Genomic DNA, 141,646 nt, shown 5'->3' with positions numbered 1-141,646 from the left:
TTCTTCAAATATATTTTTTCTGCCTCCACTCTTTGGGCTCCAGTGGTGTGTATGTTACACAGCTTGACGCTGTTCTAATGTCAGGGAACTTGTTTATTCTTTCAACTTTCCCCTCTCCACTCTCAGGTGTGAATACTTTTTAATGCTATGTGTTCAAGTTTACCAATATTTTTCTGCGGTTTCTGCTGTTAAGCTCATCCTGTGCATTTTTTCATTTCAGATGTTATATTTTTCAATTCCAGGCATTCCATTGAGATTTTTCTTCTTTTCTTTTTTTCTATATCCTGGAGAAAGGGCCATATGGTAGAGACATTCCTTATATCTTTGTACAGCTGCACATTTCTGTTTTGCAGACGTAGCACAGTTTATCCAACTATCTCCATATAGTAGACATTTAGGTTGTCTCCAGCCTTTAGCAATTAAAACTAGGGGTCTGAAGGATCGTAATTTTTTTCTTTTTCATATTTTTAAACAGTGTGTCTGTGAGATAGTTTCTTAGCAGTGGTATCGTTGATCCGAATGATAAGTGCATATGTACTTTTATCAGACGTCACCAATTCCTCCCTTTAGGGGGCGTACAGCCTGTCTCCCACCAGCCAAGTCAGAATGCCGGTTTCCAACCTTCAGGGCGGCCATCAGAGTGCAGCGTCCAAGTTTGAGGGTTTTGCCGATTTGATAGGTGGAATATTGTAACTCTTCGTAGTTTTCGTTTATGTTTCTCTGGTTATGAAAAGTACGTGGCCTTGTGGAGCAGGGCTGTGGTTCTTTGCACCTCCTTGCACTGCACCGAGGAATAACCACCATAATTCATCATCTCGGTGCCTCCGTCCTACGCAAGCTCAGCTGGGTTCGCTCAGCGAAATGAAATCCTGTTAAGTGCTTTTGCAGGTTTGGGAAACTGTGAAAAATGCAGTTCAGGCTCCACCTAGTGACAAATATTAGAAAAACAAGAATTTCCAGAGACATTTGGGGTGAGCACCCCACCTGAGCACCTTCTCTGGTACCAAGTCGGCTTTGTGTTTCTGCATGTTGTCACAGAACAGCAAAGGGGGCCATGATGGTTGGTCGCGGACACCAAAGTCCATTTTCAGAGGGATGCGTGACCTCTCCTGCTGTCATCTTCTTTCTGAAATCAGGGTAACTCACCTATGCGTTGAGTGGTCAGGAAAAATAATGAGTAGTGACCACAGAGGAACAGCCACGTCATGTGAGCTGTCACATCCCACCTGTTAGGATGGCGGTGTGTCTGAGGAGGTGTGTGTGTGGGGGGCCTCAGGGTGGACAGTAAGGAAGGGCTGGCACTTGGCCCTGCATGAGTTTCCCGTGGTGGATGTAAGGCAATCCCGCAGACTGGGGGCTGAAACAGCAGTGACATGCTGTGTGTCCCCTGGAGCTGGAGTCCAAGTCATGGTGTGGGCAGGGCTGGTTCCTCCCGAGGGCCATCTACGCCCCATGTCCCCACATGGTCGTCTTCTGTCCACATCTGTGTCCTGCTCTTTTCTTAGAAGGACACCAGTCAGATGAGATTAGAGCCCACCCCAGTGACCTCATTCAGCTTCATTACCTCTTTAAGACAGTATGTCTGAGGTCCTGGGGCTTAGGACTTCACATATATCTTTGGAGGGACATAGTTCATCCCATCACAGCACCTTCATTCCATTGCAAATCCTCCCCAAAGTGACACTGTAATCACGGTTGTTTTGACGATTAGATGGAGGAGAGCAGGGGTGTGAGGCCGTGGTGAGGGAGGTGAGGACCCAGCCAGATGCTCCTCTGCCTCTCCCACTGCTGGCTCCGTGCTGGGCCCAGGAGGTGTTCCCCAGGGGGCGGGGGTCAGCTCGCACCATCTTTGTCTGAACCGGGGGCTGACATGGGGTGGTGGGCACTAGGAGAGGCTGTCATGAGGGGGCTCAGGAAGTGGCTTCTCCAGGTGCCAGAGCAGCCGAGCTGATGGTCCACCAGTCCCGACCCCAATGGACCTCTGAGTTCCCAGAGGAGAATCAATGAGATTCCAAGTTCCAGCCTTAGAACACACGAGCCCTACTATTAGCTTACAAAAAGCCAGCCTGGGAAGATTGGGGTTTGAAGTTTCCTCAGGAAATCTGTTTTTGAACAAATAATAGATTCTATTCTCTAGGACACATGGGAAACCAAACTAGGTTTGAAAGCCAACAAGCTTATGGGAACAGCTCTTTTTGTGGTAGGTAGATGTCACTCTGAGGTGTCTGTCCTGTGCTGACACTTCCCCTGAGTTCCAGCTCTGAGCGCTCTAATTGTTGATATAATTGTATCCTTGACCGAATGCAATCACGACAGCTCTGCATCGACCACCTGGAAACCCACGTGCAAGGGCACAGAGCCCCCCCAGGAGTGTGGACATGGGCCACTGGGGGAACCATGGGATCCTCAGACGTGCTGAGGTGCGGACAACACCCACCACAGGTGCACACAGGCAGCAGGAGACTGAGTCAGAGATTCTGCCCCAGGTCGAGGTGCAGCCCAGGGCCACGCTGCCAGGTTGTGTCAGGTGACTTAAAAGAAGAAACACCTATGATGGCTGTCCTCAGATCTTCCACCCTCTTTTCGTTTCCATCTCAGTGTCACAAGTCAAAGTCGGATCTGCAAGTAGGGATTCTGTGGAAAGTGATGACGAACTTTGGCTCAGATAATGGAATGAGGCGTGAAAAGAAGCAGCCTGGGAATTGCACAGAGACTCCCTGAGACAGCCAGTTAAATCCACCGTGCCTGTCACTTCTTCCCTCCTGCTGTCACCTACAGCCTAGGGTGGGACCAGGTGGAAGGGCTGCTTTGGACATTGGTGGGCCTTTGACAGGTCATCCTGTTGACGTGCAGGGCTGTTGGGGCGTGTGGATGCTGGACACCCTGAAATCAAACAAAGGACTGCCCCTCACCTGAGCACCATGGGGCAGTTCTCTCTCTTTCTCTCTCTCTCTCTCTCTCTCTCTCTCTCTCTCTCTCTCTCTCTCTCTCTCTCTCTCTCTCTCTCTCTCTCTCTCTCTCTCTCTCTCTCTCTCTCTCTCTCTCTCTCTCTCACGGTGAAAACCTTGAGCCTAGACTCCAACTTGTTTAAATGTAAACCCACGTAATTTTTGCATGATTTTAACATACTCTGATTTTTCTAGGCATTTGCAATAAGGTAATTGGGGGTGGTTTGTACTTGCTCTTGCTGAGAACATCCGGTAGTGGGTCATCATTCTGGATGGCAGTTATGCACGTGTCACCTGTGCTCACCCATGTCTCCCGCACAGGTGTGCTGTGCATTCAGACACAAGGTCCACGGTGTGTACCAGCCACCTAACACCCATTACTTCTCCTTTTATGGCAGGTCATCACATTGACTGTTATGAAATGATATGTAGGCAATATTGTCCCTGCATTTCATTCTAGCAGAGCGAGAGGGCATTCTAAAATGTTTGTCATACAGAGAAAGACAAATACCATAGGATTGCACTTGTATGTGGAATCTAGAAAATCAAAACAAATGAATAAACAAAGAAAAACAGGAGTAGACCCATAGATACAGAGAACAAGCTGATAGTTGCCAGATGGATAAAAAGAAAAAAAGTTTGTTATAAAAGGTGGAACATAGAGTTTGATGAGGCCGAGAATCACTGACACCAGTAAATAGTCTCTGGTGACCAGACCCGCTGGAAGAAAGAGTGGAATTACTCTACTGATGACAAGCACGGGCCACCTGGGAAGTGGCGGCAGGCCCGGGAGGCCCCAAAGGCGACTCTGCTTCCTTCTCACCAAATTCTTTAACTCAAGGAAACTGGAAAGAAGAGATGTCTGTCAGAAGCCAGGCAATGAATTGAATCCTTGTCTCCTGCAGGGAGCAGGTGTTGCATCTCCCCTGGAATTAAGGGGTGTGTGTGCTAGTCCTAAGCTTCTGTCAGAGGGCCAATAAATCCTGGTGGCATGGGGTTGTCGGTTACACGGACCGTCTACTTGGAGAAGATAAGTGTTGGCCTTGTCACACTTTGCCGACATCACAAATCTGAAATAATGACTTGGAAGAAAGACTGGGCCCTGGTTAATGTCAATTCCGTGTAAAATACGCACCCCTCGATTCATTGATGAGATTTGCAGGGTGGGCTTAGGAAGGGATGGGCTTCCTATTTGCTAAATGGTTTGCATGATGAGGGACATATCCATCCCAGTGGGAGGACGTGACTGTGCCTATTTCTGCGTTTGTTGTTCCCTGGAGGAAAATGGTGACCTGGTGACCCGGTGACACAGTCGGCATCACAGGGCATTTAACTCCGAACTGAGTGAAATAAGAAGATAGAAAGTTTTCTCCATTAGTTCTTTTGAAAGTTCATCTATTGGTCTAAATTTCAGTGCTGAAACAGTCAGACCAATGGACACAGAACAGAAAATCCAGAAATAGAATAGAATACATGTAGAGCTTTAACAATAGATGGACTTCTGACAATAATATTCTTGGGACAATTGGCTGGCCATCTAGAAAAGGATGAAACTGAATCCTTAGCTCACACTTGATGCCAGAATAACCCGCAAAGTGCAGTCATGGTCACATAACCGGAGCCTGCAGCTGGGAGAGCAGCCTTGCCCCCGAGCCCAGCCAACAAGCACCAAGCAGTGGACAGAACCGGAACGGCAGGAGAGAAGTGGCTGGGAGAGTCCCTAAAGTCGCACATTCGCATTAGCTAGAAAAGTGGTCCTCTTGATACCTTTTCCTCATTATGATAGTAAAAACATTCCCCTAGGTGGAGAATTAAGGTGCTAATGAGACGTATAGAGTAGCACCGTAGGCACAGGGAAAGACCCTTCTCCATGTACTTTGGGGGGAGAAGCGAAAGGGGAAAGGGTGCCCCCAACCCCAAGAGCCCAGAAAACTGCAGTGTCTGAAGCCTTGGGGAGCTGCATCCATTCTCCTCCAGGGTGTGTCCCTTGGTGCATCAAGCTCCTGCTTTAATAAACCTTTCCCTCTGCAAACTAGCTCCCATTCTCTTGATTTCTATCCTGAGAGGGGCAAGGACGCCTGCACCGGGAACAAAAGGACCCGAGAGCTAGATGTACCAATGAAACGTGAACTTGCGAAGAGAGCAAGGTGAAGGCCTGGGGGTTCCAGGAGAGTAAAAGCCTTTCTTTTCCGCCCCCCTTTCTTCCGCCTCCCCGGCCCTCTCCGGTTCAAGCCATTGTTTCTCAGCCTAGTTGTGTAGGACGCAGCTCCCTGGCCCCCGCTGGTGTTATGAGCCTTGTGCTCCCCCGGCTGAGGCAGTTGGTCGGCCGCTCACAGCAGCTCTCGCTGGCTGCCGGCCACTCATGGTGGCGGCACACAGTAGCCTGTGGCAGCTCGCGCCAACCTCCAGCTGTTCACAGCAGCCCAGCTCCAGGGAGAGCTGTTGTTCACAATCTTAGCTGCAGAGGGCACATCCCACTGGCCCAGGTGGGAATCGAACTGGCCACTTTGGCATTAGGAGCACGGCGCTCCAACCACCTGAGCCACCGGCCCGGCCCAGAAAAAGCCTTTCTAAATGCAATTTATAATTCAGAACAACAAGGAGAAGATCAATACATTCAACCATTTGAAAACCCCAGCAGGTTATTTTGTGGATACGGACTAACTGATTCTAAGCTCCTGTGGAGGCAAGAGACCCCAACAGCCAGCACAACACTAAAGGAGAAAACACAGTTGGAGGCGACACCACCTGACTTCAAGACTTGCTATAAAGACATAGGAATGAGGCCACTATGGTGTCATTGAGGGAGGGATCCTGTCATCTCACAGAGTGTCCTCAGAATAGACAAAGGGAGGAAGAGACACACAGAGCAATGGGACAGAACAGAGTCCTGAATGGACCCCCATAAATATCATCACTGGAGCAAAGACAACCCTGGAGCACAGACAGTCTCGTTCACCAACGGTGCTGGAACAAACGGAGTCCAGGTGCCAAAGAGTGAACATAGACACACCCCTCACAACCTTCATAGAATTCACTCAAAATGGATCAAGGGCCTAGACATAAAACACGAAACTATAAAACTCCCACAAGATAGCACAGGAGAAACCCTAGGTGACCGTGGGTATGCAGGTGGCTCTTTGATACAATGCTAAAGGCACAATCCATGAAAGAAATCATTGTAAAGTGAGCTTCATTAAAATGACAAACGTCTGCTCTGTGAAAGACAATGTCAGGAGAGTGAGAAGACACCCCCTACAGCAGGAGACACACAGGCATGTGTGCCCTTGTCCGTGGGGATATATTCCGAGACCCCCAGTGGATGCCTGAGCCCACATGTAGTACTGAGCCCCGTAAGTTTTTCCTGTATTTACCCACCTTTTCACTTACAGAAGTGCTTTACGGCTTCTCTGAGGTAGTGGAACTACCAGCACGCTCTCAAGCTTGGGGCCATCACTCAGGACAGGGAGGGTGACGTGAGACACCACTGCCACACCATAGCAGTTGGTCTGATAACCAGATGGCCACTAAGTGACTAATGGGCAGACACACAGTGTGGACAAATGGACAGCTCACCTGCCAGGTAGGATGGAGTAGGGCGGTGTGAGATTTCATCATGCTACTCAGAACAGCTCACAGTTTACACTTATGAATTGTTTCTGCAATTTTCCAGTGAATATTTTCAGACCATGGTTGACTGCAGGTAACTGGAACTGCATAAAGTGAAACCACAGATAAGAGGGGATCACTTTATTTGCAGAAGACACATCTGATAAAGACAGTTATCCAAAATATACAGCGAAGCCTTAAAACTCAACAATAAAACACACAATAAACAAAAATGGGCCAAAGACCTTGACAAACACCTCACCAACGAGGATGTACCGATGTCACATAAGCAGATAGAGATGCCCCACATCACGTGTCACCAGAGAAATGTGAATTCAAACCACGAGACACCACCACACACCTGTCAGAAAGGCCTGAATCCAGGACCCTGACATCACCAAATGCTGGCAGGGACAGGGGGCAGCAGGAGGTCTCAGTCACTGCTGGTGGGGACACACAGTGTGACAGCCACTTTGGGAGACAGTGTGGCGGTTTCTTACAAAACCAAACACTGCCACCACAGGATCCAGTAATCACACACCTTGGAATTTACCCAAATGACTTAAAAACTTACACCCACAGAAACACCTGCCCGTGGCTGTTTAAAGCAGCTTCATTCGTGTTATGAATTGCCAAAACTTGGAAGTGACCACAGTGTCCCTCAGTGGGTGATGGATAAACAAACTGTACATCCAGACAATGGATATTATTCAGCGTTAAAAAGAAATGAGCCGTCAAGCCATGAAGAGACACGGAGGAAACTTAGATGCATATGCCTGAGTGAGAGAAGCCAGTCTGAAAATGCTACACGCTGTATGATTGCAACTGTGACATTCCAGAAAAGACAAAACTGCGAGGCAAAAAGCTCAGGGGCTGACAGGGCAGGGGAGGCGGAACACAGAGACCTTTCAGAGCAGTAAAACTGCTCTGTGTGACACCGTCATGCTGGCCACGGTCACTACCCACCTGCCCAGACACACAGCATGTATGACACCAAGGCTGTCAACTGTGGACTCTGAGAGGTGCCGTGTCTATGTAACAAATGCACCGCCTGGTGGGGGTGTTGGCCACGAGGGGCTGACCGTGTGGGGGGCACGGTGTGTGGTGGGCGGGCTCTCTGTACCTTGTGAGCAATTTTGCTGTGAACCTAAATCGGCTCCAAAAAGTAAAGTTTATTAAAAATGAAACATAAACTCTTGTGTGAACAAAACCAGAGACAACTAGTACACAGTGTGTGGGGGAGTGTTTGCCTCCGTGAATTATGATAAACTAAAATGTGCTTCTGCAACGAAGACGACAAAGCCCAGGCGTCTAAGGCGAGTGCGTGGCAGTGAGCACTCCTGGGGGAGAGGGGCCGCGGGCTCCTGCAGTCGGCCGCGGGCAAGGGCCAGCCTCACCTGCCAACGGAGAGATGCGTCCTGGCTGCACCCGCCTCTGTGGGCTGGGCGGCAGTGCAGAGCCCTGACCACATGCCACTGGGGCATCTTGTGAGGAAGCGGGTGGGTCATGTGACAAGCTGCCACCCTGGGGCGGGGACCGTGGCTGCAGCCACAACACCATGTCCACATGTACCCGTGGCTGGCAGTGCGGGAACATGTCCTGGAAACAGACGCAAAGACACATGCCGCGGCTGCTGCCTGTGCCGGTGCTCACAGGAGCATATGCCTACAATGGCCCCACAGCGAAGCACGGGATTCACTGGGTAAACTGAGGCACATCTGTACAAGGCAGCCCCATAGCGAGTAAAAAGTCATGTCTGGGCTGACCTGCAGCTGTCTCCCTGATGTGTCTGTATGTGAAACCAGAAAAGGGGGTAAAGCATCTAACCGTTGATCAGTTCAGGGGCAGCAAAGATGACCCAGGAGGAAGTAGGATGTTACTGCGTCTGGAGGACAGGGGCCAGGGGGCAGCCCTGCCAGTGAATCCCGCTGTGTCTGCTCACTTTGGTGCAGGATGATGTGATCCCAGCAGGAAGAAAGTGGCAGGGGCCACTCAGGCAGAGCCTGTTCCCTGGGGCTGCACAGAAAATGCACAAACTGGCTTAAACACAGAAATCAGTTCCCTTTCTGGAGGTAGAGGTCAACGATGATTTCGATCAATCCACAGAAATCAGTGATTTCAGTTAAGGTGTTGGCAGGGCTGTGCCTTCCAGGCTCATGGAGGATCCTGCCCACGCCTCTGCCGCTCGGTGGTTCTGGTGGTTCTGGTGGTTCTTGGTGGCCCTGGGCTTGTGACCACATCACTCCACTCTCTGCGTCATCTTCACGTGGCTGCTCCTCTGTGTCCGTCTCCTCGTCTTACGAGGATACTAGTCATTTGATTTACCTTCCCCAGTATGTCCTCATCTTAGCTAATTACATCTACAGAGGTTTATTTCCACGTAAGGCCACATTCTGAGGTTCTAAGTGAATGTGAGCTTGGGGGGAGGCACTGTTCACCCCAGTACAAGTGTGTGTCAAAGTGGCAGTGACACCACACAGATGCAAGAATGACTCCAAATGACTTGAACACAGCATGCATGGTGTGTATCCTTAGTGGGCTGTACTCAAAGGACAAAAGAAAACCTTGTTTTCTAATTTTTGTTGGGGAATATTGGGGAACAGTGTGTTTTTCCAGGACCCATCAATCATTGTCTTCAATCTAGTTGTGGAGGGCGCAGCTCACTGGCCCACGTGGGAATTGAACCGGCAACCCTGTTGTTCAGAGCTCACGCTCTAACCAACTGAACCATCCAGCCGTCCCCCAAAGAAAACCTTTTGTGTTAATATTTTTATGTTCTAACTTTTCATTTTGAAATGATTTCAGACTTATAAAAAAAGTTACCAAAACCATACAGAGAATTCCCAGCCTGTCCTGCAGCAGCTTTCCCCAAAGTCCTGCTCATGTGACCATGACATGCTGTGCACACTAGGGACAGACTCCAGCAATATGACGGACCCACTTCTCCTGGGCCAGGGCCCACATTACGTGTGGTTGTCATGTATCCTGTGCCTCCTCCAAGGGGAAGTCCCTCAGTCTTGACACGTTTGGGGGGCACTGGCCATTGCTAAGTACAGTCTCCCAGCATCGGCTCGTCTGCTGTTTCGTCATGGCCACAATGAGACGTGCCCTTGGGCAGGAGGCCGCAGACGATGCCGGGCTTCTTGGGGTCCCCCCTCGGTGTGTCCACTCTGGCTGTGGCACCCAGGAGTGCTTGGTGACAGGTGTCAGCCAACCTTCTCCACTGCAAAGGCACCACTCTCTCTGTAATTGTCTTGTGGGGGACCAAGTAAACACCCTACTTCTCTTCCCGGTTCCGTCTTCTGATGTTAACAGCCCTTGACGACTCTTGCCGAATCGGCCGTTCTGTCTCTGTTATTCCTTCTGCATTTTTTGTGTTCCTACCAGCGATATATGAGTTCCGGTTTCCTGCAATATTGTCAGCACTTTATATTATCGACGCCTCAAATTTTATTATTTAGTTTAAGTTTGAGTGGCTTTATTTTCCTCCTTTCAGTTTTATTGGCATAACTGACATCAAGTTCCAGGTGTGCAGCATAATGACGTGACTGGCCCAACCTGCGAAATGACCACAGTGTTTAGTTAACGTCCGTCACCTCACGCAGACACACGGAATGTGGGTTTCCTTCCGCTGAGAGCTCTTAGGACCTACTGTTAGCGACTTTCCCGTGTGCCCCACAGCAGGTCCCTGAGGTCACTTGCCATACATGACGCCCCAGGGCTCATCTACCTTGTAACTAGAAGTTGGTGCCTTTTGACCTCCTTCCTCCAAGTCCCTCTGCTTCGCCCCCACCTCTGGTACCCACCAATCTCTCTTATTCTATGAGTTGAGGTTGTTTTAGATCAGGTGGTATGTGCGATCATACGGCATTTGTCGTTCTGCGTCTGACCAGGACTCTCCCAGGGATGAGCATTTGCCGTCTCCAGCGGTGTTGCCCATCACCCACAGGGCCTCAGGCTCAGAGAGGCTGAACGCCCTGCTGTCGCCACCCTGAGACACCTAATGAGTTCTGAATGAGGGCCCTGCTTTCTCATTTTGTACAGGGCCCGGAAATTATGTAAAATTACGTACCCAGTTCTGATTACCCACGATATGTGTGCTCGCTCGCTTGGTCCTACAAAGCACACAGAGTAATTCCAGGATTGCTAACACACAGCTTTGTGCAAAACAAACTTCCTAACTGGGGCACAGCACCTGCACAGAGTTCTATTTGTCTTACCGTATATGGTCAAAATACTGTTGTCAGGATAATGGGGTGGGTAGATAGATGGAAGTGAACAGCAGGAGGAGAGACCTGGCCCCGGTTAGAAAGCCCCTCCTACATGGGTCAAGACCCCTGGCAGCTGCCCAGCAGAATTCCAGGCTCACACATCCCTCTAAGTCAAAGACATGCGTTGCTAAGAGCCAGGGAAAGGAGGAAGGCATCCTGCTTGTCAGGACCACTAATACCTTACTGGCCAGGACTCCAGGTTTACACAGGCCCCTAAGAGATGGGTTTACATAGCCCCCTAAATCAGAGAAATGCATTGCTAAATGCCAGAGTGGGGAGGACCAGGCACCTCAGGGGGAGAAAGAGAGATAAGAGAAGGGAGGGGGGAGGCAATTCTACCCATAGAAATAACAACGTTCATACAATGTGAGGCGAGGCTGCTTCCCTCCCTTGAGTCAGCCCGTCAGTGTCTCGGAGAGCACTCGCTTTCACTGCCAGACTTCTGGCTGTCCTGTGCTGCACAAACTGTCCCTTGACTGAATTCTTTCCTTCAAGAAGACAAAGAGCTGAGGTACAACGTTATTCCCAGGAACACAGAGACCCGGCCGGACTGGGTTCCGGTGTCCCTCCGTCTCACGCCTGGCCCAGTGGACGCCACCGGCCAGCCTGGTGGGAAGGGACAATGCAGGGCTGGGGGGGAGGGGCACACTGGGGGCTTGGCAAGGGGTTAGGCGCCCAGGTGCCAAGGAGATGGCAGTGCTGGTCCCTGTGGGGATCTGCCGGGATGGGAGCAGGGGCCAGCGCTGGGCAGGGGGCTAGGCCTGGCGTGCGCATTGTGCTTTATCAGCACCTGGCCACCCAGGTCATCTGGCCTTAACTCAATTAACCTCACAGAGGTCAGTGGACTGGCATCACTGCCTAGAAGCCAGATGGAAGATGGTGGGGAAGGCGTGGGTACAGGCTCCCCCGTACTAGTGGCAGAGAGCACGCGCACACACACACGTACAACAGTCACTTGGCTGTGTGACAGGGTCTCCCAACCACAACAGTAGTGACCGCAGTTGATGCTTGTCTTTGCAGTGGCCATCCTGTGGGCTCCAAGATGCAAACTCAGGAGGTAGAGGCCAGTCTGAGGGTCCCGTGGGGATGTGGTCTGGACGCCAGCAGAGGACATGCACAGAGTAGGCCTTCCATCAGTGTGAGCGTCTGGAAGCTGGCCCTCCCCGTCGGGGGGGGTCACAGGTGGCGACTGCTCAGGCAGCAACTGAGGGCACTGGCTCTGAACCCTGGATGAACACGGCAGCTGGGCAGAAGCCCTGGGAACGTCCGAGGGCACAGGCGCAGCCATCGTCCTAGGAATGGGGAGTTGGCCATGCAGATCAGTCACTTCCATCTGGTTCCTGCGGACACTTGCCTCCCCTCCTCTGCCCGGAGCCTCAGACAGGAAGCCCAGTCTACTTCTCAGCCCAGCACACCTGTAACTTGCATGGAATGCGTTAACAGAACTTAACGTCTCCTGAAGCACGTCTTACCCTGCTGCGTGCAGCCCACGGTGGTGCTTTCTGATTTATTTAAAGACTCAGTTGCTGCTCACCATTGATTTCCACCCCACTTCTTCCACCCCCCCCCCACACTCCAGTTCAAGCATTGTTTTCTCAGTCTAGTTGTAGGACGCAGCTCCCCGGCCCACGCTGGTATTAAGAGCCTTGTGTTCCCCGCCGGCTGAGGCAGTCGGTTGCCAGTCGTCGGTTGGCCGCTCACAGCAGCTCATGGTAGCTCTTGCCAGCTGCCGGCCACTCACAGCAGCCCACGGCAGCCCACAGCAGCTCACGCCAACCTCCGGCCGCTCATGGCAGCCCAGCTCCAGGGAGAGCTGTTGTTCACAATCTTAGCTGTAGAGGGCGCAGCTCACTGGCCCATGTGGGAATTGAACTGGCGACCTCGGTGTTAGGAGCACGGTGCTCCAACCACCTGAGCCACCAGGCTGACTGATTTTTTTTCTTTTAATTTTATTGGGGAATATTGGGGGACAGTGTGTTTCTCCAGGGCCCATCAGCTCCAAGTCATTGTCCTTCAATCTAGTTGTGCAGGGCACAGCTCAGCTCCAAGTCCAGTCGCTGTTTTCAATCTTAGTTGCAGGGGGCACAGCCCACTATCCCATGTGGGAATTGAACCTTGTTGTTGAGAGCTTGCGCTCTAACCAACTGGGCCATCCGGCTGCCCCACTGGCAGCTCAGCGGCAGCTAGTTGTCTTAGTCTAGTTGTGGCGGGCACAGCTCACTGACCCATGTGGGACTCGAACCAGCAATTCTGTTGTTCAGAGCTTGCACTCTAACCAACTGAGCCATCTGGATGCCCCTCACCATTGATTCTTGATGCATGGCTGGCATGGCCTGCCCTTGGGGGAACAGTGCCTTCGCTGCTGCTGGTTGCAGGAAGGCTGTGGTCAGCACATTCAGGCAGGGCCCCGCGCAGGGCAGTGAGGTGCTACTCCTGCACACCGGCCGCACTGCCCAGTCCGGTGGTGGGTTGCCAGGCCTTGGCACATGCTGGCCCTTTCGCCCTTCTTGACCATGTCTCCCATGAGCTGCTCCACCGTTATAACCTCAGCTGAAGCATCTCGCCTACACCCCACCTGCTGTGCTCAGATGGGGCCGTGGGAGCTTCACACAGTGGCACCTGTGTGTTTGCTGGGGCAGTACTCGAGTTGGAGTCTCCTTGGATAAGCTGCAAGCCCCCTAGGGCATGGCCAGGTGCGTCTGGGGCCTGTTGTCTCCACACAGGTGCCTGGAAGCTCGTAGGATGTCATGTGTGTTCACTGAATGGAAAAGATGGGGAGAGGTATATGAGTATCCGGGGGCTTCCGTCTCCACAGGCTGGAGCAGAAGTCTGAGATCGGGGTGCCTCAGGGCTGGTTCCTCCTGAGGCCGCGAGGGAATCCCAGCTTCTGGTGTTGCAGCCGTCGGCCGTCAGTGCTGCTCTGTGGCTTATAGCGTCCTTCCCGTCTCTGCCTTGGTGTTTACACGGAGTGTCCTTGTGAGTCTCTGTCCGAACTTCCTGTTTTCCTGAGGACACCAGTCCTATTGGCCCACCTCCCAGCATGACCTCATCTTCACTAGTTATATTTACAACGACTCCATCTCCAAATCAGATCACACTCACAAGCACTGGGGTCAGGACTGCAGCACATGAATTTGGGGCAAATGCATCCCTGACAGGAGTGAAGAAGGGGGTGGGGGCGTGGAAACTGCGAGGTGCTGCCCAGGGTGCCTGTGCCTCCTGCCCCTCGGGCCTCTTGGCCGAGCTCCGTCGTGCCTCAACCCCAGCTCCACGCACCCACACTGATACCTGCCGATGAAGGACTCAGTGCACGTGGGCCCAGCCAGCTCCCGGACCTGAACACAGAAGGGCAGCATCACCCCAGGGCCCTTTGAACCCTCGGACCTCCGGCCAGGGGGCTGCTCCTCTGGGGGACATGGAACACTCTGGCCTGTGGGGCGTATGCGTCACTCCCGCCCTCTTGCTCCGGCCTGCTCAGCTGTGGTCCCCAGTTTGTGCACCACCATTGTGATGGTCACTGGGACCCACAGTGCTGCAACCCGCTAGGAAGTCTGGGGGGACAAGGGCGGGAGAGGCCTGGAATCCGAGGAGTGGCCGGTCAATTGGCCCCCCCAGCTAAGGAGGGTTGGGGAGCATTTTGACACCAGTCTGAACAGCCAAAAGGAAACCAGTCTGCGCTGGGATCAGGCATTGGGTGTGGGGCTCAGGGCAAATCACCTTCTGCTGGGGGTGTCAGCACTAATGTGTGCCCCTGGGCCCAGCCGGTCACCCTGCTGAGATGCCCACAGCTGTGGCCGGTCCAGCTTCCAATCTCCCCCCGCCCCCTCCCCCACTGGGCAATCCGCTTTAACAGGCGTCTGATGGATGCTGACCAGTGGAAGGTAGTCTTGGTTCACACTGAAGGAGTCCTGGTCACTGCTGTGGACAATTATATGACAGGACAGAACTGTCCCCAGCAAAGCCCCGGCCCAAAGGTCCATTTCTCAGTGCCCACGATGCCTGTGGGAACACGGCACTCAGCCAGGACAGAAGGAAACGAGTCGGAAGCACCGTCGTCGTGGGACACTGACCACAAAGCAACGACGGTGCTGTGGTCAGAAACGCAAACACCGGCCAACTCACCCTTTCAGATAACTCTGCATTTCTAGTTAGAAATCAGAGAGAAGCTGTAAAGAAACGATTAGCTGGGTTAAAAATGCCCTCCCTCCACTAGCAGCTACCAGTAAGCGTGGTGGAGAACGTGGTCCCACGAGTCAACACACAGCAGCATGCCAACTGTCCCATAACCCTCGGTACCGGACACACTTGAATTTGTTTCAAAACCTGGAGCTGCGCCTGGTGGGCCCATGTTCACAGATGAGGCACAGACAATCGGGACGCTGGGGTGGGGGTAGAGCCACAGGGCAGCTTCCCCTCCACCCCTGGGAGGACAGAGCACAGGGTAGAACATGGGGGCCCAACCCTCACACTGAGACAAAACCCAGAGGACCGACTGGCACAGGGGCATATTCCCATTGCCAACATTCTGTTTGCCACCGTGGGGAATGGACCTATAGGTGACTTTTCCCCTTTTCCTCCTAAGCTTGGAAAGTGATCGTTTTGTGGCAAAGTAGAACATTTTAGAGTTTTAGATTTAGTTTCTCTGTGTGAAAAAGGCTTAAAGGATATTAGAACATTTAATAGCCGATGGGTGGTAATACCATCTTCGAATATGTTTAAGGCAAAGCTACTCAAATATGAACCTTTGATCCAGACGTCCCGTGAGGACCGCAGGGCTTGGCGCTGGGACGCAGGGCTGCGGCTGGGCGCACCGTTTAAAAGTGGATACGTTTACCATTCAAATTTTAACCCAATAAATATTCCGTCTGACACAACACTTCATCTACACAACAAATAACTTTAAGGCAAGACGATCTTGGCTCCCGGAATAAGTAAAATTATTTAAATTCTAGATAAATATGATCAGTGCGCTAGCGGCTTGACTTTTAAAGTTCAGTTATATAAACGGAAGCTTTTTACATTCAATTTGGGAGAGCAACTTTTCCAAGCAAATAGGGTCTGCAGTACTTTCTCCCTGCCACCTGTTTGCTCTGGATGCTTGAGGACCCCCCAGCCCCTAGGCTGCTGTCCCCAATGGGCAGTCCCCCCAGAGAACGAATGCCATCTCTGCTGAGGGAGGGATGGGGGGCTACTGCTTGGGGCAGAATTTCCCAGTGGCTGCACTGCTGCCTGGGACCTGGGACCCTGGCCTCCCTGGAGCCCCGGGTCCCCACCACAGACAGTGGTACACGTTAGCGTACTAGGGGTTGTGAGGCATCCTGCACAGGGAAATGGGCATCACTCAGCACCCCCAGTTCACTGGACACCATTGCCCTGTGTCACATGTCAGCTGCCACCTTCTGTAGCTGCCCCAGGACCGACTGGGACAAGCGAGGTCCCCCTCTGCCACCTTGCCCTTGGGGACACAGTGGCTCCTTTTCAAACTTACCTGTCCTGGGCCTCACTCTTCCCGAACTCAGGGCTCCACCCACAGGCCTGTGCAGAGGGCCGAGTGGGGGCCCGTGGGGCTGTGGACTGGGGTGACCACCCATCCCAGGCAGGGCTAGGAAGGTTGGCGCGGAGCTCACCACACCCAGGGCAGGGCGGCCCAGTCTGACCCGGCCTGCAAGGGCCGCTCTCTCTTTCTCCCCCTCACACACACACAGCTGAAACACGTTTCACAAAACAGAACTTGCCCTTCTCAGGTGAACTGACTGGTATTTTCTATTTTGTTAAGTTTTTAAAATTGTCGAGCCGGACTCACTCAATTGAAGTGCTCTGGCATTTTCCATTCCAGGTGCTGACACCAAAACTGCGGCCCTGCTTGGCTCCTGCATCACCTGGGGAGCTGCTGCCATTACCTGAGGGGCTGGTGGCGGGAGGTGAGCAGGTGACCTGCCTGCTCTCGTTGGTTCTCCCAGCCCCAGCCCCGCGCTGGGTTGGTTTGTGGCCCCTGGTCTGTGATTTGTGAGGAGGGTGCGATGCCTGAGCCTCCTCCATTGGGAATCTGTGGGTCCTGGCATGGAGGTGGCGTTGGTGACCTCAGGGTTCTCGGGAGGAGGAGGGAGCAGTGAAACCCTAGCCCCAGGTGTGGCGTCATCTTCCATAGACCATGGAGCATGGGACTGGCTAATTGTCTTAAAAAGGTGACCTTTTCTGCGCTGCCAGTAATCAAGTTCAGGTACAGAAACCATGAACATGGGCTGGTCAGACGCCTCTACAGAGATTAAAGGAGGATAGTGGAGTAAACAGCAAAAAAGCCAAAATGCAGGAATCTGTTTACCCTTTAAATCACCGATTTCACTGTTGCTGAACCTTTATGAAAATGCTTTTCTCAAAGGAAACACCGCACGGCTTTCCTGGGCTTTAACTCGCAGACTTTGTCTAAAGGTCACTCGGTAAACAGCGTGAATGTGATGGTGCAGTGCGGTAGACCGCGGGCTGAGACCTCCTACTCGACAGACGGGCACAGGCGGGCTTGCCCGCCCAGGAGCGTGGTCTCTGCTCGGGTTCGCGTGAGAAGAAAACACCTGGTCAGGAATTCTGAGATTGTATTAAAGAGCCTGACCGCTCCTTGGAGAAGAAACAGCAGATACGGCTTTCGTACATCTAGCCCCACCGGGGCTCTGACGTTGGACCCGAATGACTGACTTTTAGAGGCAATACAGGACCGTCCACCTATCCACCATCTATGCTTCCATCCATCTGCTACCTGTGCATCCATCCACATACCCCTCTATCTACCCATCCACCACCCACCCCTCCATTATCCCTCCATCCATCCCTCCATCCATCCCTCCATCCATCCCTCCATCCATCCCTCCATCCATCCTCCATCCATCCTCCATCCCTCCCTCCATAATCTATCCATTAATCACCCACCCACCATTCTTCTACTCCTACCCTCCCTCCCTTCTTTCCGCTTCCTTATATCCACTCGCTTATCCATTTATCTACCCATCAACCCCCCACCAAACATCCACCTCCCCATTCACCTACTCTATGTAAATACCCTGCCATTAACTCATCCATCTGTAAATATATGTGACACTGTCTACCAGGTGCCAGGACTATTATTTAAGTCACTGGCAGAATGGGACCGATGCAGTCCCTGCTCCCAGCCAACTGTGATGAGAGCCGAGAAGCACCTTCTGGGAGACCTGGGAAGAGGCTGCTCAGGGATCATTGACCAGGGCCAGATCCCAAGAGCAGAGGTGGGAGCGGGCTTCCAGAGGGGACGTCCAAGAGAAGGTGGGATGGTGTGAGGAGTCAGTGATTGGAAAGTGGTTGATGAGAGTTGAAAGGAGATTGTTCCAAACGGAACAAGTGGGAGGCACAGGAATTTGGAGACGTGTCCGATACCGCTCTCGCGCACCCTCTCACACTGCACCCCAACACTCTCGTGTACCCTCCAATCCTCTCCTCCAACGCTCTTGTACACCCTCCAATACTACACTCCAACGCTCTCGTGTACCCTGTGATACTTGGCTAACATAACAGTAACAATGCATTTCCAACGAGGTACTGGGGCTTAGGGTTCACCATCTTTTTCTGGGGAACACAAGCTTTAGTGCCCCCCTGTAAGTCAATGCCGTCTGCTGAAAGGTCCTTCCTTATTGGCTGAAATATACTCACCTGGGTTCACCAGCGATCCTGGTGTTTCCTGTGTTTCATTCAAGAACTCGCGCACATGTTGCGACACACACACGTATGTGTGTTCTGCTGGGCACATAGTTGGAGGCGGAATTGTTTGGGGACATACTGCTCCTTAGGCTGGTACTCCTAAGCAGAGCCTGAAAGGGGGGTTCCCTTGATTCCCTAGTGGGGGCTCTCAGGAGAAAATGGGAAGGAGACGGAGTAAAGGGCAGGGCTAAGAGCAGGCGTGGTTCCAGGAGCAGTGGGACACCTTCCCCCAGGAGCTCTGGAACACAGACCTATGTCAGACCCAGGTGGCCTTTCGCACACTCAGGCAGTGCTGGGCCATCGATGTCCGAGGGCCTAGGCCCCGGGCATCTTCGTGAGGGGCCCAGTCCCCAGGCTGCTTCAGGTGTGAGCTGTTTGCACCTATAGCAGGTGGGGAATGGCCACATCTGATGGCAAAAGGAATCTGTATGCCGGGCAGGGAGCCTGAAGCCTCTTCAACCTCAGCACCTTCTAAACCTGCTCCCCAGAATCCTGGGGCATCTGTCCCACTCCAAGGCCTCTCTACCCTAGAACGGGACACCTGGAAGTCTCTGTGTGGGGGCTGTGGCCACAATTAGGACTTTTCCCAGGGGCCTGCAGGCGCTCATGCTGCACCTGGAACAGAACAAGCCAGGTTCCTGCCCACACTGGGGAGGCCACGAACGGTGGACCACGCCTACTCCCGAGGCACCTCGGTGACCAGGAAGAAGAGGGGATCTGAAGGCACTGAGGTCAGCTTGCTTTGTCCCCTTGGAGCAGGTTCTATGTCCAGCCCTGGGTCTGTTGTAACGGCTGACAGAAGTGGAGACACCCCGAGGGGGAGGGAGTGGGCCATAGCCACGGGGCAGCCAGGACCCCAGGGAAGTAGTAGCCAGAAGTGCTGGACATTTGAGGCGTGGCTTGCCGGCTTGTTGGAGACGGCAGGAGGACTCTGTGTCCCATGGTCCCTGGGAAAGCGAGACCCAAGGAAGTGAGGGTGTTCTCTGGGGGACCTGGGACGAGAATGATCACCTGGGGGTGGGGTACGAAGGCCCCAATGTGGGTCCCCTGGCTGGGCAGGGCTGAGGGGTCTGGCGAGAGTGACCAGTGTCCTATCATGTGGCCACAGGCTGGTGGGAGTGACCAGTGTCCCATCACGTGGCCACAGGCTGGTGGGAGTGACCAATGTCCCATCACATGGCCACAGGCTGGTGGGAGTGACCAGTGTCCCATCACGTGGCCACAGGCTGGTGGGAGTGACCAGTGTCCCATCACGTGGCCACAGGCTGGTGGGCATGACCAGCTGCCTGACCACACAGATCACAGCATTGCTGTTTATTCCAAGTATTGTGATAAAGCACAGAGGTCTCCTCTGGGCTGTGGCCTGAGCTGACCAGTGTCTAGAAGGACCCCTTCAGCTGCAGAGGGGACGGCAGACCCTCTGGGACCAAGGGCAGGGAGCCACTCAGGACTCTGGTGGCACGTTCCCAGGAGAAGTGCTTGGCCAGCGCAACGGTGGTGGTCAGACTGTAGGGCTGGAGTCTGGCTACACAGGGAGCCCACAGGGGAGCTCACAGGGCAAATGAAGGCTCGAGAGAGGCAGGGAGGACGGTGCCAGGTTGGCCTGGGCTGGCAGCCACCAAGGGGGTGTGGCTGGGGCCCAGGTTAAGCCCAGCAGGCCTGGGGGCCCCGCGGTGCTCCCTCTGGGCTGGGGAAGGGGTATTCCAGAGGGCGTGGAGCTGCGAGCGGAGCCAGTGGCCAGAACAACAACAGTGTCGAGCAAAATGTGGGCGGGTCCTTTCCCACATAGATTTTTATTGTTGGTGATGCTGAGCATGGACAGACAGACACTGAGAACACTGTGTTCTATGAGGAGCAGCGACGCTCCTCGGGGCCACACTGCAGACCGCCTCCAGCCTCCCCTGGGGCCACGGTCCACAGCGGGCTGGCCCACAGCCCCGTGCATTCCAGCGGCGACCGAGGCCAGCTGCGGGACGGCCACGCTTTGACTTAGTTTCTCGTAACAGCAACGGGGACAGCAGCAGACAGGTTTTCAGAACCAGCCCTGCATTCTGACAATTAGTTCTGATTCACTGTTAAATACGGTTTTAAAAAGCCATTCCCTAACATAGAAAGTGTGGTTATGGATGTGATGTGTGCCTGAGAGAAAGAAAATTCTGGCTGGTCTTGCTCCCAGGATCACAGCCAGGCTGAGCCTGGCAGGGTCTCCTGGATGCCTGCCTGCCTTGGGGTGCTGCCTGGTCAGGGCCCAGGGTGGGGATGCACTCCTGCTCACGAGAAGCACTTTCTCCCGTGGCCGTGGGTCAACGTCCAGGTGACAATGAGCTGACCGGGACCCACATCGGGCAGGAGTAGTGGCAGTCACACGGGTCCCATGGAGTCTGTTTCTCTCAGCTACAAGGAAATCGACAGCGTCCCCATCACACTCACCAGACCCCCACCCTGGGGGCTCTGAACAGACTGCTTGGGGGACGTGGCGACACAAGGCCCCCCACTCCATCGCCTTTTGCACGGTTTCTTCCATTTTGCCTTCTGTACAATTAGGCAAAATGTGACATTTAGCTTTTGTAATGAGAGCAAACTAATGACCCAGGAAGTGACTGAGCATGAGGCTCACAGTCACCTACAATCACGGTGCTTCTCGGCACACGGAGGGAGTGTGACCCGAGCCCTGGGCGGGGGCGGGGGCTGGGGCTGTACACAAACAGAACACGACGTTTTCTACTACGTTATACAGGACACAGGACAATGGCAGGTGCTGTCCCCACAGCGCATCACTGGTGTAAACATGGGAAGGCAGAGCCCCCGTGGGTCCCAGCAGTACAGGCACCGGGAGCAGCCGCCTCTCTCAGGCTCAGGTTTTTCATCGTGGTTGGCGTCTCTCCCTCGGCGAGCATGACGGCCGCCCAGGGCCTTCCTCCTCTGCTCCCCTCTACACCATGAGCCAGTGGCGCAGCTGCAAAGAAAAAGGGTTTTCAGAACTCAGAAGCCACCCCGGCTGGTAGCTGAGAGGGGCCTCAGCTGAGAGGACAGTGAGGTCGTGGCCGGGACGCTTAGGGGAATGGCCAGTGCCACGCCGGGGACCACAGACCTGGTGCCTGTGTAACCTCAGCTAAATGAGTCACCGCTTGACTAAGAGAAGTCGGGGACATGCGTGCAGTGAGGGGCCAGCACACAGTGGCATGACATCCGCTGCTGGCCTGACATACCCAGGGCTGGTCTCAGATCGCACTCCTGCCAGCACGCATGTCACCTGAGGCCCCCACCCCAGGCCCCGAAGGCCACTTTCCTGGGTCCTCTGATTTGTCCCAGTCACACACTGTGCCCTATAGTTCCCTCTCGCTTACGAGACCCAATGTGTGGGGAGCAGCCCTCATTCACCACTCAGGATGAACGAGACCGACAGGACGCCATTCAGTCTTTGGCAAATGTCACCACCTGTTATTATGCAGCTGGGAGCTCAGCCTATTTTTTATCACAAACCCTTTGTGACACTGAATGGCAAGAACTGTATTCTTTAAACATTTTCAGAACTAGAGCGGCAGGGCTGACTTCTGATCCAGCCACAGTGGGCTGGGGTCGCTCAGTGTACGGCTGCCTGGCACGGCTCAGACTCCCACCGACTAAAACCAGCTCAGCAGCAAGGAGCCCAGGAACACGGCACAACCTGCCCCAGTGATGCTGCGACTGGCAGGTTATGAGCCACTATGGCAGAAGTGTTAAAAGTGACAGACACAATGTACAATGATGCACATTTCACAAGAAACAGGCAGAGCAAATGCAACTTCCAGGGACAGAGCAAACGTGTAGCTGTCAGCCGAGTGGGGTGCAGTCAGGGAGCCACGCGATGGGGGTGGACGACAGCCTGTGGGAGGTTTACAGTCAGTGTCCTGCAGCCGTCAGAGCCCATGAGCCTCACAGGCTTCTGGTCAAGATGGAGGGTAAGGACCAAATCTGTTTTGCCGTCTGAAATAGCCCCAATGAACACACCTGCTCGTACATAGTAATGGGCTTTAAGACCCAGAACATCGGACGACACAGGAGAGTGACCCAGAGAGAGACAAACACAGGAGCCACCCCTGGCGGCCTCCAGGGAATCTCTAGGCTGCAGCGTTGGGGAGGGGAGCCGACTGGGGCCATGAACCCCAGGGCGGAGGGGATAAGTGCTGGGGAGACCAGGCACTGGAGTTTGCAAAGTGTCTGAGAGGACAGAACTGCATAGGGAGCCCAGGGGCCCCCGAGGTTCAGCTGAGGACACAGTGTGCACAAGACTATCAGGTGGGAGACAGAACCACCTGACAGGATTGGCGGGGACAGCCCTTGAAACGCACATGGTGGGCACCAAGCCTGTTCCCGACAGCCCGACTGGAGACTCCCTGGTTCGTGGGTGCAGGACTCACGAAGGTGTCGCTTCAGTAGTGGGAAATAGTAAGCTCGACACTAAATGCTGCTCTGCTGCAACCTAATGAATCTTAAAAAGCAAGTCCCCCAAAGGTCACACTGTCCCCAAGGAACTTAACAACGTCCCAGGAACAGAGCTCTAGAGTATTTTAAGGGATGCAAAGGTACCAGCGTCTAACAAGGCAAAACTCACAATGTGTGGAACCCAGTTAAACATCACCAGACATGCAAAAGAGCAGCAAAATTCAGCCCTAAAGAGAAGAGTCATCCAATGGAAACTGATCCAGAGCTGCCATCAATGAGCCAGTAAGGACGTTAAAACCATGATTATAACTGCACGCTATACACTCATGAAGTGGAGACAGGACAGCTTTAAAAAGACCCAAATTGAACTTCCAGAAATGAAAACTGCAATGTGTGAGACGATAAATATGCTGGATTATCAGATCGCACAATGTGGAGGAAAAAAATTAGTGAATGAAAATACAAAGCAACAGAAAGCACTCGAAATAGAACAAACACACAGAGGAAAGAATTAAAGTGGCCTAATAATACATGTGTAATCGGAGTCCTTGAAGGAGGTGGAGCAGAAAAACACTGAAGAAATGATAGCCCAGGGTGGCCAGATGGCTCAGTTGGTTGTAGCACGAGCTCTGAACAACACGGGTGCCGGTTCGATTCCCACATGGGCCAGTGAGCTGTGATCTCTGCAACTAGATTGAAGACAAAGAGCTGCCGCTGAGTTGCCAGAGGGGCAGTCAGATTGTTCAGCTGGTGAGAGTGTGAGCTCTCAACAAGGTTACTGGTTCAATTCCCGCATGGGATGGTGGGCTGCGTCCCCTGGACAATGACTTGGAGCTGATGGGCCCTGGAGAAACACTGTTCCCCAGTATTCCCCAATTAAAAACTATATATATATATATATATAATCATTAAATTTGAGGAATGTGAGGAACGGTTGCAATATAATTCTGAGGTTACCACTGTAGTTAAAAAAAAAAAAGAAATGACAGCCCACATTTGCTGAAAACGATACACTCGGAGCTCCAAGAGGCTTGATGAATGGTGGGTGTGAGAAGCAGGAAGAGGGGGAGGCGCACCAATTACACACGTGGAAAAGCACCCCCCAAGGATCTAGTCGCCAGTTTTTGTGCTGACAATGCCCTTTACAGAGCTAAACACAACTGAAACCAATGAGATGCAACAGAAATGACACTAAACAGGACAGGGACAGCTCCGACTGCTCACGACAGCGCTTACTTCAGGGGGCAGACAGGTGGGTGCATGCGAGTTACTGTCAAGGTGTGGTTTTCCCGAGGGAGTTCACAAGGCTTCATTTTGTTAGGTAAACAAACAACTAAGAAGTCGCTGTACCAAGGACGACAGTGTCGTCGTACAGCCGTGCGCCTCTCGTCTCCTGCCCTGTCCTTCCGTGACCGGCCTGAACTGCTCCAGGTCCCCCCGCCCACACTCGTCCCCCAGGGAGGTGTGCCAGCCCACCCATCAGGGCCTGTCCAGGTGCGGTGGCCCCGCCCACCGGCCCCGCCCTCACAGGGGCTCCGCCCACATGTCCCGCCCTCACAGGCCCCGCCCCGGTCCCGCCCTCACAGGGGCTCCGCCCACCTGTCCCGCCCCCGCACAGGGCCGCGCCCACAGGCCCCCCCCGCCCACCGGTCCCGCCCCCGCACAGGGCCCCGCCCAGAGGTCCCGTCCTCACACAGGGTCTGCTCACATGTCGTCGTCATACCCCCCCACCCCCCCCCAGGGCCCAGCAGGGCGGTCCGGCCCCCCCGCCTTGTCCTTCTCTCCGACTGGCTGCACCTGACACAGGTCGTCTGCTGCCCACCCTGCTCAGGACAGGGGTTCCCAGAAGGTGGTCCCAGGGAGTGTTTGCTGAATTAATAAAGGAGCCCCCCAGCTTTCCGAGGGCTGTGGTGCTCGCTCATTCTCCAGATCCGGCTGCATCCGCGCAGAGGGGCGGCGGGGACAGTGGCACATACTCACCGTGAACTGGCGCACCTCCCCACTGTCCACCAGCTCGCGCTCCTTCTCGGGCGTGATGGCGTAGGCCACTTTCTAGGAAAGGAGGAGAGTGTGGGCACCAGTGACCAGCCCCAAATCAGCACATGGTCCGCTGGGGGAGCTGACAGCCGGGTCCTCTGAGACCCTGGAGCAGAGTCCACGCAGGCTGAAAAGGCAGATGCTGGAGGGTCGTCTCCACATCAGCTTGCCGTGGACTCCAAGTGAAGGTGGGCAGCATGCAGGACCCCACCAGGCCCAGCCGGGCCGAGGGCCCCTGGAGCTCACACACCACGTGGGAGAGGAGGCCCTGGCTTTGTCACATTGAGTGCTGCAAGCCAGCCTTCCATCCACCACCTGCCTGAATGGCCCACGCCCCGGAGCCTGGACAAAGGGTGCTGCTGCCCTTGCTTGTCCCCCAGGCCCATCTCTCAGCAGCTGTTTGTCTGACTCTGAAGCCAGGTTTCCTTTCCAGTGTCACAGCCGAGGGGACCATCCCACAGCCCCACCTGTCTCAGCCACTGCGAGTTTATGTGGTTTCTGTACAGAGTTTGGGTGGCGGAGGTGAAAGGCCACTGGACCTGGCTGGTGGCCTGACGATTGGGCAGTGGGGCAGGGTGAGGGGCCCGTCTACACACGTACCTCCCGCAGGGACCCGGGCAAGCTGCAGAACTTGTAGGCTGCGTAGATAGGCACCATGGACATGGAGGACATGGCGATGGCCCAGCCCAGCGCGTTGGCCCACTCAGGGAAGACGTAGTCTCCGTAGTGCGGGGGCCTGAAGGTCACGACACTGACCACCACCACAAACTAAAACCGAGGGCACAGGTCAGGCGCGTGTAGAGAGGATGGAGTGGGCGTGTTAGGCTGGAGGGTCTGGAACTACAGCTCCAGACCCCCGGGGCCCACAAACGAGGGAACCGGGCAGCTGTCACGGGCGGCACTGGACAGGTGCACGTCCTCTCGGTTCTCAGTTTGACTAGCGGGAACTCCCTGAGCTGTCCTCGTCCCATCTGGGACACCTCACCTGTCTAGAGGTCACACACCCACAGCTGCAACATCTAGATGTAGTGAGATGGACATGTTGGGGACAGGCCTCAGGCTGCCAGATGGGGTGACACAAGTAGCCTCTGAGTGTTTGGGGGGCTCCGTGTGAAGCACCGTTTACGCAGGCGCCCACTCCTGCCCCCTCTGTCTCACTAGCCACCGGGCTGGCCCATGGCGTGGTCTGTGTGGCTGCCTGCCTGTCCCAGGCTGGCCCCACATGACCTCTGGGCCGACTGGGCAGGAAGAGGGCCGGGCATCAGGGGTCTGGTTCCTGCACAGCTCATGGGCTCTCTGCTTGGACCTGGACTTGGCCTTGATCAGCCACCTGGGCCACCTGTCCAGAGCCATGGGGTGTCAGGTACAGCCACCCAGCCCTGCTGCTGCAGCGTGGAGGAGACATGCACAGCCTGCAAATAGGCTGCGTGTCTATGTTCTAACAAAGCTGGAGCTGGTGGGCTTGGCCCGGATGGTAAAAGCCAGGCAGCTACTGGACATGCCTGGGGAGGACCCCCAAGGGCAGAGAGGTGACAGAATCCAGGTCACTCTGCCCTCGAGATTGAGTACTTGTCGCCCCTGAAAGTCCTCATAGCAGAAAGTCCACAATCTCCCTCCCTTGCTACCCCTCCTCCCAGGATGCACAGGGGCCTCAGGCTGAGGAGGGCACCTGGGATCCCAGGTGAGGTTTCTCAGTGGGGTTGGGGATGTCCCCAGGAGACTAGAGAGCACAGCAGGGACCAGCTTGCCCTCCCGGAGTCCTGCCGCCTGCCGACTCCACCTTGGAGACCCTGGTGCTAGGCAGCATGGAGCCCCCTCCCCCACCTCAAGCACCTTCACTCGCTTAAGTGGAAACCTGGCCACTGCTGGACCAGAGTGGGCGTGAGCGCTGGGGCACAGCAGGGACATGTGGCCAGCAGCCTTACCAGGAGGAAGCAGGGGCTGACAAACTTCCAGCACAGCCGCCAGTAGAGGCTGGGCCGCTGCCCGGTCATCTGCTTGATGTCGTCACTGAACTGCCGCACACCTGGGTGGGGGCAGCCGGGCAGGATGGTCAGCACAGCGCATTCCCGTACGAGCAGCAGCGAGGTCCTCTTGACACCCATGGCTGCCCAGGGGACCTCACGCTTGGCTGCCTCCTGCAGGGGGCAGCCCCACTCCAGACCACCCAGTGGTCTTATGACCAGGGGGTCCCCACACGTCCCCTGTGGTGACAGTGGGTGACGTTTGCTCCTACCCTGTTGATCGCTCAGGGAGATGTGTGGGGTCCCAGAAACTCTGCCTGACCGCCCTCCACCCTCCTCCCGCCTCAGCCCTCCTCCCCGTGTCCCACAGCTGCCCCTGCTTCCCCTCTGCAATCATTTTTTTCCAGTTAAAAAAACTGTGACAAAATGTATATAACATAAAATTTACCATCTTACCCATTGTAAGTGTCCAGTTCAGCAGCCTTAGGTGCATTCATACTGTTGTACACCATCACCTCCATCATCTCCAGAACTTTCTCATTTTCCCCGCTGTCCCCATTAGATACTGAGTCCCAACTCCGCCCCCAGTCCCTGGCACCCATCCTTCTATTTCCTGTCGTTATGAATTTGACAGCTCTAGGGACCTCACATAAGTGAACTCATACAGGATTGATCCTTTTGTGACTGGCTTATCTCACTGAGCACATGTTCTCAAGGTTCATCCATGTTGTAGAGGTGTCAGAATTTCTTCTTTTAAATACTCCATTATGCATACAATCATGATACTTGAAGGATGTGCAGAGTGACGTCCAGAGCTTCCACGGCCAGCCCTGAAGGACACCTGGCCCAGCGAGCTGAGTCAGCACCGTGACCCATTTCACAGAAGAGAAAACTGAGGAAGCAAGGTGGGTGGCTTGCCCTGCCAGTACGTGGGAAGGGATAAGGCTTCCTCCAGCTTTTTCTGTTGCTGACAAACGATACTCAGTCACTAGCCCAGGATGGGCAGGGGCTGTAGCTGCAGTTCAGTGCCAAGCCCCGTCTGGGGGCTGCCTGCTGACCAGCAGGTCCCCAGCCTCATGGGGCTCACAGCACTAACTTATGAACAAGCAGCTGGACGTGGGTGGGTCTGGGGCAGATCAGCAGTGACGTCCTTGAGGGCTCAGTTCTGTACCATTAGGAGCCTGACACATGAACCGGGTCACGTTGAAACATGATGGTTGGAGACAGCATTTGCTGGTCACACTCCCAAGGAGGGACAGGCTCAGCTCATTTCTCTGGTGTCTCGGTGCGGTGCTGGTCACCTGTTAGCTGGACCTCATGTCCACCAGCGTTCGTGTCCCCACATCCCATGATCCCATGAAACCATTCTTTCTCAAGAACCAATTAGGATATATGCACAGCATAACTGTGGCCACACTGGACGCCTCCAACCACAGTAAGGATCTGGGGTGCCATCCAGGCCAAATGTCTTCATTGGTCCAATGGAGTGATGGTTGCCAACCCCCCATCCTCTGTGATGCTGTGGTCATCACAATTTAAGCTTCCTGGAGCTCACGTGTCCCTTTTCAAGCCAGTGTTACCCAAATAAAGCCGCACAGCCATAAAGCGACAGGCTGCCAGCCCCGCTGGTCGCAGCCTCCCGCCTGCCAAAGCACACCAGCCCCCAGGGAGGTTTTGTTCTTACCGTAGAACCAGGCCACCCCGATGGCCTCGATGAGCACTCCAAAGAGGATGGACGTGCCGGCCGCGAAATGGTCCAGCAGCGTGAAGACATAGATGCCACCCTGGAATAGGAGGGGCCTGCTGAACTCAGGGTGCGCAGTGTGGCACGCCTGGCCCACGAAACCTGGCCCATGAAAGTGCTTCTCCCAAAACATAAACCTGGCCTGTGGATTCACTTTACAGACAGATACTGTTTCACTCCCTATAAAGTTCAGTTTGAGTCACTAAAATTCAGTCCACACACAGCTTCTTAGGGAGACGTCTAGTAAATGAAAATGACTTCTCTTCTCCTTTCCCAGGGCTCCTGATGTTATCAGAAATGAAAGCCACCAAATGGCAAGCTTGGCAGAGCCTCTGTGGGGAGGGGAGGTGACCCGGGCCCCCTGCACAGACCGGCCTCGCTCCAGCCCCACAAGTCCAGCAGGCAGGTGGCTGAGCCAAGGGCACGTCCCAGGGAGCTGTCCAGGTGCTGAAGTAACTGGAGGCAAAGTTCCATATGTGCCAAGGCCAGTACATGTGACCACAGCTTCCCTGAGTGTGACCACGGCTACCCTGAGTATGACCACAGCTACCCTAAGTGTGACCACAGCTTCCCTGAGTGTGACCACAGCTACTCTGTGTGACAGTGGCTACCCCGAGTGGGACTACAGTTTTGCTCGTATGGTCACAAGTCGAGGGTTGTTTGGGGGGTACCACCAACCCTCTTAGAAAGGCTGTGGCTGTGCAGCCTGACAGCACCGGCCACGCTGCCCAGCGCCGAGGACGCAGGACAGCCTCTGGCAAAGCTGAGCCTGTACGTACGTTGGTGACGCAGAAGAGGGAGAGCAGGAAGGTGGCCAGGACGATGAAGAGGGTGAAGAGCTCCCGGTGTCTGTGCAGCAGCTGGAACTCGTCGATGAGCCCGGTGATCACAGACTCCATGCCGCCCATCTGCAGCCAACACAGCAGGGGACACGCTGCAGGGAGCGCGGCGCACGCCCGACTGCCGCCTACACGTAAGTCCATGGATGTACACCCGGAAAATGGGCACGGAGTGAGAACCACATGGTGCCGAGGGTGCGAACGCCCTAAAGACAGGGCCGCCCTGGCGAGGGCTCCTCTCGTGACATGTCCATCGCTGAGAGACGACTGGGGTGGATGCTCTGTCCACCGGTGGTGATTTGCTCAGTCACCTTGAAGTCCTGGGTGGGCAGAAGTGCTATATGGCCAACACAATGCCATGTACTGCGTTGCCACAAAGGGCAGGTCTGCTGGACTTTTCTAAGCAAATCTCTCCCACAAGCACAGCTTAAGTCTATTCCCAGGGCGGACAGGCCTGGCCACTGGCTATGTCCTCACTGATGAAGGCTACCTGACTGGGTCTCGTCATGATGGGGTGTCGCCCACACAGCCCTGATTGCTTGGGGACCCTCTTAGTCCTGCTCTGTCGAGACCACCTCCCCCAGGAAGTGCTGTCATGGCTCCATCTACCCCAGACTGCCAGCCGAGGGCGTGACCTGGCTGGTGGGAGATGGAGGTGGAGGGTTATGGAGCATGGCCAGAGTTACGGGGAGGGACTCGTGGTTCTCTGCACTTCCCAGGAAACTCAGGTGAACAAGATGCCCATGGACAGTCATGGGACCCTGAGGTCTCAGCTGATGGTCACCAGCAGGCAAAGGGGAAGGAGGCTGAGGAAGGCCAGCAGGCCCAGGGCCTACCCTTCACCCCCAGAGCATAGCACACACATGTACACACCCACGCACAAGCACACACCCACATATACACACGCACACACCATGTACACACACACACCCACGCACATGCATGCACACCCACACCCACATATACATATGCACAGATCCAAGCACACACACACACGTACACACACCCACACATATATGCACGCACACACCCATGTACACACATGCCCACGCACATGCACGCACACACATGCACACACACCCACATATACGCACACACACACGTACACACACCCACGCACATGCATGCACACCCGCATATACACATGCACAATCCATGTACACACACACCCACATATACACACACACACACCCATGTACACACATGCATGCACACACAAACAGGCACACATGCATGTGCATGCACACACACACACATATGCACACCCATGCACATGTTGCAGGGTTGCACAAGACATTCAGTGGGCCCGGCCCGGGCTGCACTGGAGCTGTCTGTCACCTCACCCTGCATATGCATCCATTCCTCCCGGGGGCTAAGGGTCAGGGACAGTGACAAGTCATGAAGGGCCTGCCTTGATTCTGCATGGTCATATGGCCCGGTTTTCCTGTGCTGCTCTCTTGCTGTGTGTGTGTTTAGGGTCCATGGTGGCTCGGGCAGAGGGTGCAGCTGGTGCCCCCAAGTAAAAGAAGGGGTGAGCTGGTAGAAACACCCCATCCAGGAAGGGTCTCATGTAATCGTGGGGTCCCTCCCTGCCACCCACGTGGGGCTCTGTGCAAGTACAGACTTTGGGGGAGGACCCCACTGTCCGGCGGGGCCCCGGCACATGACGTGCTGTGGTCACTCACGGCGCTGTCGATCCCCAGGGCAAGCAGCATGGTGAAGAAAACCACGGCCCAGACCGAGGACAGTGGGAGTGTGGCGAGCGCCTCGGGGTAGATGATGAAAATCAGCCCAGGCCCTGAAAGCAGACCCCGGGTTGGCACCGAGCAGCTACTTCTTGCACCCTCACCGCACCCCCCAAGGCCAACTCAGCCCCTCAAGTGCCTCCAGACAGTGACAAAGCCTTTCCATAGCCAACTCATCTGTCCCCCTCCTGTGAATTCAGGGGACACCTGGCCCGGGACTCTAAAGAATGGGAACCCAGCATCAATGGGACACGGATTTGCCTGTACAATCCCCAGTGGTGCCACAGCCGTGCTCTTCCAATCGCTCCTGTCCCTGGCTGTGGGGATGCTGGGATAGGAGTGGGGAGGGGCTCTGGGGTCCTGCCTGGTCCCTAGACACACCTCAAGCCTCCGGGTTTGTTATTCCTGAGCAGGTTGCATACACGGTTCACGAGCAAGACATTGTAAATGTTTCTCTGTGCTGTGAATTATTCTAAGTACAACCTTTAAAAGCACATTTGCGAATGTTCTCTGGTGTGCGGCTAGAAAGAGTGTTACCTGCTCACAGGTGAGCACTCGTTGATCAGCCCCTTGCAACACCCGCAGGATGGGACTGCTGGGTCAGCACAGGCGCACGTGGGCAGCTGCACCTGCTCCTTATGCCCCCCAGGTGGGATCTAGGGGCACGCAACGGCTGGGGCTGGACCACGGGGCCCAACCAAGATGAGATGCAGTTGGGCCTCGAATAATCTCAAAGTAAAAATATTCCCACAGGATATTGGTAACTGACCATTTTCACGGTCAGCTTTAGTAGATGGGCACCTGTCGCTGACCGCAGAGCCTCTGCTTCCGGACAGAGAGGTGACTTACAGCTCTTCTGCTTCTGCTTGTCCGGGGCCGATGGGAAGGGGCAGTTACAATGTTTCTAGAGGATCAAAGCCAGAGCCTGGCCACCTCCCAGAGGCCACCTTCCGGCTCGCTGGCCCTGAGGCAGGCTGGGCTCTCTGAGTCCCGCCCTAAGGCAAGGGGCACCATGTCCGGTGTGGGGAGAGGGGCGGACCTTTGAGACACTGAAGTCTAAATGCTGTAAGCTAAGCCATTAACCTGGGGAGCGGTTCGTCAGATGGGTGGAACATAATGTCAACACCCTCACCTTCCGTTTCTGTACCTGAGTTAATATCTCACCCTGTTTCCTTGAGAATCAGAGTCATGAGTGACATTTACTTGGCTTGTCAGGCGAAGCACAGCAGACGCAGTGTTACTCTCAGGGGTTAACAACCTACTGGCGTTTATCACAAGAAGGACAGAAGGACGGGCTGCACAAATGCACGGGGCCGGCTGCACTGTGCCCCCCGCGCTTCACCTTTATTAGTCTTTCTCCGTGAGGAAAGGATATGGACTCGGAAACAGACGGAGGTTTTGCCCCGGCCCCTGCTGTGTCATCTCAGAGGGGTCCTTCGGGGCCTGTGGGCCTCTGCTTCCTACTTTCAAAGTGGGGGTCTGATGGGATGATGACGGCTGCCCCTGGCTGAGAGCTCAGGGCCCAGAAGGAGTTGGTCCTCTGCTCCCTCCTGACCCTCCCTGAAGAACCTCTCTGACTCAAGAGTAAAACACCCAGGAAAACTGGTCCGTAGACCCACGGGGCTCAGCAGCCTCCAGCAGAGCAGGCACTTCCAGCCACAGGAGAAGAGGAGTGAGGTCTGTGAACTGAGCCAGGGGACCTCCGGGGGAACCCTCACCGCTCAGGGGAGGGGTGCAGCCATCTTGGGAGACCCTGGAGCCTGGACTGACCCCATTCAGGGCTGCTTGGGCCCCGGTTTCCACCATGAACTAGAACCGAATAGACCCCCAAGTGCCCAGGGGCCTCAGCGATCAGATTCCCCCAAGGCACCCGCATCTGTGCCCAGCCACCGACTTCCCCTGCCTGGCACACTTCCTGCTGGGGACGAACCTGCTCCCGTCACCTGTGCCCACCCATCAACCCGCCAGCTCCCAGTGGGGGAGGGGCTGATGCAGATGTCACCTGGGCTGCAGCGGGCTCCCACGGGGACGCCTGCAGCCACTCAGGCCAGCCACTCACAGCAGCACAGATGCCTGCATCCTCCCATTTTACAGGAAACATGTCTTGAGAACTGGCCCGGGATAGGCAGAAGTGTGGGCCCACAGGCCTGCTGCAGACTCACCGTCCTTGGCCACGTCCCCGATGGGCACGCTGTGCTTCTGGGCCATGTACCCCAGGAAGGAGAAGACCACGAAGCCGGAGGAGAAGCTTGTCAGGGAGTTGACCGAGGTGGTGATAATGGCGTCTCTGTGACAACAAGACACCCGTCCCCACACTGGTGCAGCTGCAGTTCCCGTCATTATCCTCAATTAGTGCATCTGGGGGTGCCTTCCTGAGGATCAGGCCAGTCCCCCCCGCGGCCGCAGAACCTGTCCTCCGACTGCCCTGCCTGTGGGGATGGGACTTCCACCTGGGACCTCCCGGCTGCAGGGTCCAGGCTCTGGGCATGTCCCCACAGTGACCAACTGTCCATGTCTGCCCGGGACCCAGTGGCTCGAGACACACACCCAGTGCTGAAGCTGAGACAGACCCACTAGCAATGCAGGGGTTCTGGGGGGACAGAACAGACAGCCACGGGGTCCCCACATACGCTGGGGGTGGCTGTCAGGCAGGCAGCCCTTGTTCTGACAGGGTGGGTCTAGTGGGCCCCAGACGACACATTTCCCAGCTACTCCCAGGGGTCTGGTGCTGCTGGTCTGGGGTGGAGGAGGGGGCAGGGGAGGAGGGACGGGGTAGGGGAGGGAGGAGGGCGGTAGGGGTGGAGGCGGGAGGGAAGCAGGGGTGGAGGCGGGCATGGGCGGGGCCTCAAAGGAGTCTTGCCCTGCAGTCTAGAAGGCTTCCTTGCAGGGAGGTGATACACATCTTCATGAGTTTTAATACCTTCCTTAAAGCAACGCTCAACATTTGCCTGTCGCTTCCCCATTTTATTTTCCACTAAAAGGCCATTTGGCTCAGAGGTCTGGCACACACAGCTGATTTCTCCTGCCTTCATCCAGGACACATCATGACGCCCTTGACCCTATAGACCCTCATCTGGACAGGGGCTCAGGACTTACCTGTAGCAGTTGTTGGTGAATTGATTGTAACTGGAGAAGGCTATCAGCACCCCAAACCCAACGCCCAGGGAGAAGCATATCTGCGTCGCAGCGTCTATCCAAACCTGCGGCCAGAGGGGACAGACAGGGCTGTGAGCGACAACTGCGGGAAGCCACAGCCCAGCTGTCACAAGGCAATTGTGCGAAGACTGTGACCTCAGCTCCCTGTGCTCCCTGATGGTGTCTCCAGCTGAAATGCCACCTGCTCCGTGGAACGGAGTCGAACCTAAACTCAGCATCGTTACCGATGAGCACCTGGCACCCGGACGTGATCAGAGGAAATGCCGTCTGGGGAAAAACCTCCCCATGTCGCTTGCCCGAAGGAGCATGGTGAGAAGGGGGCCACGTCTTTGCGTGGTCTTCATTCTTCGATTCTCCGTGGACCATCAGTACGTTACCCCACATGACCAGAGTTGACTGGTTATTAATTAACGCTGGCATCTGCTCTGCTTCCTCTTTGTGCTGCGCGGAGCTGAGGACTAGGACCTCAGCTGCACTTCCTGCACGTTTACACCTGGCTCGCTCCTTCGTGCTCCCGGAACACAAGTCTGCTCTCGCGGCCTCACCGCCAGTCTTCCCGCGGGCTCCCAGTCAGTGTCCCACCGAGGTCGCTCACCGCTGCCTGGCCTTGTGGGCTTGAAGGTGTCCTGTGGGAGGCACCTTCCCACCGGGCTTCTCCCCTCCCGGGGTTTCCTGGGGGCCTGGAGCCATGCCTGCCCTACCTGCTACCCCATTCCATCCTTTTCTGCCTCAGCGCTGCTCCTTCCCGAGTCTCTAACGAGCCCCACACCTGCTGTTCATTGTGACCTAGCAGCATGGGTGGCCACCTTCCAACGGCCCCCTGACTCCAGCTGGCCTCCCACCCAGCTGAGGCCTGCCCTTCCCGTCTTGCCAGTGGACTCCCCTTGGGTAGCTGTTGAGGCCCCACCACCTGCCCCAACCTAGTCCTTCTGAATTTCTGACCATTTCCTTTCAAAAGCTGCTATGCCTTCACCCCCACCCCACCCACAAACCACCCCGAGGCCACTGCCATTTCTGGATGGTTTCCCTCAATGCTGCCCCTGTCTTTAGAGACCCCTCTCCCACGGCCTGGCCATGCCTCCTCTCTCCAGGAGTGGGTGGTGGCCATGGTCGGTGATGGAGTGGATGGGGGCTCCAGTGGGTTGGGGAGAGGACAGGTGACGGTGGTGGTTGGAGAGCTGATTGGGGACTGCGGTTGGATTTTTAACCCGGAACAATCTCTTCCTTTGCTGAAGAAATCTATGGCTGGCTCTGGCCTTCATTTCTGATACGATTTAGGTCACTGTCTTGCACTGTGGGGCACCAAGAGTGTCCACCATCGAGGTACAGCTTCCTGAGGAGCGTGTTCTGGTTCCTGCAATGCGGACCATTCGCAGCCTTGCTGGGCCAATTCACAGGGGGCTGGAGCTCAGGACCGCGTCCTGGGTGAGACGCAAAGCTCTCTGGCACAGACTGGGCAGCCCACAGTGCTCTTCCAGGAAGCCCAGATCATTCCTCCAGGAAGTAATGGACCAGGGGGAGAGGTTGTTCCTCCAGGAAGCAGATGGGCCAGGGGAAGAGGTCGATGGGCAGCAATGGTCCATTCTATTCCTAGGGTCCCAGCACATAGACTGTTCCCCTAACTCCCTCATTCTGGTCATCAGCTCCCCACCGTGCCCACACATCCCTGTCACTTGGCCCGTGAGCTGCTGCAGGTGAGGGTGCTGTTTAGCAGAGCCCGGCCTGCAGCAGGATTTACAGGGTGAGTGAGACATTCTGGCCAAACTGCTAAGTTTGGGGTCGCCTGTGCCCAACACGGAGCCCTGCACAGCACCTGCCCACCCATGCAGGCTGCAGGACATGAGTGGTGGCCGTACTCACGGACGCCTCGCAGAGCCGACGGAAGTCCACGCTCAGGTACGCTTTGATGCCGTCAAGGGCTCCGGGGAGGGTGATCCCTCGTAGAAGCAGGGCAAAGAGGACCACATAGGGCATGGTGGCTGTGATCCACACGACCTGGGGAGAGCACAGCGTCACCAGGCTTCACAGGCCACCCACTGTGGGGAGAGGGCACAGAGAGAGGTGGCCCAACATCCCCAACATCCCCAGGACGCCAGCTCAGCAGATGCTCACTGGGGTGAGGCTGCCCATGCCTTCTGTCCTGTGCATCTTTCCCAAGGATTAAAATAGGACAAACAACTTGGCAAGGAAGGGACATTCCTGCTCGTGTTTGGTCTGTCACAGTAGGAGTGGGCAGGAGTGGCTGAATTTTTGATGAGTGAGATGTGAGCGGATTTCACCTGGCTTACATGTAAAAGATGGATTCTGGGCTGCGGGGGGTGGGGGTGGGGGAAGGCACCATCATTGAAAAGTTCCCATGTGTCAGCATTTCACTACATGTATTATCACAAGTGACAGGCACATTTTGATCAAAATTGCTTTGGGTGTCCATAATAACCAAAATATTTTCATCAGCAAAAAGCTATTTATGCTGTGCTTGTCTTTATGCTGAAAACACTCTGCTGTGGGTGCTTTCCCCTGGAGGCCACGCCAACCACAGCCATGTGCCGACTTCCCAGCCAGGCCTTGGCCCCCTGTCCACACTCCAAGCCAACCATGGCCACGTGTCCACTCCCCAGCAGTGGCCATGTGTCCACTCCCATTGGTGGCACTGCAGCCTCACCTTCCCAGAAGTCTTCACTCCCTTCCACAAGCTGAAGTAAAGCAGGACAATGACCAGCAGCAGGCAGGACGTGAGCTGCCACCGGGGGGGGCCCAGGTCGTCGATGCCACGGCTCTCGTGGAGGTGCAGCACCCCACGCCTGCACGGGGGGGGGGGGGAGAAGGGGTGCTGGAGGGATATGCGTACCCCAGGGCTGTAACTGCACAGCTGTGCTCGCCCAGGGACCCACCTCCCAACCCAGCCTGGTCGGGCCAGAGACCGCCGAAGGGCCAGGCCCACCAGCCCCAACCGAGATGCAGGTGTTCCTCGAGTAGAGCGGAGAGGTCAGCTGTGGCAGCTGGGAGCCCATGGCACCTGCGTTTGGAGCTGGGGACAAGAGGGGCACCTGGGTCTGTGAAGGAAGGGACCACAGAAAGCAGAGGAAGGCCCGGGCGCTGCAGGGGTCACTGATGCCCACAGAAGGTCAGGGCCCCTTTGCAGGCGAGTCTGAGAGGACTCAGAACAACATGGTAGGACACACAGGCACCTGCACTTAGGGTTTCCAGGCAGGAATTCCAGCCCATTCTCAGGAATTTTTTTCTCTTCCCTGTTCCCAAATCTCGAGATATAAACTGTTTTCTGTTCTCCACAATGAATCGTTTCCACAAAGTGATGGCCGATACTACCAACCACCTGGGTTCAAGGAGCCAATTTTCCCGATTTCCTGACCAACTTTTCTCAGGATTTGGGACCGGGAAAGTGAAAAAAATGGAAACCCTCCCTGCGCTGTTCCCTGAGGTGACCGCTGAACAGTCTGCCTCGAGGAGGAGCCTCAGGTTTGTTCAAGAATCCCTCATAAGGGCAGAGCATGAGGCTGCGGAAACGGGACGGAAGGCATGGCCGGGAGCTCTCCCTGTGGGCAGGTGGGGTCAGGCACTTTCCACAGTGTCCTTAGACCCTCGTTCGAACCTGCCTCGCTGTCCCAGGTGGAAGCTGGCCTGTGGCTGTGTGGCTGCTGGGCAGTGGGGAGGCCACATTGTGAAAGGGGACAGTCCTGACCCCCTTGGGAGAATGCCACATGCCCAGCTTCCAGAGCTTTCCACCAGCTGCAGGCTCACGGTGCCATGTGGGATTTTGGGTCTTCCAACTCCAGGACCACAGTCTAATGACAGGACAGGCCCTGAGGGCACACAGAGCCCAGCACAGCACTCCTGGCCCACCCAGCACCCAGGCACAGCCAGGTTGGCTTAGGGACAGATACTGCACTGTCTTAACTGTCAGCACGATCTTTACGGAGCCCAAACCACTCACTGAAGTGAAAGGATCCTCCCACGCTGTCCGCTGAACACACAGCGCGAGGTCTGGGAGCCGGAGCTCCAGTGGGCGGGAGGAGGAGGCCATTGCTGGCACAGTGCTCACCTGCTGTGCCCACCTGCCCTCACAGGGCGGCCTCACCTGGGCAGAATTCCCAGCGTCTCCCTCTCCTGTTCTCCCCACCGCAGCCCTGGCTTTATGGCTGCTGTCCATGCCCCCAGCTAGGCCTTATCACCTGGAATCTCTTTTCACCACCCAGAGACATCTACTTGGGCCAATACCACTGCGGAGTGGTATTCAAAAGACGATGCGATTCGGTGAGGCCCTGCCCAACTCTGTGCAGTGCAGCCACACCTCAGCAGCCTCACACACACACACGGGTCACACATCCCAACCAGGTGGCAGGTGGCCGTTGACCCCCACCTGGAAAGGAGCACAGTGACCCACAGGAGTCTGCAGCCTCTGGGGCCTCAGAGGAAGTGGCTCTGGAGAAAGCATGTCACTCTACTCATAAAGCTGTTTCTAGGACACGCCACACTCTGTTTCACCTTAAACATGTCAAGTCACTTGTGGAACAGCACCTCGTCTGTACCAGTCAATTCCTTTCCCAAAGATTAAAATGTCCTCTTGTTTGAAATTCCACAGACAATTCAGAGGGCAGGACACTGCCTGCTGGGGAGAAGAGACGGCACGCACCAGCGCTGTGTGGGACAGTCACACAGTCACGACAGGATGCTGTGGGGCACGGGGAGGGCTGTGCTTCCTGAGAGCAGGCGCAGGCCCATAGAAATAGAGTATCTGGGGAAGGTGGTTGGAGACTGAAATGCAGAGATTTCCAGAGCCGTCAGTGGTCTGGAAGACCAAACAGTGATGGCCTGGGATGTCACCAGCCTTGGCAAAGGTAACACTTTCACTTGACCTCTGCAGGTCCCAGAGCTCATGCAGGGCTGATGACCGCTGAGCTCCTACCAGCAGGGCAGGGGACTTGATCACATGGGGAGTCCAGTGGATCCTGGAAGGGCCACTGCAGTCAAGCGACAACCATTCCTGAAGCAAAAGCTTCTCCAGAAGCATTTTAACAAAAAGCTGCAAAAGGTAGAACTGTACCAAAAGCAAATTAACTTCCTATCAGCGTAAATCCAATACCTCTTAAAGAAGGACCTCAAAATCTAAATACCCACGAATGTAAAACTCACCAAGTTTAGCATGTGAAAAAAATTACTAGACACAAGAAGCAAAAAAATGTGACCTACCACCAGGAGAGAACTCATCAATAGTTTCCTCACACTAAATACAAAAATTCACTCAAATGGGTAAAACACTAAATGTAAGAACTGAAATTACAAAACTCTTGGAAGAAAACAGGAATAAATGTTCAAGATCTTGGGTTTGGCAACAGATTTTTTAATAAAAATATTCAATTTATTTAAACAAACAAAAAACCAGTTCACCCATTTCTCCCAACCCCCACCTCCCGCCTCTGGCAACCACCAGTAAGTTCTTTGTATCTATGAGCTTAGTGTTTTTTCTTTCTTTTTCTTTTTGTTTTTTCTTTTTAGCAATGGATTTTTTGATATGACACCAAAAGCAAAAGCAATGAAAGAAAAAATAGATAAACTGACTTAAGCAAAATTAAAAACTTTTGAGCATCACAGGACACTATCAACAGAGTAAAAAGGCAACCCACAGAATGGGAGACAATATTTTCAAATCACATATCTGATAAGGGATTAATATCCAGAATATATGAAGAACTCCTAAAAGTCAACAACAAAAAAGCCCCAAACAACTCGATTCAAAAATGGGCAAAGGACTTGAATAAATATTTCTCCAAAGAAACACTACAGATGACCAATAAACTCATGAAATCACGCTCAACTGATCATTAGAGAAATGCCAATCAAACCACAGTGAGAGTCCACCTCACACCCGTTAGCGTGGCTGCTATAAAAAAAACAAACAAAAAACAAAACAAAATGAAAAACCTAGAAAACAAGTGTTGTCCAAGATACAATCAAACAGGAAGCCTGTGCACTGCTGATGGGAACTTCAAACAGTGCAGACACGGGAAAACTGTGGCGGCTCCTCAAAAATTAAACAGAATTCTCACATGATCCTGCAATTCTGCATCTGGGTATATACCCAAAATACTGAAAGCAGGGACCCAAACAGATATCTGTACACCACTTTTCACAGCAGCATTATTTCCAGCAGCCAAAAGGTGGAAGCCACCCAGGGGTCCCCTGACAAACACAAGTGGTCCATCCGTCCAATGGAATGTGATTCTGACACTTTGACACTGGCCACAGCATGGATGGACCTTGAGGAAACTGCTGAGAGAGATAAACCAGACACAAAGGACAAATACTGCGTGATTCCTCTTACATGAGTCCCTGGAGTGGTCAGACTCAGACAGGAAGTGGACGGTGGTGCCAGGGGCTGGGGGAGGGGACGGGAGTGAGGGTCTAATGGGGACAGAGGTTCGGTCTGAGACGATGAGCAAGGTCTGCAGATGGTGGTGGGGGTGGTTACACAGCAGCATGAATGTGCCTAATGCTGTGGAACTAGGTGCTTACGATGGGTCAAGTGGTGTATTTTATGTTATGTATAGTTAGTTTACCACATAGAAAAAAGTCCCCCCTCCCCACAAAAAGAAAAAAAAAGTCCTCCCACAAGAAGGCAAAATTATTTTGGGAAAGGCTGATGCTGTGGGAACTCAATGCCAGTAGGTCTGCACAATAACAAATGCTCAGTGAAGTTCTTCAGGTGGCAGAAGGGCACCTGAAATGGTGAGTATGCAGATAAATAGAAAAGGTATTTTCTGTTTTAAGCTTAAACATTTCATAATGAAAAGGGGGTCAATTCAAAGAGTTGATATTCACAAACATACGTGCACTTCATTACAGAGCTTCAAAATACATGAATGAAGCAAAACCTGACAGAACTGTGAAGAGAGATAGGCATATCCACAATCGTGGTTGAGATTCAACACCCTTCTCAGTAACTGACAGAACAAGTAGACAGAATGATCAGTGAGGGTGTGGGAGACCTGCACAGGACCTTGAGCTGGCACACAACTGTCTACCCAACAACTGCAGGACACATGTTCTTTTTAGGTGTACACAGAACACTCATTGGGGTCAACCATATCCTGAGCCATAGAACAAATCTCAGTATATTTTGAAATAATGCAGCTTTATAAGTATGTTAGCTTGCCAAATCATAATTAAACTGGAAATCAATGACAGAAACATATCTAGAAAGCCTCTAAATATTTCAAAATTAAACAACAAACCTCCAAAAACCTCCCATGAATCAAAGAAATCACAAGGCAGCTCAGGGAATACTTTGGACTGAATGAAAATGAAAACAACATATGGAACTTACAAGAGGCAGCTAAAGCAGTCTCTTAGAGGCAAACTTATAGCTTTAAACTTGAAGCTTCTGAATTTATATTAGAAAGGTAACAGTGGTACTGATGAGTGTTTATGGAACTGGGGGACACGTTAAACTGGTTGGAACTGCATGGGCCTATTTTGGGGCTTCCAAAGCCCACATGCCTTTTCCTGGTCCAGACTCCATGTCTGTCAAGTGTGTTCACTGCATCATTTCACAGCCATAAACTCCTGGTTTGTCTGAGCCCATTTCTCATGTGCACCCACCAGGTGCTGCAGCTGGAGGAGGGTCAGCAAGTATGGGGCTGATGAGGAAAGAAGTTCTGCGTGAGAACTGGGACTGTGAAAGGGAGGATGGAAACTACAGGGTTTCTTTCTCTCAGGGAAGACGAGCAAAAGCAAAAGGGACTTCAAGGGCTGGCCATTTTTCACCATCCAGTCTCCAGGCTGAGTCGTCACATCAGTGGAGTCAACCCCCCACCCTCATGACTGCTTCCTTTCCTTTGTCTGCAGAAGCCACTTCCGGCGCCCCATCCCATGGGTTGCCGCCCAGAGGAAGCTGCAGCAGCAGGAAGGAGTCTGGAGCCACTGGGACCTGGGGGACTTTCTCCTCTGTCCAGAGCCTGCACAGCTCAGCCCAGGAAGCCGTGAGCACTCCTCATGGACCAGCCCAGCCTGAGAGTTATCTGAGGTCCTTTCAGATCTTCCCTGCCAGCAGGCCAGCTGTCAAGCTCACGATATGTCATACCTGCACCTATTATGCTGGCATTGGAGTCCCCTGACAGCTAGTGAGAGAGCTGCACGTGGCTCCGTTGCTGGACATAGAGCTTCACGAGTCTAATGGTACAGTTATCTCCACCCTTACGGCCTTTCACGGTGGGCCACGAGCTCCCTAAGAATGTGTGCCTGTCGGAACATGCCATCCTTTCTACAATGATGTACTTCCTAGAGTGGGTTCAAGTTCCAGAAAATACCTGACCTGCAGGCCTGGCAGTCACAGCCTCTGCCGCAGGGAAACCCTGTCGGCACCACTGGGAAAGTCACCTGCAGAGTGCCTGGGGCTTCAGTGTCACCAGTAACCTGTGACATCCTCGTAAAACTTCCAACACCCCCATGTCCCCACGTCCCATCCAGCTGTTGTGGTTTCTGCTCCTGCTAATGGGCCCTTCAAGAAGAAGGCATCTGGGCACCCTCCCCTGGCCTCTCTCCTCCAGACTGCGGATTCTTAGATTTCACTAGCCTGATTTTTAAAAATCACATATCATGTGTATTCTTCCCTTCTAGTATCCTTAGTCATAAATCACTAGAGTAATCCATTTTTTCCCTCTCATTTTCTTATCTGAAAATCCCTTAGATAAATCAACTCTTTCCACACCTGCCAAAGATAAGCGGTCCCAAAATGGTGTCACTCAGCACCTTCCTGCACCTCTGCTACTGTTCCAAATGTCCTAAGTTGCACCGAAATCCATCTTGAAATTGTAAAACACATGCTGGCCTGAAAACTTAGTTGCCATTTTGTTGGCAAAATGATCAGTGACACCCACGTGCAGCACAAGCTGTCCCTAACTGCTCTTTTGCGTGGTGGGACTTGTCCATGGTGCTCCCAGGCCCTTGCCACAGCCATCTCCACATGGCTGCTTTCTGTGCAGAGGGGAGGCCACCGGGTGAGAGCACACACACCCAGCCTCGGCCTCGAAATGAGACAGCACTGCATTTGGGAAATGTAGGGATAACCAGGCCAGGGACAAGCGCTGTTTTTTCGTTTTTCTGTTTGTCCCTAAGAACAGCAAATCAGCTTTGTCCAATGCTCGGCTTATCTGTGTTTGGACACTTCTATCATTCTTGGTTGCCTGTCACTCTGAGTTCTGGGCACATACACACCCTTGCCTGTGTCTCCATTTCTCGGCCACATGCCCACCCCAGCACCATTCAAGCAACTCAAATGGGACAGGTCCCAGGCAGATTCTCTTGTCAGCCCCATCCTCTGAAACCAGCTGTGCATCCCCACCTCCCACGAGGTCTGTGAGCCAAAGGCACGAGTCTCCCTCCTACTGGCAGGCGGCTTCTCAGCAGGCCCCTCCCTCCACATCAGGGGGTTTCCGCCCGTCCTCCTCACTTTCCACTCAGTCCAATCCCAACCACAATCCCCACACTCCAACTGCACTCTTCCTTTGATGCTCTATCCTTCTTCCCGTCTCTCCAAACCCTGCATCATGCCGTGAGGAAGGGAGGGGCAGGAGCTGATGCAGTGCCAGGAAGGATTCAAAAAACAGACTCGAGGAGAGGGATGGGCTTGCAGGTGGTGGGGGCCATGTGGCAAATGCTGAGGGCCAGGCCTGGCACGGGAGGAACAGGACACCAGGAAGGCCACTGGACATGGGGACTGAGGAGCAACCCGTGAAAAAACCAGCATTGTGTTTATAAGAAGAAAAGAGCATTTTGGGGGAAGTGGGCAGTTGGTGCACCTGTAGACAGTGTTTGGTGAGGCAGGTTTTCTGCAGAGAGTGGTGCTGGGTCTATGCGCCAGGCCAAACAGAGCACGGAGCCAGCCCATTCTGGAGGCGACACCGCAGCCCCCAGTGCCCAGGCCCAGCCACCGCCGCTACCCCAAACTGCCGCTGGGAGAGGATGGAGCAGCCCTGGCCAGCCCAGCACACGTGACAAGGGCTTTGCCAAGCCTTTAGAAGTGTGATTCGAAAATATGCCCCACAAGAACCCAATGAGATGGAACACAGCACAGGACAAGGACAGGGCCCTTTCACAGCCCTGGGAGGCAGCAGGGGCAGGTGGCTGGCCCCCGGGGTGCCATGGGTGCCTACCTCTGTGCCCTACCTTCCAGAAGCAGACACAGCAAGTGGGGAGTCACTGACCCCTGGGAAGCAGACCCCCACTTACTCAAAGTACTCAGCAGCGGGCGTGGTTCTGAAGCTGTCATTGAGGCCCAAGCTGTCGCTGGCGTTGCCGGAGAGGGTGTCGGAGCAGTTGGGGCTGTTCCAGGTGTTGTTGCAGTGGGTCCAGGGCAGCTCCATGGTGAAGGAGGAGAAGAAGTAGTGCAGCGCCCAGGCGATGATGACGTTGTAGAAGAAGCCCACATACAGCGAGATGAGGATGACCGTGAAGCCCACGCCTGGGGCGGTGAGAACAGCCACCATCAGCAGAACACCCCTCCCCACCTCCTCCAACAGGAGGCATCGCCTCGCTGTGCCAGAGGTTCACCTCCATCCCAAACCAGGCGATGAGAAGTGAGAGGGCAGATACCAGACTTTAGGCTGGCATCTCGGAGAGGGCTTCCTACTCCAAAATCATGTGTCCATCTACATCCACTCAGAGACTCAGAGTGCCTCTGAGGGATATTCAGGAACTGAAAGGCTATCCAGGGCCATTGAAACGCATCCAGGACAATTCAGGTATACCTGGGAATATGCAGGGTCACCCAGGGACATGTAGGGTGATCTAGGGCCACCCTGAATCAAACAGGATCCACCAGGCTCACTTAAGGTTATCTAGGGCCACTCTGAGTCACCCTGGGAAACCCAACCCAGATTTGTCCAGGGCCACCAGGTCATGCAAAACCATCAGAATCATCCACTGTCAACTGTGGCCACCCATGGCCATCTAGGGACACCTCGAGATACAATGGACCAACAGGTGTCAACATAGACCAACCCAAACCTTCAGGGTCACCCAGGAACATTTAGGGCCACCCATGCCAATAGGGTCATTGAAGACCATCCAGGGTAACCCAAGAATACCCAGTGATTCCCAGAGCCATCCATGGATACCTAGTTACTAATAGTCACTAACAGACAACAAGGGTCCTCCACAGCCATCCATGGCCACTGAGGCTCATCCAGGACCACCAAGGGCATCCAAGACCATCCATGCCCACCAGGGCTAATCCAGGGCCATCCATGGCCATCCATGGCTTCCAGGGCCACCTAGAGCTATCCAGGTCCATTCATGGCTCCCCATATCTACTCATATCCCCCCCCCCCCAAGATGACCCAGGGCAAACAGAGTCATCTGGGTTCACTCACAGCTACTTAGAGCCACTCAAGGTAACCCAGGACCGTGCACGACCATTTAAGGTCTCCCAGGGCGTCCAGAGTGCCCTTTTCAGGCTCACAAAACCTGCAATTTGGGTGGTGAGCAGTTTTTGGACTTGTGTCATCCTGACTGGCAGGCAGATGGGTCTGGCGGTTAGAAGGCCCCTTCCATTGGTCAAGGAACTAAGTCCTCCTTATTCAATGCTAGACAAGCATTGTTCCTGCTACGTGGTTCATTTCATTAAGCTCCATGCAGAGTTCTTTTCATTTCAACATTCCTTCTCAGCTTTGCTGATTAACTTGGGCTATAACTTTAATTTTCTTTATCGAAATCTGGTTAGGTGCCATGCTCTGTCTTGCCTGCTTGTGGCTGGAGCAGGAGCATGCCTTCAAGGTGACTTTTGTAGGGAGTGGCTTGGGTTGTTTTTATGGGCATAAACCTTAGGGAAAGCTATTTTTATGTTCAGGGTACTACATTAAAGTTCTCTTCCCATCTTGAAAGCAAAAATGGAGGCACTAATATTTATCTGGGTTTAAATATTAAAGAAATCCAGTATCAAGAGGGGCCTAAAAGAAAATAGACCCTGGTATGTAATCCCTCAGTAGCAGTGATAATTAAACAAAAATTGTTTCCTTCAGAAGAGCTTCTCCAATGTAAAATTAGTCAACATTAAATAATCCTTATTGTAATTTTGCTCACTGAGTTCCTTTAAGTCAGAGGCTGGACTGTGATTTACAGTGAACTTGCCCAGGCAGCCATGTTGTTGGGAAGCCATGTGGTCATGAGGCCATGTTGTCGGGAAACCATGTTGTTGGGAAGCACATCACAGAAGGTTTGCTCTGACGGTGGGCTGACTTTGGATGCCTGACTTGAAATCTTTTTAAGGTTAAAACTTAGTGTATCAAATCCTCAGCTCGAAACTTTGGGAACTCAAAGAAGCCTTTGATCAAACACAAGTGCAGATCCAAATCTAGTATCTGAAAGGCAGACTTTGCCTCTGGTCCTTCTGGAACCCACTTCTGTGTGGCCAGCCCTCCATCTGGGCAGGCCAGGTTTCTCAGCCTTCACAACAGAGTGACAAGGTCACCACAGGACGATGTGGCTCTGAGAGCACAGGGGCTGCCCATGAACAACACAGCACACCAGCTCCAGAGCTCTTTTTTATCCAAGAGCACCCCCCCCTCCACCTTGCTCCACGCTGCTGTCTAGCTGCCCTAAATGCCTGAGTGAAGGAAACAATTCTCTAGGAAGGTGGTTGTGAGTGTCAGCTGTTTGCTTGGTCACTCCAAGTCCCAGTTTTCAGGACAGCAGAGCCTTAGAGAGCCAGGGGCTTGGGCCACTAAAGTATAGCTCCTCACTGACTCTACCTTCACCAAGTTCCTCCTTAGTGTCACTTAGGGCCCAACCATATGAAATCTACTTTTCGTTTGCTATAGGAATGCTCCATAATCATTGTTCATTACGTCATCATATATTCTAAATAAAGCTCCACTTGATACATTTCTTTCACCACTTATTGCCACTAGAAACTGTGCCAAGGAGGTGGCAGGCTTAGTCTCCCCTAATATTTCCAATGAAAATATTAATGAAAATGTGTTCCTCTATTGTCTGATTCTCAGGAAGCTCAGGGCTAAATGTGAATTTCAAGCACAGCTCTTAATGTCAATTTTCTTAAATTTCTATTTTTAAAAATATTTTTATATTAACCTTGTGTGCATTTTGTTTTGCTTTATTTTAAGCCACATTAGGTTCTTTTCAGAAAGAGGGAGAGTTTGATAAATCACACTAAAATATTATTGACCACAAAATATCATAAATTTGTTATATTCAACAAAATAGAACGTTCCCATGGAATACATAAAGTGGGGGTGTCTTTGGCAATTCCCCAGACAGCCTTAAAAGGAGCATCCTTAGGCCTCAAGAGAGCATGACAGTCACCCCTCTCTATCATCCCCAAAGCCAGCTCACTCCAGAACATCCACAGAAGCTGGCTTAGGAGAGCGTGTCAAAAACAAATACTAATCTCAGGAACACCAGCTGGAGAAAAGGCTCCCTACAGCTTTCAATTCCTTGCAAGACTCATCAGCAGGTCTCATTGAAGAAAACTGGAGAGCATTCCCCCCCTGTCGGTTTGCGGGTCTTTGGTATCTGGTTGGTGCGTGTGTGCATGTGGACAGATCAGAGAGGAAGGGGGAAGAGAAAGATAGTCCTGAGACTCCTCCCCAAGGACCCCGTGATGTCATATCTGAAGGCCACCTGCAGCCTCTCCTGCCTCGCGCCCACCCTCAGGGGCTCTGGACAGACAGCGCAGGGAACTGAGGATGAGGCCCAGCCTCTGCAGTAGCTCACCCTCACAGGGGACTTCACCACCTGGCTTTCTCGGGTGGAGCTCAGTGCCAGTCTGGTGCAGGGAGAGGCTCCCAGGTCAAGAGAAGGGAAGCAAGCTTTCCAGAGAGTTTGGCTCCAAATGCAGGCAAAGCTTCTACAGGGGCCCGGACGTGCCATGAAGGCTGGATGACCTTTTTAGCTTATTTGATTACTTAATGATTATTTTGGGCATTTTAACTGATGTCTTCATTTGGCATGTGTTACCCCTATTTCATGACACATGACAATACAGGCAATTACTTTTTTTAAAGACAAAGAAAGAGATGGCACATGTGTCAGGGTATCCAGAGAAACATGGTTTGCCTCACCTAATTTTAGGGGCACCTGGGCACCCTATACATAAAACAGAACTTGAATGTGCAGGAAATCACCTGCTAGGAATCACAGTTTATCGACATTAATGATTAAAGGTATATTTTCTTGAAACATAAAATCTCGTGTTCTTGCCCTGGTTCGTTTCTCCTGGACAAGCATGGCCCTGTGTTGATGGTACACAGTCCAAGCTCAACAGCTGATTCTGTGCTTCTCATGCCCTCGGTCCCGGGGCACAAGCTAGGTGACCAGTCTCTGACCAAGATCCCACCCACAGGGGCCACATGGTGCTTCTTCCTGTGGCCTCACTCAGACCTAGCTCAGCCCTCCACACGGATGAGCTTCCAGGACTGGATAAAAGCTGACGTGCTGCAAGAACGCGACCATGGGGCTGGGAAGTGGATTAAAGAGAGGAAAAGAACCACGGCCCCATGGGGCTGGGGCCAGCCAGTGACAGCTGATCTCCAGCTCTGTGCCTGCCACAGTTTTCTCCAACAAAGCTTCAGAGTGATTTGTTATCGTGCAGCTTATAAACTGTCAGGAAACGCTTTCCAAGGATTTCAAGGTGCTACTTAATCCTAATGAATTTGGATCAATACAGGAAATCTAACTGTTAGCACCCCATTCTAGAGATGCTCAATCCATGCACGGAGGCATTTCACCACCTCCCAGCAACTTCGCAACCTGGAGGAAAAGTCGGCAGACATCGCTCAGCTCAGCAACTGAATCCACTTCCCAGCCCCACGGTCACAGGTGCTCAGGAAAGAGGTGGGTTTACTTTGATTTGGCATTAGACTCCCTGGTGGGGGTGGGGGCACAGGGTCCTGTCACATAAGAAACTGACAGACATTCTCTGGGCAAGAAGGACATGCTTCTGGAAATCCAGAGATGCAAACTGGTGTCACCACAGTCTGTGCGGCATCGTTTCTCAAGATTCCCCCCAGATGGTCACTTGAGGATGGACAGGCTTAATTTCCGACTTGGCACTTTAATGCTATAAATACTGACCACAGTGTAAGCTCATCACAGCACATGACCATGGGACACGTTAGCATTGCCCAGCAGAGCCTGAGGTACACGATTAACTCATTTGCATCTTGGACAATTAGTTTGGATTCATTGTCCTCGATGGTACCAATACTGTGCCAGTACATAGATGCTGAAACGTCTAAGTTGACAGCTGTACCCATCACTAAGAGGTCCCTGGTGCTTTCAGGTACATGCCCAGTCCTCCACTGAGAATTAATGATGGCACCAGAGATGAGTCTCAGGCAACTCATTTGAGCTTTGATATCTGTGCAAATCACACAAGGGGACAGCTAGCACCTGGCACCTGAACCCAGAGGCGTCCAAGTCTCCCTCTGTAATCCCACTTTAGCGTGGGCCCATGAATCATTTAGCCTCGGAAAAAATCACTAGTGCCTTCAGATTCACCAAGCAGGCCATTAAGCAGGAATAACAGACAGCGCCTGCAGGAGCCATCACGCCTGGCCAGTCTCAGCGCTTCCGTTGCTGCGAGGGTGATTTTCTCCCAATGGAGACCGACCGCAGCAGCTGTGTGATGTTCTCACCCCTAAGGCCGGATCAGTTGCTGTCTGAGCACACACCCACTGACCCACCATACAGCATCCTCGGAGACCTACCAGGGCTTCTGCTCTCCTCAAAACACCAACTTTTCAAGAACTTCTGAGAAAATCCAAAGCCTGATCTTTTAATAGCCACTTTCTTAATGAAACCAGCAGTCTGAACCAGCCACCTTGCCTGGCCTCTTTGAGGAACGTCGCGCCCCCTTCGCCCCCCAAGTCCTCCCTGAGCCCTCAGCTCCTATCTCACGGTGTTGGCCCAGTGAGGAGGCAGAGAAGTCTTGGACTGAATCCCACCCTGCCCCTGAGGAGGTGACAAACCCTCTCATCTCAGTGCCTGTGTCTCCAGTACAGAGATGACACAGTGTGTGCCTTCCCCGGGGCTCTTAGGAGGATGAAGTGAGGTGACCATGGGAGGGTTAGTCACCGGGACTCAGCCAGAGGTGTGTTTGCTTCATGGTGCTGTGGCATCGCAGTAGGAGCCTGGAAGGCTCAGTGAATAACTGGACAGTTAAATGATAGCAGATAGATAGATAGATGTGATAAATAGGTGATAGGTAGATGACAGATAGATGATAAATGATTGATAGTAGATTGATAGATGATAGATTGCTAGATCATCAATAATAGATTATAGATCGATGACAGGTAGAGAGATGATAGGTAGAGAGATGTAGATACGTAAGTAGACAGATGACAGATAATGAGAAAGAGTGAAGAAATAAAATGAAATCACTATAGTTAAGCTGCTAAATTACTAACATCAAGTAGGTTGCGATATGAGGAAATGATTCTATTCTTGTTCTAACTCTCCTGCGAAACTTTTGAACTTGCCAGTCCTGCATCAATGCTGATATATTTCAGACCTCCAGATAACATTCTGAGTATGCCATGAAGGACTGAGGAAAGAATGACCAGGTTACCCAGACCACCTGACATCAGTATCCATTTGACTGGTCAGCTAGAGGATCACCATCTCGGACCAGTCCAGAGACCAAGAACGCAGGACTGATTCTTCTCAAGAATGTAATTTTTATTATAAGAACCCTTAACTTTTCTTCTTCAGAACACTCTGGGTATTGCTTAGTTGTGTTTCCACTTTGCAAACCCGAAGACCCTTGAATAAATCTTTATCATTTATTTCTAGCTGAAGCCTCCTGATTTCATTTGTGTTCAGTCAACATTGAATAGATAATAGATAGATATGATACGAAGATGATAAATAGGTAGATAGATGATAGATGGTTGATAGATGGATGATGGATGATACAGATAGGCAGATGACAGCTATATAGTTGGATAGATTGATGATGGATACATAGTCGATAGATTAGATAGATACATAAATACATAGATAAATAGAGTTATGGGTTAACTTGTGTCCCTCCAAAATTCATTTGTTGAAGTCCTAACCCCCGATATCTCAGAATGTGATCTTATTTGGAGATAGGTCTTTATAGAGGAAGTCAAGTTAAGGTGAGGCTGTCAGGTTGTACCCTAGTCCAAAATATCTGATGCCCCTACACAGGGAAGTTTGGCTATTGAGACACATAGAGGGAAGATGAAGGGAAAACACTGGGTGAAGACCATCATCTACAAGTCCAGGAGGGAGGCTTGGAACAGATCCTCTCCCACAGACCCTACCGGGAATCAACCCTACCAAAACCTTAACTTCAGACTTCTAGTCTCCAAAGCTGTGAGGCAATAATTGTCTATTGTTTAAGCCACTCAGTTTGTGGCACTTTGTATGGCAGCCCTGGCAAACTAGTACAGATAAAAAGAAAGAGAGGTGGTAGATGACAGAAGGGTAGATAGATGGAGGTCTGATCTTATCTACCATCTTAACACTTTGAGAAAATGAGACCCCTAATGAACTGTGGGGTGGCTTCACCAGGGGTCAAAGGAATACACTCTCGAATCCGTGGTCATTACAGATGTTTAGAGTGGGACAAACCTTCAAATGGTGTGTCCACATGTAGCCATCTAGCAAAGCAGGACCACATGCACACGACTTGGATGGGCCTGCTTGGGAAGTTCTAGAGCAGCCCCCATCCCCCCCACCCCTGGTCCACGCCACGCCATGTCAGGGTGGCGTCCCCACCGTTACCTTTGAGGATTGGGCAGATCTTCCAGACTCCAGCAGCACCCTCCCTGTTGAACTGCCCGAGGGCCAGCTCCATGTAGAAAAGCGGCATTCCCGCAATGACCATGAAGAGCAAGTAGGGGACCAGGAAGGCACCTGTGGGACATGGCAGCACGGTCATCAGGGGTCTCGAGGGCAAGGCCATCCCCATCAACCTCACAAGTCTTGGCCATGACCCCAGTCTCATCCGTTTCTCCTGAAGCCCCTGCCGGACCACCTGCCACAGGAAGCCACAGGCTGGGGTGGGCGAGCCTCCCCTCTCTGTGCCCAGCACCGCTGTCATCAGGCTCAGATACGTCCCTACTGAAGACCCAACCGTCCCCATCCCCAGCTGTGGTGTCAACCCCAAGAGCACAGCAGGTGAGGCCCTGCCTGCCTGGCTCTGCTCCTGGCGCTGCCCCTACCTGCTTCCTTTTGCCCCTTCTTGCTCCTCTGGGGAAAGTCCACCCCTCTTGAGTTGTGACTCCTCTGGGATCTGTGGGCCACCTCTGACCCGGTGTGGGATCAGGGACTGTGGCTGACAGGGGCTGGGGTCTCTCAGGGAGGTACCCTGTTCCTCCTGGAGCTGTACCCTGTCCCAGCTCACAGCTCAGAGTCCTGTGCTCGGCCTCCCAGAGCTGTGCCTTGGCTCTCTTCCTGGGATGGGGGGCAGGGAAACCCCGCAGCTCTGCCTGTCCTTGGGCCACTCACTGTACCTGCTGCAGCATCAGTCTGCTCCCCTTGAGCTGGGCACAGTAATGCCAGCCTACTCCTGGGAGTGCCAGGAACCCCCTCCCCCCAGATCGTCATCCAAAGCCCTCCATCTGTGCTGTGACCAGTGAAGCAGGGAGGCAGCAGGCTGGGGAGGCACGAGGAGGGTGGGCATGATCGCCAACTAACTGGCTTCTCAACTTGAGTTTTGAGGTGACACTGCCCCTGTATCTTAGTTTTCTGCCTTAAGTACAGAGACAGTTGTGGTTGAGTTCAGGGGGGGACGGGTACATTTCCAGGGCATCTTCTGCTACCCAAGCTCAAGTGACTCCACCCACTTTGTAAGTACCCTTCTGTGGGCCTTTGAGAATTTCCTTTCCAAAGTGAAATCACCTTTGGAAACAGAAGGCTGAGCCATGGTGCCTCTAACTGCTAACTCCTGCTTTCTGCTCTCCTGGCCTCACCATCCTCAACTGTGAAGTCCAGACACAGTAAAGTCGCTCTGAACTCTACCTCTATGGTTTTGTGACACCATCTGGGGGTCTGTGCCCCGCTAATGTTAAGTGAGAAAACAGGGTGATCTTGCCAGAGTGCACGCATTCCTCAAGGGCACTGCCTTCACTGCCTGGGGTTCTAGCCCCCAGGAGCGCCCAGGATGGCAGGTAGGGACTCACCCCCACCATTTTTGTAGCACAGGTAAGGAAACCGCCAGACATTGGCCAGGTCCACGGCGAAGCCGATCACAGAGAGGAGGAAGTCTATCTTCTTGCCCCACGTCTCCCGGTCCTGGGTCTCCACGGGGCTCTGTGGGGTGCTGGTGAGGGTGGAGTTTGTGAGCTGCACCCCATTCTGCTCCTTGACCAGCACAACCTCCACTGCCCTCGGGCACGTGGCGTTGGGCTCCTTAGCTGGGGCCACCGCGGAAGACATCAGTGCCACAGGGCACTGGCTCCTACTCACGGCACACTGCAGTCTAGGAGTCTGTGCGACTTCCTTCTTGGTCACCAGCCAGCTTGAAAGATAAACACAGAGGAATGCACGAGTTTGTAGCCAGAACGCCAGTGGCAAGAGCACAGATCCCAGTACTTACAACCTTTTCTTTGGGGCAGAGCAAACACATTCCGAGAAACTATGATGACAGGGTAGGGCTGGGGGCGACAGGAGATGAGCTAGCTCTCCTGAGGTCTTGAGGAGACAACCTGTGGAAACCACAGCACGGACATCTGCTCTGCCCCCGTCCCCCACTTCTTTCTCCGTTCCTATCAAAGTGCAGGGCTCCTGTGGTCTGGAATTCTGCTTTTAACAATAATGAAGCAGGGAGTAATCTCAGTCTCCAATCCGCATTAGACACCAAGCCTGTATAAGAGTGCTCAGCTAGTCTTTAAACCAACATCAGCCACAGGAAGGAACGTTTAAAGATAACGATTACAACAGTTTCTTGGAAGAGTGCCTGCAGATGCACGCCCACCAGGGGCCAGAGCTCACCAGCCCCACCTGGAGCAGGGGGGCAGGGGAGCGAGCACCATCCGGATTTACTGGAGGGGTCACAAGCTCCTGTACTTGGCAGTGTTATCAGGGAGCTCACTTCCAAGTCACTTCCATAGTCCTGGGCAGTGCTACCAGGGACCACAGAAGCTGTTCCAGTCATAGCCAACAGAAAGCTGGGCCCTGGTGGCCATGAACAGCTTCAAATGCGACCTGTTATGGCCTTTGGATCCACCAGCACGGTTTCACCTGTTCGCACAGGTGTGTGTGCACACATGCTAGAACACACACATGCTAGCATACACACACACTCACATGCAGTGGCTGAAGCAGAAGCATAACAGGGAGGCAGCTGTAAAGGGAATTCTCCACTGTATCCAAGTTTGAACAAAAACTCACAATGTGAGTTATTTTATGCACCTTTCTCTGTGGCCCCTTCACCTCTGTTACAAACCCAACAGCACACTCCTGCTGTGTATGCTGTGTATGAAGACCGCCCCCAGAGGGCTGCACGGGATGCCGAGCAGGTGGGACTGGCCTGCGGGGGTGCAGCTGGAGCGGCTGGGGCGGCTGGGGCTGCAGACACGGCCGATTCCGGCCTTTGCTCTGACAAGGCCCTCGCAAGCGGATCGGAGCCTCGCCTGCCAGGGAGGCCCACGCCCAGCATTTGGGGTGAGCCAAGTCACTCCTCGAGCTGCAGCCTCAGAGGCCAGGTTTGGGTACAGAAAGCAAACTGTGGCCTCTTAGAAAGCGTGTTTCCTCACAGCACCCCCAAAGAGAAACGCAGCTGGCTCAGACGCTGTCCTCCCCTTGGCCGTTCCTGCAATCAGCCTGGAAGCACAGAACCCGCAACTCAGCGCCCCCGGCTCCACCTTCAAAATCAAAGACAAAACGCTGCGAGATGGAGCGTTGGTTGAGAAAACCCCCGGGTCGGATCTGGGGACTGCTGTGCCCAGGACCGCCTCACCTTGCGAGGCGACTGGTTCAACACCGAGGATTCCGCCACAAACAGCTGCGCACCCCCCGGTGCCCGCGCCGCGGGAAGCCGGGGACCGCCGCTCCTTCCCGCGTCGCCGGGAGCCCGGCGCGCATCAGCCCCGCACCCCCTCTCGTGCACGTCTCTCTCGGCTACTGCCCACCTTACGGTCTCCCACGGCACTGTCTGCCGGGGCGCGCTGTGCACGCACCCCCGGCTGTTAGCGACTTTTGGAGACGCTGCCGTCTGCGGCACGCGGCGCCTGCCGACGGTGCTCCGCCCAACCTGGCGACCCTCGGCTGCAGCTTTCGGGGTCCACAGGGCGAACCGAGAGCCCGGAGGATAACGCGGGGGGCGTGTATGCGAGGAGTCGCCCACGGAGCGCCCCGGCCTTACCTGTGCGCCCCGAGTCGGCTCTGAGCTGGTGTCCCTCAGCTCAGCACCCGCGAAAGCTCGGGCTCCTGCCGCTGTGCGTTGGGCGGTCTCGACCTCCGGGCTCTTATCGTGTCTCCGAGGCCCGCCCCGCCCCGCCCGCCGTCGGGGGCGCCCGCCCGCCTGGCTCCGCCTCCGCACCGCCCCAGGTGGGCGGGGGACGAGCCCCGGCCGCGCCCTGCACCCGCCCCCGGCGGCCTCCGGAGCGCTCCGCCGTGGGTCCTGCGAGTCCGGAAGCCTCCGACAGACGGGTGCGGGGCCGCCTTTGGGTGCCAGATGTGGCAGGACCGAGACGGGCTGTTTCCCAGCGGGCCCGGTCTAGGGCTCCCTCCCATCCTCGCCCGCACCCCCAGCCCTGCCCCGCGCACCTACGTCTGCTTCGGGGGCTCCCGCGACCCACCCAGAGCTCCGTCTCCGCGCGGCGGGGGAGGAGCAGACGGCCCTCGCGAGGGAGCCGGCCACAGCCGAAAAGTCGCCTGGCGGAGCCGGGCCACGCCTGTGCCCGCCCCTCGCTGCTAAGGGTGGGCCCTGATGCTACACCGACCCTTCTCCCCAGCCGCCCGGCCCCACCGACTCCCCAGCGGCCGCCCAGGTCCGGCGTCCTGGGGACTCTCCCCCAACGATTCACGCGCGGAGCTGGGGCGGCCGGCGGGGTGCGGATCCCAGGTCGCGCGAGTGGTGCCCTGTCTGAGTCCTCAGCCCCGTCGCGGCCACTCCTGCACGGCCCCGAAGTATTGACGTCGCCGGGGTCTGGCTGTGGAGACACGGGCGGGTCGTTTTGTGGCTGGCAGTGTCTGGGCAGCGTCGCCATGCTTTGCCCGCATCTGGTGCAGCAATTAGCATCAGGTGGCTGGAATCACGCTGGCATCAGAAAATTATTTTCCCCAACGGCTTGGTGGTGGGTACCTGCTCCAGGACCAAACCCTCTCAGAGTCCTCTTTGCCCATTAGAGCACCACGTGGAGGAGTGGACCTCCAGGCCATCAGGCGAGACCCAGGACCTCAGGTGCAGAATGTCATCAAGGTGAGTGGTCTCTTCTGGCATCACCAGGCTGAGTGACCCAACCCCCCCCCCCCCCCCGCATTACCTGGCATGTGTCCTTTGATTTCCCACTGTACACTCACTGCCGTGGGGCACCCACACGAGTCTCCAGGCTCTCCACCCTGTCTGGATGTAGCTGCTCAGCAGGGTCATGGAAGCAGTGTTCCTTTGTCACACCCTGTCACCTCCTCAGTACCATTTCCCCCACAAGCTCCTGCCTCCACCTGGAGACCAGAGTCACTGCCTTTCCCATAGCCTCCTGATGGGGAGCTGGTGCCTAGGACAGGGCTGGTACCCAGCCAGAGCACAAAGGAACTGTCTGCCAGGCTCATTGGCATCAAGCAGAAAGAACCTGTGCCTGGTGTATCAGTCCTTTCCAGCTGCTGTAATGAAAAGGCCACAGACAGGGTAGCTTTTATAACAACGGACATTTCTTTGTCACAGTTCTGGGGGCTGGAAGTCGAAGATCAAGGCAGGGGCAGAGTCACTGTCTGGAGGCGTGGCTTCCTGGTTCACAAATGTCCTCTCTGCCGTGTCCTCACATGGCAGAGAGTCAGGGCTCTGTGGGGCTCTTGTCTAAGGGAACTAGTTCCACCACCAGGGCTCCACCTTCATGACCCAACCACCTCCCAAAGGCCCTGCCTCCCACCACCATTGCATTGTGGGTTCGGATTCAACATGTGAGTTTGGAGGGACACAACGCAGGCCATAGCACTCCGGGATGGGACAGGATTTCAGGAGTGACCCTCACACAGGGCTGTCTCTCTCCACATGTACCCAACAGCGTAGGTTTCAAGAAACAGGAGCAATACAGTGATGTTAATCAACAGACTCGTGGTGCGGCCGGATGGCTCCGTGGTTAGAGCGCGAGCTCAGAACAACAGGGTCACCAGTTCAATTCCCACATAGGCCAGTGAGCTGCGCCCTCCACAACTAGATTAAAGACAACGAACTGCCCCTGAGCTGCCAGAAGGGCGGCCGGATGGCTCAGTTGGTTAGAGTGTGAACAACTCAGAACAACAAGGTTGCTGGTTCAATGCCGCATGAGATGGTGGGCTGCACCTTCTGCAACTAAAGATTGAAAACGGCAACTGGATTTGGAGCTGAGCTGCGCCCTCCACAACTAGATTGAAGGACAGTGACTTGGAGCTGATGGACCCTGGAGAAGCACACTGTCCCCCAGTATTGCCCAATAATAAAAAAAAAAAACCCACAAAAACAAAAACAGGCTCAAGGACACAAATGGACACCAAGAAAATGATTTTCCTTTAAACGGGAGCACAGGGTAGAACCCGTGAGTTCAGATATATATTAAACACACACACACACACACACACACCCCTGAATAAGAAACATTGGGAAGAAATGCGAGCCTGATAGGGGATAACTGTGACACCAGCCAACAAAGTGCAAGGAAAGGGGGAGCGGTGACAATAGCACACGGGGCTGTGGAGACCGTGTCCTCTGTGCCGGTAACACAGACTGAGTGCATGGCTCCCCAGTGCGTGGCTGTAAGAGGTGCAATGGGGTGACCACCCTCTCTAACCAAGAGCACAGCCCAGCACCCAGGAGCCCTCCACCCCAGCATGCCCTCACATGTAACCACATGAGGTGGGAGAGCTGGCAACAACCCTTGGGAGCTCTTAGTGAAGAACAGCCTGGGACAGGTGGTGGTGGCGCATGCCGGCCCGCAGGACAGCAGCCAGAACCACGCTCTTGTGCTCTGCTTCTTCCTAGATAGGCCGCTGCCCTCTGGACCTGCGCAGGTGGAAGTGGTGCAGTTAAGAGCTGATTAGCCCTGATTAAAGGGTGCCCTTTGCCTGCTTGGAACTGTGCCCTGAGTTCAGAATCCAAGCAGGGGCCAGAGGCAGGCAGAGCACGGCACGTCCTGCCAACTGTTGGGGCTGTGCATGGCTCACCATTCCCTGTGGACTAGCTGTAGTGGCACAGCACGTGGGAGCGGCCCCGAGAGGCTAGGTTTTAAGATGATTGGTTTGCTTGGCCCGCCATGACCAAGTGCCAGGGCTGGGCTTAAACACAGAACTATCCTCTCTGGGTTTGGAGCCAGCAGTCCAAGTTCAAGGTGTGGGAAGGTTTGCTTCTTAGGCTGTGAGGGAGCACGTGCTCCAGCCTCCCTCAGCTTCTGCCGTGGGCTGGCTGTTCGTGGTGCTGCTGGGCTTACAGAAGAATCACCATCTCTGCCTTCACACTCACAGGGCGTTCTGTACATGTGTGCATGTCCAACCGTCCCGGTCCTAGTGCACCAGGGCCGACCCTATGCTCTCGTTTTAACTTGATCACCTCTGTAAAGGCCTGATCTCCAAATCAGGGTACCTTCTGGGGTCCCGGGACTTAGAACTTCAACACATGGATTTGGGGGCACAATTCACCCCATGACAAAGAGGGACCTTAACAAGCCTGCTCCCGAGAGCGCTGCTCAGAACATGGCAGCGCCTTAAAGCCATGCCACCGGACACGTCTAGCTGCTCAGGCTGTCGGTCCATCTGCATCGCAGAGACCTGCAGTGGCAGCAGGGTGCAGGGAAGGACAGAGGACGCTGCCGTGTGTACCATCTAAGGCACTGCGTGTGGCCAGTGGGCCTCAGCTGGGCAGCCCCTTTGTTGAGTCAGCTGCTGAGGAAGCCGCCTTTGCTTTAGACGTAAGGGGACCGTCGGAGCCATAGCGTTTGTCCCCTCGCTGGGCACTGAGCTGAGGCCCCCCTCACCCCTCTTGACCCTATGCCGCCTCCTGTGGCTTCAGTTAGCTCCTGCAGGAATGGCAGGGCTCCCAGGTGCTGGGGCAGCAAGTTCATGCGTCACACAACCTTTGCCAGTTGTTCTGGCCTCTGTCCTCTCACTTTGCTTGCTGACCACCCTCACACTGTGTGTAAAGGACAGAAAAGACCATCCACCTCAGGTAGTGAACCTTACGGGCAGCATGTGATTCCTGAAATGGGAAGGCCAGCCAGCAGGTTGGCAGCCCTTGTTGGAGGGAGGAAGTGAGCTGGTGCAGCCCTGACTGGGTGGACCTCTCTAAAGAAAAACACCAGCAGGCCGGGAACGTGCTGGTGCTGCTCCCTGAGTGAGAAGTCAGGTGCTATCACCAATCCGCAGGCTCAGTGGGGTCCTGCCCTCGGTGACCCTGCTATGTCCCCATGCATCTTATGTTACTATGGCCATCCCAGTGGATGGCTGAGCTCTACAATGCTCCCCATGGCACTCAGCTGGACACTGGGAACTGTGTCTCCCAAATGCCCTGGCCGCCAGGGCTCAGGTCAGGGCTGCCACGGCAGCACCTGCTGAGTCTGAGGGGAGGAGACCCAGTGGCTGGGCAGTCCCCTGCAGCCCCCCAACTGGGTGGCACCACCCCTCCCACCTTTTGCCCCTCCAAACCATCCAGCAATTTTTAACCGAATTCTCTGCATCAAATTCCTCTCTGTTTATAGTTTGCACAGTGGCTGGCATTCCTTAGTCAGCTTGTGCTGCTATAACAGAAAGCCCCTGGCTGGGCAGCTCAACTAACATTTGTTTCTCTCAGTCTGGAGGCTAGGTGCAAGATCAGAGTGCTGGCATGGCCCAGTTCTGGTGAGGTCCCTCGGGCTGTGACCTCACGTAGGGGAGGAGAGAGAGCCTGCACCCCTGATCAGGGCCCTGACCCCTCCTGGGGGCCCACCCTCATGACCTCACCTGAGCTGAATCACATCCTAAAGCCCCACTTGCTAATACCCCCCTGGGGGTTTGGACGTCCATGTGTGAATGTGGGAGGAACAGACACGCAGACTGAGATGTTCCAGACTGACATGTTTGATTCAAACTGAGCTAGTGTCCTAGTACTTCATTCCCTTTCTGGGAAAATTTTCATTTTCCTTTGAATTAATAACTGCCTGTCTTTTCATTGGTCAATTTCCCATGTTCCTATCATTAATCCACACCCAGACTCTCCAACAGAAGCATAAGTCTCCTCTAGATATGCCCCAGCCCCATGGCACGCAGCTGTTGTTTGAGCCTCTGCCTCCTTGCTGCAAAGTGAACAGCTGGCCCTCCAGTCTTGCTGCCCAGATGTCCTGGTGTCTCCCATCTCCCAAACTCTGAGACTCACACAAACCTTTCCTCTCTTATTCCCGGTTTCTAGGCTCCCTGTGGGCTGCTTTACATTGTGTTACCTTGGCAGCACCACCACTTGCTTTCAGGTCTCTGCACCACCAGGGAGAAGCCAGGGTTTGTCTCTCAGAGGCCCTCCCCTGTGTGAGTGACGGTTAGGGTCTGCGCAGGACAGACAGTCACAGGAGACTAGGAAGGAGAAAGAGGAGTGAAGCCGTTACTCTCTGGAGCTGTGCCCTTAGGTGTGGTGGCCGGCAGGAAGTTCCTGGTGACCTCCTATGGGCTCTTCAGCCACCTACTTGGCCTGAGGCAGTTGCTGGGCAGCACTGGAGTAAATCAACACAAACCCTGTCTATGCAGCTGCTGCAAAGATTGATCCCCACCCCCACTCATTAGGAAAGACCAGGAAGAGACAGTGTCTTTTCACATGGCAGGGACAGCAGCACACCTTCACTGTCCTGTCTCAGCGTTCCGTCAACCACCCTGCTGTCATTTCTAGTCACATGCATTTGAAGACAATGCATGCTCTGCTCTTACTGGGTGAACTGTTGTGTAAATGTCCAATAGGTCAGCTCAGTTCATGGGGCTTCACGTCTTCCGTGTTCTTACAAAGGTCCCATACTGATTCTGTCATTAGGAGAGCTGTGTTGAGATATCTCAGGATAACTGCGTGCCTGGGTTCTCCTGGTGGTTCTACCATCTCTGCTTCATCCTGTTGACACTCTGTTGTCAGGTCCTCTCCTGGGGACCAGAATCCTCATCATGAAGTGCCCTTGTTTAGACCTGCTCAATAACCTCTGCTCTGCAGTCGACTTTGCTATTAAAACAGCCTCTCCACCTTTCGATTAGCACTAGCCGCCCTCCTTTTCCTCCTGTCTTGTGTCTTCACATGTAAACTGTCTTTCGTCTACACGTCCTTTTGTAACCAATGTGACAGTCTCTGTTGTTTATTGAAGGTGTTTATACTATTTACATTTAATTTGAATATTGAGTGGTTGCATTTGAATCTACCGCATACTATTTGTTTTCTATTTTCCAATGTGTTCCCTGTTCCTTTTTTCCTCCTTTTCTGCCATCTTTTGGATTGAGTTTTTAAAAATTCTATCCCTCTCACCCTTTGTTGGATCATTAGCCAGATCTCCTTAATTGTGTTATTTAGTGGTTGCTTTAGTGTTGCAGAATGAACCTTCCTTCCGTCTCAGTTCATACTGTAGGGATGTCACCACAGGGACGCCTACTTGTCAGCAAACATTTTACCCCTCTGTGCTATGAACCAAGCATGTGTAATCAGTTTTGTTTTTCATAGTCAATCTTCTTTTGAAGAGATTTAAATAATGAGAAAGCATAGTCACATTGGTCCATGTCTGGCCCTCCTCCCTTGGGTAGACCCAGATTTCAAAGTGCGTCGTATTCTTTCTGCTTCAAGAACTCATTTCAACATTCCTTGCAGTGAGGGTCTACTGCTGATGAATTCTTTCAGCTCTCATATGTCCAAAAATGGCTTCACAGAGCCTTACCATTGTGACCACAGAATATGGTGAATGCGGCTGCCGAGTGCCATCCAACAGAAAGGCAGGGATCCTCATTCAATATGGGAAGCGGTGTGTTGAAGCTTAGTCACAGTGTGTGACAAGTTTCACCTTGTTCGGTGCAGTCAGTTGGGTGTGAGCTACGGTTGAGAGTAGATGTGTTTTAAAGTGTGATGTAAATCATCCTCCATCATGACAACACTCCGTGTCACACATCGCTTCTGGTACGGCAATTTCTGTCAAATAAAAACAGAACTGTGTGTCCTCTTCCACCTTATTCACTGGATCTGGTACCGTGCGTCTTCTGGCTCTTCCCCAAAGTCAGAATGATTCAGGACGTTGCGGCAGCTACGACAGTTCAACTAAAGCCACTGTCGAAAGAGGCTCCCAGAACTGCTTCAGAAAGTAGCAAGAATGATGGGATAAGTGTGTTTGAAGCAAGGGGGGAGGGTATTTTGAGGGGGATTAATGGCAATGTGTCTTTACTATAATAAGTTACTATTTTTTTATTTAAACATTCACTGTATTGTTTGATCACAGCTTATATTTCTGTTTGAGTAAAGAATTCTAGGTTGGCAATTTTTTCTTTCCTTGTTTTGCAGACGGTGCCCCGCTGTCTTCCCACTGGTCTTGTTTCTGAGGAGAAACCGGCTCTCCAGCGTGTCTTTGCTCCTTGTGTGAAATGTGTCTTTTCTTCTTTGGCTGCGTTTCTTTTTCGCTCGTTTAAGCCTTGATTGTGACACACCCGGTGAGGTTCCCATCATGGCTCCTGTGCTTGGAGTTCACTGAGCTCCTTGGGTCTGTGGGCTCACAGTTTCTATCAAGTTTGGGAAAGCATTTCTCTAAATAATTTTTCTGTTCGTCCTTTTCCTTGGAGACTCCAATGGCATGTATATTAGGCAACTTGAAGTCCCACAGCTCATTGATACTTGGTTGAACTTCTTTTGTCTTTTTTATTTTGTTTTGAGTTATTTGTACTGCGTTATCTTTAAGTTCACTTGCCGTCCCTTCTGTGATGGCAAATCCACGTTTACTCTCAACCAGTGCATTTTGTGTTTCAAACATTGTAGTCTTCATGCTAGAATTCAGATTTGTCTCATAAAAGGTATCTCTCATGTCTCTACTGAACGTGTTCAATCTCGGCCCCAGCTGGCTTTCTGAACAAGGTAATTCAGTCATATTGCACAACGAATGCCCTCTACCAATTCCATCCCCTGAGTCATTTCTGGATCTGTTTTGATTGTTATAGATCACCTTTTCCTGCTTTTTTGCATCCCAGTGATTTCTTTTCTTTTTTTTTTTTTTAAGATTTTATTGGGGAAGGGGAATAGGACTTTATTGGGGAACAGTGTGTACTTTCAGCACTTTTCCAAGTCAAGTTGTTGTCCTTTCAGTCTTAGTTGTGGAGGGCGCAGCTCAGCTCCAGGTCCAGTTGCCGTTGCTAGTTGCAGGGGGCACAGCCCACCATCCCTTGCAGGAGTTGAACTGGCAACCTTGCGGTTGAGAGGACATGCTCCAACCAACTGAGCCATTCGGGAGGCAGCTCAGCTCAAGGTGCCGTGTTCAATCTTAGTTGCAGGGGGTGCTGCCCACCATCCCTTGCGGGAGTCGAGGAATTGAACTGGCAACCTTGTGGTTGAGAGCCCACTGGCCCATGTGGGAATCGAACTGGCAGCCTTCGGAGTTAGGAGCACGGAGCTCCAACCTCCAGAGCCACTGGACCAGCCCCCTAGTGATTTCTGATTGGATGCTACACATTGTGAATTCTACCCTGTTGGCTACTGGAGAATTTTGCATTCTGGTGAATGTTCTGAAACTTTGTTTTGGGCTGTAGGTAAGCTACTTCTCAGCAGTTTGCCATTCTTCCTACTATTGCTTTAAAGCTTTGTTAACCCAACCAGAGCAGTGCTTCGTCTATTTCCTCACTACTGCGACAAGACCCATCAGAGTTTTCCACCAGGAGAGGGGGTGAATCCAGTCTCTGTTGCTGCATTTTGACTGGAAGCCAGATTTTGAACTCTTTCACTTTCATTATGTGTAAAAGAATTAGTCAGAACCCATGCAGCTCTTGACAACATTATGTGGCAGAGACCTGCCCCATTGTCAGTGCTGCTGTGTGTGCTGTCCTCCTCAGCAGACATCTAGCTGGGGGGCTGTGCAGCTCAGGCCTGCCCTGGCACAGGGGCAGATGCTGTTATTTACCTTCATTTTCACAAGGGAACATACTCTGTATGATTTAAATATTTTGAAATTCATAGAGATTTACTCTCTCGCCAAGCATAAGTCTATTTTGTCAACTGCTTCGTGTGCACTTCAAATGGCAATTAAGTCCCTTTGGTAAATGGTGTTGTTCCAATTTTCTACATAATTATGTTGCCCTTGTGGGTCTATCGATTACTGAGGGAATGGATTTGTTTATCTCTCCTTTTAATCTGTCAGTGTTTGCTTTCTGCCTTTTAAGCTCTGTTATTAGGGTTACTGTGTCTCCAGTTGGATCAAACCGTTTATCATGGCGCCACATTTGTCTGTGACATGGTAATTCTCCTTGTCTTAAAGGTCACTGAGTGTGACGTTATTCTTGCCACATCACCTTTCTTATGTTTGCATGTTACATGTTTCCCACTCTCTTACTTTCAAAATGTTTAAACAGCATATATATATATATATATATTTAGGTAGTTTTTATTTGGTGTAGTATCATTTTATTCTATATTTAATGGAATTACTAGTGTGGCTGGATTTAAGTTTACCATTGGCGATTTGTTTTCATTTTGTGTTATCTGTACTTTGTTATTTTTTCTTACTTTCTGCTTAGTTTGGATAAAATTACTACTTAAAAAACATCCCATTTTATTTCTGCTATTGGCTTATTAGTTCTACCTCTCGGTTTTCACTGGGAAGCTTACAATACATGTGTTTAACTCATCTCGGCCCATCTCAAGATAATAGTAGTCCTCTGTGCCGACCCCTATTTCCACGCGTTCTGTGATAACGTTTTCTTTTTATCTAGCTACTTGTAAGATTTTCTCTTTATCAGTCGCTTTCAAAGCTCTATAATGTGCCTTCCTGTGTTTTTGTTATAGTTATTCTGCTTGTGACCTATTGAACTTCTCGGATATCTGAGTTTATAGATTTGGAAAAATTCTGACCACTATTTTGCCAAGTAATTTTTGTCCTAATCTCCCCTTTTCTGGGACTCTAGTCACACGTAATGAAACACTGATATTTGTTTTGGCCTGTGCTGCAGTGGGACCACATGGTGCTGTGAGCCGCGCTCCCGCTGTGTCCTCCATAACCCCGCCCAGTGCTGGGCGGTGCTGCACAGCCTGCGCCTTTCTGTGCGCACTTACTAGACTTCACCAAGCGACAATGGAGGGATGGAAATGAAGCAGGAATCAGTCAAGAACGGTCTTGGCTGATGTGGTCACCTCGTCATAGCAGGTCCAGTTCCTCGGACGTCCTGTGGATTGCACTGGACCCTCCCGTTGTTGAGGGGGCGTTTGTCCCCATTCCAATGCACTTATGTGGATATGCATTTGCCTTCTCTGCCCTTGGTATTGCCATCACACTGTCTGTGGATCTAAGGAGTGACTGACTCACCGTCACCCAGCTCGTTTTACCGCAAAGGAAGCATGGCAGCCATGCTCTTGAACTCTCCACTCCAGCCAAGGACCTCACCCGGAAGCAGCTGGCATGACGGAATGGAGCACTAACTTCTGAAGTTTCAGGTGTGCTGCCTGCGGGGGGATGGCACCCTGTGAAGTGGGGGTGATGTCATCGCATATAGGATGTGCTTTGAATGACGGACTTCCCAGCAGGACGACATCTGTGCCACCAGGGTGGAAGTAGGAGTGGCTCTCCTTGCCCTCAGACCCAGCAGCTGTGATAGGGTGGCCTGTGCTGCATTTCACGTTCTCACACTCTGTCACCTCCCAGGGCACACAGCCCTCCTGTGGAGCTCAGTCTGGTGTGTGACTCACTCTGGCCCCAATGTGTTTACTCCTGCACAGGAGACTCAACACTGGTGCGTGGCTCGCATCTTCGGCAGAGTTCCAGGAGAGGGGCTCATGGTCAGACAGGGACACAGGGAAGAGGCGGGCGGAGCTGCAGGTGACCTGCTTGAGGACAGGTGAGCTGTGTGATCTGGTTGCTGACCCTGAACCTTCACGCCACCGTCACCGCGATTCAGATGAGACCATGCTGCCCTGCGGCCCTCTTCATGGTCCCACTTCTTTCTCTGCAACTTTGGGCTCTTCTGCCTGAAAGGGTTGCATCCCCAAGGATGGAAAAGCTTCTGCTTGGGGACAGAATTGTGCCATTGCACTCAAACTTCATATGGTCACCAGCTACTTGGGGCCACTCCTGTGACTGAGCCAACAGGACAGGGGTGTCCCCGATGCTAGCGACATGTGGGGAATGGGGCGCTGACCCTCTGGGCTCCTCTTGGCACCTTCACAAGTAATATCATGACTAATAAATGCAAGACAGATACTTTGGGATAAAAATTTGAATCCTCTCACTAAAGAACCCTGACCTTCCCAGGTGCTAGTCGGAGCCAAGGAAACGTGGAATGGGGATGGAGGACAGAAGTGTGAACACGGCGGCACCCTCATACCTGCTTACAGAACTGAGGACGGGGGGACCCTGCTGCCTGTCCCAGCGCCTGGCGCATGTGCGTGTATGACACTGTGAGCCCCACATCAGTTTGTTCACCACTTACCTTCCCCACTTCTCGGTGTCTGCTGTCGTTCTAAATTGGGAAGATGAGTGGTGGTGAGTGGTGAACTGTTTGCACGTCAAACAATGTCCAGATGGCGTCGTGACGGTAGTGGAAGGAATGACATCGCCCAGGGAAGGATGTGGATACACGGGATGTCACGTTTTGGGGAGAAGGTAAAAGCATGTGTTTGGGGTGTGATGATTGTATCATGTTAGGAGGAAACAGCAGATGTCACTCACATATGGGAAGGGCTGACAATGGACACTGAGTAGCTGCAGATGGACAGCGCTGGTCACTGGTCAGCCGCTTGCTTTCAGTGCCCATGGCCATGTCCTACAGGCCAGCTCTTGGTTGGGTCAGCAGAGGGGCAGGGGATGTTGCTGAGATGGGCAGCAGAGGGGCAGAGACTTCCTTTTTTCCGGATGCTGAGGGGGGCTCTGGGTGCCCCCCCAGCCCCATGTGCAGCTGCACCGCCACTGTTCCTGCACAAGGCCCACAGCTGTGGCGACTTCGCTGTTCGTTTCACTGGGAAGTTGTGTCCAGCTTTGGGTGTGAAATGTTCAGATCCTGCCTTTCTTTAGTCCTTTTCTTTACCTCAGAGAAATTAAATACATTTAACCAGTTTCAAAGGCAATACCCATTACTCTACTAAAAAGGGCTGACACAAAGACGTAAGCAAAATGGCTGTTGCGTGAACGGTGCCACTCTGTCTCCGACCAGTGGGGTCAGACACGCACGGGTGGCAGCGGCTCCTCTGACTAACTTCTGTGAACAATGTCACTGAGTGTTCTGGACGCCTGAGGCCAGTGGCGACCACCTGATCCCCACGTCCACGGGATCATGACCCACCAGCTGTCCTGGTTTTAGCGACGTAACAGGACTGCAGTGTGTTTGAGGGCTACGTGTGAGCACAGAGAAACGAGACGACTCCCCAGGAAGGGGGCAGCCATGTAAGCTCAGGTTCTGGGAAATGTCAGCCACTGTCCACGTGACATCGGAACGCTCCAGCCCTTCGCTGGGCTACGGACAAAGCTTCATCTACGGAATTCCAACTGCCGTGTTTTCCAAACACAGTGCTAGCAAAGCACTGAGAGGAATGTCACAGCCTGAGGAACATTCGTTGTCTTTCTAATAAAAACCACACGTAACAAACCTCAAGTACACACGACTTTACGTTTTATTTTATTCATTCCATTGCAAACCCAAAGTTCTTTACATAGTGGCCGACCCACAGCCCGCGTGTGGGGCGGGGCTGCACCTGCCATTTTGTCGTCATGTCCCACGAAAGGGACTGAACTGACGCTCCAGCTCGGCACATCGCTAAGTCACTATGAGAGAGAAAGTGGGTCAGGGGGAGCAAACATCCATTCGATGTCTGCTTATCAGAGATTTTTCTCCTGAAAATGCACGGTGGCATTTCATTCAAAAAACCCTTCATCACAGACAGGAGGGATACGGCCACGTGCGTGGGCCCTCCCCCAGAATATCCTAGTTTGTTCACCTCCTTCACTGGTTGCTGGTACGTTTTTCTCTTTGAAAATGAACCTTGATGCACTTTGCGGTTATCAGGTCACCATCAGCTACAAGGCTGTGTTTGAGTCTGTTGTGCCCGGGTCACGGGGCCGGACTCGGCCTCAGTTTAGCCCATCGCTGTTTGCGTCCTGGCTGGCAGTGAGCAGCTGGCACGAGGCAGGGGTGACAGAACGGGACGGAAGGGCTTTCCTGATGGGGGTCTACGGGTAGAGACACACGTCACAGCTACCTCAGGAGGTCAGTAAACATTTTCTCCCTGTGCTTCTGGCCTGGTGGTCACTTTCAATAGAGATGCCCCAAATACAAAATCCCATTCATTTTAGAAATTCAGAAACATTTCTTTCCCCAAGGAACCCAGAGACTTTGCTCCAGGGCACAAAGGAGTCTGTGGCTACAACTGCCTCAGGACAGGTTCGAATCCCGTCCCAAGGAAATGAATCAAGGGGATTTCGGGAGGAGCCAAGGTAACACCGAGGTGTCCCGTCCCGGCCGGGCTCAGGGAGGGGACCCAAACCTCACGCTGCCAGAGGCGTGCTGTCCCATCTTGGACTGATGCCACCCTTGTCACCGTGACAGGGGGAAAGTCTGAATGAGGCTGTCCCCAGACACCCCAAGGCTGTCCCGGCTACTGGCCCCCCGCTCCGCTGCTCCCCACTCCAGTTCCTCTGTGTAGGGTGCTGCGTTGCCCTAACTCGGTGCAGATGCAGGCAAAGGGTGCGGCATGCCACCCCAGGGCGCAGGCGCATGACCCAATACCCGCAACAATGACCCCGACTGCCAGCCCTCACCCCTCAGTCAGCCACCTGCGGCCAGCACGTCCCCCAGAGCTGACGCCACAGTGAAGGGGATGACGTCAGAGCAAAACAGAGACCAAGGTGGTAATGTTTATAGAAAAGGAGTCAGGATGGGAAAAAGCAGCTTGGGGCCCGTGCTTGTGGTGGCCCGAGCGGGAGGGGAGGGACCTGGGAGAGAGGCCGGGAGGGTGAAGGCAAAACCACAGACAGCCCGAGTCTATCAAAAAAGGGCTGGTAAATAAATACCCTGGAAAGAAAATGAAGTAGAAAAAGAATTTTTTTTTTTAAAAAGATGCTCAATGTTTCCTGAAGTTTCTAAATGAAGTTTATAAAATACTCATGAGCTCCCACAAATATAGAAACATTTAAAAACCAAATGGCAGTCGGCCACATGGTGACTCCAGGGGTTGGCAGACGGTTTGTGCTGCAAGCAGAATGCAGGACACGCCCTGCTTTTCACGTGTGCATGGAGGCCGCCACTCACCAGAGGGGCTGTGTGGAAGACGGAGATGGAACCCTAAAACCAGGACACCTCGGAGGAAAACAAGTGCCCCTGGTGTCCACCCAACCCCTGAATGCCCGCTGGAAGGGAGACCCTGGAGCCCAGCCAAGCCGGGCCAGGCACTCGCCACACACAGGGTCTCGCTGTGAAGACTAGGTGCCCAGTGAACTCTCATGGGCGCCCCACAGGCCAGCACCTCACCCAGAAGCAAAGTGGAAACACCCCCAGTCTCTGGATCTTGGGCCTGGGACAGTGAACACGCAGCCTATGTGGAGAGTGAAACCCGGAGGTGGTAAGAGCAGATGTGGCTGGCGGCCACGTGGGGACAGAGTGGTGACCACCGCGAGCGGCCTCCTGATTCCAGCCCCTGCCGTCCTACTCCAGTTTCTTCCGAGCAGCCGTGTTCCCAGCGTCCGAGTTTTCAGGGCTGAAGTCGGCACAGAAGCCGTTGGGGGTGGGAGCCAGGGGCGTCTGTGCACAGCTCTCAAAGGGTGGCCGGTCGGGGTACAGATACTCCTCTGCAAAGTCGGGGTACATTTCTGCAAACCTGCTGAAGTCGGCTGGAAAGACAAGACTTGTGGTTACTGGGACCTTGGGGGCAGGTGCCTGGAGCTTATGGCCCTTCCCTGGGTCCGCACGGGGGCCCCACCCCCTCTGGCAGGCTTGGACCGAAGGCAACGACCTCGGAGGGGAGAAGAGGAATGGGCACCCCACTCCATTTTTCTCTGCTGCACCCAAAATCACAGAGAAGCAAGGAGGTGGTGACTGTATCCTTTCAACTATTCCTCTTTGGGAATTTAAAGAAAGCGTGATTGTCAGTTCAGTGGTACATTCTGGGAACTCGGTGCGTGTGAGGGAGGCACCGCTCATCACAGGGTCGGCTCAGGACAGGACGGGGCACCACGTGGTGACCGACACTGTGAGGCACGTGATGGCAATGGGCTGAGCTCCGGGGAGCCCAGGCGCGCATGGAGGCTCACCTCCGAGCTGATCACAGCACCTGAGTGGCGTCACGCCTCTGCATCCCCATGTGGCCTGGGGCCCTGAGTTGGGGTGGATAGCGTCCTTGGGCCCCCACTAGGGCACCTGAGAACAGGTGACATTGAGAAGCCTGTGTGCAGGAGCCTGCAGGCTTCAGGAAACTTGGAATGGCTTTTACTGGAAAAGCCTGCCTTTGGTCAGCACTCACTACAAACCTCAGCGACAACCCCCACCCCACCAGGAGGCATGGCCTCTTCTTCTAGGCAGACACGAGTGCACGCACACAGCTAAACCCCCACACACTCCTGTCTGACATTTAGACACAATTTTAAAACATGTCCAAACAAGACGTGAATGATGACCTTTCCTGAGCAAACGTCTACTGTTTCTGAGCGAGAACACACGTTCATTTGAAATGTGCACACTGGCTGGTGCGCTGAGCCTTCCGGGACCTTGCTGGCCTGCCCTCTCCACCCCCCAGGTGGGTTTCAGGTCCTGGCCCGAGGATCTGTGCTGTCCCACTTTGTGTGGCCACAGGTGACGATGCCAAACCTCCCCAGAGAGGGGCCACCCGGGAGTCAGATTTGCCCCCACACTGGGACCTGACCAGGGGCCCTGACACAGATGCCCCACCTGGGCCTGGCAGGCCCACAGCCCCAGGATGGTGTCCACTGTGGGCTCTGAGTTGTGCGGCTAGGCTTGTGTCACCCGCCTGCGGAAATCAGATTTGAAACTGCCACCATCCTGGCCAGGTTTCCAGACGGGAAGAACCTTCCTCCTGAGAATCTGTGTTGCTCGTAACACAGGCGGCCTGGCGAGCACAGGTAGGCAGGGACTCCATGTGTGTCCCCACCCCTCCTGGGACCCTCCTGCACGAGTGAGTGTCCATCGTTGCTGCTCCTGGGGCCACTCACCAAACGTGATGCTCCCCTTCTCTTCCTGGTCGATGGCCTGGAAGAGGTCAGTCACGGCGAGGCCCGCCACCCCTAAGGCCGTCTTGAGGATGCTGGCCAGGGCGTCCTCGTTTATGCTGCCATTCTCCTGAGAGCCGTACATCTGTGAGGCAGAGGCTGGCGTCATCCCGCAGCCCCTCTCGGCCCCCCAGCCCCACCTGTTCCCCTTTGGCCCCCCGTTGGCGTTGACAGCTTCTGGCAAGTGATGGAGCGAGTCCTTGCAGGACAGCATGTGCTGTCACCCTCGGTGCCAGCTCTCCTGTGAGGGAAAGCTTCCTCAGAGAAATGCTCTGACACACGCTCTGTCCCGTTGGGCAGGACCAGCAAGGCGGGCACAGGTGGGTGCCACCCTCTCCCGGTGCCACCTCCTGCCGCAGCCTGTCACACCGTCCCCTCAGGTGGGAGCCTCGGCACACCGCCCGGAGACGGTCATGCTGGGGCTTCCCTCCCAGTCAGGGGCTAGTGCAGTGGCCGTGCGGGGAGAGCCATGGGGCACGTGGCACTGAGCAGCCTGCCGAAGACCGGGAGGACCCTCTCCTGTGCCCTTCTTGTGAGCGAGGATGACTAAATCCTAGATGAAATCGACCTGAAGAGCTTCAGGCATGGTGTCACACACAACGGCTGGTCTAAGCTCGGGTAAACCCAGCACTCAGGCAAACGGTTAAGTTTACCCCATAATCAGGGCTTTAACGATGCATCACTGGACTGATGTGACCCATGTGTCACCATCCCCACCCACTAGACTCACGTGAACCCCGCACTTGCCTTGAACGCCAGCTGCATGGTGTCCAGGGTCCGGGCCGGCCGGCAGACGACGGACAGGGCGACCACATACTCTCGCGGGTCCATCTCACCACTCCCACTCTGCAAAAGAGAGAGGCCGTCAGGGGCAGCTCAGCCAGCTCCCTGCGGGAGAGCTGGGGGGTCCACACTGGCCGCTTGTGTGAATAAAGGACGGGCCCACTCAGATGTGAGGTTATGTGTCTGCAGGAGAAGAGCAGTTCGGAGACCGCTCGCAGCCGACGGGGTCACCGCACAGTATGGCGCTTCCAGCCGTTACAATTAATTTTCAGCCAATGAGACTGTCCGACAGAGCTGCTGAGGAAAGTATGTGTGCCACGACTGCCACCCGCTAGGGCCTTCCTGTTAGAAAACCAGACCTGCCAACAGCAAGGCTCGCATGTGGGCTCCGGGAAGCCAGCGAGAGCACGGGATAAACTGAGTCCTGAGCTGTGATGTGATACCAGCGCCAGGCAGCTGCGCCCTCAGTGTGTGCTGGGTGGGACGAAGGTTCTTGGAAAGGCTGCTGGCTGCTGCACTGACAGGATGGGCCAGTGGGGGGACAGGGTAAGGGTGCCTGCAGGGGAAGACATGGCAGGGTCACAGGCCAGCATCGCTGTGTGATGGCACCGGGCCTCACAGCGATCTGATTAAAACCCTCCAAACCACAGCCGTGTTTATGAGCAAACATTAATTTAAATGTGAAATGTTTATGTGCATATAAAAGCACAGGAGAAAATTCCCCAGAAGACAGTGTCGGCTGGTGTGAGGGGGCCGGGAGGGGTGCTTTCCCCGCTTCTATTTCCAGAATTGTCTACAGAATGCCTGTCATGAGGAAAACAATTTATACATGAAAGGCTGAAGGTTTTGCCACCAAACCCCTCCCCCCGCCCCTGCCGGGCGACAGCGCTACCTCGTCAAACAGGGAAAACATGTCACCCAGCGTGTCTGAGACGGGGACTTCCAGGGACGCCGCAAACTCTGAGAGGCTGACCTTCCGTCCCCCGGCCATTCGAGCACTTTCGGCGTACCTGTCCAGGTCTTTTTCAAGTTTCTCTGGTTTTAGACTAAACAAGAGGAAAAATTTTTGCAGCAAAGTCACAGAATGCCAAAAATAGGAGGTTTACTGTTATGTTTACGACCCAACGAAATATTAAATTATTTATAGACCAAGCAGCTAGTTTCCAAGAAGAGGCTTCTGATAACCTGAGGGCACACAGGGTGCTTCGTAGAGGCGTCTACACCACCATTTACCGCCCCGGGACCCTCGCCGGTCAGTCTGTAACCGGACATCCTCCGGGTGGCGCCAGAGAGCTGGCACAACAAGGGTTTTAAGACACTGATTCCTGTGTGGACTGAAGTTGTATTTGAAAAAGAAAATCCCCCCCACCTCCAAATAAGCACTCTATCTCTGTGACATCAGGGGGCCGGTGGGGGCCGCTGTGGCCTCAGTGCAGTCACCAGCACCTGCAGAGGGAAGGCCCAGTGAGGTGCTGGTGGAAGTTTCCAGTCTCGCTGGCAGCTCTCGGCCGAGCTGTCCTCTCACTGCTGCTGAACACAGCACACCTGCGTTGTCACACGTGCCCACAGTGCTTAAGGGAGCGTCCTTTCTGACCACCTGCTCAAGAAGAGCCAGGGCACTCACCCCAGGCTCCTCACCAGCCTGGCAAATTCTAGGAGGCAGGTGTCCACGGGCAGACGAAGCTGTCCCTCGGCTAGGGCCAGCTGGCAATCCTCGAAGGTGTAGTCCGTCACGGGGACGCCCAGGGCCCTGCAGGAGAGAGGGGCCCCTGTGAGCACCCCACTTCACAGGGCCTGCCTTCAAGGACTCTCCCGAGCCACTCTGAGGGCAGAAATCCAGGCAGAGGTGACCGAGACCGGCACGTCCCACGTCCTGCTCTGAGCCCCGCGGCACCCACACCGCTTGGCGATTTGTCCTTGAGAACGTGGGCATGTGAACAGGCGAGCCCCTCCGTGGGATCTGAGACGCTTGTCTGTACCATTACCACACACGGTGCTTGTGCTGAGATTTCAGGGTTTTACTTTGAGTCCCCATAAAACTTTACTTAAAAGAAGAAACTGACGTGAATGCAGGTGTGTCCAGGGTGGACATGCAAATCATGACTAGAACAAGTGTCCCAGGAACAGGGGTCATCAGGGTGACACATGGAGGAGTAGCTGGAGGCACAGGCAGCTTTGCTTAGAAAGGCCCCCAGTGTGTCCACATCTTGGCGGAGGCCCCGCTGCTGTGAGGCTGGAGGGATCCAAACCAACCATCCAGCCTCAGAGGGAGCAGCATCTGTAACTTAAAAGCCAGAGCAAAGGGGCACGTATATGAAGATGCCTAATGCGGGCAGATCCTTCTACGCTCACTGTCAGCGGCTCCTTATCAGCCGGCAGAGGCCGCTCTCTCTGTCCCGCCGGCTGTGGGTGCAGCAAACGCAGCTTCTAGCAATTCCAACAGAGGCCGTGCAGGCAGTGGGGAAACGCACGCTGTAGCACATCTGCCTTAACAAACCGGGAAAGGCTGGACGGGAGGGCACGTAATGACACCGCGTGACCCCCACCTTCAAATCCCTCTGCATGCAGAGGTCAGCAGGCACGCAGCCCCCGCCCCTCCTTTAACTGGAGGGCAGTCTGGGTTTCCCTGAGCTGTTTACCCAGGGGTAACAGGAAAACCTCCTTCTCCCGGGGGGGGGCAGAGGCCTGCTCCCTCCAGCTCCCACTGCTGGAGTGGGGCCCCTCCCATCTGTCCCTCCCCAAGAAGGGGCGTCTGGGTGGGGCCTGGGCAGGACAGAACTGACCAACAAGGAAACCTGGAGGGAGGAGGGAGAGGAGATGACAGAGAGGCTCTGACGGGACAGGTGGGGACCTAACCCACAAGCCCCCCCGGCTCCCACGCACAAAGAAACCTTGAGCCGGAGTCACTGGGTGGGGAGGACTGTGATCGCAGCGCTGTAGCGGGACCACGTGTAAAGTCCACGTTAGCACTGAACATAAACACCTAATAGCCGAGCGCACGCTGCGCGTTTGGGCCTGAACGGAGACGACACGAGCCCAACACGGTGCTTGACGGAGAAGCTGAATTCTTGGCAGGTGACCAAGGGTCGCGTCTGTCACAGCTGGCACCGCCCTCACGTTACGGGGACAGAGTCGGGTTCAGCCATTCTCAGAGCTGCCCCAGCATTCATGAAAAAACACCTTTCCTGACCGCTGAAGAAAACATTTCACGGCGGGAAACGTACCAAGTACAGAAAACTAAACGGCCCCATGGCTGAGTGGGCTGTCAGTCCCTTGGATGGTAGCTCCTGTTGCCATGACAATGCTGTGTGCAGTCACACGAGGGGAAAGGACTCTGAAATCCTTCTCCACGGATGCTGGGGTTCCCCTCGGCACACTGAGCTGTGATTCTTTGGGACAGAAGTCACAGTCGTACCAGGAGCGTCGCACTGCCCGACAGGAGGGCAGGACTGCCCCACGGGAAGGCAGGACTGTCCCACGGGAAGGCAGGACTGTCCCACGGGAAGGCAGGACAAGGCAGGACAAGGCAGGACTGTCCCACGGGAAGGCAGGACTGTCCCACGGGAAGGCAGGACTACCCCACGGGAAGGCAGGACTGTCCCACACGAGGGCAGCATGAGGCCAGCTCCAGGGCCGCCCGCAAAGCCCTCAGGCCCCTGGCCCCTCCCAGGCGCGTCTGAAGGTGGACCAAGGACCAGGGAGGTGACAATTCCGTGTCTCTGGAATTCTCCTGCAGCCACTGAGGCAAGGGGGCTCCATGGGTTCTCTGTCCTTTCCACCGACTCCATCATGCTTCTCCCCTGTTACTATGTGTAGTTTCTTTAGGATGCATGTCTTTAGAAATGGTAATGATTAACTTCTTTGAACGTGTACTAAAAACATTTACACCTAAACTGTTGAGCCTGCAAGACCATGGACATTATTTCTTTATCAAGAGGTTGAACAATGGTGTCACGATTTCCCCTAAGTTGAGGGTGATGTGCATCCTGGTGGCCGGTATGTGGTACACAGAGGCTGGGGGAGAAGGGACCCCAGAGGGTGAGTCATGGGAGGGGCGCATTCCGCTAGACTGTGCCCAGAGCCACCTTTCTGAGGAGGCTGGACAGACTGGACAGACAGCCCAGCGACAGCACCTGGTAAATCGCCTGCGGCCGTGTTCACCACCCCATGGTGACAATGTCAGCGCCCCCTCCTGGCACCAAGGTGGCCAAAGTCTGAGTAGAAAAGAGAGGACAGAGGGAGGGGATGGGACATGGAGGGACGAAGGCTGGAGGGGAGGGGTGTGAGCTGACGCTGCCACCACCTGGAACAAGCGGGGGGGGGGGGGGGGGGGCAGTGGGGAGGGGACAGGAAAACAGGAGGTGGCCATGTGCCCAGCTGTAGTACACTGGCTGTGCACCGGCCAAGGTACGTGCGAGGCTACGGGTGCAAACCACTCAACTCAGAAGACGGGGCAACAATACCAACAAACACTACAGGGTGAACACTGAAGGTTCGGGCGGCGCCCGCCCAGGCCAGTGCCCTCACTGACAGCTCTGCTGCCGGCCACCGCGGCGCCCACACACACAGCACCGGGGCGGCTGGTGGCTGTGAGCACATCCGAAGTTTGGGAAAGTGAGTGATCATTAAGATTCTTCCAAATGCTGAAGAAGCAGAAATGTCACCTGACAGAAACAGGAGACGTAAGGTGCGTGCCTAGTCGGCAGCCAGTGCTTGTTCACTGGTTTCTGCAAGAACCCTTTGCCCCGACACTGAGGGAGGTGGAGGGAGCAGGGTGTCCGGCAGACCCCGCCTGCTGTGGGGGGGGGAGGGCTCACTCACTCGGCCATGACGCGCCGCACGTTGTTGGCGTACACAGCGGGGTCCTTCCTCTCCTCGTCTGAAGGGCTGTACACTGGCAGGAACTGAGCAGAGAGGGCGGTTACTCCCACGAGGACCTACCGCAAACACTCGCCTCACCAGCGCCACCTAAGTGACAACTGAGTCTGACAAAACTAAGACCTGTCAGAGCACTTTCCATCGAATCATCTTTCAAGGGGTCACACGTGCACACACATGTGTGAAAACTCAACCCACTGCCCTCACCAGGAGCGCCCGTTCCCCGATGGGAGCTCTCAGGCTCTTTTTTCTCAGGCTGTTTTTACCGTGTTTCCCCGAAAATAAGCACACTGTGTTCACGATTTCACACAGGGGCCTGGTCTTTACACACAGAGAATTACATGCGTGCGTCCCTTTCTGAAGTTCTCACTTGGTGCTGCGGACAGCACAACAGATCATTTCTATGTCAGAAACAGACTCATATTAGCTCTCTGATGTTGCTGCATTTTGAGATCATAATAAATTGTCCCCTGAACATGTGTCTGAGTGAGTGACACTCACACAGCATTTTAAATGACTAAGTCCTACTGGGCAGGAAAGGAAACTACCACCACTGAGCCCTTTTTCTTTAATGTGGACATTTGAGGATACAGGGACTTCCTGAAACCCCGTCTATGCTCGCTGCACAATGCTGGCTGCTCACTCACCACTACATTTAAGAGAACCGTGTGAATCACGCCAGGTCCTCACGTCAGCCTCGCCCTCGGAAGGGTAACACCAGGAAGCCGGTCTAGGGCGATTTCACAGTTAGACAGCTGCTTTTCAGCTCTCAATTAAATCAGAGACCAGGCTGACCCGGGAGGCCAGGGCAGCGGGCTTGCCCTCAGGGCGCGGCCGCCAGCAGACAAGCCACAGAAAATGTCCTAGGCGGCAGGTCTGTCACCCAGGGACTCGGGCCAAGGCCCTTTCAGCTCAGCCCTGTGTATTACGTGGCTGGCGTTCTCCTGCAGACTGGCTCATCTGGAAACTCAGTGCTCCTCTCAATATTTATCAAAGGTAACAAACTGTCTCATTAAATACTTATATACGACTCAGCTTTAATTTTCAGGTGCAGGAGTAGCCTATCTAAGAAAATAAACTCTAGTCCTCATCCACACCTGAATTTACAAGCTGAATGAATATGACTGTATTTAATTTACCTTGTTTCCCTGAAATAAGACCGAGCCGGACAATCAGCTCTAACGCATGTTTTGGAGCAAAAATTAATATAAGACCCGGTCTTATTTTACTATCATATAAGACTGAGTATAACATAACATAACAACATAAACATAATACTGGCTCTTATATTAATTTTTGCTCCAGAAGACACATTAGAGCTGACTGTCCATCTAGGTCTTAGTTTCGGGGAAATGGTAGCTGAGGGGATGGGTGTTGTGACTTTGTTTGCGATATCCAACAGGATAAAAACTGGGGGGCTACGTGAGGATTAATCTGACCAAGTGTTAAAGAGAGGACGACAGTATGATAAATTTAGCAGTATGAATTCAGCAATACTAGTATCAGGTAAAAATAAAAGCCAAAAAATTAATTCACTGTGTATATGCCAATTTTATAGGCCCTTAAGCTATACTAACCATAACGTAAAAAAATGACAGGTTTATCTTCCTTGTTGATTTAAAAAACCCTGTCTGAATGGATTCAAAATCATGCAACAGATGCAGTGATTGACGCAAAAGCCCTGGAAGCACCTCTAAGGAGCCATGAAAAACGGAGAGCGTGCAAAGCAAGACAGATGACACAACCTGTATCTACACAGACCCTAACACCACATTGCATAATGTTGTATCTATACATGTAGAGACACACCTGCATAACACTGTACCTATAACATTGCATAACACGCTGTATTTGCACAGACCCCACATAACACTGTATCTATAACATTGTACAGTACGTTGTATTTGCACAGACCCCCACGTAACAATGTATGACAGCACATCAATAGACCTTGATACATTGTATCACACTGTCTCTATAACACCGCCAACATAACACGGGGCAACACTGTATCCATACAAACCTCAATTTCCAATTGATTGTGAAACTGACACAGTGTGAGCCACAGGATTTCCAACCTTAAAAACGAATAGATTAATAGCATTGGTTAAAACATTCCGTCTAGTTAAATTACTTCCAATTCTGGAGCAAACTCTCCAGAGCCCTTCCCCTGCAGAGGGCACCACTGGGCAGTTAATTCTCCTTCAGGAGATGGATGCTTTCCTCAGCCTGAACCCCAACCTTAACCCAGCAATAAGAGACAAGGCTACTTTTAATCAACAGTGGTTTTCACTGTTCTTATGAAATACACCCACACCTGTGGCTCTGGCTTGCCCTGCAAACCACCATTTTCCAAGTTTGTCCTCCAGCTCAGGAAACCTTGTCCACCTGACAGTGGTCCCTGCCCTGGTCATCCCCTGGCAGTGCAGACTGGACAGGCCTGAATCATGCCACCCCCAGACTTCCTCTAGGAGCTCAGCAAGAGCTCCTCTTTCTTTCCCAGGGGTCCCCTGGTCAAGGATGGGATGGTCACCACTGAGCTAACGGACACCAGCCAGAAGAGAAGGGTTCTCATTCTCATGGTTACCTTCCTACTGGGGTTGGAGACAATTAACTGAAGTGCTGGAACCCAGGGGGTGAGGACGGCCGGGTTCGTACCCTGGTTCTCACAGTGGGTTGAGCCTAACTGCTGGCAAACAGCAGCGGGTCACGTGCTGAGGTTTCACATTTGCTAACGGAACCAAGTGCTTTCCCAGAGGACAGGACTAGGGGACAGCTTGGTCTGACTTACGCTCCAGGGCCTTGCCACGTCCATGTGATAGTGTCCTGGGGGTGAGAAAGGAACAGATGAAGCGCCACTGGAAGTTGGATGTAGAAATCCCCACAGACGGCACATGGGCGCTTCCTCCCACAGGTGTATGTGTGGGCCTCCTCCCAGCCCGCCTCTGACCCCAGACGCTGACCTTCCCATCCCCCCAAGTCCACTCTGGGGCAGGGGAGAAGGTGGGTGCTGTCTTCCCACAGCTCCAAGGTCACTTCCGGTGTCCACCTAAGTCCTAGCTCCATTCCTTTTCTGCCCTTGCCCCCTTGAGGTGCCCCTGGCAACTCCAGTCTACAACGTGGAGCCTGCTCTGTCGGCGACACCCGCCTGCCCACCATCATCACTCAGCCACATTGCAACCCCACACCCACCTGCACTCACTCCCAAATGCCCTTGCTCCAACTCTCAGTCAGAGCCGCACTCCGGCAGGTTGGCTGCAGGCTCGGGAAGGGGTGGAACAAGCCACCGTGGCACTGTGTCCTGCACGTCCCCAACCCCATGTGAGCCCAGGGCCGAGGGGGCATTTCAGACCCTCTCCATCCACAGGCCCAGCAGCTGCACTGGCCACCTAGGTGGGGACATTAGATGGCATGCCCTGCTTCTATGCTGACACGGGTCACCCACACGGGCTTCTTTCTTCTGCAAGTCCTGCCCCCTCTCACAGGCTCCCAGAAACCACCGCACGGGCTTGCCCATCACCCAGGAGGCCCCCACTTGCTTCTCTGACACGTAAGTTGAATGTTTCTGGAAAAACCAGTAATGGCATCTTGCTTAAAATACGTCGATGGAACAGACTTAAAAAATGGAAAACTCAGGATCCTACACACTGATGACAGATTCTTATTCTCAGAGACTGGCTAACGAACGCACGTCTCCCAAGTTTCACTTGTGCTGTGAGCATAATTGATCCGTCAGTCTGCGTGGCGACCAGTTCTGACTGACATGTATTTACTGGCCACTCAGAGCCCGTACTGAGCCTGTCCAAACCTGCAGGCGCAGGGTCCAGTGTGCAGACCTGGGACCCATGGGGCTGGCCTGGAAGTAGGCAGGCCAGACTGCCTCGTGCCCACCCATGTCACACGTAATTCTGCCACTGTCTGTACCAGCAACTCCAGACCCCACTATGTTCTGACCTGCGAGTTTCTTTTATTGCCGTCTTAAAGGCATGCTGTTATAGAGAGAAAGCTCCATGTAACGAACAGATCTGCCTCGTGTTGTCCACGGAGAACCACTCCAGGGCAGCCAGCACCCAGGCAGGCACCAGGGACACAAGTGCGTGTGGACCTCTCTTGGCTACAAGAGTGTCCATCGAGGCACGAGGATGCCAGCTGGATGGTGTCACAGCAGAAGTGGGATGCAGCTGGCAGGGAAAGCGCGCCCACAGGGCGCCTGGGAGGAAGGGACAGCTGTGGCTGCGGTGGCAGCTGTGGCTGCGGTGGCTCCACGGGGCCCCGGCTGGAACCTGCGCTGAGGCTCGTCCAGGCTCCCCCACTGAGCTGGGGTCCGTCACGACGGCCCAGGAGCTCTCCCAGGCGCTCTGAGCCCCAAACACCCACCCATTCCTTCGTTTTGTTCTCAGGACAAACCTTCTGCACACCCAGCGGAGGCACGAGAAGGCACACGAGCTAGTCACCCAGCCCCTCTCCTCCTGCGTCCTTTCCTCCAGCCCCCAGGACTGAAATAGTCTTAATTTAAAAATTGTCCGGAGTGTGAGCTGGGCAGTGAGAGCTGCTGACAAGGTGGGTTCTCCCACCCAAACGTCAGGCTGGATCACACGAGAGGACCACCGCTTCCTGACGTATGAAAGCAGGACTTCCTCTGCAAACTCGGAATATTCTAGACTAGCAGTGCATTAGAAACCCAGTGTGCTCAGAGGCCTCGCAGCTCTCACTCCCAGGCAAGCCGCCTTCACAGGACTCCCGGAGAACACACTCACCAGCTGATTTGGGTACCGCAAAACCACAGGCTGCACAGGAACTCCCGGAATGAAGGCACCTGCAGAGAGAAGGGACCGGGACGCCATCTCACTCCCATGGCACAGGCACCGCACTCTCCACGCCGGCCTCGCATGCAGCTTCCCTCCAGTCCTTCCCATTCTGCAGCCGGTTGGTGCCTGGAAGGGTCCCTGCACATCTGTGCCGGTGGGAAACACTCGGAGAGAATTCCTGGCTCACAGCCCTGCCGGCAGGGAGCAGGTGGAGCCTCTCGGCACTGGTGCCCTTTGTGGGGCAACCGGGAGGCACTGGTTGGGGGGCGGGTCTCCCCCACTTTCTCGAGGAGAAAAGGAAATAATTAAGGAAACTACATACCAGGCTTGAAGGTAATGAGGCAGGTCCTGTTGGTACAAGTTCCCTCTGGAAAAATCATTATCTTGAAAAGAAAAAAAAAAAAGAGTTCAGCAATAAAGGGACATCATTCAGAGCTCACAGGTGCCATCAGTCACAGGCTGTTTCTCTCCTGTGGACGCAATTTAGATAATTTAATCATTTTCAGTTGAACAAGCTAAAATACGTCATGAAGCATATATTGGTTCTCCTTCTAACTATGGGTTTTACTAAAATCTGGAAGCGACACAAACAGACAACAGCACGTGCTTTCTTGGGCCAGGGACGTGCAGACGGGCCACCCTGGGCCCCACCTCCCAGCTGCCCGGAGGACTGGACGCGTCCATGCAGAACGCATCCACGGCTAACACTGGCCAGGGCCACCGCGGCAGACACACGCCGGCAGCTCAGCCCAGGACGTCAGACACGAGTGGACACCTTACAGATGAACGTACCACTCAGGAGCCGGTGCTGGCCGTGGCGGACAGGTGAGCAGCTCTTTCCGACCCAGAACTTAGAAAAAGACTCATTGTCAACAAAGGCTGGGGAACTCGAGACATCAGAATCGTTTCTCCTTATTTCTTTTAGTTTTAAAATTTCAGAACCCAAAGTACCTGATATTTAGCGCATTCTTGGATTTGCACATTCACCAAAAATAAAAAGAAATAAACATGTCCAGCCCCCGGGAAGACCATTTCTGGCCCTTGTGTTTCTTCTACCCACCCCCCAAGACCCAAGTAGTTCCGATGTTTGGGAATAAATCCACCTAAATGCAAGCAGGGCTGGTCACCTGTGGCCATTTGCCGTTCGACTGTGCCCGTCTCTTGATCTCCTCCACGGTCCTCCTGCGGGAATCCTGGTCTGACCGGGACACGAAGACAGGCCGTATGTACTTTATCAGAGCTGAAAGAGAAGGTGCGGGTCTGTGAGGGGACACAGAAGGACTGGGCGAGGGGCGAGAACCCCAGATGCCCCAAGGGCCGCACCACCGGGCAGGCGGGGTCCATGCCTGACCACAAGGAAATCGGGACAAGCACCGAAGCTTTCACTGAACTCAGACGACAGCATGAAGCCCCGCAGCCTGCACAGTGCAAAGCGTCCACGGGAGACAAATCAGGAGAAAAACGGAAGGAGGCTGAGTCCCAGGGAGCAGGAGGCTCTGTCACCGATGACAGAAGAGGGCACGCGGGCCATGGCGCCGAGTCAGAGGGCCCAGGGAACGCTGTGGGCTGAACTATGTCCCTCCAAGGGACAGGCTGACATACTAGCCCCAGGTACTGTGACTGTGACCTTATTTGGAAACACGGTGTTTGCTGATGTGATTAAGGAAAGGCGAGGCTGTTGGGATTGGGGTGAGCCCTAGTCACCGGCTGGTGTCCTTACAGGAGGGAGAACAGGCACAGACACAGAGGGAGAGAACTCCATGTGACGACAGAGGCTAGGACAGGAGTGAGGGGCCACAGCCAAGGGGCCCCGGGGACCGCTGGGAGCCACCGGCAGCTGGAGGAAGGCCAGGGGTGATTCTCCCTCAGAACCACCCTGCTGCCACCTGGATTTTGGACTTCTGGCCCCCAGAACTGGGAGAAAACCAACTTCTGTGGTTTTAAGCTGCCAGTTTGTGGTGTGTTGTCACAACAGTCCCAGGCCACAGCCCAACCTGGCGTGTCAGAGGTCCCTTGACCAAAGCTCACGGCAACCACCACCTTGGGCCTCTCACAAAAGGACTGAAAGGTGGGAAGATACTTTTTAGAAAAGGAAGCTGAACCGACTTTCAAATACAACTGTCCTCAGTGAGAGCTTCCATCTCGGGAAACAGGGTAGAGCCAGTGGCCCTGGCAGCTTGTCACCCTCCTGGGCAGGTGAGGCCACGTCACCACCTGCTCTGCCCCAGGGTAGCCCTCCCTGGGCCCACAGTCAGCTTCTGGATCCTTTCCGGATGCTGTCACTACCTGTAAGGAATAACAGCTATCACACAACTTCTTGGAAAGCTTCTAAAGGGCAAAAGGAAAATTAACTTTTGAAAAAAACCCAAAATTTTATCCAGTCAGATCCACGGGGCTCATTAACATCTAAGGCACACGTGGCTCGGAGTGGTGGTCTCTCCGAGGTCTTGAACATTTTGCTTTCCCTCATTCTAGGACCTATTTCCTCCTTCCTTGCCGATTAGTCCTGACTCTGCTAAAACAACAACGAGAAGGAAAGGACGGGATGATGGGGCTGCCTCCTGCCCAGAAGCGGGTCCTCTCTGGAGCTGTGAGGAACAAGCGGTCCTCTGTGACGGCAGCTGGAAGGCACCACCGACCTTTCACTGGGAGCAGCCATCACTTGGCCAACAGCACACAACCTATTGGACCTGCTCTCAAAATGTTCCTCTCGTCAGAAAGAATAACGTTTACACGGCATTCTCTCTGTGACTGTCAAGTGAACGCTGATGCCGTCAGGCACCACATGGAAACTCAGGGAAGGCAGACGCCCCTCTGCCCCCGCAGCCCTCGCCCAGCCCCGCCGCCTCCGCCCAGACCAGCCCTGCTGCAGAATCCACATGAAGGCCCAGCTCAACGGGCAAGAGGCTGGTGGGCGAGGAGAGCAGCCAGGTGGGGCCGGGTGGGCAGCTCCGTGGGGGTGAGAACCTGGGACATGCACCGACCCCGGGGAGCACCCTGGATAGCGCTCGGGCGCGGGAAGGCTGCTCATCTGTGCAGTGAGGGCACCACAGAGAGCACCCAGGCTCCTTACGTTCCCACGGTATGGTGACTGTGCTCAGGGGTGACCCCAAAAAGATGAGCCCACGTCCCAAGCCCCAGAGCCTGTGAATACGACATTGAGAAAAAAGGGTCTTTGTGGATATAATTAGTTAAGAATCCTGGAATGAGATCACCCTGGATTATCCAACGACAAGTGTCCTTATAAGAGACACACAGAGGCGAGACACAGACAGACACAGGGAGAGGCCATGTGACGATGGAGAAAGGTTGCAGTGACATGGCCACCAGCCCAGGGATGCCGAACGCACCAAAAGCTGGAAGGGCAGGGAGGACCGTCCCCTGGAGCTCTGGCGGGAACCTGGCCCTGTGACACTGTGACATGAGCCCTCTGGCTCCAGAGCTGTGAGTGCACGTTTGTGCTGTTCTCAGCCCCATTTTGGTCATTTGTCATGCAGTCTCAGGATACCCGTACGGTGTGGTAGTGACCAGTGAGCCAGGACGAGCTACAGAGCTGTCCCCACTTCCAGAATCCTCTGCGGTAGAGGTAACAGAGTCTCGTTAGAGAGACTTGCAGAAGTACTTCAACACGTTATAATATTCGAGGGCACTAGCCTGCTACTAAGAGGTAAACATCACAACAACTACTACCACAGAGGACGTCACACCAAGGGGAGACACCAGGGACGCGAGGCCGATGTCCGGGGGCGGGCGCGGGTGTGTCACTCACTTCCCCATATCGGGATGTCTCTGCTCTCCGCCTTCATCACAATGGACGACATGCTCATGGTGACAGGGATGGCATCGAAGTAGGAGGAGTGAGGCGCCAGGACGAGGATGGCGGCCTCGGTGGGCAGGGCCTGCCGCCCCTTCACGGTCACCCAGTGGAAGCCGCCGACGAACCACATGGCACGCATGATGGCCTTCAGCAGGACGTCCACCACCCTGTAAGAGAAGGCACGGTCCCGTGAGGCGCGTGGGCCCGGCCCGCCCACCTCCTGAGGGGTTCCCGTCACGGGCTGGTCCCTCGGAGACCAACGTGGGGTCTCAGGACCAACCTCGCTGGGTCGTCCGGGCCAGCTCCTGCCCGCAACAGCTGTTACTGAGATGTTCCTGGTGAGAGACAGAGAGCTGTCCACTCTGGCCACTTAATGTGCGGCAGGGCAGCCTTTTTACTCATTTATGTGAGGAAACGCAGGACCGGCTCAGCTGCGTCACTCAGCAGACATGGCCTCTGAATACAACAGGACAAGGCACACGGGCCGGAAGCAGGACTCTGTAAGTGTCAGGGGTCAGCTATTCGCATTCTAAGCACATATACTTTAAATGAAAAACAAAACCATCAAGACGTCTACGCTACACAGTAAAACACGGAGCAGAGCTGACACCTGCCGTGTACAAGTCCCTCGTCTCAGGTCCCACAGGAGGCCTGAGGTTCCTAGTATCAGATGTCATGTTATTAGAATGAGCCTTTTCTGGATGACATTAGATGAACAATAAATCGGGAGACAAAGTAAAAATCAGTCTAGATTAACTGAATTTCTTACCCATTTATTCTTTTTAAAATATATGAGAATCGAGGCATTTAAAAGTACATTGCCTTCCATGGTTTGCTCTGACGGCTACAAACTAGATCACTATTCAACGCGTCATTAAATCCACATGGGAAACGGCTGCACACACGCTGTTCCGCAGGGAGGGGGTCACCTGTGCGGGAGCCACTGTCACCGGCCACCAGGGGATGTGGGTGAGCAGACGGGGTCGTTGCCACAGAAGCACAAGAGCCCCACACCTCACTGGACTGCTATCCGAGGGGCTTGAAACCCTCAAGGTTCTGGAAAATAAGGCGCCAGTGACCTGAGTGGGGCCAGTTGCCAGAGAGTCTGCGTGACATAGCTACTGCGTGGTTACACACGAGCCGCCCCTTCACTGCAAGGCTGGTGTGATCGCACAGCTGCACACCTCCTGGTCATTTGTTCAACTGCACACTAGTTTTCACAATAAAAACACGTGCAAAGCAGAGTCAATAGCTGTCCACAAGGAGGAAGAAACAAGGCTGCGGGGAAGAAGAAACAAGGCTGCGGGGAAGAAGAAACGGGGCTGCGGGGAAGAAGAAACAAGGCTGCGGGGAAGAAGAAACGGGGCTGCGGGGAAGAAGAAACAAGGCTGCGGGGAAGAAGAAACAAGGCTGCGGGGAAGAAGAAACGGGGCTGCGGGGAAGAAGAAACAAGGCTGAGGGGAAGAAGAAACGGGGCTGCGGGGAAGAAGAAATGGGGCTGCGGGGAAGAAGAAACAAGGCTGCGGGGAAGAAGAAACAAGGCTGCGGGGAAGAAGAAACGGGGCTGCGGGGAAGAAGAAACAAGGCTGCGGGGAAGAAGAAACGGGGCTGCGGGGAAGAAGAAACAAGGCTGAGGGGAAGAAGAAACGGGGCTGCGGGGAAGAAGAAACGGGGCTGCAGGGAAGAAGAAACAAGGCTGCGGGGAAGAAGAAACGGGGCTGAGGGGAAGAAGAAACGGGGCTGCGGGGAAGAAGAAACGGGGCTGCGGGGAAGAAGAAACGGGGCTGCAGGGAAGAAGAAACAAGGCTGAGGGGAAGAAGAAACGGGGCTGCGGGGAAGAAGAACGGGGCTGCGGGGAAGAAGAACGGGGCTGCGGGGAAGAAGAAACGGGGCTGCGGGGAAGAAGAAACAAGGCTGCGGGGAAGAAGAAACGGGGCTGCGGGGAAGAAGAAACAAGGCTGCGGGGAAGAAGAACGGGGCTGCGGGGAGGAAAAATGGGGCTATGGCGGAAGCTGCAGTGGGAACAGAACCAGTCCTAGGAAGGCAGGAGGGAGAGGAGAGCAGTTAAAAAACATGGGGATCAAAGCTTGATCTTTCTGTTAGACACACACCCAGCACTCTTCAGGTCAAAAGTTCAAACGCTACCCAACAGAAAGGAACAGGGAGCAGGGGACCAAACCTGATCACCCTCTGATGGTCTGCGAGGAATTCTGTCCCCACCCAGGCTGCAGAAAGGCCGCATAAACGCTGACCTGAGAGCACAACGCTGGGGTCCAACACCACTGTCCCCAGGGCAAAGGTAGCTGGTGACACTGAGGTGGCCCGAGCTTTTCCAGGGGATGTGGATCGGGAGACAGCTCTACCTATACACGGGCAGGGACCTCCACCCTCCTCTTGGCACACAGGTGGACACCTTAGCATCTTGAGACGTGTGGCAGAACCAGCCACATGACAGGGCACAGGCTGTGATCCTGAGGAGGCCCAGTCGTGCTCAGAAGGGGGGTTTAAAGCCCCACACCGCCATCACCACCGTCACTGACAATCAAGAACAGGGCGCCCAGTAAGCACAGGGACAAGAAAACGCTCTTGTAGTCAGTGATCTCACTGCAGCAACGGCCAATTCCCGAGAAAGGCTGGAAAGTGAGAAGGAAACCTCCCAGACATGCAGAGAAAAGGGGGGACAGGACAGGCTGTAAGACATGAGGAAAACAGAGTCTCAGAGCCGAATAGAGACCCAGATTTTCACACCGTGTCAAGGTGCTAGGCACAACGAATATTTTTAAAAGTCTCATACTTAGAAATTCCCTGCAAGATTGTTCCCAAATTAGCAAGGACAAAGAGAAGCCCCCGAGACCTCCCACGAGGAACCAACAGGTTGTCCGAGCATCCGCCATAGGCGTCAGCAGGCATCAGAGCCACATCTTCAAAGCTCCTGGACATAAGGTTTGGAAACTTTAATTCCGTGCCCAAACAATCCATCACTTGTGCGTGGAGAACAAAGGCATTTTCAGACACAAAATGCGCCCGAGTTCCTCTCGCATGTCCTCTTTCTAAGAAAAGAACTTCATACTCCAGAAAATCTTGGACAAAAAACAAGGAAAAAGAAAAAGACAGAAACAGACCCAAGAACTAGCCGACCGTGCCCAAAGAGGCAGCAGACAGGCCGAGAACATGGTCCCAGCAGCAGCCGTGACCATGAGCCGGACAATTCAGAGGCTTCGCTCAGGGCTCACTGTGATTTTCTACAGACAAAGCACAAGGTATTTTGAAATTCTGTAAAACAGAAAGAAATACAGGAAGTGAAGTTCAAACACAGAGACAGCTGATGTGCACGTGGCCACGGCTGTGACGGTGACGGGAGCGCTTCTCCCCATGAGGAGCCCGCAGTGCACGGACACATGCAGCTGCCTCCTGCCACGTGCTAGCTGGGACCGTCCTCAACAAGGTAACAGCTCTTTCCTCAGGAGCACGGCACCAACAGCAAAGCGTAGCCAATGCAGACGGGGACCCCACAGACAGGGACCCCGCAGACAGCGGTCCCCACACAGCGGAACCAGGAAGGACGGGCCCGCAGACATGCCTTCCACCCCCCCACCCCCCACCTACGCACCCATTCACCTGTGTTTACTCTCCGGAGGCTCGGAGGGCACCCAGACGGAAATCCATGCCTGCCTTGAGCTTACTTTAGGGGGGGAAGTAAGAGTTTTTTTAAAGATTAGTGAATTATGGAGTAAATCAGAAAGAGGTCCCATCCATGAAAAAAGAACAGGGAAAGGAGAGCCAAGTCAGGAGGGTGAGGAGCAGCAGAGGAAGGAGCTGCAAGGCCCCCGCATGGGCGCCACAGGCAGACCCTGTGTGCAGCTGGGTGGACGGGGAGGCATGGCCTGTGCAAGGGTCCTGCGGCAGGAGCACGCACGCATGCTGGAGAGACAGGAGGCCTTGGAGGGAGGAAGGGCAGAGCGCCAGGGCCCTGCAGGTGCTGACGGGACGAGGCTTTTCCTGGGGGACCCGGACATGGAGCTCGTGCAGGGCTGGGGCTGACGAGAGCTGAGAGCTGTGCTCTGACTGTGCTTGTCTCCTTCGAGATGGAACCACAGGAGAGCACGTAACAGGCTACTCTGGGGCCCGGGACCAGGAAGTAGGAGCAGGTGGAGGGTCAAATGTGTTCTGGAGGTGGAGCCACCACATTTCCCGTAGTGTGGATGGGAGGCGTGAGAGACAGGGTCCAGGTGACTCCTGGGCCTGGCCACGAACATGGACTCCCATCGATGGAGGCGGGGCTATGGTTGAACAGGCGGGGAGATGGGAGCCCGGAAGCTCCGCATGGGCACGGTGAGCTGGAGATCACCTAAGACAGGTAAGTGCAGAGTTGGGCGGGAGGAAGGAGTCTGGGAGCCGTTGTCACTGTCCCAGAACCAGAGGGGCTCATCAGAAGAGCACGGGGATTGACCGCAGATAAGGCTGGGAGAGTGAGATGCAGCAAGAGGGAAGGGGCCACAGAGGTGGTGGGGGTGACCGGAAGCTGAGGGCACGGTGTCCAGGTCAAGGGAGCGTCCTGACTGCGCAACCTGGGCGTGACTGCTGGGACCTGGATCCCTGAGCACGCAGGTGTGTGGGGTGGGACAAGGCCTGGTCACCTGGGTCCCTGAGCACGCAGGTGTGTGGCGGTGGGACAAGGCCTGGTCACCTGGGTCTTTAAGATGCACATGGTCGGGGAGGACGTGGGCCTGCGTGTTGAATGGCGCTGCTACAGAAGGGGCCACAGACAACGTGAGAGGACTGCTGGAGGGACCACCCAGGGAGCTGAGCACTGACCGCTGGCGATGGACAGCAGGGGCCTGGGCCATCTCCTGGAGCCTTGAGCTTCCAGCTTGATGCTGGGCCACGCTGGCCAGGAGCAGGGACGGTCCCTGGGCAGCAGACTCGAGAGGCGTGTGGGTGCTGCTGGCCTTCTCTGGGACAGTCACAAGCTGAGACCCTGTGTGAGGGGAGGGTTCCAGGAGAGCAGAGAAAAGCTCAAAGTAGTTCAAGTCCAGGCTCTGGCCTCCAGCGGACATGTGGCACCAGGAGTTGTCACGGAGACGGACTCCTCAGATCTAGGAACAGAGTCCCCACACGGAGCACTCAGGAAAAGGTGTCCTCTGCTAGGGGCTGAACTGTGTCCCCCGAACCTGTATACTGAAACCCCAACCCCCAACATGACTGTATTTGAAATTTAGGCTAAGTGAGGTCACAGGCTGGGGCTCTGATCTGACAGGACCTGGGTACTTGTAAGAGGGAGAGAGACCAGGGCACCCGCCCACGAGGACCCAGAGAGGAGCAGATGTCCACAGCCAGGAAGAGGCCATCACTGGGGACTGACCGTGCCACACCGTGACCTCACCTCCCAGCCTCCGGAAATGCACGTCTGTTGTTTGAGTCCCCAGCCAGCGGCTCTAGGTGTAAGGTGGCCCTGAGCAGACTAGGACACCCTCTTTCTAAAACACAGGAGTCGGCAGGGGCAGCACCATCTGCCCACGTGGCGTGGCTTGGGCATCAGCTTGGTGGTTGGTTGGGTTTTGCAAGAAGACGCTACAATTTTTACAACACTGTGTTTTGAAAGTAACTTCGAGTGTCTTTTGTGAAATTGTGTCGTGCCTCCCTTCATTGAAGACCTAAGGCTTCTACTTTATGAAGGTTTGAATGACACTAAGTTACATCCAGCATAAACGCTCCCTAATCTCGCACCAGGGTGTCAGAACTGCACAGCTCGCAGCGCGCAATGACTGTCCAGACGGCTGCACGGTGCTGCTCCGTGTTGGGCACAAGTGTTGTGTGCACTGGACCCGCTATTTCAAAACCTGTTTCCTCTTAACTCCCCGTGTCCCAAAGCCTTCCAGGAGTTCAGTGTGGGGTGTTCACTCTCCTTTGTTTCCCCTTGAGCCAGACCCAGCCCAGGGCCAAGCACGAGTGACTTCCCCAAAACACTGCTGCGTGGGGCCCCGAGGGCTGTGCTACGGGAAGTGTGTGGGCGATGTGTGCAGCTGGAGCACACGCACACACGTGCATGCTCACACACACATGCAAACACTTACCTACATGTCACACATATAATGTACACACATGTGCATGCTCACTCAATGCATATATATGTACAGACACGTGCACTCACACACGTATATACACACGTACACACATGTGCATGCTCATACCTGTACACATGTATCTACACAGCGACAGACCCACACGCACAGGCACAGATGAATGATACCCACCCCAGGCACCAGCGCTCCTGAGAAACTGCCGGCCCCCAGCTGTCCCTGGCGGCCTTTCCACAGGCCTGGGCGTCTGTGAGGCTGGGCTCTGGGCACTGTTTGCTGTGGCCCATTAGTGAATTATTCATACACGAGAAAGGCCACCTGGAGTTAGCTCGCCCAGCGGAAAACAGCCCAGAGCCATCTATTTTGAAAAGATATAATCTGCAGGTGGAGGAGGGGGCCAGAGCGGGAGGGAGGGGCCCGAGAGCGGGAGGGAGGGGGCCGAGGGAGCGGGAGGGAGGGGGCCGAGAGCGGGAGGGAGGGGGCCGAGCGGGAGGGAGGGGGCTCCAGGCACAAAGCCCCCGGCACTATCACTTCCCACCGTTGCTAATACCGCAAACTTTTCATCAAGTCACCTGTAGTTTGTCAGAAACTCCGAAATCTCTGCTTTCTAGCTATGGGCCCTCAGCCTCGTGAGATGGAAACCCTGGTTCCTACTTGGCCTAGATTTATTTTGCTTGATTGTATATTTGATACTAAATTCATAACATTAAAAAAAGAGCACAAGGGGCACCACGATCTCCGAGAGAAACCGTGACTCCCAGGCTACATGACGCAGCACAGCCAGTGGGGCCCCAGGCGCAGGGACCACGGCTGACGGGCCCAGCAGCAGCCCCAGGCCAGGCGTGGCACTGGGGACACAGTGGGGACACAGCCCCGGCCTGCCCTTCGGTCTTCTGGGGAGGTAGAGAGACCGGGAACGCGAAACACCACGAGGAGAGCACATGAGGACCCTGAGGGAAGGGTCCCCTGGACACAAGGCCCGTCCCAAAGCCTGGACACACCACGTTCAACACCAGCACGACAAACCCTTGGACCTTAATGTCCACCCCTGGCCTGCATGTGGCCACTGTGTCTGCAGGGCCTGTAGGCATCAGGGTGGCGACCCACGCTGAGGACAGAGCCCAGTTCCCACGGGAACCCATGTTTCTGTGGTTCCCTCTCTTTCTAGAGAAAGGACAGCTGAGCTAATATGTCCCACCTGTGAGGGGCCAGGCAGCACGTGTTGGGCTCTGCGGCCGCAAGGCCTCTGCCACCATCACTCCGTTCTCCAGGGCAGTGGCCAGGACTGTGCACGACACATGTGCATGCCTGCATCCCAATAAAACTTTATTTACAGAAACAGGTGGCAGCCAGGTTTGGCCTGGGGGCCCTTTGGCCAACCCCTGCACTAAACAACTCATGTTTCTGTTTCCGAATAAGCTGTTTAAGGACCCCTTGTGATTGATTAGCAATGTTAAAACATATCGTGTTTCCCCGAAATTAAGACCTAGCCGGACAATCAGCTCTAATGCGTCTTTTGGAGCAAAAATTAATATAAGACCCAGTCTTATTTTACTATAAGACCAGGGATAATGTAATATAGTATAATAGAATAGAATAGAATAATATAATATAATAATATAATGTAATATATGATACAGGGTCTTATATTAATTTTTGCTCCAAAAGACGCATTAGAGCTGACGTCTGGCAAGGTCTTATTTTAGGGGAACAGGGTAGAAGGCTGGCCAACACTTTGGTTTTTGATAGGAGTGATACCTTCTAAGACTGAAAATACTTATCAGAGCTCTCAGGCCACCCGCCAGTTTCTTTACTACGAGGCACACAGTGAGGCCAAGAACAGCGTGAGGCACTTACACAGGAAGACACAGTGATTTAACTTAATTCTCTGAGGTCCATGTGAGTCTTTAGTTAGACGTGTTCACAGCAGGCCCAGCTACAGAGTGCTCGGTGCTAAAAGCGAGGAAGCATTTAGGCTACGAAGCCAGAGGGGCCCCTGAGACCAGACTAGGGGCAGGAGGCAGCAGGTCCGGGACGGGGAGTGCGTCCCCGGGACATGGACTATTCCACGCTGGGTGGACAGGAGGAGCTGTGAGGACGGACACGGGGCCCGGTGCCCCCACGCCACCGCGGACAAAGACTTACTTCCGCCACAAGGCCAGGGGCTGCTCAGGGTCCCTCTCGGTGGGTCCCAGCGAGGCGACGAGCGCAAATGGCCAGGCGAGCAGCATCATGAAGGCGGCGAGCAGCAGCCGGATGGGGAAGAGTGTCAGCGTCATGGCCGCGATCTGGGGAGACAGGGGCGGGTCACTCGGAAGCCTCTCCTGTGGGCTCCTTGCATGGAAGTCGCCCGGGATCCAGCGCCGGGCCTGCTGTGCCCCCGAGGACGGCTGGGTGTGTCACTGGCCACCTGTTGCCCCACCATCCTGTTCCGTCCTGACGTCACCCGAGGGACAGCCAAGCAGTGGGGTGGGGGGGTCCCTCCTGGAGTTGCTGGCACTCGGCCCCTGACTCACACCCCACAGGCAGCCCTGCACCCGGGCCTGACACGACATGAGGACACTTTCGCAGCACTCAGCTGCCATGTATGGAGCTGGCCTGAGTGGACCCCAAGGAAGCCCAGGGAATTCGGGTGGCTGTGCAGCCCAAGGTGGTCACAGTGGGAACCCAGCAGAGAATGTGCCAGGACACTGGGAAGGCAGGTTGTGGCTCCAGGGAGAGGGGGACAGGCCCCGCAGGTGACAGGGACAGTGCAAACACGGGGTGGGCGTGGGAGTGATGCACACATGGGGTCCAGCAGAGCGGCCAAGTCAGGAAGAGTCCTGAGTGGACAGACGGCTGTAAGTGAAATGCAGTGAGGTTCTGGCTTCACACCTGGCATATCACAGGCGCATCTATGAACTTGACCTCAGGTGCTCAGCCAGGATGGGGCGGGAGGGGTGACAGAATCAGAAACACAAAGGCTCCATGATCAACAGATGCAGTTTCTGATCATTTGCAATAACACACATTTCAAATATGTCAGTGACGAAAAGACAGATGAGAAGGTCCACGGTGACACAAGCCCTCAGTGGCCGACCCTGACTGGCCCCACCCCACCTCACCTTATTGGGTCTGTCACCTGCAACTGAACTCATGCTGACTGTCCCCCGGGTCTCTGCAGAGTCTCTTGGGTTCCCTATCAAGACCAGCACTGCCCAACAAGATACTATGTAAACCAGACAATGTATAGTGTGTATAATGTAAAATTTCCCAGTGGCCACATTTTAAAGAAATACGAAAGTGATGAAATTACCTTTATAGTTTATTTAACCCAGTAGGTATGTCTGAACTATTATCACTTCCACACATGCTCAATATAGAAACTGTGAGCTTCCCCACACCTGTGTCACAGTGTCCCACAAGCCCGTGGGAGCTGTCCTCACAGAGCCCCTCAGCCCAGTGGCCACATGCTAAGTGCCCAAGAGCCCCCATGGCATGGCTGCCTGTTGGACGCTGCCACACCTGAAAACCACACGTTCTGCAAGCAAGGCAATGTTGACTGGCCCTCTCTTTGCTCCTCTTTTGGGGGGAAGGGGCATCCACGCCCCAGCTGGAACCTCCCGTTTCAACCTGAGGTTGGACAGGAGCAGCGAGAGCAGACTGGCTGTCTGGTTGACGTTGATGACCCTGCTTCCTATTACATGGGCGCTGGCTCCAGGCTGCCAGTAAATGTCTTCCTGGTGAGAACACACCTTCCATCCCAGGCTCTCTGAGAGCTTTGTTTTGCTTTAAGTCACGACTGGTGCTGGACTCGCACAGGTCTCCCTGCGTCTGGTGGACAAGCCTGCGTCTGCCCTCACCCACCATCAGTATGAGGTGCTCACAGCTTCTCCCACAGTCAAACCTTGGCTACAGGGCTGGGCAGCTGCCCGAATGAGGTCCTTTTTCAAGGACTCGCTGGGTCTGCTTCTGGGACGGAGCTGACGCCTCTGGGACGGAGCCATCGTGGAGTCCTCGGGGAGGCTGAGCCCCTGGCCCTGTCCCAGCGCTGCCTGCTCTGGGCAGGTCCTGTGGTGTGTTAGGGTCACAGCCAGCCGCCTCCACAGAGGAATTTCCACTGATGTCTGACTGCTGTTTCAGTGTTTCTAGGACTACTGTTCACCCAGCTTTCTCTTTTCTCTTCATTTCATTTCAGTGTTTTTGTCAGTGAGGAAACCTCTGGAAGTCCTCAGCAGGTTTTTCCTCACCTACCAAATTTCCCATCGTGTGTGATTTCAGGAAAATTGAGTGAATCTGCCCAGGACATTCCCCTGTGGGTTTACAGCAGTCCTGACCTACAGTTTTGCTGCTAATTGTATTTCTGTCTCTAACCCTTTTTATCCTATGCTGACAGATACTCTTATTTTATTTAATCTGCTTATAGAACCAGTTTGATGTGCGTGGTCCTCTCTGCGACCTGCTCAATCACACTGATTTCAGCTCTTCCAAGAGCCTCTCCTGCACTGTGACCAGACTCTAAGGGTCCGTTTAACTTCTTGTGGTAAAAGCCTGAAGCACTATTTTCAGAAATGCCTAATTTCCCAACATCCACGTTGAGAACCCGCAACTTTCTCTAAGTAGCTCTTTAATTTAACCCCACAAGTCTGTAGCCTTTCCTTTATTTTTAACACTTGGTGTAAAACACTATGTCCTTTCCCCACTTTGTTACTATTTTATAATTTTGTTGCAGAGGGAAAAGAGGACGCAGTACCGAGACGGAGACGACACTTCCTTCCTGCTCCTGAGACCGTGCCCTTCTCGCGTCTGGAGGGCTGGCTGCCCGCACCGCCCAGGGTGCCGGCTCCGAGGGGACGGTCCTGGGGCTCATCATCCAGCTGGCCGTCTCCTTTCAATGTGCAGAGACATCCAGTTCCTGAGAGTTCACTATTGGTTCCCATAAATCGCTCCTCAAGCCTGGTGCCTGTGCTGGCAGAGAGACAGGCCACAGAGGGCAGAACGGCTCAGCCAGGCCACACACACGGATGGCACAGCATTTGCACCCCACACACACTCTGCAGCCACTTTCCAGGATGGTTTCTACTACAAATCATGGACAGAAGCAACAGTGTCTAATAGGGTTCCAGAAAGACCACGCGGCTGCCCCACCCTGTGCATCTGAGGCCTGCAGACAGGGATGGGGCTCCGAGGGACCCCGGGGGGCAGCACCCCATTCCGTGTGGACCAACAGGGAGGAGCTGGTGAGACGGGATGGAGGACACAAGCCTGCCCAGCACCCCGAGTTGGGGCACGGAGCGCAGCTGTTGTTTGGTTAGTTAGCAACATGTTTCCTGGAGGCTGGTCGGCAGCCCCTGGCTTCACTCGGCCATTGAACCCGGGCCACATATTTGAACCGGACATAACGCACCAGTGCTCTGGCTGCCATGTGCACCACACAGGGCACAGTCCTGGTTTCTCAGTTTTGCAGCAAGAAGGGAAGGATGTGTGAGTGACCATCACAGGCTCTGACCCTCAGCAAACAGACAAGCTGCCGATGACATGGGGAGCAGGAGGGTGGGGACCAGACATAGCCTGAGACAGAGCCCCACAGACCTGCAGTGTACCTAGCGCCTGGCACCGCCTGGCACCACCTGGAGGCTGGGAGAGGCGGTTCTGTCAGTGCACGCACGCGCATGTGTGTGTGTAGATATGTGTGGATGTACATTATGTACGCATGCGTGTATATATGTATGTACATTATGTATGCACGTATATGTATGTACATTATATATGCGTGTGTACATTATATATACCTGTGCGTATGTATATTATGCATGCACGTATATATGTATGTGTATGTATGTGTACACACACACTGGATAGAGATAGTGCTATGTAAATCGCACCCCTACAGGGTCCGGGGAGGTCCCGGCTTCCCAGGCTGAGAGCCCACGTATTTTCCAGCTGCTTCACTGGGTTCCCACAGCTCTTTGTGCTCTCTGCTGGGCTCAGCCTTGCCCCAGAGGAGGCAGAAACCATCCCCAGGACTTGGAAGGAGTGCTTCAGCTCCTTCCAGAACCATCTGTGGGCTCTGGCCACTTGTCCTGAGCATAGACTGCCCCTGGTTGGACCATGCCATCCTGTGCCTTCTGGCCGCCCTCTCCTCGCAGGCTCTATCGCCTGCCTCCTTCCCAGGCTCTATCGCCTGCCTCCCTCCCAGGCTCTATCGCCTGCCGCCTTCCCCAGGCTCTATCGCCTGCCTCCCTCCCAGGCTCTATCGCCTGCAGCCTTCCCAGGCCCGGCCACCAGCCTCCCTGCATCCTCACCATCCCCCACGCCCTGTGCACACCGGCCACGGGCCTCAGCCTGTGCCAGCTGACCTGGTGCTGGGGGCCACAGTGACGACGGCGGGAGCAGCTGTGACAGCCACATGGGTGTGCACAACTCTGGTGGGGGTGGGGCTGAGGGAAGAGCAGTGTCACTGCAAAGATGGTGCTAGAAAATCCTGGCCAGACTGGAAACACAGAACAAAGAGTGTGTGATGGAATGGAGCCACCAGGCCACTTCCAGGCAGTTTTGGCCGAGCACTCAGAGGGTACTGTGGTCAGGTACCGGGTAGTGGGCGGGCTAGACATGGCAATTTCTCCCTGAGGCGGCTATGCTGCTTTCCTCTGCCGGCCCAGAGGGCGGGCCTGCGGCTTTGCGGAGCCCTAGTGCTTTTCCCCATGAGGAGCATACAGGGAGGGGCAGGGATGCCTCAGGGAGAGGGCAGGTGTCCACTCCCCACACCCCAATGAGCAGCTTTGTGCTGGACACTGGCTCAGAGAGCCTGGCCCGGGGAGGGTCCCCTAGGACCTGTTCACACCAAAGGCCCTCTGATAGGGGCCATTCTGCCCAGTGGGTGGGGTGGCAACTGGCAGATGACAGCTGTGCAGGCAGCACTTGGGGGGGCAGGTGGGGACGGAGGTCCAGAGAGGGAGGTTGTTGCTCCCAGGTGACGACTGGCCGGAGCCCCAGGGGCTGGGGGCCAGTCCCTAAGGAGGCAGAAGCCTCGGCAACGGGACAGGGAAGGGAAAAGCCGGCAGTGCCAGGACCTGCGCCCTCTCCAGATGCTGCCAACAGCTGCAGCCTTCCCATTGTTACCGGGAGCCCCGGTCACCCTCCCACGTGCCAGGCAGTCACCCTGCCCATGCGCTAAATGAAGGCTTGTGACACAATCCTGAGAGGAAAGACATTTAGAATCCCTGGCTGAGTTATTTAACTACTGAAAATCGGCAACGATAAACTGTCCCATTACAAAGGGGTTTAACACGAGTGACACTGACATACACGTCCCCAGCACGTGGCTGATTTACACTAGATTGGAAGGTGAAGCACGCATTCCAACCCGCACACTCCATCCAGAGCCCCCAGTAGAGCAGGTCCCAGCGGTGACATGCCCAGGGGCCAGGGGAAATTTGAGGGCTGCCTGTGGCCTCAGACACCATTTACGCCCACAGGACACAGGGCCCCAAGCGAAGCTGATTCCAGGTCGGGGGAGAAAGCGCCAGAGGGGAACTTGGAAGTCAGTGGTGCAGCGAGATGCGGAGAGCTGGCAGAGGCCCGGACGCTGCCGGGGACACGGTGACATGACGAGAGCTTCACAGACGGTTATCACGTGACCCACGGTCTCAGGCGCGCGCGCACACACACACACACACACATGTGCACTTGCGCACGCCAAGGAGAGGCCTGATGAGAAAGCAGCTCTGGCCACACCTGGAGCTCACACGTCCAGCCTCCAGGACCCGGAGAGAGAGAGATTCATGTTCTAGCTGCCACCTGGGTTACCCTGTTAGGACGGCCTAAGCTGACACGCTTGGAGTATATTTGAAATGTCCCGTAGTGAGAAGTCTGAAAGTGACAATTCTCATTTCACATGGGAAATGTTCACCAATTCACAGCGAATTCACCTGATGCACCAGTCGGTCCAGAGCTCTCAGTGAGGCAGCTGCGGTCACAATGCCTGATCTGACTCACGGGCATCACCCCTCTTCTCTGCCAAGGCCACAAAGGCCACTGGCATCGCCTCAGGCCCACTGGTGCAAGTGCCTCGTGTTTCCTAACCACCACGGCGCCACGGCCCTGCTCGGTAAGAGCCAAGGATCGTCAGCGTGCACACGTCCCTCTTATCCACATGTTCCTGTCCCTGTACCAGGCTGGTCACTGTGGGGAAACACACCCTCTCCGGGAGTGGATGGGCCAGCTAGGGCGGCGTGATGGCGTGTGTGCACCGGGCATGCACACTGGAGTGACGCCACGCTGAGGGACCCGTCAGCCGTGCAAGCCTCTAACAACACCTGCGGCCAGGAGAGCACGGGAGGAGGGGGTGTGGCTGCTCCAGGGGCAGGGAGCCAGCAGCTGGCAGAGGTTCTGGGAAGGCCCACAACTCAGGTGGGTCTCCCCGAAAGCTCCCTGAGAATGACACCGCAGCCTGGCGGCTGCAGGTGAGAGCACAGGTAGGGCCTGAGCATGTGTACCTGGCAGCGGGAGGCCTGGCTCCCCAAGCTGCTCACACAGGTGCAGGTGACTAGACAGACGGCTGATGCCAGCGTCGCGGGTGGCAGCAAGCTGGATGCCACCCAGGGGGCCACCAGGGGACAGGTGAGCTGAAGGTGGCCTATGTGACAGACAGACGCAAGGGCGAGCCAGAGGGAGGAGCTGCAAGTTACATGGGGCACTGAGGACTGGTCCGGAGGTGACAACTATTTCATGTCTTATAACAAACAAAATGGGACTCATATCTATGCCATTTAGACGCCCGGCATCTGAATAAAGCGTTTGTCAAGGACGGGAGGCCCAGGTGAGACCCAGGAGGTGGACAAACCACTATTGAGGATGGGGCCTGGGGAGTGCGGGGAGCCTGGAGGAATGGGGGTGCTGCAGCAAACACTTGGGGCCCTGGGAACCATGGGCGCACGGAGCAACAGGTTTGTCCACTCACCAGGATGGGACCCCAGGGCAGTGAGGCGCTGGGGCTTACCTGCTGGGCCACTTGGGGAGCTGCCAGAGGCCAGGAGGCCCCCTGTTGCTCCCAGCCCAGAAACCCAGAGTTGGGGGACAGAGGGTCCCCCCATGAGGGCAAGAACTGAAGGGAACTGCTTATCAACTCAATGGACACTTCTCAGAATGAGGGTTGCCGTGAGGCCACCAAGAAGCAGTTCCAGGAGCAATGCAGCAGACGAGTCAAGTACCCAAGTCAGTGAACACCCCAACGGCATGTGCAGCACGTGAGGGCACGGCTCGGTGAGAGGCAGACAGGCAGGGCCGGCCGCTGGAGAGGTGGGCCTGGACAGGTGGGGAAACTGAGGCAGTCAGGGAGGTGGGCAGCTTCCCAAGGTCAGCCGGCTGGTCAGAGCAAAGGCCAAGTTCAAGGAGCAGCAGGATGAGATGGGGCTGGCCATCCCTCCTCCATGTACCTCACGACCTTGGACGCGGCCCGGCACTGGGACGACACTTGGCTGCTGCCCAGGGCTCAGGTGTGTATTGTCACAGCATAGCTGCTCCCCTGCCCGCCCTCCCCACTGAGACAGCATCCTTCAGTTGGTCTGCTTAGCGGACACACATTTGGGGGTCACATTTGCCACCATCTTTCTTACCAGTTCCTACTGTTTCACCTGCAGAACCCAAGACCCACCCTCCTCCAAGATGCAACACGGCAGCTCCCAGCCAGGCCCTCCACACGCAGCCAGAGTACAGCCCTCAGTGCTCAGAGGTCTGCATGGCGGCCAGGTCGCCCTCTGACCCCAGGTCGCCCTGCCCAGCCTCTGCAGGACACACTGGCCTCCCTATTCACCCAGGCACCCCAGTACCTCTGCAGGGCAGATCCTTCCCGAATTGCTGCAAGGCTGGGTCCAGAACCCTCGCTCACCCCTGGGCCATACAAAACGGCTCATGCTGGAGCCCAGAGGAGTGCACCAACCGGCCCCCAAACACAGTGGGGGTTGGGGGCACTACGGGACAGGAGCTGTGACGAGGGCAGACCGGGGAGTCTGGGGTTACAGGCTCCTCTTTGGAAGGACACGTGCCCAGGGTTCCAGAGTTGCCAAAGCAGTGGTTTCTGGGGCTGGGGCTCGTGAATCCCTGAAACGTACCTGGGGTGCTGGCCAGGGTCACCCCTGTGCTTGGCCAAGTAGATTAGACATGAAGTGTGTAAATTCTGCAGAAAGCTGTCCAGGGCAATGTGAGATCAACACGAAAACCCTGCCCAGGGAATCAATCTTGGTGTTTTTGCTGTTACTTATAAAAACACATACAAAGCAAGCGTTTCAAGAATCCGGTTTAGTATAGACAGAATATTGTACAAGTGCGGAGCTTGCACCCGAAGGCCTGGCAGCTGTGGCCACAGGCAGCCGTGTCCAGGCAGGAAGCGGCTCCCCAGGACCATGGGGGACATTCCAGGCTCCCGGGGTGGCTTTTTTTGTTAGACACAAAGTCCCACAGGCCCAAACCCTATGCTGCAGCCAGTGTGGACTAAACAGGGGTTTCCACACTGAGTCCAACATTCAGAATAAAGCAAAAGTGAAACGAAAGCCTGGAGCTCGGAAAGGTCGGTTGGTCTTATCTCGTCACACACACCATTGCTCTCATGAAAAAGCTTCCTCTTTATGAAGAGACAGACACACAGGCGGCTGGAGATCCAAGGTGTCAACACGGGGGTGGAAATGGCTGTGCGGGGGTGGGGGGCACAGGGCACGTCCCAGGGGCCCCTGCATGGGAACACACACACTCTGTGCGCTGGGTACCTGGGCTTCTCCTGTGTCCTTGCCCATCTATAAAAATCCTGCACCCCAAACCCGTGGACTTCTTACTAGCGAGTGAACACCTACTGCCTGCTGACCTCAGGTGGCACCTGTCCCCCTCTGAGGCTCCCTGTCCACCCATGTGACCGTCAGAATCACCTGAGCCTCCGCTCGGGGAAACTCCCAGAGCCCGTGCTTACCACTGCCCACATGCCCGTTTCTTCCCAGCTCTCCCACTCACGTCTAAAATTAAATATAGCTTCTCTAAAACAGCTATTTTTGTCTTTCAAGCCCTCAGCCAGCCCTGCCTCCCCACCATCCCCGTCACCACTCTTCACGAGCTCTCCAATCAAATCTCACCGCCCAGCGCGCAGTCCGGACGCTTCTTCAAACTGAGTGTTTCAGTGACTCCCTGAGCTCACAACTGTCCCACAGTCGGTAGCAGGGCCATCTTCCCGGACAGCCCACTGCACTGGACCGTGGGTCTTGTGAGGCAGCCCTTCGTGGTCAGCACGGCTCGGCCTGAACGCGACAGCCCACGCCCAGGAGCCCCCACCCCACGGAAATCCCCACCAGCAGCAGCCTGCCCGCCTGCCCTGCGGCCAGTGCCTGCGGGTTCTGACCAGAAGCTGGGCCCTCGAGCCGCTGACCCTGTCGGGCTCAGTCATCAGCACCGAGGGCTTCACAGGCCCCCGGCGCCGGGACCTGGGGGCAGCCCGAGACGTGGGGCCCACGGTCCACCTGGTAAAGGAAGTATGAAGCCAACCCCTAGGTCAGCGGTCAGCATGGTGGGCAGCGGGGCCTCCGGGTAAGGCGTGCGGGGATCACGGCACTGGGAGCCCTGGGGACACGAGGGCCCGGGGAGCGGACAGGCCGCCTGGTCCTCAGCAGCCACCTGCCACATGGACTCAGACGCCAGGGAAACCAGCACCCAGATGCCAACGGCCAGAGGCTGGGCCCAGGGTGGGAGGTGGGGGCGCGACACAAATAACAGATGACAGGTGTCGGGAGAGATGGGCACGCCTGGGGGGAGCGCGCGAGCAGCCCTTCTTCAGGGAAGCTGGGCAAGGTCTGTACAATGAGAGCTGGGCTTCAGGCGGCAGAGGACGTGCGTGCGGGGAGCAGGGCCAAAGGCTCCAGGGCCAGGGGCAGGGCCCGCGGGAGGGGCGGCAGGCGGGCAGGGGTAAAGGGCACAGGCAGATCAGCCTCATGGACGCCCGTGCCCCTCCCCGGCTCCTGCCGGCCTCCGGTCCCCTCCCCTTCCTCCCCTTCTTCAATTTCTAGAAGAGTTCACCTCTGGGTTTTCAGGGCCCATCGGCTGGAGCCCGAGTCTGTCCCTGTGGCCCCAGGATTCTGGTTACTCCTGCACGTGCACATGTAGAATTCCACAATCAACCAAAACGCAGGTGGGGGCCCTGGGGTGGGGGTGGGAGCCGAGACGCCAGGAAGTGTAAGCTTCCTGCGCTGGACATTCTACTCTGGGAACAGGCCTGGCCTCCAAAGGCCGACGCTAGCTCCACGTCCCTACTGAGATACAGCAGGGACGGCGACACCTGTGGGGCAGGACACCCTCTTTACACGTCCACAGAACACGGAGCTTTGCTTGCAGAAAAACACCCGGACACTGTGAGCCCCATAGGTGGTGGAGCAGCCTGGGGAGGGGCCAGGACACAGGGGCTACTCCAAGAGGACAGGTCCCTCCGAGGGGATAAAACACTCAGGAGGAAGGGGGGCAGCGGGGGCCGCACGGCCCAGGCACAGAGAAGGGACGTCCTGCTCTGGGGACCAGGTGACGCCAGAGCCCACCACGAGCGTCAGAACACCAGCAGAGCCAGCACTGCTGCAGGCACCAGGAGCCAAGAGACCATCTGTGCACTGACTGGTCGTCCCAGAGCCGCTATGGGCCCCTGGCTGTGTCCCTGCCCTCGGAGCTCACAGGCCAGAGGCGCCTCAGTGAGGAAGTGAGGAGAAGGCCCCAGCCCCTCTTGTAAGTGCATGTTCCCAACCTAACTGGCTGAAGTCAGGTACGGCCTCCCTGGATGGCAGACCAGGGTGAGTGGGCAGCCATCTTGGCATCAGGTGGCAGGGTGCGCCTCAGCCCAGGGGGACGGCAGGCAGGGGCAGGAAAGGTGGGAGGGGCGCAGACCGCAACACGCTAGAGGCGGGGAGAGGCTGCTGGGAGCGCTGGACAGACCCATGGCCCCTCACTGCCCCCAGCTCGGCTCAGCTCAGAGCTATGGCCCAAGGAAATGCCTCACCTCCAGGGGCCAGACTGCAGGGTCTGAATAAAGGAATCTTGAAATTCAAGAATGGCAGCGTTCCCACCTGCTTGCATTTGTTTAGCGAATACCTGCTAGCCAGCAGGACCTGGTGACCGCTGTCCTAAGTGCTCTTGTCGGGGCTTGTCCTCTGCTCCCAGCTGTGGAGAGAAGCCTCCACCTGCAGGCAGCCCCACCTGGGCACCTCCTGTACCCCACCCCCAAGTACAGAAAGCACCCCAGAACATCAGGACTCTGTCCCCCCAGCTGCGGGGAGCCTGGCTGACTGGCAACATTGGTGGTGAGGCTGGGCCTGGCAGTGGGTCTGCGGTGCTGGCCAGCAGAGCACAAGTGGACAGGAGCCTGGGGCAGTCTGGCCCCTGGCCAGGGGGGCCACTCCGCTGAGCGCAGTGGTGAGCAGGCTGACTGCTCCTTAGAAGGAACGCACTAGGATGGACTGGGGGGGTGGGAGAGGGCGGCCAGCTGGGAGAGGGGTTCTACACGTGTGACAGTGCCCCCACCGCGGGCCAGGGGGAGACAGGGAGGGGAACTAGGCTAAGAGGTGAGACCCACCGCCATCCAGGGTGGGCCGTCAGGGCCCTCAGCCCGTCTGCACTCCTGGCTGTGTCGGACGCCGAGCAGCAGGCCCTGCTGGGAGCCCAGCGCTGGTCCTAGACCCCACACCTCGGGGACCCTGCATGGGACACGGCACAGAGAGGCCCAGCTCTGTGTCTGCATCCCAGGGGTCTGAAACATTAAAGTTGTGAAAGATGTTTTTTTAAAGTTTTTATGTGGCAGATAATTTTTTAGGGAAAACAAGTCACCCCTCAGACTCTGAAATGGAAGCAGGAGTTTTAAGAGTGGTCCCAGGGCACCTGTGACATGTCCCCACACCAGCACAGGGCGAGGCCAGTGGCTCCACCCATGACACTGGGTGGTGGCCTCCTGGATGTCACGGTCACGTGTGCAGAGCCCAGGGAACTGTGCCTGAAGGAGGACAGAAGCCCACGCCAGCAGTGAGAGTAGCATTTCAGCCTTTCAAACACCCGAGCTCTCAAGGCTGCTCGAGACCGTAAGGCGGTTAAAATGCCAAGAGACAAGGAACTAGTTTTAATTCTGCGGAATGTGGGGGCGCCGAGGGCTGCACAGCAAGGGGGGTTCTGGAAGGACAAACTGCGATCCCACGTAAACATGTTATTTCCAAACACACATTGTCCTCTGGGCTTATCTTCAAAATTCTGCACTTCACAGAGAAAGGTTAACAGAACACAACAAACTGAGGCCAGGCCAGGTCACCCTAACTCACCCCTGCAAACCCACGGGAACGCCCAAGAGCGATTACGGCTTCTGCTCGCTTTGGGGACAGTGGCACTTTGTCTGGCTGTGTCGGTGAAGGCTGGGGAGTAGAGTGGTCACCAAGGCTCCCAGTGTCGGGTCAGGCGGGAGGGGCAGGCGCCAGGCTTTGCGGAACACGATTTAGTGGAGGCGTCGCCCAGATGTGCCTGAGCAGGGAGGCCCAGGCCCCTCCTCAGAGGTGCAGCACTGGGGGTGCCCTCCTGGAGCCCTGGCACCTGTGGGGGGCAAGGTGCCCAGCTCCTACAGCTCAGCTTTCCAGGGGCTACTGTTTTGGGGACAAAATCCTGATTGTTTAAAATGGGAAATAATATTGACTGCGCTTCGCTCAGTCCTAAGACATTACAGAGCTTGTAAAACAAAACCGTGTGTTCTTCTGTGTATGTGAATGTGTGTGTGTACTTCTGTGTATATGTGTGTGTGTGTGTATAATGTGTGTATATGTGTGTGTGTATACAACATGTGTATGTACTTCTGGGCATATATGTGTGTGTATACAATGTGTGTATATACTTCTGGGCACACGCGTGTGTGTACATGTGAGTGTGTCTGTATGTATACACACATGTGTAAAACACACACACACTGAAAACGCAATCACAGGACAGAAGAGCATAAAAACAGAGAAGACAAGCCTTTTCGGCCTTGAACCCCCAACATGAGCCCGTTAGTGCCACGTGTGCACCTCCATAGATTAGAATTGGTGAGTTAGAAGGGACAGCTAGTTCCCTATGGGCCAGACTCCCTGAGAGGCCAGTCAGACACGTGCACTGAGCCCGCCCTCCAGCACTGGCAGGGCACCGTCCCTCCACGTCCACTGCCCGGGACTCCAGGGACAGCACTGTCTCCTCACCTGGGACACGGGGACAGGCCACCTCACTCCCTACCTGACCCTCCCCCACCCTCCTCCCAGGGCTGGGCTGAGTGACCAGTGCAAGGATGCCCGGATCTCACTGACGTGTCACCATCAGACTCCCAGGTGGTCAGAAGGTGGCCGGAGACGTGGGGCCTGGGGTATGCTAGCAGCCTCAGCCTCCCAGGCCTTCTTTCTCCCACGGGACACACGCTCTGCTGCAAATCCCCACCCCCATGTTCCCCTGGGGTTTCTATTACCAGCAGCCCCTCAAGAACACCAGCTTAGGGCAGGGCCACCTCCTGTTTATCCGCCCTCCACACACCCTGGCAGAGCACTGGCTCGCAGGAGGGCTGGATAAACAGCTGCCGCTGGGAAGTGTCAGGCCTGGGCACCCAGATACCAGCGGCAGCGGGGTGGGCGGGGTGGGCCGAGCGAGGCAAAGGCAGGCCCTCTGTGTGTGGGGGTGACGCACTGAGGCCAGTGGGCCAGGTGGGCATGGGACCCCCTGCTCCAGAATGGCCACCCCTAACTTGGGATCCAGGTTGAGACCAAACAGGGCACCTGTTTTTTTCTTGTTGTTGTTGTTGTTTTTAACTATCAAAACTCAAGCATTTGGATAAGGACTCGTAGAAGAAGATCACCCACTTTTGGGTAAATTCCACCCCCCACCCCCCACCCCATGCAGGTCTGGTGCGTGAGAATCTGCCATCCTCTCTGGGGATTAGGCTGGGGGAGGGGTGCCCTAAACTGCCTCATCCCACAGTTAATTCCAAGGTGCACAGGAAGCCAGTCTGCTTCCCAGGAAGTAAGTTCTCAAGGACACTAGTTACAGGGAGTTAAAAAACGGGGAGACTTCAGAGCTGGAGGGAGATGTGCCCACACCCATGGGTTCCAGTGGGAAGCACCAGAAAACCCGGGCACTACGAAACCACTTCATGACTTCAGAAGCAACAAATGTCCATGTAATTATCCTGTAGCAGACTCTCCACAGTCTCCGGATCTTACGCTGCTGTTTACTGTCCAAAGAGCTGCTTAAGCTCCTGCTACATCTGCAGTTAAGTGACAGGCGGACTGGCCATTAATCCTCAGACACGTGGCGGCCCCTCGCTGGCAGCGCATGCCGGCAGGTCAACGCAGGCCCCTTACTGCTTCATCTTACGGGAATGTAGGTGGTTCTCCCAGCGCCCCGGTGTCTCAGGCATTGCTGAATCCATTTATTTATCGATTTGGGAGGCAGGCTTTCTTTGGTTGATAGGCTAGTTCACTGCGCAAACTGCCCTAACACAGTAGATAAAGGTGAGAAGCTTGGCAGACAGCTCTGCTTGGCACAAAGCCAGCTGCGTGCGTAGAGCAGGACTTGGATCCTGGACGGCATTTCTGAGCTACACACTGTCAGCCACACACTGCAGGCATCCGAGCATAGGGACGCCTCTGTTATAAAGGCATGTGACAGTTCTGACACTGCAACAAGGTGTGCACAAAGTATCCCGTCCTGCCCGGGAGCCTGAGACATCCTAGCACCTGTTCCATTTCTGAATGTCATCCCGATAATGCCTATCCACACCCAAAACTAGGACCTGGCAGCCGCCTGGCCAGTCTCACTGGAGGACAGCCCGAGGGCCTTGGGTTCACAGCCCTGGACCCTAATGGAGGGCAGCTGGGGATGTCTGCGTCTGCTCTGACAGCCTCCCCCTGCACTTGCTTCTTCACTCAACAACTAGCTACACATCTGCACGAGGCCCAACCCAGCTGGGCAGTGAGTGCAGTTTGGGGCAGAACAGACCGGCTGCCTCCCACCCCCCACCCCCGCCTGTACGCGCAGTAACAGCGGCTGCAACAGTGGCAGGGATTCGGAGGTAGTCATTCAGGGACCTCAGGGAGGAGGGGGCTTCTTCCTGAAGGTGATACTTCACCCAAGAGGGAGGAGCAGAGAGGTCAGGAGAGAGTGGGCAAGAGGAAGACCGAGAACCCTGTGGCACCTGGGGCCAAGAGTGACAAGCCTGGGGGTGGTGCAGTGCCCAGAAGGGACCGTGGGAAGCACCTGAAGCAGTCAGGGCTCGGTCCCCAGGGCACCTTCAAGGGTTCTAAGCAGTAGAGCAGTCAGAGGAAGGAGGCCCTCAGGACCACAGACTTGGGGCGAGAGGGCTGGTGGCTGGGGGGGCCCACTCAGGAGTTCAGAGGAAGTGACTGTGTCTTAACGCCCTAGTGCCCTGGGCACAGCACCTGGCAGGTGATCAGGACGAGGCTGCAAGTGAACAAGGGGCCCCCAGACCATACGGCCGGCAGATGCTGGTGTCTGGCTTCGGACATGCACAGAGACCAGGGACGAGGCTCAGAAGCCTGGGGCAACCTTGCCCTTTTGTGTCACCAGAATGGACGACACCTCTCTATTCTCTTCACTCTGCTCTGTCTCTACACACCCTTTCTTCTCCCACGTGCTTCCTGAACCCACCAAGAAGGTGCTTCGAGAAAAGACAGGTGCCTCAGAAAATGACAACTTTACGCTGACTTCTTCAAGAACTTTCACTTAACTATTATTTCAGATGAATTACTTTACACATTAAAAAATTCTCAATCTCCACCTCCCCAAAAAAGTTTCATCACACACACATGGAAATACCCTCCCCACCTACTGGCCACCGCTGGGGCCAGGAGGCTGCATCTGCTTCTGTGGACAGTTCTGGAGCCAGAACAAAGGCCCACTTTGAGCGATCTCACAGACACGCACAACCAGCATGCAGCTCCCACACCGGGAGTCCTTCCACCAGGTCAGAAGCCACGTGAAGGAAGGGGACAAGTGTGGAGGCCCACTGCTCCTGGAAGCCACCCATCCCTCAGCCGGACCAGAGGAGCCCACAAATGACACACATGGACGCACAGGGCTTACTGGTCCCTCCCGGGCTGGACCGCTGTTGCGGACAAGGGATTCTGCTTACACCCACCCCCAGGGAGCATCCCTTGCACACGCCCCAGAAAACAATTTGCAAACATGGTGTAAATTCTCCCGCGGTTCATCTTCAAGGGACGCCACGCCGCCCGCCCCCCACTGTCCGTGGCACTCCTTCAAATGACCAACGAGGTCCCCACACACCAAGCTCATCAAGTGACAAAGTCACATCCAGGGGGTCCACCGAGGCGGGGCCTGCACGCGGCGGGAGTCGACAACCGGACCAGGGACCGAGCCGCGTGGACCGAACGCGGGGGCAGGTCCGAGACGGGGGTGCGGCGATCAGGGAAAGGGGGCGCGGGATCCCGGAAAAAAGGGGCGCAGGGCGGGGTGCGGGGGCCCAGGGAAAGAGGATGAGGACCTAGGTGCGGGAAACAGGCGGCGGGAACCTGGGAGAAGGGACCCGCGATGGGGTGAGGGCCGTGGAGACTCGGGAAGTGGGGAGCAGGATGCGGGCCGCGGGGGCCTGAGGGCGGCGGTCGGGCTGGGCCGCGCCCGAGGCCCCCTCCGCGGGTCCCTTCCCGCCGCGCATCCCCGCCCCTCCGCGCCACGCGCGCCGGACACCGGGCGGGCACCCACCTGGGCCTTCTGCAGGGCGCTGAGGCGCAGCTCGTGCACGAAGGGGTTCCGCCCCGGGGGCGCCAGCAGCCGCGCGCCGCCGGCCCCCGTGCTGGACGCGGCGCCGGAGGCAGGGGCGTCCCGGGGACCGCGTCCCCGCAGCCTCATGGCCGTGCCGCCCTCCGCGAGGGTAGCCGCGGAGCCTGGAGGTCCGAGCGCGGAGCGGGGAGCGGAGCGGAGCGGAGCGCGGAGCCGGGCGCGGGCCGAGGATGCGCGGCAGCTGGAGCGGGCCCGGCGCGCGGCCGCGCAGGCGCGGGAGGGGCTGCGGTGTGACGTGGGCGGGGGGCGTCGGCGGGGCGGGGCAGGGGCGGGGCTTCCCTGCGAGCCCCGCCCACCGCGGCCGGGAGAGGCGGCCCCAGCCTCGTCCCGCTCTTTGCACCCGGAGTTCGCCGGTGGCTGGCCGCGAGGGGCCGCGAGGGGCGCGGGGGGCGCGGGGGCGGGGCCGCGGGTCCCGAGGGGCGCCCAGGCTCTGGTCCGAGCGCTTCTCGCAGTAGCCGGACCGCGGGGACCGGCCGGCTGGTCCTGGTCCTGGTCCTGGTCCCGGGGGAAGAGGAGGTCCGGTTCCTGGTGTGGTGGCCCGCACCACGTCGTCCCCTTCCGCCACTCAGCACACGCACTCCCCGGGATGTGGGTGTGGAGCCCAGCGGTGTAGGTGCGAGGCCGCCCCACCTGCCCAAATCCTGCGGCGCACGAGGAGCAGGGCCCGGCCAGACCCCACGTGAGAGGCCCGTGCAGACTCGGATCCATGGGGACGCGCCAGACCCAGCTCACGGAGTGTGAGGCCGGCCGCATTCCAGACACGTGTGGTCCACTCGGACCGCGGGGACCAGCCGAATCACCCGGCTCCCGCGGACGGGCGGGAGGGATCCACAGAGGCATTTGCTGTCTGGGACCCAGTGCTTGGGGAAGGGGTGATGGGAATCGTGATTCCTTCTCCTTCCCTAATTACTCTAGTTCATGGAATTATTCCCCAGGTGAAGGGGAGACATCCGGGGAATCCCTGATTTATGGCACAGAATTAACTAAGGCAAATAGCTTCCTGTTCAAAATTCATAAATTTCAAAAATTGACAAACCTTTTGTAGTGAGAACAGCTAACTGCGCGCCGCTGCTTGGGCCCCTGAGCCATGAGATGGAGGAGCAGGCGTGGGTGGCGAGGGAGGGAGGACGAGTGGGACACAGGCCAGCAGCGCCTCAGTTGACACATGGGCGCCCAAAATCATGGGAAGGTGCCCCAGCTGTTCCTGAATTGCTCTGGGGCGACCCCACTGGGGGCTGCTGCCGACCTCTCCAGAGTACTGCTCCTGGGGACTTTTTGTGCTCTGTGAGGCTCCTCGGCCTTGTCAGCTCCTGGGTCTTGGGACAGGGAGTGACTTGACCCTCTGGTAACCCAGCGGATCCCCTCACCGCTGACACAGGGAAGTATCACCATGCTGGGCCCCTTCGTGTTTTGATGGAGGGAGAGGATTGGGACCAAAAGAGAGCCAGCCTGGCAGTTTAAGCGTACACAGCATCACTGATAAGAGAGGGAAAGAGCAGGGCTGGGTCCCACACCGCTTCAGAGCCATGCGCGTGACCTGGGCAAGCGAGCTGTCCTCGAACCCTGGTGGGCACATCTGTGAAAGGCAGCTAGTGGCAGCATTGCCCTCCACAGTGCTGTGGCGACATGGGAACCCTGGGCACTGTGGTGGGCATTGTTTGCTGGTGGACACTGTGCTGATTTCCGGGTCGTTCAGTCGGTAACTGCTCTGATCTCAGACACAGGGGCCCAGCTGGGAAGGCTGGTGGGACCGTCGAGGGGCTGTGTACAGCGGAGATGGACAGGGAGGTCAGCTCCACTCATTCCCAAGCTGTGGTGGACCCTGGCTTGGGGGGCCTGTGACCAGGAGAGCAGGGGGGAGAGTGGAGGGCCCAGAGGGGTGAGTCCAGGAGTTGCCCCTTGGGAGGACTGGCCAGGACAGAACTGAACGGCTATCCAGTTGCAGGAGACGGCAGTGGGGAGCCCTGTGCAGCGAGCCGCGGTGCCCGGGCTGAGGAAGCAAAGCAGGAGGGGAGTGTGCTGATGTTTGCGTATTCAGACAGATCTGGGAGCCCTTTCACACCCTCTGAGTGTGCCTCCCTGCCGCTCTCGCTTCAGCCCATGTTGTTTCTCATCTCAGGTTCCACAGGACCTTTGTCCTGGCCGCCTTCATCCCACTGTCCCTTCAGGAGGGTCTCCGGCACATCGGTGGTGACCTCCCCAGGGCCTGCCTAGTCATGTCCTCAGTGGTCCCAGAGCCCAGAGGCCCTGAAATATGGTGGGAGATCAGATGTTTCCCAAGGTGTCACCTTTGGCTGTAAAGTCCTGAGACATTTGGGTTGTGTAATAGTCATTGTCTGAAAAAAGCCAAGGGAACAATTCACTTGGAGCACAAAAAAGTTTATTCTAGAAGCATGTAATGGCAGAACTCCTCACATTCATGATCTAACCTTCGTGTGTCCTAAGCTCTGGCTGGGAGGGGGGACTCGGTGGGCTCTGCCCAGCTGGAGATTAACGCCTACATTAGTACAGCTGGGCCCTCGGGGGCTGTGGGACAGACTGAGGAAGGTGGGGGAGATGTAGGAAGGGAGAAGTAACTCCTGCCGGGAAGATCAGGAAGGTCCAGGAGGAGGTGGCAATTGGAAGGTCTGGGAAGAGGCCCAGGAGGAAAGCAATGCACAAGGTGAAAACACCAATGCCGTTTACAAGAGGCTCCTCTTGCGAAGTCCCAGAGCTGAGACCACATGGAGGAGGGACTGAGTCACGTGTGAGCCTACTCTCTCCCTCCCCTCCCCCCTCTGTCTCTGGGGACAGGGCTGCTGTCCCCTGGGTCCTCGGCAGGGCCTCTCACACAGCTGGCTGGTATCGCATCCTACACTCATCTTCGGAGGTGAATGGGCACAGCAGGTGTGCATGGGTTGGGCAGTGGAGCCACAGGCACCCCTGAGGGTGCTGCTCACAGCCTGCACCTGCATGCTCGCCTGTACCTGAATGCCCACCTGCACACACACCTGCACACACACCTGCACACACACACCTGTACCTATGCACACACCTGCCCTCTTCCCCCCACACGTGTACTGACACCCCAGCTGCATGGCCCGGAGGTTGCTCTGTGCAGCAGTCCTTGCTTCGGCAAACAGGAGGTCATCCTGAGTGGAAGCACCTGGTCTCTGCCGACAGACGCTGAGAACCCCTCGAGCTGGCTCCTCAACTTCAGAACATTTGTCATAAGAGGTCCTTGTACATATTTTCAATACTTGACTTAATGAGGCCGGGAACGCTTACTGGACCAGAGGCCTTGATAAGCCACTTGAGTTTAAAGACTCCATTAAAGAGGGCGTGTCTCTTAAGACAAGGGGCAGGAAACCAGCGTTTGCGTTTGAGGAAGGACTTTGAGAACATACTGGGGTGTGGTCCAGGCCTCCCTGAATGTCTGTTTAGTCAGCATTGAAATGGGCTGTATGTCACTTTATCGTGTGTGTGTGTGTGTGTGTGTGTGTGTGTGTGTGTAGAACGATCTCCATTTAGAACGTGCATTGATAACCCAAAAGGAACCTAATTTCTTTTGCAGTGGTATTTGTCGAGCTGCAATGATACACTTACCTACATACCACTGAGCTGTGCCAATGCCTGCCGATATGGCAAGCACGTCGAGCTCCAGCCTGGCTAAGTTGTTCTTTTAGACACAGCTGTATATGGGCAACTCTGTTTTCCACCCTTCTCCTTTCCTTGGTGAATTAAAGGATTATCCTAGAAACCCATTAGTAACCAGCCTCTGGGATGAGTTGACACAAGTCCTAGGTCTTTCGTAATCACTCGAGTCACACCCCTGATGCGGGAAGGACGGAGAGAGGGGTTAGAGTGTGGGGCCTTGGGTGACTCAGCTGCTCTCTGCTCCCTGTCCTGCCTCACACGTGACAGGCAGAAGATGGTTCTTGTCAAGTTCAGAGTGCAGGTGAAGTGCCAGGAGCAGAGTGGCCCTAGCACGTGCTCCCTGAGCCTGCCACCTCCACGGTGCTTGCCTTCACCCACAGACAAGCATCTTCACCAAGAGGGGCCTGGGGTGCCAAGAGCATGTGCTGAGCTCTCGGTGGGGTTTGATTTGACATGGCCAGCTAAATATTAGAAAGCCTCACCTTTTTTCCAGACTAGGGAACTAGTCACACTTCTCTGAGAGTCAGATCCTGGATTGCATACGGGGTTTTGTGAAAAGCTGGGTGTGATTTTAGTGACTGACTAAGTCGCTGGGGAAAAAAGCACTGCTAATCTAATGTATTTCAGTACCGCTCCAGGTTTGAGTATTTCCAGGTCCTAGAAGAGGAAGAGAGGGCATATTCTGTAGGGCAGTTCACCACCTTCTCTCTGAACAAATGGTTCCTTCCACATTGAAGCTGGTGAGGTGGGCCCAGGGATGACGACCTGTGATCCGTTCTCCACTCTGACAGTTTGCACTTGTTACTACTCAAAACACACGTGCACCTCTCTGGATATACGTTCCTAGTCCGTGTGCACAGTGACGTGATTTAAAAGGGCACATATGCACACAAAGGGCATGGGACCAGGGCTGTCCCCACGTCCCTTCCCCCAGGGCTGCCAAAGGTCGAGGGTGGGGCGCAGGGCAGGCCTTAGGACTCGGCCATCATTTACCAAGAGCAGAACTTGGGACAAGTTACTTTCACTTCTGAGCCTTGGTGTTCTCCTCTCTCAAAAGGGGTTAACGAAACGTCCCATCTCAAGGGTTACTGCAAATAGCGCCCTGATTGGAGCCTCAGCACGGAGCTGGCTGGCGGAAAGCCCTGAACAACCGTAGCTGTCAGTGGCAGCGTGAAAGCCACTTGTCACCTAAACATTAAATTCTGGTATTTCTCACTCATTGTGCCAGCCGTGTGGACTTTCTTCTTTTTCCATTGGCATTTTTGGTTCGGGAGTCTGCTTGGGGTTCCTGACGGGTGGGTCCATGTCCACGTTGTGCCCTCTCGGGAACCAAGTGGGCTGATATCCTTCCTGCAGGGCTTACATTGTTCTGGTCACTATTGGCATTCTACGTCAGACAATGTTTTCGCAGTTGGTTTCATGTCTCCAGCGGCAATGTTTAATTTTATCAAACGTGAACATTATATTAAATGTTAACTCACATGCCTGGTGGCCACAGTGGTGCTGTGCTTTGTGGAAAGTGCAAGCTGACCGGGCATTCCAGGTAATCGAGTTCCAATTCCAGGCCTTGTTTACCGTACTCTTGTGGGGGTGGCTGCCTCCAGACCGTGTTTCTTCTTTATCACTGTCCAAAGAGATTTACAGAGAAATAACGAAGTAAATGGTCCAACCTCCAGGCTTGGCCAGCACCCAAGGAAGTCAGCCAGGGTGGGCGGGTATGTGAGCCTCTGATACAGACCAGAGGGACCCGGGTCACCCATATGGAGCCAACCGACATTAAATCAAACTTCAAGAGGGAATAGATCTAAGGAAACGCCATCTTTTCATTTTTTTAAACAGGAACCGGGGGAAATGCTGCATGTAGCAGAGCAGTGTACTTTGAGAGGAGCTCATAAAGTCTTTACTATGTTGCATTTTGTTCTATACGGTTCCTGTGACTCATCCAGTGCCTTCAATAAAACGACATGAGCACCATTTCCTCTTCCCAGGCACCCAGCACAGTCTTTCCCTGGGCCCGGGGCGGTTGCGCCACAGCACTGCCCGGGTGCCCGGGGCAGGGACACAGCCCCCACCCCGCTGAGCATTTCCAGACAAGTCCTTCAGGTTCCCATGGGGGACGGTGACGAGACACCTGAGTCTCTGGAGTGAGTGCAGCTAAATGTGCAGAAATGCTTGTGTAGCTCTTGCGACTGCTCCCCCAGTTATTTCTGCAGACACGGTTATACTTAATAGGCATGAAAATGGGGTTCCTTGCATGGGAACCCACATGGGAAATCGGATGGTTCCCCCAAAGGGTGTCAAGTACATTTAAATTTCAATGACGTAAAGCAGGTGTTTGCTTGTCCTGCTGTCTGAGGAATCATGTTTTCAGGGTTAGGGCTTGGAGAGGAGAGGACAGGACCCCTGGGGTCTGGAGGGGCTTTCTCCAGTTGGCTGGGTGCCCAGACTACGTGGTGTGTTAAACAGTATCACGCTTTATCCGAAGTCCATCCGGAGACGGTTTCTTTCCTTAGACTGCATTCTACCTTACCACATAAAACTCGCAGTAAAGTCTGTGGGCAAAACAGACTTGCATATTTACACTTGTAACATTTGTGCAATTACTTCCTTTTTTGACAATCCCTCAAACTGTATGTAACAAGTTTCTTATGCTCCAACTTAAATCTTTAAGGGGTGGCGGTGGAGCGCCGCCCCCAGTGCAGGCAGCGTGGGGCAGTGGGGGCCAGGCCTCGCTCCTCCAGTGTTTTCTCTCTTGTCATGCCGCTTTAAAGCACTTGTAGCATGTTGTAATTTCTTTCTCTCCTCTTTCTCTCTTTCTCCCTTTCTCCAAGATTTTATTGGGGAAGGGGAACAGGACTTTACTGGGGAACAGTGTGTACTTCCGGGACTTTTCCAAGTCAACTTGTTGTCCTTTCAGTCTTAGTTGTGGAGGGTGCCATTCAGCTCCAGGTCCAGTTGCCGTTTCTAGTTGCAGGGGGCGCAGCCCACCATCCCTTGTGGGAGTTGAACCGGCAACCTTGTGGTTGAGAGGATGTGCTCCAACCAACTGAGCCATCTGGGAGCTCAGCGGCAGCTCAGCTCAAGGTGCCGTGTTCCATCTTAGTTGTGGGGGAGCCCACTATCCCTTTTGGGAGTCGAGGAATCGAACCAGCAACCTTGTGGTTGAGAGCCCGTGTTCCAACCAACTGAGCCATCTGGCCACCCGGGAGCTGAGCAGCAGCTCATTGACTTCATTCTAGTTGCTGAGGGCGCAGCTCGCTGGCCTAGGTGGGAATCGAATTGGCAGCTCCGTTGCCCAGAGCTCGCGCTCTAACCAACTGAGCCACCCCTTTTTCTTTTCTCATCTAAATAAATATTCAGTTTCGTACCTAATCTATTATTGTAACTTTATACTATTTTTCTTAAAGAAAAAGCACCTACAGTCTTATGCTCTCCAGGCCCCATGAGACGTGGAACAGCCGCCTGCTCCTGGGTCCTTTGCCTCTTTAACTGAGTGCTGTCATCTGAAGGAGGGCACCCTAGGGCGGGTTCTGCAGGGGACCCAGGAGCCCCCGAAAGGTTATCCCCAGTGGCACGGGCTGAGCAAACCCCGTAGGAACCCTCTTGCCTCAGCCACATGCTCTGATGGCTTTGTCATGCTCTCCAAGGTAGCTCGCCATTGGGGAGAAGAAACATTGAAAATGGTGATGGTGGGTGGCAGCCTGGAGTGGCATTAGTCCAGACACGACAGTGTGAGAGATGCAGCACGGGGAGGTGAGTGAGACTGTCTTGTCCTGGCACAACCAGGGGTGGACGAGGGTGGCTTTGCTGCCCACAGCGGGCCTGGCCAGTGAGCTCTTCTCTGGCGCCAGGAGCCAGCACTGAGATGTCCACCGAGAGCTGTGGAGAGCGGTCCTCACCCTAGCTGCCATGTTCATCCATCCAGGGATGCAGTCTGAGCCGGGGTTTCCGCCACTGACAAACTCCGGGGCACCAGAGCCACTCTCGGCCCTGTCCCTTCTGGCTACACCTGTGATGAGGCTACAGGTAGCCTGCCTGCTGAGGCCCCAAGGGGACGTGCTCTGCCTTTCTCATGTCCCCTTATCTCCCCAGAACCCCTAGGATGGGGCTGTCCTCAGAGCCACCCCTCCTATCGCCTGACCCTGGGGCCAGGGCACCCCTCCACCCCTCTGAAAGCCTCCCTTCCAGGGGAACCAGCTCAGTCACCCTGTGCCATGACCACTTCCTTAAAGGTTTACACGATGCCCCTTACTCAGCTCCCTGGGTCCCTTTTGCACCAGCTCACGCTGTGTTGTCATCTTGACCCCAGAAAGAGAGACGCTCACGTCGATCGGCTTACCTTCTGCTGCACAGACGCCCGTCTACCACAGCGGGCGCTGGCTTTTGCCTCCAGGCGCTCTCACAAGCTTCCCTGGAGACTCCTTGATTGGGGAGCAGTGTCCATCTGGTGGGTTAGTGTGAAGGCTCGACAGGTGGCTCACAGGTGGTCGGGTGGTGACTGGACGGGGAGGTACCCCCGGTTCCTCAGAGGAGCGACCGGCCCCGCTCTCCGTGCTCAGGTCTTGTTCCCCACCACTGATTTGTGAGTTTGTCATGTGTTCCAGCCTCCTCCCCGCATGGTCAGCCCCTGGGGACAGGGGACTTTGCTGGGTTTGCTCACTGGCACGTTCCAGGACATCATACTGGACACCTAGATGGTGCTTGGTAAGAGTCTGTCAAACAAATTAATGAAAACGTGAACGAGTCTGTCTGAGGCTGGAAGAGCTTTGGGGATAGACAGTGGTGGGGGCTGCACAGAGTTGAGACGTAATTAATGCCACCGGATTGTACACTTAAACCAGCTAAAATGGCAAGTTTTATACTATATACCTTTTACACAGCAAAAAAAAAATAAAAAAAAATACAACAACAACAACAAAAAAACACACCACACACATGAGTGACTGATAAACTGTGGAAAGTGTAACCTTAAAGTTAAATTATACGAGATTATCTTAATGACCTGAGATAGAGACAGATTTAATAAACTCACCAAAAGCACAGGCCAGACAGAAACACTGAAACACTTAAATCAGACAACATTGTAAAAGCCTCACCATAAACCAACTGACAATACAAGCCACAAAAGGGGCCAAAAATCATTACAATGAATGTCACTGGCAAAGGATCAGCATCCACAAAACATAACTTCCAGAAAGCTCTCAGAGCAAAACAACAAAGCCCGAGCAAAGCACCTGAACAGGCAATCCCCAGAAGAGGAAGCCACAGACAGGAAAAGCGGGAAAGGGTGGTTGACGTGCTGGTGCCCAGGAAATGTGAACACCACCCTGGAGACACACCCCTGTACCCCTCGGCCGACGGCATGAGAAGGTCTGACAAGGCCTAGTGTAGGGAGATATGCAGTGACGCTGAGAAGGGGGTTGAGAGCAATTTGCCTAGCCAATAAGTGACACACACTCCCCGTGACCCAGGAATTACACTCCTCAGAATGTGTCTCAGAGAAACATCCCATGTGAGAAGAATCTTGATTTTGGAATTGTGAGAAACTGTAAATGTCCACCAGGAGGGAAGTGACAAGCCAAGTTTGCGTCGTTATGTATGGAGCCTGGACATTGTCAAATTAACAACCAAGAACGAAATGCAACCACTGCTGTGGGTCTCCAGGCACAGTCTGAGAACCACGGCAAATGCTTTGTTTTCTTTTTTAAGAATCACTGACATAATCACAACATAAGACCAAACACAGAGGCACAGAAGTCGAGGGGAATCCAACGCTGGGGCAGAGTGAGATGCCAGGTGCTGAAACCCATTTTGAAAGTTGAAGCAACATGGCTGAAAATGGGGACAAGGCGGGATGCAGACAGGACAGCGTTCCCTGCGGCAGCCGTGGGGCCGCTTCGCAAAGCCTGGGGTCAGGAGCCAGGCTGAGGAGTGGGTGTGAGTCTAAGAACACTTACAAAGGATTAATTATGAATGCAAATTTTAGGTGTTGAGTTTTATTTGATAAGGAAACTACCAGTTTTGATATTTTTAATTTCAGCCTCGGTGTTTCTATTTTACTCCACGTCTGAGAGTAACACTGTTACCCTAATAATAAGTTCTTTCACTGCTCACAGCATTCACGCCAGTGTGGTTTTATATGCAGCTCAGCGGCCAAGCCCTTTCACTTTCAGAATGAAATTAAAGAGAACCGTCTCGTTTGCCCCGCTGTGCGTCTGGTGGCGTCAGCGCCTGTCCTAGACTCTTTCACAGGCTTCTAGTGTCAGCAAAGGGATTGTTCCTGACTGACGCTTGGCACAGAAAATCCCTTTGCTCTCAGCCAAATGCGTGTTTGAAGGGTAGGATTTGGTCTCCGTTATTCCATTTAGCTTTGTTGAAGGGGGGTAAGAAAAAAGGAACTTACCCCAGCTTCTAGTTCGGCAATACTTTTATTTTAAATCTAAATGCCGTAACCTTGGCAGGCAATGAGATTTCAGCATGGACCGGCATTTGGCTACTTGGGAAAAAGCAAACCTTATTCACACAAGTCAGAGTTGCATGAACGGCCGCCCCACTTTCCCGCCATGGCTGTGCTGTGATGTTGACCCAACACGACACACAGATCCCTCTGTCCCCCACTGGACGCCGGCCAGGCCTCCTTGGTCTGTGGAGCCAGATCACTCAGCCATGGAAAGAAATCCCAGGGCAACAAAAAGCCTCTGTGCATTCACGAGGGGCTTTGAACGGAGAGGGTCCAGCCCCTGCCACACCGCGGGGGGCCAGAGTCACAGGTGGGGGCCCTGGGGACAGTGCTTTAGTTAGGCGAGTCCATGGGGGGAGGAGCAGGGGTCCGCCCTCTGCTGAGTGGGTGAACCAGAGGTTATCCTGCTCTTCAGAATTTTTGGGGCCATGTCATGCATTCACTGGACCCTCACGACCACCTTTTTCTCCACTTTCTAAAGTGCATGGGTCCCGTTTTCAGTTTTCGGGACGTGGGTGTTGGCCCAATTCAGCACTTGTCTGCGTCAGTGAGGGCACCCCCAACTTAGACTAGGAGTTCCGTTCTGGGAAGGAGACCCCCATTAGTGCAGATTTTGTGGGACTATTGGATTGGGTCTCAATCAGCATATATATATATATATATATATATATATATATATATATATATATATATAAATACAGAACAAATATACACATTTTAAGAAAGGAAAACTATTAAAATTGTCATACTCAGTATGTACCGATAACAAAAGATGAATACAAGTCACCTTTGATTTCTGCAATTACAAGAGGTGCTCAGAGTGGTTCCCATCTGCGTCCAGACACACACACACACACACACACACACACATATATACACACACACACACGTGTATATATATATACACGCTTTGAAACCTGAGCTGTTTGTTCCCTGGAAGGAAGGGGGCCCCCTGATGCCCAGGGCCCGAGGGGAAAGCCTGTCCAGGGAGACTTCCTGGTGGGCCCAGAGCTGGGCCACCATAGCCACATGGACTGCTCTGCTCACCTCTATTCACCCCACTGGCGAAGGAGGGACCCCACCTGCAGTGGGGTTGCATCTGGCGAAGGTCGGGGAGTCACAGTTAGGCCTTGGAGACACTGTGAGCCTCCAAGATGCCAAGGCCACACTTGATAGGCCAGGCCCTGGACACAGGGCTCTTGCCGGCCATGGCGCAGCCTTTGTAAGTTGGCTTGTTGTTTCAGTAAGTGCCCGGGTTCCTGTTAAGTGACAGTGTCGCTCTCAGTGTCAGGAAGCTGCTGGGCTCCAGTCTGAGAAACCAGAGGAGCAGAATGACAGCAGAGGACACGGCCCCCCTTTCTCCTCCTTGCACAGCCCTCGAAGTGACACTTGGCCCAGACCCCGCGGAGCAGAAACCAGGCTGACACCCCAGCTGGCAGTCTGCCAGGGAGCAGGAGCGCTGAGGGCTTGGTCTCTCTGGGAGTCGCCTCTCAGGCAGACCCATTACACAGGTGGCTCCCCGTGGGGGTCTGCACCCCAACGGAACCCCCATTCCTCTCCTCTCTCCAGTCAAAGTTACAGGGTGCTGCTTTAGACTTCCATAGCTCCAACCTGCAAGGCTGGCCTCTGGGGGACGGGGTGTCCAGAGTGTGGTTGTAGTGACTCCCACACATCTCTGTGTATCTACTGACCCTATTGCTCTCACCCCTCTGTCTCCTGGCAAGTCCCCCCGACCCCCACATGCAGAGAGGAGCATGCTGGGAAAGGACGAAAGGACGGGCAGTGAGGTGGGGGCAGGGCGCCCCTCTTTCACCAGGACTGAGGGGCGCACTGCACCACAGGAGGCGTATGCCCCAAACTCCAAATGCCTGGGTAGCCGTGGTGGGGCTCTGCTCGGCTTTCAGACGTGCTTATGTGCACACAGATCTCCGTGGGTGCCCTGGAAGCAGGTGGGGTTGTGTTCTGAACTTGGCAAGACAGGCAGGGAAAGGGCGGGAGATTCTGGAGGCTGGTGACTGATCAGGGCTCGTGTGCCAAACGGAAATTCTGCAGACCCAGCCAGGCGTGATGCAGGCGCGGGGCAGGTGGGGCCAGGAGTCGGGCCTGGTCCCAGTCACTGCGTGTCCTTGACCACGGCCGCCACTCGGCCCCTCCGCTTCCTGCTCTGTGGCGTTTGGTGCCCCAACTCTAATGCTTTTATGAACTGTAACCATGCCTCTCAAGATTGCAGTAAACACAGGCTCGTCCAAGGCTCATCCTGAAGGCAGCACCCCGAGCCCTGTATCACCTCGTGCTGGGGACAGAGCCCGGAACGAGTTTGATTGCTGACTAGCCCCTCTCTCTACCGTCCCACACTTGTCACACTGCAGGAAGGTCCACTGTGGTGCCCTGCACCCCAGGACAGCTCAGTATATAAAGGCTTTCAATTATGAGACGTTAATTTGGAAACAGACTTTTCTGTTAAAACGAGGGTCATTCAGCCTTGCTGTAATGATTTCCTAGTTTTAAGTTTCTTGTTTTCAGTCAAGTGCTACTCTTATGTATCTAACCACGTCTTACATTGCAAGGCATCCTCCACAGTGCACGGGAAGCAGGCTGTTGCCCAATGTTTGTCTTTCTGAAGAATTTCTAGTGGTTTTCATTACACCCAGCAGGAGGGCGTGGGGGCAGCATGCAGGGCTCTCAGCAGGCCTGACAATGCTCCATCAGGTTCCTCCACTCACCAGAGAAGAGCGGCACCGGGAGCCTGCAGCTGGGCTGGTGGGGACTGCGAGGGGGCCAGTGCTGGCCCTGGGGGCTGTGCCCTTGAGCAGAGTGCGCAGCACTGCGGGAAGGGTCCCTGTGGAAAGGCGTCCTCCCCCCATCTCGGGGCAGGCTGGCTTTGGGGCTCCTCATCCATTTCTGCATCCCGCCATGCTAATATTTGCTAAGCCATCGAATCTCAGCTTCCTTCCTGAAATCGGCTGTGAGGTGCTCACTCATGTGAGAGCAGGTGTAGCTGGCCCCCCGCCCCCCAACCCCAGCCCTCACTCTGTAAACACCACCAAGCTTCCCACAATGCCTTTGGTGACCCACAAAATTACACCTGCACTAGCTACAGTCCTCCTGCCTATTGTCATTCTTCTCACAGTCGCCCAGTTTTTGGTGCTGCTTTGGAGAGCTGATGGCGTCCTGGGTCTGTGAGAGGCAGGAGGAGGCGCAGGTGGCCGGGGAGCCCCAAGCTGCAGGCCGACGTTCAGGCAGCGTCTGGCCCACTCCCGGCAGCTGTCCTGGAAAAGTGGGTGTCAGTCAGTGGACCAGTGGCTTACCGTGGGCTATGAAACCCACGACCTTGCCTGTGTTTTCTCAATGGAATGAAGCAAATTACTTGACAGTCATGTCACTGCAGGGACAGGGTCAGGGTTTGAGTCATTGAGGACCCCCGAGGAATTCACACAGAGGAAGAGGGCTGGACTGCAGGCCGTCTGCTGCGTGGGTCATTCTAGTTCCAGATTGTAACCCAGATGTGGCCCCAGTGGAGCCAGCTGCCACCTGCAGGGCGGCCCTGGGACCAGTGTGTGCTGGTGCCCCGTGGGGCGGGGCGAGAGCACCTGTCAGTGTCCTGCTGGAGACATCCTGCCGTCACATGTCAGCGTGTGCACGCATACGCGTGGAATCACTGCTTTTTCCTGACAGCCGGAGCGCCCGTGGCTCCAGTGCTCAGACTGCACCCGCGTCCCAGCATGCTCTGCAGCTGTCCCAGGAGTGACCTTGGGTCAGCGGGGTGCTGACGAATGTCGGGGGCCCTGCAGCAGCCACTGCGTCAGCCTTGACAGTCACACACAGGCAGGTTCCGGCCGAGTGGTGGGCACCTAGAGGGGCTGCTTTCAGTGACCATTCAACATGGGGCATTTCAAGAATAGCAGAGGGAAAGTGGGGTTGCTGCCTGAGGACTGGGGGAGGGCAGCGGGTAAACAAACGAACACTCCCACCCTCAGTCAGGGGGAGTCAGTGGTAGGAGTTGGTAGGACAGACTCGCTTCCGCTGCAGTGGGCAGAAAACCAGGAAGAGCAGGGACTTCAGATAGAAATGAAACTCAGGAGGATGGCCCTGGCCTGGCTGCATTGTGGCTCATGTCAGGCAGACACCAGACCCACGTTTTGTGCCCCTGCCACTCTCAACCCGCAAGTCCAGCCTGCGTTCAAGCAGCAGCCCTCATGTTCCTCCAGGATTCAGCCAATAAAAAGGAAGAAGGCGTGTCCCTGAGGCCAGTCACCTGGAGACCATTCCTCCCTCCCACTCGGGAGCCACTACCCAGGACTGGGCCACGTGGCCACTAGGTGCCGGGCAGACACGTGGCCGGACCGCCGGGTCTGACGCCCATCCCCAGCTCCCCGGGAAAAAGACTGCAACCTGAGCAGTGAAAAATGGCTACTTCAGCTTGCACTTTGTTGCATAACAGAGTCTGAGCATTTTCCCAGCTGCTACTGGCTGTCGGGATTGTCTCCTCTGGGAAGTGACTGTTTTCCTGTGGGACGTCTATTCCGGTTGCTGATTTTCCGAGTCCTTTCCATGGGCTGTGTCGTCCACACGTTGTCCCAGCTGCACACCTACTGTCTCCTAACTCGGAAGTTCCAAATGCTGATGCCATCAGCCTTAGGGCCATTTTGTGTGTTGTGTCTGGTTTAAGGAGCCCTGATTCCCAAAGGTCGTAAACCCGCCGTCTTACATCTGCTTCTCATATAGTTGCAGTGTTTCAAAGTTCACATCTGAAAGTATTTGGAGATCACTTTGGGATACAATTCTATGGTTTTCCCCAAACGGACAGTCATTTGTCCAAACAATTCATTGAAGGATTTTTCTTTTTTGCATGGACTTGGATGCCGCGGAGGTCACGCGATCACGCTTCCACACGCCTGTCGTCCCATTGACTGTTGGGCTACGTCCGCGCTGGCACGTCACCATTTCTTTGCTATAGTTTCATAATATTCTTTTATTCTAGGTGGGAAATACCCCTCATCGTCCCCTTATTTGCTTTTGTAAAATATTTTGCTTTTGTAAAATGTATTTGTAGTTTATTCTTCTATGTGCATTTCAGAGGCTTGAATCTGTGGAAAGTTTCATTAGGGTTACAGTGAACTTGTAGAGCTGACATTTTTACAAAATTGAGTGCTTCATTCTGAGTGTTTCCATGGTGTGTCTCTCCAGTTATTTAACAATTTTTTCTGCCTTGGAACTTAATTTTTATGTTGTATTTCACTGATGCACAGAAAGAAATTCACAAACAGAATGAAATTAAAAAGAGTGACTCGTGTTTTATGCTCTGAGGCTGGAGGTGAACACAGTAAAAGGAGCGACACGGCCGCTCCTTCCTTCCGAGAGGATGGACATCATCCACCATCACCGCTGTCTGTTGTCACTTGTCCTTGTGGTTTGGGGCTGGCGGGGTCTCAGGTTCTGCCTCACACTTGTTTCTTTTTCACTTCCAAGGCCTCCAGGTGGCTGTGCCCACAGTGCCCAGAGACACAGAGAAAGGGACGTGCGTTTTAAGAAATCATAATAAATAAATGCGAGCACTAGAAACACGTGACTTAGGCACTAAGACAAAAGCAGGTTTTGAAGACCGGCTCTTACTGTCTGTGGGTTTCCTCCCGTCTCGGCAGCCTGGTGGTGGGACCTCAGCGTTTGCAGAGCATGGCTGTGTCCTTTAGTTTTCTTGCCTCTGATCCCCTTCCTGTGTTTTGGGGGCTCGTGGTGCAGGCGTCCCCCTGGAAACCAGGATGACAGAAGCACCTCCTGGTGGGGCTCTTAGACCCCACTGCTTGGGACCCCACCGTTGAAACTCCTGGGGTCAGTGGTCAGCAGAACTGAGTTCTGGTACAGGACGACTCCTGGACAGCCAGGAAGGCCGCAGTGGTGGTGGGTGGGCCGGCTCGCCTGAGATCCCTCACCAGCTACCCTTGGCTGCATGGCTGGGGTCCTGCGCACAGGGGTCCTCAGGTCTTTATATCCTGGGGCTCTCATTCCTTACAAGTGAGGGACGACTTACCCCTCACCTGTGCTCTGCCGTGTCACCGGAAGACGGGGCCACATATCTCCGGCCAGGAAGACCCTCCTAACGGGTCCCACCACGAAGGTTCCTGCACCACCTGGGGCATCACAGGGCTCAGGCCCTTCGGCTCACCACACCCCAAGAGCGGGGTGCATGGCAGAATCCATTCCAGGGAGAGTGGCGGATCACGGGGGACCCCAGGATCCATGGCTGAGGCAGGACTCCCACCCCAGCTGCTCCTAGGCTTGGACCTTGGTGAGTTTCTGGCCTCCTGCCTCCTCTTGGTGCCACTTCCTGAACCTCCCTGAGAAACTGCAGACTCCTCGATGTCCCTTCTGTGGCTCCCGCACTTCTGACTTGGGGCGGAGTGGTCACTCTGTGCTGTTTGTAGCAGGATGGACTGGTACAGCTGTTCTGAAACCTTGCACAGTTCCCCACCCCATGGTGGGTGCACGGCCATGGCCACGTCCTGACCCCAGAACCTGTGAATGCGACCTTTGTTCTGACAGGGGACATGTGATTAAGTTAAAGATCTGAGCTGAAGCAATTATCCTGGATTCACCGTCGGCCCCAGATGCATCAGCATCATCCTTGCAGGAAAGAGAAAGAGGTGACTAGATACACGCATAGGAGAGGCCACGTGAAGAGGAGCCGAGACTGGGTGACACGGCCACAAGCCCAGGGACGCCTGGGCACCAGCAGGTGGCAGGGGCAGGACAGTCCCCCCTGAACCCCTGGAGCATCTGGACTAGCGAGCGCGGTCTCGATGCTGGACTTCCAGCTTCCGGAAATGGGAGAATAAAATTCCGCTCTGTGTCCTGCTATGTTCCAGGGCCCCCAGACACTCAGACTCAGCACTCAGGTGACTGACCTCTCAGGGATGCCGGCCGGCCCCACACGCTAGCCTTTCAAGGGCAGTTACACGTGGACGTGTGACACAGACATGCTGGGGTCCTCAGAGCCCCAAAGGTAAACTTGGGTGTTGGCCAGGCCTGTGCCAGGCCTCCTCTGCCCCCTGTGTCCTGGACACTGAGCCCCACAGCTGACTGTCACCTTCTCACTCCCATTCCTGTGTTCTCGTCCTCAGTGTGAGCTCAGGGCCACGCCTGCTCCCTGCCCCTCAGAGTCCTGGCTCACACCAGGAGACCAGGGGCTGCTTTCTGAGCACTGCTTTGGGGTGAAAACAGGTCAGGTGAGGGAGTTAGAGGGCTACGCGGCGGCACCGCCCCCGCAGTCAGTGCACTCGGCAGCCAGATGCCTGGATTGTTCCTCGAGGCCTCGGTTTCTCAGACGAGATCGTTATCGCCGAGCACAACGATTCAATTTCACAACCTGACTTTCTGACAGGCGCAGGACGTGCTCTCCTCATTCTGAGCATTTACAGGTGTCCTGATACATTTAAATTGGGTTCAAAACAGGCAAATCATGATTTTTTCCAACAACAGAAAGTGCCATGAACACACATGGGTTCCAGCGTGTCAGACAGAGGGGAGGCTGTGGAGGATGAGGGCCGAGCTCCAGGGAGCCTCCCAAACTTGGTGACTTTGACAACCTTGCCACGTCACTCATGGGTTTGTGGGTCTGCCATCGGGAGGTTCTGGGTGGCTCTGGCTCAGAGTCTCGGTGGCCATGGTCAGATGTTGGCTGAGCTGGAAGCCGGGGGTGGGGAGCCTGGAGCAGCTGGGGGCTGGCCAGCATGTCAGGGCCTCCCCAGGTGGCCCCCCCAGTGCCATGTGCCAGGGGGCTCAGAGAGCTCACGGCCTGAGGTCCAGTCTCTACACACACGGACACACCTTCCTCAATCTCCCCACAAGCCCCTGAAGCCTCAGCCGTCCTCCAGGGCTGCCTTCCACAGAGCCCTCCACGTGGACTTGTCACAACAGCTACCACACTGCTGTAGTTTTTATGCTTTTATCAAAGTCTAGCTAATTTCAGACAGCACAGCTCACAGACTATAAGTGTTCACCTGTGTGTGCAGACCTGTGCAGTCAGCACCACGTCAACATATAGAACAGCCTGGCCCCGCCCCCAGGCACCCCCACCCCCAAGAGTGGGTGTAAACACTGCTGTAAACACTGTCCCAATTCTGAGCTCCGAAAGCAGAGTCACACAGCAGGTACTTGCAGCCCTTGTCCGCGGTGGTGCCATGGCCCCCGCCCTGGTGTTCCCGTCCTGGCAGTCCCTCCCACAGTGAGAGGGCTGCCCCAGCGGCCAGCTTGGGAACGACTGAAGAGCCCCAGGGAGAATTCTCTAGGTTCCAAACAGAGATCGCTGCTCAGCGCTGTGGACGCCGTCCCGCAGCAGGTCCTTCAGATGACCACAGCCCTGCTGACGTCTGGGCCGCAGTGTCACGAGCCACACAGAGCTGGAGACAACAAGTCGGGCCACTCCGGGATTCCTGACCCACAGACGCTGAGATCAACTTGGTTGCAGCTTTAAGCCACTCAGTTTTGGGGCCGTGAGGTACGCGGCAGCTGCTGACGGACACGGTGTTTAACGGTCTGTGTGTGGCATGCGGCTCTTTGTCCCGCCCCCATCGGCCCTCCTGGTGAGCAGTGTCCCTTGGGGATAGGCCACAGCTTGTGCACCATCCTTCTTTTGACGGACCCTTGGGAGGTGTCCAGGTTGGGCTGCCATCGGTAAAGCTGGACATCCCTCCAAGCCTTTGTGTGGACGTGATTCCTCTTCCTGACCAAATATGCAGCAGTGGCAGTGACAGGTCACGGGGCAGCTGTGCCTCTAGTTTTAGAAGAAGCTGCCAGATCATTTCCCAAAGAGGATGCAGCATTTCACATTCCCACCACCGATGTGTGACAGCTTCAGCGGCTGGAACTAACTCATGAGCATGTGGGGTCCTCAGTCTTCTGACACCAGCCATGCGCCGGGTGTGTGTGGCCGGCAGACCCTGGGAGGAGGTGGGGCAGCTGCATCAGGGGGCTGGGCTGGGCCGCTCTCGGCTGCCGCTCAGCCAAAAGGCGTCGCTTTGCTTGGGCCTCAGACACTCCATGGGCCGGCCAAGTCCATGCCTCGGGGAGACTGAGGGACAGTGACACAGTAGCAGGGGCAGCAGACTGGGGATCACCAGGGTGGGGGGGTACCCTGGGTGAAAGAGCTGGGCAGACAGTTGTGAGGTGGGGGGCAGTATGTGGGGACCTTCTGTCTCAGGTGCTCAGTGGAACTGTGGGGTGTGACATGGGAGCATGCCTTCGTCCTTGGAACTCTTCAGCTGCTGAGCAGAGTGGGTCACGCATGGTGCTAGGGCCTCTTAGGGGACAGTAAGAAAGCTGTTCTAATTACACGGCCCATCCTTTGTGCGGCTGTTTGTGGGGTGCAGCACAGAGGCAGGGGGTGTGCAGAGAACAGAACCGGCACTGGGCTCCCTCAATCCCCAGCTGCAGCCTTACAATGTCATCAGCACTCACAGGTCAACTGACAATCGTCTCAAAGGCAGGTAGGAAGAGCAACACTGCCTTGTCGTGAGAATTGATACAGTAGCAAAGAAATTATTTTCTAAATTATCTGGCCATTTCCTTGATTATTCACTTAATCATTACCATGTAGAGAAAACAAAAAGAAACATTGTATATAAATTGTTTACAAAGAATGTTAGATGTCTGTGAACTTCTGTAAGTGCTAAATACAGTTGCATAATATTTCATTGTATGCATTTTGTTACAATGTCGCAGTTGGGTACTTAGACTATTTATAAATTTTCTTTATTATAATGAATTCTGCAATGAACAGCTTTCTAAATGAACCTAGTGAGTACTTCTGATTATTTCTAAAATAAATCAGGAGAAGCAATAATGAATTAGCATATGTAAATATTCAGGACTTTTTAAACAGGCAATTTTTATAAATTACAAACAATTTTTAACAAAGGGAGACTACTGTGTCTCAGAAGACTGTTCACAGTGAAATTTCCGCTCATGTACTTCCAGCCTCATGTGTGAGGGGCCACGGAGGTGCCAGCTCAGGGACAGCTGTGTTACAGAGTGAGTGGATGGCACAGAGCGCATCTCTGCAGAGGACGCATGTGGGTGCCACCCTGCGGTCCCAGGAGTCTGAGAACCACAGTGTCTGCAGCAGGATGGTGTGGACACCAACACTCGAAATCTTCACCTTTTTCCCACTTGCACATCGGAAGCCTCAAAGAATAGTCACTGTAATACCCAGATCTGGTTACGTTAAGTGGCCGGTGAGACATGCATTTTTGGGGAGAGTTGGTCAGGGTGTCCGAAAATCCTAAGGCTTTTTAATGTAAATTTAAAATTGCTGCATTCTAAGAGAGCTGCCCTCTGCGTGCGGACACTCCCACCCAGGCCCCCGCCCCCGCCTGCTCTTCACGTAGTTCTCATTTTTCTAAGTCACTTACTTGCTGAGAGCAACTCAGAGCCTTCTAGTGGCTTTCTGAGACGTCTGCCAGCAGACCTAACCCCTAACCCGGCGTGTTGTGTTATTCTCCCACAGGACAGACTCACTTGGAAAGGAGAGGCATGATGAGACGTCTGTTATGAGAATTCCTGGGTCAAACAACAGTGGGCATCAGTTAAAAGGCAGGTGACAGATGATGGAGCAGGTGGGACAGGACGTGGGAGCCACAGCTGCCTGGCATGCCCAGGAAGGTGAGGCCTGAGCCAGGTGCCCGGTGATGACCCCATGGGCCCCGTATGTCCTCAGAGACACAGGGTGGCCCCCTTCTGCCCACAGCTGTCTTGGTTTCAGCATGAACGTCCCGACACCTGCTGTCGTTGGTCCCACCAGCTGGGAGCCAGCCCTGGCGGTGGGGTGAGGGAGGCAGAGCTTCCACTCACTGACAGGGGGTCCTCTGCCCGATGCCCGGGCTTTGAGACGGCCTGCAAGGGCAGTGGCCCCAACCAGAGCCAAGCGGCTTTAAACGGGTTGAACCCGAGAGGAAGTCACTCACTGTGTCAGACAATCTGGTCCCATTTCCTGGAGGGAAGGATGTCCTTCCTCTCCTGGGGGAGGGGCAGGTGGGCTACATGGCAGGTCCCTTCTTAGGGCAGCCGTCCCTCCCCGGGTCCCCCAAGACACTGTGAAGAAGGAGGAGAAACACAGCTTCCCTTCTTCTAGGGCACTAGTGTGGGAATGCGCACTGTCCTCTAGGCGACTCCGTCGATGGGAAGTGTCCCCAAGCACTTGGGACCCCAGTACATCACACATCAGATGTGTTTAAACTGTTCCACGGGCCAGTGGATCCAAACAGGGCTTCTCACCCATTGCTTTATATCATGGACCGTGGCTGTGGATTTGGTGTTTATGACTCACCAGTCAGTGTGAGACATGAACCTGCCAGAGGGGGGCCCGCACCCCTTAGGACTTATGAGGACTCGTTCACCATGACACTGCATCCGCGTGAACACAGCACGTGGAGACAAAGTCAATGCCAGTCACGCCAGGTCTCCAAGCTCGAAGGCTGCTGCACGCTCAGCTCCCATTTCCTCTGGGGGAGCACAACGCCATTCTGGCCCCAAATCTTCCTTCCAAAACTTTGCAAATAGAATGTTGGGCAAAAAATAAAAGAATAAGCAGCCACTCATGGAGAGGTGGCAGCATGAGTGTGAATGGGAGGATCAGAAGGTGACAGACCAACCTACACGGCTCCAGGTGGAGGCACCTCAGGGTGGGCGTCTAATGACATTTATGACATTGTTTAAGGAGGAAAAAGACCAACACACAAGATTAAAGATCGCAGCACAGAATTAAAAATGATAAAAAATGGAAATTCCAAGACTGGAAAAAAAAATTTTAAACTCAGTGACAGGGTTTGAGGGTTTAGAATAGCCAAAAAACGAATTGAACTGGAAAACTTTTCCGAAGAAAATGTGCAAAATGAGTCTTAGAAACATAAGGAGAAACACTAGGAAGAGATGGGGCGAGACCCAGAGGATTCAGGGAGAAATGCAACACAGGCGTCATTTCAGCAGGACAGAGGAGAGGTAAATGAGTATGGAACAGACAAGGGCGGACAATTTCTAAGTCCTAAAAGTCATCCTGGCTGTCACCTGGTTGGGTGGGTTAATTGTCCCCCTCGCACGCCCCACTTGGGAGCCGCAATCCTGGCGCTGGTTACAAGTCCAGCTGCCTGGTAGGAAAATGGAGAGTTAGGGTCCTCTGTGATCCAGCCTCGCTTTTACTGCTGATAATTGCCATGTCCTGGGTGTTGTGTCCCCTCAAACTCACATGTTGAACCCCAACCCCAAGGTGATGGTGTTGGGACCTGGACCTTTGGGGTGATCAGGAGGGTGGGGCCCCATGATGCGATCAGTGCTCTTACAGGAAGGGCCCCACAGAGCTCCCGCCTTGTGAGGACACAGCAAGAAGACGGCCGTGTGTGACCCACAAGCGCCTTCACCAGAACCTGACCCTCCGGGCACCCTGGCCTTGACTTCCAACCTCCAGCTCTGTGAGCAACGAACATCTGTTGTTTATAAGCCGTCTGCATGTGGTGTTTGGTGGTAGCCGCCTAGAAGAGCTAGGAAATCCTTTAAAGAGTCAGGTTTCTCAGGAGCAAGACACCACAGTGCCTGCGTGTGGCTGGGGCCCTGCTTGGCGTCTCATTCACTGGACGCGGGGCTTCTACTGATGCAACGTGCCTGCAGCTGGGGCCGGTGGGGTGCATCGCATGTCACTTGCAGCTTGTTCCCACTGTTTGGTTGGTGTAGATGCTTGAGGTTGTGTCTGAGTAACTATGGCGACAGAAGACACCCATGTTTGACTCTAAGTGGGAGTGGATGCCCTTGTGTGTGACATGGGAGCTTCAAGGGACCCGAGTTTGGGGAAGAAGGGAAAAAGGACATGAGGTGGGGGCGTGGGGTGGGCTCACACAGCTCACCGGGCACTGTCCTTCCAGATCCTAAGGAGCATGGGGGCTCGGATGGTTCCCTTCTGTCTGGCTGACCTCAGAGACGGGGTGTGTGCCTTCAGGACACACAGCATTGTCACTATTCAGGCACAGTTGATGAAGGGACTCAGCAGAGATGCCCAGCTGGGTTCCTGAAAACCTCTGGTTGTCAATGAAACAGGCTTATGTGTTAATTGTTAGAAGAGAGGCGTGACGGTAGCATTTGTGCAGAATCTGCAGTTTATAAAGTGCTTGGATATGACATATGCTGGTGTCCCCACTGGCTCCCTCATGAGGGCACAGACCCCGTGGTCCTGCACAGACAGGAGCCCTGGGGGCCTGGGGGGGCTTCGGAGCAGCGGGGAGGGGCCGCGGTGCAGCCTTGGGTCGTTCTCAGATGAGGCTCTACACGCGACTGATCGACTTGCAGTCTGAGAGTGTTAAGCAGGTTCCTCCATCAGTATCACGCAGGAGTCGAGGTTGAAGTCACCATTGCAGATGCTTAAGTCAATCTTTTTAATAAATTGACTATCAGTTGTTAAAAAAAAAAAAAAAAGAAAGAAAAAGGACCTGTGAGCCCTGAACAGCCCAGCCAGCCCTGCAGGTGAGCTCGCCTGGCCTCCCAGCCAGCTGCCAGGACAACCTGCCGAGAGGGGGGAATGCCTGTCCCTGGACGCTGCCGTGCCTGGAGATGGGCCACCTCACGTGAGTGCCCATCTGACTTTGTGCTTCCTTGTTGCTGGTGAAGCTGTGTTTTCACGTGCTTTTGTGCACGTGTGATTCCTTTCTCTGAGTCACTGCCTCAGCACATTTGCGGAGTTCTTGTTTTTTACTGATTCCCAGTGGTTTTGCAAAAACAGATATTACTGACATTATTCCTTCCAAGACTCTATCAGTAGGTGTCCAGCCCCCCACTGTCTTTAATTTTTCTTTCCTTTTGTGGTGCCCAAATGTTTGATTACTCAGATGCAGTCCATTTACTCATTTTTTACAGACTTTTTCCGATTCTTCCCATAGTTCTTAAATCTGTCAGAAAACACTTCTGCTTTCTGCTTGGGGATATTCCTGACCTTCAAGAAACCATCTGGGGAAACCAGCAGGGAGCGGGCACCAACGAGGAAGTTCAGACTGCGGCCAGAGCCCCTGTGCTGGTCACGGTGGCTGACGTGGTGACAAGAGGAGCATTCAGAGTCGGCCCCAGGCCTGTGGAGGGTCGCCCACACCTGCCCACAGAGGGCCTGGTTTAACCTGGGGACGGGCACCCCTCCTGGTCGGCCCAGCAGCCCCTGGGCTCTGTGGGGCGCCGTGTGTGCTCTCCTGCTGGGAGGGTCTGAGCAGGGACCACAAGGCAGAGTAGCATGGAGGAGGGGCTGCGGCCCTCCTGGAAGCCTGCATGTGACTGGCCTGCCCCCAGCCCTCAGAGCGATCCCCACTTGGATCCGGGTGCCAGCGACACCCCACCTGCAGCTTTCCTGGCTCCCTAAGGCTGCCACAGTCCTTCCCAGAGGGTGCAAAGGAAGTCTGTGCAGCCTGGAGGCGACCCTGTCATGTTATGCTGCCCCGCACTGCTGGGGACACAGTGGGCTCTGGGGACAGGCACCCGACACACCCTCTACATCCATTAGCCTGGGAACAGCCCCATGCAGGGATCCAGATGCCACAGCTAAAGGGGAGATGCAGGTGGCCAGGGGGGTAGCTCACCTGCAGGCACCAGGGCAGACCAAGTCCCCTCAGGTGTAAGTGCAGGTCTGCACTGTCCACAGTGCTCCTTGACCATGTGCACCCGTTTGAAACAGCTTCTGCTGGAGGTGGGTCTAAGACCTGGAGCCCAGGGCCACGGTGACGCCAGAGGTCTAGCGAACACAGTCCCAGAGCTGTTAGTTATTGTCTCTAAGTCCACAAGACCCCCACCCACAGCCCAGGGTCCCCACGGTCAGGCAAAGTTGCCCCTGGGGTCAGGGCAGCAGGAATACCCAGATCTTTCTGGAAAGGAGGCAGTGAGTGTGGCTGGGTGCCCTGTCCATACTGGGAGGCCCAGAGCCGTGAAAGGGACCTGCTGGGGAGGCTCACAGGGCCCCATGTCCCCGGGTCCCCAAGGCCTTGGAAGCTCTCTCCCCAGCACCAGTGTTTTCTGCCCATTTCTGAACATTCTGGCCATTTTGTCACCTGGCCCTTTATCCCCCAGAGCTTCAGGGCAGTAGGCAGGTGACTCACTCCCAAGGCCACCTCTTTTCACCCCATCGGGCTCTGAACAAGGTGGCCTGAGGTCCCTGAGAAGCCGTGTGGCCATGAGAGCCTTGCTCAGGCGCTCGGTGCGCCTGGACGTGGGGAGGGCCTCGTGTGGATGGGGCTGCGCTCTGGGCACAGGCTGGGGGAGGCCAGCCGAGGGCGGTGGCTGGTCTCAGGGCAGGCACTGTGTGACTCAGAAAGGACCAGGCTCCACCAGCCTGGCCAGCCTCCAGGTGGCCTGAGAGTCCTGTGTGACCCTTGGAGGAGTTACTGAGGTTGGCTCCAGTCCTCAGAGCTGAGGCCCTGTCCCCTGGTGGCCAGGGACTGCTCTCTCCCCCCCCCCCCCCCCAGCACCCTCACAGGTCACTTTCCCCAAGCCCTGCCCGGAACACATCTCCCCAGTCCTTCACGCAGGCTGGATCACACTCCCACTGAGGATACACGAGGGGCCCTCAGAGATGCAAACTAGCTCCAGCCCATCCTTATGTCCCTAACGTCCCTTGAGGCCTGGGACCTGATTCCTCTGAGGACTGTGGGCAGGTGAGGTGGCCATGTAGAGAGGTCAAGAAAGGGAGCATCAAGTCTTCAGGGTCTCTGCTGCTTGTTCTGTGACAGCTGTGAACTCACACCTCTTTCAGATGCTTCAGGGAGGAGGTGACCCGGTGGAGCATGATGTCCCCATCTGCGGAACTCTCAGTACGGACGGCACAGCCTTCGGAGCTCACAGGGAAGGGGGATGTGTCACTTGGACCTGTGGAGTGCTCCAGGCTGGGGCTCTGTCCCAGCGCCCCTGTGAGTCAGCAGGGGTCACGCTGGAATCTGAGTTGTGACTCACCAGTTGTGGGGACATCTGAATTTTTCCAGGCTACTGGAGAAAAGATGACTTGCTCACAGATCAGAAATTGGGGCTTGTGAACATCAAAGTACTTCCTGGTGACACAAGGCTGCGGGGGTCTGGGCAGCCCAGGCAAATCACCCGAGTGGGGAAGAAACACACACCTCCAGTAAGAGCCCTGGGAGGGGCATCTGGAGTTCCCGGCCCCTCTTTCCCCCTTCCGCTTTGGGGCTCTTTGGGGCACTTTGGGACACTCCAACCTGGCAAGGGACAATGTCTCTGAGGATGTTCCCCTGGCCCATGGTGGCCTGTGATTCAGAGGATAGTAATTTGGTTAAAATTACTCATTGTAAAAAGACCTTGGAAAAAAATATATCCAAAGATTAGGAAATAAACTCACCCGTATTCCCCAACCCAGAGAACATTAGAACATTACCAGCTATCAATTTTACTACTTTGTAAAATGTTTTTAAATAAAATCTTTAAGTGGGACCGTGCAGCTCATTCTCTACTTACTTGCAATTTTCTCTCCATTGACGTATTAGAGGGTCTTTCTGTGCCACCAAAACGCGCGTCTCACACATGGCTTTTATGGGTATTTTTACAATGGGACGCTGGAGATGAAGTTAAAGGTTTAAAACAGAACTTAGACTGTTATCATTGGCTGTCACTCTTTGATTTTTTATTTGTTCCGTTTTTGTAGGGTTAACGTGTGCTTTCAACTTAAAATCATCTGAGGAAGGAACCTCGGGGAAAACCCTGCTCATAGCGCCACCGTGTGGCGAGTGGAGCTAAGGATGGGCGCCTCAGGGTTTGGAAACAGGCCCCCCCGCCCCCCCGTCCCCTTCCTGCGGTCCCCAGCGTTGTATTATCTGGGGGCTCCCTTTTCAATACTCTGGTTGCCTAGAGCCTGTTCCTCTGGGCAAGTCTGGGGCGCCCCGGATCTCCTGGGGAGCCTCTGCGCCCTCCGGGGGAGGGAGAGCAACGCCCCGCCAAGGGTGGCAGCGCCGCCAAGCTTTGCCCGGGGCGACCCGAGTGGGCACAAAACGACCAGGTGGGCACGCATGAGGCACGTGGGCAGTGAGCAGAACCCCACTCTTCAGGAACGACAACCAGGAGAAAATGCACAGAAGAAGACGATGTGACCATAAGCATAACTGCTCCAGCCTGGGTCACGGGCACAGGCAGGGAAAGGAAAGCGAGGTTCTGTCCCACACACACCAGACAGGCAGCGTTAGAAGCGACTCCAACCCAGTGTTGGGGGTGTGGGTCAAGGGGCCACTCACGCCTGGGTTTTATTCCAATTTCCCAGCTCAGCTTGAGGTAGACCCCGTAAGAAGCGGTGCTGAAACACAAGTCGTCTTTTCACTCTTGCTGCGACAGTCGGATATATCTGAATGAATATGTCCATCTGCTGAATGTGGATGGAAATGTCCAGAAAGGAAGTTTGGGAAAGCAGATGTACATTTTTTTATATTTTTGTGTTTTTCAAGAATGAATAACAATAAAACATTTTATACATAAAAATAATGTCATTTATATACAAAGTAGCTCAAATTGTTATTATTAGATGCATGAAATAGTCAAAACATCAACTTTTTGTTTTTTTGTAGATTTCCGACACATTTTGGGAAAAAAACCTTGAAATCCATGAACAAAGCGAAAGAGTTAACTCTGCATACACGGAGTTTTGACTGTTAATGGTTGTTTGAGATTTTAATCAGTGTTTTGCTCTCACCGCCATAGCCAGAAGGACTCTTGCACTTTTATGAATCTAATCACACCTTCGCTGTGCTCTTCAGATGAGGTCCTGACCCCTGGGACCCCAGCCTGGTCTCCCTGCTGGTCTTCCCTCCCCCACACCTCTAAGCATCCTCTCCCCTCCCGGCCTGGGGGGTCCTCTGAAGCAGGATGAGGGTGGCTGACTGGGCCTGCACCCAAGGACACCCCCAGGCTTCCAGGCAGAGCCCAAAGTAAGTGTGCATGTGTGTTAGTGTGTGTGTAAATGTGTAAGTGTGTGTGTGTGTGAATGTGCGTGTGTGCACACGGGTCTAAGGGTCAAGTGCAGAACACACAGCCGTAATAATGCACAGATATGCTCGGGTAAGGACGTTTCTGGCCCTTCCTGTGGAGCCTTTCCTTGCAGAACAGGTACGACTTCTGTCCCCCGAGCTCCCCAGATGCTCAGGCGCACCCACTTCCGTCCCACTCCTGACCCACCCCCGACCCACCCCCGACCCACCCCCGACCCACCCCCGACCCACCCCCGACCCACCCCCGACCCACCCCCGATCCACCCCCGACCCACCCCCGACCCACCCCCGACCCACTCCCGACCCACCCCCGACCCACTCCCGACCCACTCCCGACCCACCCCCGACCCACTCCCGACCCACTCCCGACCCACTCCTGACGCAAGCCTGCTGAACGTATCTTCTGGGGGTTCTGAGGCGCAGCTTGGAAACCACTGCTTGAAGCGTTAAATGAAAACTTGACAATTCAAAAACACTGAAACAAAACAAATGAAGGCTAGCAAGAACTGGAAACACCCCTGTGAGTGTCATGATAGAGGGACCGAACGGTTAGTGTGGAAATGTCCTCCACGCACAGGGAGACGTGTACTGCTGGGGAAGGTACAATCAGTATACTTTTTCTGGAGAGGAATTTGGCAAAAATGTACCAAAGGCTTTAAAATTGCGTATCTTTTGGCCTAGAATAATTCCGACTTTAGGACTCTTTGTGTGGGTGATTTTGGGGTGGGGGTGGGTGTATGAGACAAACTATTGCCAAGAAGTCAAAATGGAGCCAATGGCCTGTGTGTGTATGGCCCGGCGGCTAAGAATGGCTTTTATGTTTTTTAAGGGTTGTGAACACAGTCAAACAAATAAAAAGGCGTCTGTGACACAGACCTTTCGCACCTGGGCACAGCAAATGCTCAGGGTCTCTGTTTTCCTGGCCCAGGAATGGCCCACAGGGCTCCAGGTCTGCAAAATAAACTGTCTACAGACAGATTCCCAGGAGAAAAGACAGAGACATTTATTTGATGTTAGTTTTATGTGCTGGTGGGAGGGAGTGCTTCATAGAAAGACGAGAAAAATCTCCCAGGGAAATGGCTGGGAACTCAGGGTTTTATGCTATTTAAACAAAGGAGAATGAATTTTAAGAGAGATGATGGGAAGTTAAGAGAAGGCAAACACAGGGGACACAGGGGACATCGGGAGTCGAGGGTGTGGCCGGGTGTGTCTGTGTGACAGGGCTGGTCTCCCTGCCTGGTACAGGCGGGGCACCTTCACAAACACACAGGCACAGGGGGTGGTAGACAGACTGTCTGTGTCTGCTTTTCCCAAATTGCCGTCAGCTCAAAGCAACCCTTACTTATACCAGAGCAGTGTCTGTAACCTGCAGTGGCCACTGTCGCACAACCAGGCAGGCCAGCTGCTCCCAGCCAGCTTCTGGACCCGTGCGCTCTGAATGCTTATTCACACGGGCTTGTTAGGTTGTCGGGGAGGAAGCCAGGGCCCCAGCTCTTCCTGCAGGAGGAGAGGAGAGGAGAGACCCTGCAGCCCCAGTCTGTGGTCTGTGGGGACAGCCTCTGGCCTGGAGGGACCACAGCAGGGGTAGTGGGATTGCATGCTGGGGCCCTCTGACCAGGGGACCCTTTCCTCTCTTCACAGCTGGGGACTGTGTGGCCACCTGACCCAACCTCCAAACAAGGCGCTCTGCGCTGGCATTGCAGACGGAGTGAGCGTCAGGACAGGGCAGGCTGGCCTCTGACCCCTACCCAGGCTCCCTGTGGTCAATGCAGGGCCCCAGGCCCGTCCCTAAAAGCCCCATGTGGGCCCCACGGAAGCTGAGTCTTAACGAGGCCCAGGGCCCCTTCCTGGATCTATGGGGACCGTCCTTTGAATAACAGAGAATTTAGAAGGTTGTGGGGGCAGGGCTTGGTTAATCAGGGAGGGTCACCGTAGACTAGGGGCTCCCCAACCTTTCCAAGCACAATGGGGGGCATCTTGCCACAAAAGGCAGGCTGTGTTTCTGTCCTTAGGACAGCTCAGGCACTTGAGGCTGAGCCCATCTGAAGCCTGGCCTTGGACCCAGGCCCTGACACCACAGCCAACACCTCCTCCAGCGGACACCCCAGAGTCCAGGCTCTCTCAGGAGGGAGAGGAGGCTGGGCACAGTGTGGAGGGCACTCCAGCCACGTGCAGGCTCGGCGATCCCCAGGGCTGGATATGGCTGCCACCTTTCCCTGAAGCGTTTGGTCAGTGCAGAGTGCAGGGGTCTTCTGTCATCCTCTCCCAGTCCAGGAAAGGCTGCCCCAGAGCAGATGCCAAAGGCGCAAGGGGACGGAGGCTGCCTCCTCTGGGTGTCCTGGCT

At 54.7% G+C, this 141,646-nt stretch overlaps 2 protein-coding genes and 2 long non-coding RNA genes across 10 annotated transcripts; 2 read left to right on the top strand and 2 right to left on the bottom strand.

Annotated features, from left to right (window-relative positions):
• Window positions 1-20,304: 20,304 nt before the first annotated feature.
• Window positions 20,305-55,942, bottom strand: SLC6A3 (solute carrier family 6 member 3). Of its 2 annotated transcripts, none has more exons than XM_019744616.2 (15): window positions 55,831-55,942; window positions 53,648-53,985; window positions 52,248-52,379; window positions 44,706-44,937; window positions 37,123-37,261; window positions 36,321-36,455; window positions 34,401-34,504; window positions 33,467-33,591; window positions 31,245-31,357; window positions 29,500-29,628; window positions 28,661-28,760; window positions 26,938-27,038; window positions 25,613-25,780; window positions 24,956-25,027; window positions 20,305-21,506 (listed from the first exon to the last, which is right to left on the bottom strand). In XM_019744616.2, exons 2-15 carry the CDS (start codon window positions 53,901-53,903, stop codon window positions 21,483-21,485), a joined length of 1,830 nt encoding a protein of 609 aa, XP_019600175.1. In that variant the 5' UTR covers window positions 53,904-53,985; window positions 55,831-55,942; the 3' UTR covers window positions 20,305-21,482. The 2 variants fall into 2 exon arrangements, with proteins under 2 accessions (XP_019600175.1, XP_074185224.1); XM_074329123.1 differs by lacking the exon at window positions 55,831-55,942 and adding an exon at window positions 55,598-55,809 and having other exon boundaries at window positions 21,338-21,506.
• Window positions 55,943-56,075: 133 nt separating this feature from the next.
• On the top strand, window positions 56,076-68,424 carry LOC141570746 (uncharacterized). The gene is made up of 2 exons (XR_012495214.1): window positions 56,076-56,889; window positions 65,784-68,424. It is a non-coding gene; the product is annotated as an uncharacterized LOC141570746 (long non-coding RNA).
• On the bottom strand, window positions 68,416-111,431 carry LPCAT1 (lysophosphatidylcholine acyltransferase 1). Its single transcript, XM_074329121.1, has 14 exons — window positions 111,136-111,431; window positions 94,549-94,691; window positions 86,276-86,490; window positions 83,634-83,746; window positions 82,829-82,889; window positions 82,456-82,514; window positions 80,490-80,524; window positions 79,722-79,776; window positions 77,642-77,724; window positions 74,445-74,570; window positions 73,713-73,866; window positions 72,785-72,883; window positions 71,981-72,122; window positions 68,416-70,645 (listed from the first exon to the last, which is right to left on the bottom strand). The coding sequence occupies exons 1-14, from the start codon at window positions 111,280-111,282 to the stop codon at window positions 70,461-70,463; spliced, it is 1,617 nt and encodes a 538-aa protein (XP_074185222.1). The 5' UTR covers window positions 111,283-111,431; the 3' UTR covers window positions 68,416-70,460.
• An 18,036-nt stretch (window positions 111,432-129,467) lies between these two features.
• LOC141570745 (uncharacterized) lies at window positions 129,468-137,747 on the top strand. Of its 6 annotated transcripts, none has more exons than XR_012495213.1 (3): window positions 129,468-131,538; window positions 131,811-131,965; window positions 133,641-137,747. It is a non-coding gene; the product is annotated as an uncharacterized LOC141570745 (long non-coding RNA). The 6 variants fall into 6 exon arrangements; XR_012495212.1 differs by having other exon boundaries at window positions 132,468-137,747; XR_012495210.1 differs by having other exon boundaries at window positions 132,435-137,747.
• Window positions 137,748-141,646: the final 3,899 nt, after the last annotated feature.

This window comes from Rhinolophus sinicus, linkage group LG03, assembly GCF_036562045.2.
Source record: "Rhinolophus sinicus isolate RSC01 linkage group LG03, ASM3656204v1, whole genome shotgun sequence".
NCBI classification, from domain to species: domain Eukaryota; kingdom Metazoa; phylum Chordata; class Mammalia; order Chiroptera; family Rhinolophidae; genus Rhinolophus; species Rhinolophus sinicus.
The sequence above is the reverse complement of the archived record's forward strand: the minus strand, read 5'-3'. Positions and strand labels throughout refer to the sequence as shown.

What these genes read in the sequence shown, in the direction of transcription:
- LPCAT1 (XM_074329121.1), bottom strand. Translation starts at nt 111,282, where the DNA reads ATGAGGCTGCGGGGACGCGGTCCCCGGGACGCCCCTGCCTCCGGCGCC. An exon ending in CCCCTGGCCTTGTGGCGGAA is followed by an intron (nt 86,491 to 94,548) that starts GTAAGTCTTTGT and finishes CTTCTCTTACAG; the next exon opens with GGTGGTGGACGTCCTGCTGA. An exon ending in AGGCTGGTGAGGAGCCTGGG is followed by an intron (nt 73,867 to 74,444) that starts GTGAGTGCCCTG and finishes CCTCTTGTTTAG; the next exon opens with TCTAAAACCAGAGAAACTTG.
- SLC6A3 (XM_019744616.2), bottom strand. Translation starts at nt 53,903, where the DNA reads ATGTCTTCCGCGGTGGCCCCAGCTAAGGAGCCCAACGCCACGTGCCCG. An exon ending in GAGTGAAGACTTCTGGGAAG is followed by an intron (nt 36,456 to 37,122) that starts GTGAGGCTGCAG and finishes TGCTCTCCCCAG; the next exon opens with GTCGTGTGGATCACAGCCAC. An exon ending in TTCACCAACAACTGCTACAG is followed by an intron (nt 33,592 to 34,400) that starts GTAAGTCCTGAG and finishes TTGTTGTCACAG; the next exon opens with AGACGCCATTATCACCACCT.